This window comes from Nyctereutes procyonoides, unplaced genomic scaffold, assembly GCF_905146905.1.
Source record: "Nyctereutes procyonoides isolate TBG_1078 unplaced genomic scaffold, NYPRO_anot_genome, whole genome shotgun sequence".
NCBI lineage: Eukaryota > Metazoa > Chordata > Mammalia > Carnivora > Canidae > Nyctereutes > Nyctereutes procyonoides.
The window spans coordinates 14028183-14172361 of record NW_026575133.1 but is presented as its reverse complement, the minus strand read 5'-3'; the positions used below and the strand labels follow the sequence as shown (position 1 = coordinate 14172361).

At 40.5% G+C, this 144179-nt stretch overlaps 2 protein-coding genes and 1 pseudogene across 4 annotated transcripts; 1 reads left to right on the top strand and 2 right to left on the bottom strand.

The window, feature by feature from the left end:
• Positions 1–36734: 36734 nt before the first annotated feature.
• LOC129493580 (protein FAM136A-like) lies at positions 36735–37164 on the bottom strand (annotated as a pseudogene).
• Positions 37165–45951: 8787 nt separating this feature from the next.
• On the top strand, positions 45952–57673 carry SMNDC1 (survival motor neuron domain containing 1). 2 transcript variants are annotated; one of them, XM_055300494.1, is made up of 6 exons: positions 45952–46149; positions 47379–47498; positions 52306–52448; positions 53034–53195; positions 55614–55767; positions 56411–57673. In XM_055300494.1, the coding sequence occupies exons 2-6, from the start codon at positions 47379–47381 to the stop codon at positions 56546–56548; spliced, it is 717 nt and encodes a 238-aa protein (XP_055156469.1). In that variant the 5' UTR covers positions 45952–46149; the 3' UTR covers positions 56549–57673. The 2 variants fall into 2 exon arrangements, with proteins under 2 accessions (XP_055156469.1, XP_055156470.1); XM_055300495.1 differs by lacking the exon at positions 45952–46149 and adding an exon at positions 50155–50342.
• Positions 57674–63950: 6277 nt separating this feature from the next.
• On the bottom strand, positions 63951–143615 carry MXI1 (MAX interactor 1, dimerization protein). Of its 2 annotated transcripts, none has more exons than XM_055300551.1 (6): positions 143116–143615; positions 125034–125166; positions 101395–101424; positions 71041–71155; positions 70246–70417; positions 63951–65738 (listed from the first exon to the last, which is right to left on the bottom strand). In XM_055300551.1, exons 1-6 carry the CDS (start codon positions 143375–143377, stop codon positions 65575–65577), a joined length of 876 nt encoding a protein of 291 aa, XP_055156526.1. In that variant the 5' UTR covers positions 143378–143615; the 3' UTR covers positions 63951–65574. The 2 variants fall into 2 exon arrangements, with proteins under 2 accessions (XP_055156526.1, XP_055156527.1); XM_055300552.1 differs by lacking the exon at positions 143116–143615 and adding an exon at positions 126262–126468.
• Between the last annotated feature and the right edge of the window lie 564 nt (positions 143616–144179).

The window sequence follows — 144179 nt, the reverse complement described above, 5'->3', positions numbered from 1 at the left end:
CGATGGGTGAGCCAGCTGGGTCGGTCAGCCTCATGGCTGAGGACCGGCAGCCCAGGTGTCAGTAGAGGCTGCATTCCAGCGACATTCCTCCTTGGCAGAAACTTCAAGACCAGAGGAAGATATTACTCAGACAGACTCAGAAGGCATTCCAGGATGTCAAATGCAAGGCTTATGATGCAGGCAAGCTGATGATAATACGGAGCACTACACACAAGAAGTCTGGACTGTTGCCTGGCTGCCCCGAGGCAGAGGGGATGGTGGGGGGTGGGTGGCGAGATGGAGGCCGACCATGACCCCACTCCATCCCAGGCCTTGCAGAAAGCTCCTGAAGACAGAATTCTGATCCTGCCAGCAAGAATAGGCTTCCTAAAGCTGTGATTTCTTCCTTCTGTTCCTCCGCCTCCCTCTTGTAAGGAAGTCATCGGGGGTGGGGGTTGGGACTCAGCTGACCTTTCTGATTAGTGTTCTCTCCTGGGGAATGAGAGCTTCGGTGTTGTGATGGGCCGGTGGGCAGAGGCTGGTTCCTTCAGCTGGGGACTTTCAGGGGCCCCTGTTGCAGACCTGACCCCGTGCTAGGTTTACCGTCCCCAGCTGGGAAGGACAGTTAGGTGAGTTCATAGTGCAAGGGGAGGGGGCAGCCATGTGAAAGCAAATGGAGTCCATGGGTTGGCAGAGGAGCAACATGCCCATGAGTGCAGAGCCACCCCAAGCAGGTGCGAAGGGGTGGCTGGAGTGCAGGCCCGAGACTAGGACCTGGCACGGCAGGAGGTCTGGGCAAGCAACAGGGGAGCTAGATGCAAAAGCAAAAGGGGCATGTGGCTGCTGAACGTGGTGGTGAAGGGTAGCCGGCTGGAGCCGCAGGGGGAGACACAGCACAGCCAGGAGGACGAAGGAGGAAGAGGAAGGAGCTCAGAAAGAAGGGAAAGAGGAGGGAGGTGATGAATATGCCCTGAGCACCTCAGCCAGCCACCGTGCTAAGCAGTGTTCCTTTAATCCTGTAATGTTAGAGTCCCCCCCCCCCCCCGCCACCCCAAACCAGAAAGTGAGGCCCAGACAGCATCTGTGACTCGCCCCAGTTCTTAGGCTGTGGGTCTCCAGCTGTTACCCTGGGCCCTGCTGTCTGCCTATCTTCAGGCCAACAGTCTTGCTGGAGGAGAGCCCCGTGCCTTTGCAGAGGGAGTGCAGCCTTGCAGAAACTCCCCTGTCGGGTGAGATGATGCAGGCCAACGCTGTCTCACATGACTTGTAGATATTTTCATGTATTTGTTTATTCTAACTCAGCCAAGAACTTCAAGGGAGCATCATTCCTGGAGGAGTTGTTCATCGATGTGTCACAGTTTAGCTACTGAGCCCATGGGCAGGAAGGAAACGGGCAGGTTCAGAGACCCAAACATCTGTGCCCTATGTGTCTTGTAAAGTCGGGGAGCTGAGACTCCTGCAGCCCTGGGCTGGCACCCTTGGTTGCCCTTCATTTAAGGAGAGGGAAGGGCCAGCAGGAGGTCCATCCGAGGCGGCAAAGTGGTCCAGTAGCTCAGCCCTATAGCAGGACCAGTGGCTGTACCATACTCCCCGGCTCTTCTTGCGGCCCTGGGAGGAGGTGGCTGCCCGGTGCTGGCACTGCACCTGTGCCACCCCGGGTATACCCCACAGAACCTATAGGTCGCTGTCCCCATGAGGCTGAAGAACCAGGGGCGCAGAGCAAGTGTCACTTGCTGGGTGAGTTGAGAGCGGTGTCACTCAGTGACTTCCTGGCCTGGCCCACACCGCCAGCCGGGGAGGCGCTGACCTGAGATGCAGACAGGTCTCAGGAGCGCAGCGTGGTCGCCCTCCGGTCCTGAGAGCAGCACCTGTGCCTCTGATCCAAGTCTTTCCTTGCTTGAAGCCCAGTCCCTTTCTGGGGTTGCCTTGTTCCTCCTTCTCCCCCCCCCCTTTTCTTTAGACCTTGGGGGTTGGGGGAGGAGAGCAAAGGTGGAGATGTGCTGTTTTGCACAACGGGCTCCTCTGCACGTCATCCAAACACCGAGTTCCGTTCACAGAGGAAGTGAGAGGTGTCCGATTCGGTCATGCAGAACGCAGCTGGGCTGCATGAAACGAAACACAGTGGCTACTCTGAGGGAGGTGTTGTCCCTGGGCCGCTACGGGGTTGACTCACAGCAGACGCCACTCCCACGTCAAACATACTGGGCCATGGTCCCAGGAGGTCAGCCCCTCACTCAGGTCACTTCCGACCCACTCCCTGGAATCACATGAAAGGGAGTAAAAAAGCAGCAGCAACCAGGAGGGCTGAGCAGGCCGAGTGAGAGGACAGCTGGCCATCGAGCAGCACCTGAGGCGGGGAGGGCCCCCCTCGCTGGGTCATCTTCGCCCTGGTCACATCCGGGACCCAGGAGCCCACCTCAGTGGTGTGGCCTCCAAAGACTTAGAACTTGGGGCCATTCTTAATAAAAAGAACACAAAATTCCGAGGACAAAGTTAAGTACGAAGGTGAATATTTATTTAGATGCGGGGGCGGGGATCACAGTAGATTGCTGACACCCCACAGATTCAGATCCGTTTCCTCAGACACCTCCTTAGCCAGGTTACTAGAAATGCAGACTTAGAAACACTTCCTGTTTGTAACGGGCGCCCCTTCCCTGCTTGGAAGCTTCCAGCCTCTCCCTGCTCGAGGGCCCCGGAAGCCAGTGTCTTGTCAACTTTACAGTAAGTGACCACCGGTGAGACCCCAGAGTCAACAGGCTGACAAGCGTGCGAGCCGCGGGCACACGGACGCCACCCAGTACTGGTGTTCCTGACCGCCTTTGGGGTCCTGGTCTCCTGGGAAAACTGATCCATAGCTATGGATCCTCCCCAGAAAAATGCATAATACTCATATCCACTGAAGTTTACGTACCACTCCAGGGATTCTTGGGCCCCCTGAAAGCTTACCTGTGGGTCCCAGGTGGGGATGCCCTGACCTGGGGCAATGCATCCGTTTCACAGATGAGGCAACAAACACCCAGAGCGGGGAGGGACTTGCTCAAGGTCGCACACGGTCAGCGGGGAGCAGAGCCGGGACTAGGATCCAGCCCCTGGCTCCCCCCACCCCAACCTCCTGCACTGTAACAGCTGCCCTCCAGCCTGGACAGAATGGGGTCTCCGGGGGCATGGGGACCCCAGGCTAAGGCCCTTCGGCGTGTCCTTCTCCTGTCTTCTGTATCTATCCTGGATGTCTATTTTTGCTCAGCGTAGTTCAGAGAGGGCAGAAATGATGGCACGTAAACAAACATGGACCAGGGGGCGGGGAGGGCTGCGGGGTCTGGTTTAAATGCGACGAGAAATTTAAAGTTGAGCCAGAGAGAAAACCAGTAAGTAAACAACGTTTGAATCTCGGGAGAGAGAACTGGTGCTGCTCTGTGCGGCGCCGGGAGACCGAGCCCTGGGGAAGTCCCAGCAGAAGTCCCATCACACTGGGCCCCTGCCTGAGCCCCCTCCTGTTCCAGAGCCACTCTCTCCGCCTTGTACCCAACCTGGGTCCTTGGTGGCCTTCCGGGGGCCTAAGGCCTGTGCTATGCAGGTGCGGTTTCTGCAGCCTGTGCAGCTTCCCTCTCCCTGGGCCTCAGCCACACCGCGAGGCAGCCTGACACTTCCTCTGAGCCCCCAGCTAACCCGGGGCTCCTGGCACCTCCCCTCTAGGCACCTGTTTGCCTCTTCCAGAGCTTAGAGTGTCTTTATCTGCTTAGGGGCGGTGCCCCCCAAGTAGCCCTGAGGCTCCCAGGGCCCTGGCGCTGGGCAGGGTGAATGGAGGCTCTCAGTAACCACGTGCTGGTTTCGATGAATGGTGGCATCTGCCAGTTTGCACCGGGCACCTGGGCACGGGGCACCTGGCGCAAAGGCCCATGGGCCAGCTCATTCCTGAGATCCCAGCCAGGACTGCGGGCAGCTGGGAGCCGGAGTGAACAGGAGCGGGCGCCAGTACGTGAACAGTGCCCAGCCCCTCTGAGCGCAGGCCCTGGCCACGCAGAGGCGCACAGGGCTCAGATGCCAGCCAGGCACGTGCTTACGTGGGTGCTGGCGCTCTGCCTTCCTCAAGAGCCCACCTCTCTGAACTCTGAGGGTCCCCCGACCCCCAACCAGCCAGCTCACCAGCAGATGTGCCAGGGACGGCCAGGGGACAGAGGTGGATGTGTCCCCTACGGGCTGCCCCCCTCCAGGAATGATTAAGAAACTCAGAAACGGTTTTCTCTCCTGCCTTCTGGGCTCACCTCCAGATGATGGAGCTATCCTGAGAGGGCAGCCTGTTATTCATAAAGTGTTTTCCATCTCTTTCCATTTTGTTTGGGGTGGAGTGTATGCTTTTTTTTTCTTTCTTTTTCAACTTGACACCCACGACTCTATGACTGATGCTGTGTGTGATACTTCCAAGGGCGGGGAGCCTGGATCAATTCTTCTTTCTTCTTCTCAGTATCGGGCTGTAAGGGTGAGGAGGGGAGGGATTCGTGCGACAGAGAAGCACTGGGGTACGAGCTGGCCTTCTCCCAGGCTTGTTGCCCAGGGAGTAATGGTTGTGGGTGAAGGTGGCTGGTACTAACTCTACACAGCTTCTCTTTCCACTTCCATCTCCCCATCGACTGGGATGGAGGGCAGGTGGCCAGAGACCGGGGCATTCACCTCTGCAGATGGGTACCTGCCCTACTGTCCATCTTTCTTGCTCTTAAACATATCCCAACAGAGCAGCCCTCTCCTTCCCCCAATCTTGGATGATATCATCAGTATGAAGTTTTGTATCTCACTTTCTTGTACCAATTACCTTTGCAAGTGGATGAGAAAACAGCCACAAGGGATGTTTAGGCCACGGAGCAAAGCTGATTGGTGAAGATGGGCCAGAGCACAATCCTGGAGCTAGCTGACTTGTCTTCATTCTCCAGTTAATCACGATGCAGCTTTGAGTAGAGTCCCGCAGCCTCAGTGGACATAAGACACCCTCATGGCCAAGATGACTAGTCTCTGGGCATCATGACAGGGCCCCAGGCCCCCTCCCTTCCTTACTCAGCTGGTGACTCTGTCTTTGATCACTGCATCATGGCTTTAGCACTTTGTCTCTGTTCCGGAAAAGCCTTTACATTTGCTATGTCATAGCTTCCCTGACCTCCCAAGGCCAGTGCATCAAAAGAGAGTCACCATGCTCCAAACAGTGGTTCTGCTCCCAGGTGAGTAGCAGGGTGTGTGGGGCTGTCAGGAAAATGGTAGGAAATGCCTGAGCAGAAAGAAACAGTGGGCTCTTATTACAGCATCTAGCACCAGGCCTACATCACAGTAGGGCTCTGTACACTATTGTTAGATGAATTAAGGAGTGCTCAGGATCCCAAAGGGTATGAGAAGCACTAGGAGGTGGTTCTACACACAGTCTCTGGCAGGTACAACCTGGCATTGAACCGTGGCTCTGCTGCTTGCTAGCTGTGCATGCTCGGGCATGCTATTTGATCCCTCTGGCCCTACTTCCTCATCTATAAAAGGGGGATGTGATGATGATGATGATGATGATGACGACGACGACAACGACGACGACAATAATAACTGTTGGTATGTGTAAATCAGTTAAAATACTACCTTGCACATAATAGGTACCACATAAGTGTCTGCTATTGTTATTAAGACCAGAAATACAGCCATTCCAAGGAAATGAATATTACTTTTAACCAGAAGCTGTGGATTTCCTTATCTTACAGGCTCCTCCCATACACATGAAACCATATATTGCAGGGGTCAGCAAGCTTTTTCTGTAAAGGCTCAAACATTATTTCAGACTTTGCAGGTCATACAATTTATGCCACAACTATTCAATTTCACTATTGTAGCATGGAAACAGCCAGAGACAGTATGTAAATGAATGAGCAAGGCTGTGTTCTAATAAAACTTTATTTACAAAAATAGGACATGGGCCAGATTTAACCCACAGATCACAATTTGACAACTCCCAATCTATTGGGGTTCTATAATTTTACAAGATTCTGCTTGAATGCTACCTCTTCTAAGAAAACTGCCCTAGATCTCTGCTATGAGATTTCACTTTCCTTTCCCTGAATTTCCAAAATATTGGTTCTGGAGGGAACTTAGTATCATCAGAAGGAATATATGTAAGGTGGCCAGCAGCTGAGGGTTTGGCACATATAAGTGCCTAGCCATTTAGAAAATTGCAGCCATTCTTGTTTTATTAATATTGATGACATGTCAGTTAATTTACTTAGGCCATATTTATAGAAGAACTATTCTCAAGTCAAGGGATGTAGACAGTTTTAAGGCTCTTGGTTTGAGGTATCAAATTACATTCCAGAAAAAGCATCTGCAAAGACACTCAGCCTTGCCCAATCCTATGTAGTAACTACCCTCTCTGGGCTCTGATGGCCACCTACATCAATAGACAAGAGTTTTACAAGTACCTGTTATGGGACCAGGTTTAAGCTTTGAAAAGCTTGTAGTCTACTTGGGCCAACCAAATTGCATACATGAAACAAGACAAATAATAAAATATGGAATTCATTAAATCAGTAATTATCTATTGAGCATCTATTATGTGCCAGCTACTGCCCTAGATGATGAATGTTATTCAGTGGTGAACAATACAGAACCAGTCCTTGCCCTCATACAACTTATAATCTAGAAGGTCAGAACTGAGTTGTAGTTCATTTCTATAATGGAATTTAGAGAGATAAGGGACCCATAGGGACCAAGTGGATGGGGGGTGCTTCAAGAAGAAAGGTGACCCAGAAATAGACCCCGAAAAAGGAACAGGGACTAGAGGACAAGGAGTGGGTGGGCATGGAGGCTTGTGCCTCACTGTCCTCATGGCTTATGGATGGCAGAAGCGGAAAATGTCTCAGGAGGCTCCATTGTGGAAAAATGGAACAGCCATGAGCACTGGCCTGGCAAGGGAGGTCAGTTTTTTTTTCTTTAGAAAACTAGAGATTCATAAAATTTTCCAAACAGGGAAAGGTGTTTAGGAAGAGTGGAAGGGTCTGGGTGGGTTAAGCCTGCAGCCAGAAGGCCAGCCATGCTTGGTGCTATAAATCTCATCCTGTTTCATTTTTTTGGAAAATATTGTTTATTTATTATTACTCCCCCAAGCAGGGGGAGTAGTAGGCAGAAGGAGAGGGAGAAGCAGGCTCCCAGCCAAGCAAGGAGCCCGATGTGGGGCTCAACCCCAGGACCCCAGACAGACACTTAACCAATTGAGCCACCCGAGGGCCCCAAATCTCATCCTGTTTCAGAAGCCAGATATGGTAGCATAACTTGGTGGCAGTGCTCACACTACTTGACACATGGATTCCACCCATCATCTCCTTTAAATGCCCAACACCAAATCCTTAACCAGCTCCAGGCTTCCTTACATGGTTGCCATTGCTTCCTAGGGCTCTGGGATGAATGGGATCCTAGTTTCTCCAGTCCTGGGAGGCATTAACTTGGTGTTTTATTATTAACTGCCATAAGTGTCCTTGAACCAGTGACTCTTTCAAGGATTTCTTCTGTTCCACTATGATGTGTTCCCTAGGGGAGGGAAAATACTTGATGACTGACTAACTCTATGTCCCCTTTGGTGATGAATATGCCTCCCTGATCAGGATGGGGGTGCAGAGGAGTAGGAGACCTCCTCACATTTCCTGCCTGACCATACTGGTGTATTCTAATCAGTAGTGGCAAGGACTAGAGGAGGGAAAAGAGCACAAGGCACTATGGAGAGACCCCTGTGTATGCAGAGAACACCTCTTCCGACCCAACTGTCTTAGTTCAGGTAATAACAAATTACCTTAGACTGGGTGGCTTAAAAAACACACATTTATTTCTCACAGTTCAGAGGCTCAAAACTCAGAACCAGATGCCAGCATGGTCAGGTTCTGGTGAAAACTGTCTTCCAGGCTACAGACAGCCAACTTCTCCCTGTATCCTCCCATGGTGGAAAGAGAGTAAGCCAGCTCTTTGGGTGTTCTCTTGTATAAGGACACCAATCCTATTCGTGAGGGCTCCACTCTCATGAACTAATTACTTCACGAAAGCCCCACCTCCTAAAACCATCACCCTGGGGATTAGGATTTCAACATCTGAATTTCAGTGGTGGGGGAAACCCAAACACACAATCCTTTAACACCAACCATGAGGCCAGCTCCTGTGTCACAGGCCCAGTGGGTGGAAGTAAGAGGTTGGCTCATTTAGGGTATTCACAGCACAAAGAAAGAGCCATTTCTCTCATCTCCTTCCATTCCTGTAAGTTGGACCTCACAATGCACCACTCCCTGCCTAGACAGGCATGAGGACTGTCCAAGGAGATAGGCAAGCCCACCGAGGAAGCTGCCACCTGGTGACCCGTGCCCTCGGGGGCTTTTGTGGGCTTCAGTGCAGGGGGAAAGAATGACATCCACTGATGCTGAGCTCAGGGACCTAGGTGAGTCATCAGGGTTAGAGGGGCTTAAGATCCATCCTGGCACAGACACCCTCATGGTGCAGACAGGGCTAGTGCAGGGCCACCAGTGAGGGGTTGCGGCAAGAGCAGGCTCAGCACCTCGATCTCTGCACCCAGAATAGGGTCCTTCCCCCACTATATCAGGCCTCCAAAAGGTGGTCTGTCCTTCTTGAAGGTGACTTGCATCCATGGAAATTGGTTTCAATTTCCTATTACTTGGTACTTGTACTTGGTACATCCCTCTTTTATTTAAAAATAGCGAAGTTCCTGAATGGGTCAGAAAATCAATAGATCCATTTAAACCTCAAACAAAAACAATTCAGGTTAAACCACAGACATGTAGAAAAACTTTTCCTGGGAAGATTGCTCACCCTATATCACTAAAGATAAGTGCTGCCGAAGGCCAGATTTGAGATAGAAAAAAGAGAAACCAAGGAAGATATCACTAAATGGCTTTTATTTCAAGAGGGAGTGGAAGGAGGAGTCTAAACAGAGTGGGGAAGGTGAGGAAAGCTTACCAGAAGGAGCACAAGAGGGGACTTTTGGGGCTCAAGTGAAAGAGCCCACGGGAGGGGAGAAACCCTCCTCTGCCTACACCTGGTGGGCTGCTGGGAAATGCTCTGGCTGCTGGGTCCCCGCTCTGAGGGGACGCAGGAAGCCTGGTGCATTCACAGAGGCCGGAATTTATGAATGAACCAGACTCCACATGGTACCATCATATGCCCGTGCTGTGCTCCCTTGAACCCGGCGTCCCTGCAGTCCTCCCCCTGAAACTCACCTCCCTGCAGGTTCAGTCTAAGTCTGATGCCTTAACCATCTTCTCATTTACTCACTCACTCACTCACTGATCAACATGTAAGAGCACTCTGATTGTGCTCCGCTGGAGCTGGAGATAAACTAGGAAAACGACAAACTGAGTAACCACCCTCCCTGAGCTTGCATTTGGGAGGTGGTCAAGGTTGGGAGGTGTTTGTGGGGAGGGAGGAGAGAGGACAGGTAACTATTGCAAGAGCATTCGGGTAAATGCTGTGAAGCAAGAGTACAGGGTATTTTGAGCATGTGACAGGATCCATCCTAACTGGGGGGAGTCAGGGAGGGCTTTCCTGAGCAAGTGCCCTTTCAGCGGAGCTCTGGAGGAGTATGAATTAATTAGGAGGAGGCTGGAGGGCTTGGCAGGAAGATGGGTCAAAATGTGGACTCAGAGAGGGGTGACTTCTCTGGGGACAGGAAAGTCAGACTTGGAGAGTGGGACCCAGTGTGGCTCAGTGAAGCAGTAGAGGTACACACTCAAGACTGAGGCATTCCTGGATGTTTATTGTTTGCTTCAGAGAGAGAGGAAGGAGAGAGAGAATTAAGGTGATAAAAATGAAAGGGTTAATGTGTTACCTACTAGCTGAAGGTCAGTCAGATAAGGTGTAATGAAGCAGGTCTGTGAAAGGCAATAGGGAGGAGTAGGGACTGTGGAAAACAAAAGGCTTTTATACATGCATCCATATATACACATATACTGTACCCAAAGGCATTTAAATTTAAAATATGTTAAAACCTGTTACTGACCACACAAAGCAAAGTCTGAGGGCTACCACGGTTGTGGGTACTGGATTACAGGGGAATGCATTGCCTGGGAATAAGGACTGCGGAGGAGGGAGCTGGGCGCTGCTTGGCCAAGAGACAGAAAAGAGTCAAACAAGTCCCTCTGGTCCTGCTTCTGCCATGTGGCCATCAGAGGGGCTCCTCTGCACCCATTCTCTTGGTGGCCCCCTCCGGCTTGCCTCCTGGGGCTCACCTATCCCAGGGGCCCCCCACTCTCTCCAAAAGCAGAGCTGAGGGCAGGATAGTACCATGGATTTACATTAATGGTGAGTGACTGGGCAGCAATCTGTAGCTCAGCAGCACCTGCCCATGGGTCGTGAGCGTGGTGCTCCCCTGTGCGCAGTGAGGCCAGCCAGCTCCCAGAACATGAAGACTGGAGGGTGAGGTAGAGTAGGAAAAAGAAACAGAAGACACAGAAAGGAGTCAAAACATGCATAGCCTAAGAAAAGAAGATTAGAGAACTGACATGCTTATCGGTTATTTCAGGGTTAAACTCCTAGCCCAGATCTGGGTCATTTGCATCTCATAATTGGCTCTTTCAAAACTTGAAGGTAGGGGAGCTTATTTGGCAACCTCCTCAACTTTCCCTTTGTGACAGCAAAAGCGTGGATGAGCTTATCTAAAATGTAATCACGTTCGATCAAAAAACAATTATTGGTTTTTTCCTCCTCTCTGCTCTGATTTAAATGACCTTGCACGTATTGGGAGGGGGGGTTCTGCACTTAATCTCTTCTTAGCTGTGCAGAGGGAGGATGCTCAGCCTTTGTGTGTTTGCTTTCCCTGCAACTCCGATTAAGAACTACATTCATTTTGCCAGGCCTTTGTGAGGTAAACCTCTTTGCCTGATAGGAGGAAGAGCTATCTCAGAAAAAGAGAAACACTTTCAATATGCAAACATTTCTCTTGCCACATACATGCATCTAATAGTTGGTTCTACCACCACCTAAAACAAAATGTGGAGATATTCCCTGAAGGAAACTCAGCTGAGCCAGAATTTTGAAACGACAGGCTCACACGAACAGGAAGTCCCTAAATGCAGTGAGAATTTGTGGCTTCTTGATGGCCCACTGTCCATTTCACTTAATGTCAGAATAGCACTGGGTTTATGTTCAGACGTCTACTCTTCTTCTCTCAGTCCAGAGGATTCTAGCAGAGTGGACTTTGCCTTGAGTTCCAAAAAAGGTATTACATCTGGGCTGAGACAGCCAGAGAATTATATTCTCTGGGTAGTTCAGAAATGCCTACCTGACTGACAACTCCAATTAGGGTCAAGAAGACTCAACTTGGGACAGGTTTCAGCTACTAGAGAAGAAGATTCTTTCCCTTTCCTGCTGTACCAAAGCCTGAGGAGACATGCTGTGGCCATCTTGTCCCCACAACAAGAAGACTTATGAAAGCCAATACATCAGAAGACAGAGCTACGTAAAGAAATCCAAGCCTTGTGACATCACTTGAGCATTTGAATCTCACAGTGCCTGAAGCCAGCCTACCCCATGGACTTCTACACAAGACAGTACATTTCTAGTCCTTCCCCCCTTCCCCGCCAGGGTCTGAATTAGGTGTTCTCAGTCTTCCAGGTATCATCTATTCAAACATAAAGGTATATGGCTGGTTGTAGTAGATGATTCCAGTCAAATCTGCCCCGTTACTTTAGTCACACTTTATTGTTGCCGTATAATGTTTTCAACTTCTTAAAGCATCTTTAAAAAAAAAAAAAGAGGGGATCCCTGGGTGGCGCAGCGGTTTGGCGCCTGCCTTTGGCCCAGGGCGCGATCCTGGAGACCCGGGATCGAGTCCCATGTCGGGCTCCCGGTGCATGGAGCCTGCTTCTCTCTCTGCCTCTCTCTCTCTCTCTGTGTGTGACTATCATAAATAAATAAAAATTAAAAAAAAAAGATTTTATTATTTATTTATTTATTTATGAGAGACACAGAGAAAGAGACAGAGACATAGGAAGAGGGAGAAGCAGGTTCCCTGTGGGGAGGTTGATCCAGGACTCCATCCCAGGACCCCGGGATCACGACCTGAGCCAAAGGCAGACACTCAACCACTGAGCCACCCAGGGTCCCCTTCTTAAAGCATCTCAACCAACATGTTATTGCATTTCACCATTCTTATGGGAATCTTCCCATGTCACCTCCATGTGATAAGTGGCTCTCCCAAGATGACCCTGCTACTACACAGAAGAGCCCCAATTTCCCAGCAGGCCCACAGAAGGCTCCTCTCAGCTCACTTCCTCTTTTCTTGAAAGAAAAAGTTAAACATTCTTCTAACTACCCAAGGAAACTCAGTCTTGGGAAAGATGATTAAGCAGGGAGATTCTTTTTCACTGCAGCCTATTAGACAAAAACCAGGAAAAAAAGATCCCAAGTGTCCAGCCATCAGCACCTCTTTATACTGGAGTACTAAGAATCCTTTAACCAGGCAGATCTAAATGTCCAGCTGCCAAGAAATACAGGTGAAAAGCAAACTGTGTGTGTAGTACACTATTATGAGGTTTTAAAAAACGTGCGGATGGGGAGGCAGATGAGGAGCCTATTTTGGAGGCGCTGAAAAACATAAAGAGTGGGGCTATAGGAACCTGACCCTGGAAAGGAAAAGAGGTGGCTGGCGATTTTCTGGAGAGAAAGGTAGGTTCCTGGTACTTTGCATTCACTCAAATGTCTTAACATTTTCACTGTGTGGCTTACATCTGGGCTACATATACGGAGGCCAGGGCCAGGATGGCCTCATTCTCTAATGCTCCTAGGATTAACCTGAATTTGGACAATACATATATATGGCTTGAAATTATAGTGGGAAGAGCTGGGGAAACACTTTGGAGGCACAGGTACCCAGCCAATGAGAAGCAGGAAAGACCTCTGACTCAACTGAACAAGCACCTATGATTCAAGAACCAGCAAGCTGAATGTTCTCAACAGCAGTGACAGGAACCGTGGCAATTCCCCGGGGGGAGCCCAGGACTCCTCTTACTGGATACCCTATCAGGGACCCTCTCTCACCCTCCAAAAGATCTGGGCACCAAGCAGGCACAGCTCTGCAGACTAACTCCAGCATTAGGAAGTCACCAAATTTATAGGAGTGTCTGACCCTAGAGTGTCTGGCCCTGGAAGGAGGATGGAAGATTACAGTCTGTGAGCTTCACCGACGTCATTGTTTGAAGCTGTGGTGTGATGGTCTTTGCTGCTGCTAACTATTCCACAGGGTAAACAGCACGTCATCCATTTATCCAGTTGGCTACTGGTGGTCGTTTGTCCTGTTTTCACTTCCAGACCATCACAAATCTTGCTGCTTTCGTCACTGGGCTTGTGCACGTGTTGTCAGCAGCTAGAACTAGGACTTGGAGTGGAATTGCTGTTCACAAGTCCGGCGTTTTGTGTTTGGATGCTGCCAAACTGTGTTCCAAAGGCTTTGGATAGTGTACTCTCCCACGAGAGAGCTCCTGCTGCTCAGCATCCTCAACAACAGTTGGAATTAGGAGTCTTCTTAGTTTTTGTCCATCTAAAATTTTACCCCTATTAATAATCTGAAGCTTCTATTGATAGTGAGGTTGTGGGCACTCCTCACATGTTCCCCAGGCATTAGGATTTCTCTTGTGAAGTGTTCACTTTTTCACCCATTTTTACTTGAATTGATTCTTTAAGCCCCCTTAATCATTAATGTGCTGCAAACATTTCCCCCCATTATGTGGCTTGATTTTTCATTCTTTGTGTGTCTTGGTTTTGATATTGTGTATTTCATTGTTTCTTTTTTAAAAATTTTTATTTATTTATGATAGTCACACAGAGAGAGAGAGGCAGAGACACAGGCAGAGGGAGAAGCAGGCTCCATGCACCGGGAGCCCGACGTGGGATTCGATCCCGGGTCTCCAGGATCGCGCCCTGGGCCAAAGGCAGGCGCCAAACCGCTGCGCCACCCAAGGATCCCTATTTCATTGTTTCTTAATTGATCTGTAGGTGATGGACCAGCTTTTTTCCCCATTTCTATCAGTGGCCAATTGATAGGTTCTAAGATAAGATTATTAACATAGAGTAAAATTAAAGAAAAAAAGAAAAATACTAATTGTCAAAGAAATCTTGCTGAGATCTTCCGTGGCTTTGATTTTTAATACTTTTTTAGGTTTTCTTCAAGTGAAGCACCTGTATTGAGCCAGACACATTCAGACACTCGACAGATGCTTTCGAATCTAAAACGGAGAGGATAAAGACATCATGTTGGCCTGGAATGCTGGAAATGGTGCATGACAGAAAAGAATATGAGCTTCCAGACATGAAAAGGAGGAACACCAGAAAACCAGTACAATGACAAAATGTCCTCAAGCACAAAAGTCTGAAAACAATCAGATTAAGAATAGAATACATTCTACCCTAGCATATTTCTTGCCATATGAATGGCCTAGCAGAATCGAAAACAGGGAACACAGTGATCTTACTCATTTATATGCCATTACCCAGAATGCTCTATGGGCTTATCATTTTGAGGAAGAACTGCTAATGTCAGAGTTTGGAAACGAAAGCAAGCAAATTAATTTCAGATATGACAAAGGTGTGTGTGTGTGTGTGTGTGTGTGTGTGTGTGTGTTAGATATCTGGGGATGCACTGAGTCAGTGTGTTTATATGTCGAATGTGTGTTGAGTGCGTGCGTGTGTGTGTGTGTGTGTGCACCTGCAGGTATGCCCACAGTATGAATGTGTGTGGCAAAGACACCAGAAGGATAAAAACACACCTGTTTTAGGTCACCCGTGTTGCATCAGGAAACCAAAAGGCTGCTTCCAGAATCTCATTTCCTTTGTGTAACACGCAGCTTGGACAAATGAAACAACGGACCAGCTACTATTTATTTGGAAGGGATTACTTTGAGCAGACGGGAGAAGCAGAGAGGACACGGGGCCACTGTCTGTCCTCAGCCTACATGGTAATCACATGGTTTGTAGCTTCTTAGTCATCTCTTTCTTCACAGGGACTTACAGCCCACTTTTGCTCCCTTTCAAGTGAAACACTAAACCTTAATTATCCAGAGAGAATCACAGGATGGGACACAATTCACCAGAAAGTGTGTGGGTAGGGGGAGGGGCAATGACAACAAATTAACCATTAAGAAATCGGCTTGTGGACTCTCATTCAGGTGCCTACATGACGGATATAATCTAGACCCTCAGCAAGCTGAAAGCTCTTCGAGGCCTGAGTCCCTACCCAGCTCCCTGATCCTCTTTGTCACCCTTGGCACTAATGGGATTTTAACAATAACAGGGATAATAGCTAACATTGAGCACCTTCTCCATGCCAGTCGCTGGGCAGAAGCTTCACTTGAGTTGATGACGCACCACATGCCTTGGCCCCTGCAGACCTTTGCCCTCTCAGCTCATACTCCTCCCTCTATGCTCCAGCCATACCAGGCCTTGTGTTCTGCTATAGAACCCACTGAGCCTGTACCCACCTCAGAGCTTTTGGATTTTCAGTTCCCTCAGCTCAGAGGCTTCTCTCTCCAGCTCTCGGCAGGGTCAACTTTGTCAAATGCGGCCAAAAGACCAGCTAAGTTCAGAATATAACGGTAATAGCTGGACCGGAGCAATGCAGACATTCTTGGTCATCTTGCCAGGTGTGGTCACGGTGGCTTTGGGACAGCAGAAACCTACCTGCAGAGCACAGAGGAGACCACATAGAGTGAATGAGCAGAGACGGTGATGACAAAAATGCTGCCGGGAATGGAGGCAGAAAAATAAAGTAATGGCAGGAGAGAGAGATGTGGGGTCAAGGACGGTTTTTTAAAATATTTTATTTATTTATGATAGACATAGAGAGAGAGAGAGAGGCAGAGGGAGAGACAGGCTCCATGCCGGGAGCCCGATGCGGGACTCGATCCCAGGGCTCCAGGATCCCGCCCTGGGCCAAAGACAGGCGCTAAACCGCTGAGCCACCCAGGGATCCCCAAGGAGGGTTTTTTTGTTTGTTTGTTTGTTTGCTTGTTTCCTTTTTAAGGCAAGAGATAAGAGAGCATGTCCCTATGCAGGTGGAAATGGCATGAGCCTTTGGCACGGGACTAATTTCTGGGAAGAGACGTTTCGGAGAAGAGCAAAGTGAAAACAGGGTCTCACAGGAAAGTCATAGATTGCCAGGCAATATTGAGTTTGCTCAATAAATTTAATGCTCGCAAAATCCTACAGGGTAGATATTGCTATTTTTCTTATTTTGTAGATGAGAAATCTAAAGGCCAGAGATGTAAAGGAACTTATCTGAGATCGCAGGCAAGTGGAGGAACTAGCTAGGGTTTGAAATGAGATGCTGATTCCTGGTTAATCACAGGATCCAAGTGCAAGATTACAAAGGGTGAAATGTCAGAGAAAAGCTCAAGGGTTTCCAGAGATATATCTAAAACCCAAGGCTTGCAATTCAAGTGCTGGAGAAATGGAACAGCTCTAGTAGCTTACAAATTTGGAAATTTTGAAGATTTTTATTCAGTTTCCAATAAACATTCTGTTGGCAATGTTCTATTTTGACACTTGGGTGTTTGCTTGGCACCACATTTCTGTTTTGTGTGCTTTTCTGTTTGTGTGTTACATTGCATAACAAAAAGTATAGATGTAAGCCTGAGCTGCCTTGTTGATGGTAGATAACATGTGACCATCTCCCCTTGAAATGTGGCACAACTTAGCAATTAAACAACTGGTCATCAGAAACACCTGAGAAAACTTCTCAACTGAAGATACCCATTCAAGATCAGGGACTCAGAATTCCCCGGCACACGGCCCGGAACATGTATCATCGGAAAGCTCCCTGTGACTGTAATGCTCCGCTATGTTTGGGAACTGCTGGCCTCAAGCACACGAGTTCAGTTAAAATCAATGTTTTTTGCCATGTTGTTTCCTATGGTCTTTGGAGATGCTTAAAATATGCTGCTGCCAATTGGCTGCTCAATTCAACAGTGTCCTGTGTTCTCTCCTGCCCTGTACCCTAAACTTGCCCCTACCCTTTACTTTCTTTCTGATTGTTCCTCTGCTTCATACCATGGAAATAAGAAAATATACGCAAATACACTGGGTTATAAGAAATATCCTTTAACTGAAACACTAAGTGATCCTAAAACTGATCTTGTCTCCTCTCTCATTAGCACTCCTTTCCCCTGACATCTCCCTTGACACCTCCAACCTCCTGGGGAAAGACTCCACACCACTCTGAGAAAAGAGCTTTATAGGGAAGTTGGAGCTACAGGTGGTGGTACATACACCCATGTGGGAATCAACCAGTTTCCTGACTGAACTAAACCTAGCAGCAGATAGATGGCACACTGCTAAGAAGTCCACAAAGGCATACTGGTCAGGGAAGGAGTAGTTCTCCACACTCATTTTCAATCCAGAGCCAGTTGACTGTGGCTGCTTCTGGAAGGGAAGGGCAGAAATGCTCAGAAGGGGTTCGATGTCTTAGGAGAAGGTTTAGAGCTGAAGAGGCACAAGCCAGGCGGGTTCATAATCAAGACTCACAGAGGCCTAAAGGAGCCAGTTCTGGGAGTATCACTTTCCTCATTCTCCAACCTAGAAGGAACACAGTCAAAATATAGTTAAAACAAAAACAAAAACAAAAACAAACAAAAAAAACCCCCACAGTTGCCACCCTTCCCCAAAAAGAAAGAAGTAAAATAGCTCGAGACTTGCTTTGCAATTTGAATCTCAGGAATGCATAAGAAGTAGCAGTCACTGCCTTCAGAGCAAAGATGCTCTATTAAAACTTGACTCATCCTTGGCAGTTTATTGTGTCCCTCCCCACCCCCACTCTCCTTCCTTGTGACACAGAGGAGTGAGGTGAGTAATCCTCTACGCAGTGAGAGAAAAATAGAACCCCAAATGCCTTCCATTATGCTAAAGGCCTGTGTCACCAGCTGTGGCGGCAGGGGGTGTGGTCATCATCCATTACAGGGGAACAGTCAGATCTTCTGACTCCTTCTCTCCAGGGCTATTTGTGGTTCTCAAAGTGCAACGAGCAGGGACTAAAAACTGATAAGCACAGAGAAGTCTAAAAGCCCTGCTGGGGGTCTTATGAGAGCCACAGTGGTCAAGAGCCTTTACATGCAGGAGTCCATATGGCCACTTAATAGGAAAACAGTTGGATCCACTTTCTGCTACCTAACACTTCCCTGCCCCTTCCCCACAGGCATAAGAACTACCTTTTCCCCCAGAGTAAAAATAGCTATATTTACCGAGTGCCTGTTACATGCCAGGCATTGAGCGAAGCATTTTCCATGGTGTATGCAAGCTAATTTTTGTGTGCATGTGTGTGCACACACGTGTCCCTGCATCGACATACACACACACCCATGTATGTGTACTAACAGAATCTTCTTTCACAGATAAGGAAACTAAGTCACAGGAAATTTTCATAACTGGCCCCAGAGTCACCTGGTTAATGCAGGACACAGGCCCAGGTGAGCGCTCTACACAAACACAACCCCATTATATGATCTGCTTGGCTAAGTGCTGTTATTTGAACAATGAACAAGAGACATAGAGGAAAAATTTTGTGTTTCTCCATTTATTTGCTTCCCAATAAATAGACTGAAAATAGACTCCCCAGGTCTTATCCCAGCGATTGGAATACTGATCAATAACCCGAGATGTCCTGAAAGCATTTTTTGTTACGAAAGGCCTTCTTAAAGGAGGAAATGGGGATGTGGTCATTGCCAGAGCTAGAGGCTCGCTAATAAAGCAGTAGCGGGTACAAATTGCAGGTGGTTATGTGAAGTTTCTTCCTCCCTTATAAAAGCTTAAAAAAATTTAAAAACCTCTGTCCTCCCCTATGCACTTTTAAAAAGATATAAAAAGATATATTAATTTCCAATATATCAGCGCCATATTTCCCCCTTCTGGAATTGACCACATTATCCTCCTACCCAGCTGGAACTGTGCTAGGGAGAAAAATAAATGTTTGTCTCAATGGCATTTTCTTATTCAGCTAATTGATTTTTTAAAATAACAATAATGCTTGAACATCCAGCCGCCTAATTACTAGCAGCTTTTTATTTGCACTATCATTAACTTCACAGCTGCCTTGCCGCTGACAAGTGGTACCACAGAGACATCAGCTGCAACTGTTAGATTCTGAAAGGAAGAACATGAATAAGGCCTGACTCTCCCTCTGCCAAGGTCAGGGAGGGCTTCAGGCTGATTTAGCAGCACAAACGCCCCACTTCGAAAGGGGGAAACGGCATATGGAACCATGTTGGGTGGAAGGAACCTTGAAGGGCATCCTTGAAGGATTCAATCCTCTCCATTTACAGATGAGGGAGTTTGAGGTCCAGAGAAGTTGAGTGGCTTGCACAGGGTCACACAGCTCCCCACCTCCTGCGCTGGAACTGCAGCCTCGGCCTTCTGATTCCTTAGCTGTTTTGTTTTGTTTTTAAATTTAAGTTGACACATACAGACAGAGAGGTGTATGTAGCATGAGTGAGCAACTTGTCCATTATCTTTACGTGAAAACATCCATGCAACCCCCACCCAGGTGAAGAAACAGACCACCTCTGAAGCCCCCTGGTGTTCTCCTTCCCTTCACTACACACTCTGTCCTCTCCAAAAATACCATGATCCTGACTTCTGACATCACAGATTACTTTGGCTTGGCTTCTTTCAATGAAGAGCTGTTTTTTTTTTTTTTTTTTTAAAGTCCCAGCTCCTCCGCGAGGGCTCTGGGGCTCAGAACCGAGGATGGACTCAGCTCCTTCTTTTTTTAAAAAAAAATTATTTATTTATTTATTTATTTATTTTTAGTCACAGAGAGAGAGAGAGGCAGAGACACAGGCAGAGGGAGAAGCAGGCTCCATGCACCGGGAGCCCGACGTGGGATTCGATCCTGGGTCTCCAGGATCGCGCCCTGGGCCAAAGGCAGGCGCCAAACCGCTGCGTCACCCAGGGATCCCTCAATGAAGAGCTGTTTTACACGGAGTTTAGTTGCTCAGACCTAAAAAATAAATGTGAATTGGAGTGAAATGGGGAATTAAGACAGCATATCCCCAAAGGAAATCCCATACCATACCATTAAGGTCTATGGGGTCTTCTCTTGGGAGTGATGAAAATTGGGACTAGGTGAAGGTGGGGATTATACAACATTGTGATGTACTAAATGCTACTGAAATGTTTGCTTTAAAATGTTTTGCTTTAAAAATAATTTTGTTATGTGACTTTTACCTCGAAAAAGAAAAAAACCTTCATCCCTTAAGATAGGTGTGTTTCATTGTATATAAGTTTAAACTAAAAATGAACTGTAAAAATATTCAACTCTTAAAGACAGCATATACCTCACAAAGACTGGTCAATACATTCCACTCATCTAGCCCTACAGCACCTGGCCAGCCAGCCTCACCTACCACCTGGGTGTTTTCCTTTGGCTTTCTTCTCTTCATTGTACTGCCATGTGCCTCTCATCCTTATCTCTCAATTAGACAGTCGCTTATCAGGGTCATCTTGCCAAAGCCACTGGCCAGTTGTCTATCCTCAACTTACTCAGCCTCAGGGCAGCATTCAACCTAGATGACAACTTGCTTGTTCTTGAAACACTTGTTTAGGCTTCTGTGACATCATGTTTGCTTTTCTTCTTACCTCAGTGGCCATTCCTCATTTCCCTTTGCTCCCCCTCCCCTTGGTATAGGCCCAGGGCCATGTTTGACCACCCGTCTTCTTTAGTTGGGTGTCCTCATCCAGTCCATCCACATCTATGGCTTGCAAATAACTATTTCCAGCCTAAATATCTCTGCTGAATTCCAGGTGTGGCTAACCAACTGCCCACTTGACATCTCTACTTGGACGTCTCCCATAGCTAAGACAGTAATATGAATTCTTTCCTACCCAAGTCTGTCCCCCAATTTGGACTTCTCACTTTTGTTAAGTGACACCATCATCCACCGAAGTGCTTGGGCTAAAAACTTGATCATTGTGCTTGAATCATCCCTTTTCCTCACACCTCACTTCTAACCCATCAATGGATCCTATTGGTTCTGTCACCAAAACATATCCCAAATCCACCGCCTGTCCATTTCCATCTCTGCTGCTCTAGCTCTGGTCCAGGGTCCCTCTATAATTTCTTGCCTGGACTCTTGCATTATCTCCCAATAGGTCTTACTTCCCTCTTGTCTTCCTTTACTCCAACCTTTACCTGACAATGAGAATAATGTTTTTAAAAGGTAACTCAGGTCCTCTTAACATTCCAGTGAGGGCTCACAGCATTCAGAATAAAGCCCAAATTCTCAGAAGGTCAAGGGGCTGCTCCAGCTTACCTATCCAGTCTCATCTGTCTCTACTTGTCCCTCACTCAGGACACTGCAGCCACACTGTCTTTCTGTCCCCTGAACAGGCAAGCCAGTCTTGTCCCAGTCTGAGAGCCTTTACATTTGCTCTTCTTTTTATGGGAGCATGCTTCCCCAGTCTTGAACAGCTGCCTCTTTTTCTTATGACCTCATCTCAAAAGTCACTACCTCCTTCAAGAGACCTTCTCTGGCTACCCCCACTAAACATCCTCTCCTGCTCATGATCCAATATAATCTTCTTGGTTCTTTTTATCTATGCATGAACTTTTCTTATGTATTTAACTTGTTTAATAGCTGTCTCCTCCTGCTAGGAGTTAAGTTCCTTGAGGGCAAGGACTCCATTGTATTCGTGGTTTTATCCCCTGTGCTTAGAATGTGGCAAGCACTATAAAAGTTGATTGGCTGGATCTCATCAACTCATCTGAGAAGATGGGAAAGCAAGTTATCATATGATCTCCATTATTTATTATTTCAGGACACTCAGTTGCAAGTATCAGAAACCCAGTTTAGACTGTCTTAAGCAATAGTAACAGAGAAGACCAGTAGTAGGCCTGTCTTTAGGGACAGCTGGTACCAGAGACTCAAAATTAAATTGCAATCTCTCCTTCTCTCTCTGTTAGCCTTGTCTCCCCTGGATTGGTTCCACTTGCTGGCAAGCCCTCTCCATGCAGTCGCTCCTGCCAGCTCTGTGCTTATGTTGTACATTGTACAACTCAGCAGCGCAGAAAGAGAGCTGCCTCTTCCCAGGCTTTCCAGCAAAAATCTCAGAATTGACTTTCATTGGACCAATTTGGATCACATGACCATTCCTAAACCAATCATTGTGTCTAGGAGGCAGGAATATGCTAATTAGTCAAGCCAACTTACCCACTCCTAGATGGGAGAGCATGATTGGGAATTGGCTTCACCTGGGTCACATGGTTGGGGGCAGAGGAGAGGCTTCCCCCGCTAAAAAACTTCAATCTATCAGGAGGACAGAGATACAAGTTGTGGGAGACAAAAAATGTCTATCACAATTGTCTTTTTGTTTCAGGGAGCTGAAGTTTGTGCCAATTGCAGAATAACTTATGATTTTAATGCTTAAGGATAAAGAATGGTCCTGCTGCTGCCATCTTCCAGGGCAGCCTGATGAACTCAGCTACCACTGAATATTTACACAACACTGACTGTGTCATATACCTTATCTCATAAGGCTTTTGTGACACCTCCCAAAAGGGTTCATGCTTTGTCAGTCTCCTGTTTGTCAGCTGGTACTAAATTTATGATTAAGGACTGACCTCAGGACAGGAGGGTCAATGTCATTGACTCTCATTTCTCAGGTGTCAGGCCTCAAACTTCCTGAGCCCTAGTCCATGAAGCCCTCATCTCTCTATGCCTTGTATCATTGCTAGTCCTCCTGATTTTGCCTTTCAACTCATTTTGCTGCACTGCTCCTTCCTACCCCAACCCTCTGAATCTGCTTTCTGACAAGGCCTGCTGCTACCCAAAGTCTGCCTTCACATCAGGCATTTCACTCACGCGGTCATTGCTTCCTTAATCTTTGGTGATGAGCATCACACAGAGGAAAGAGCTAGAAATGAGCTGATCCCTACCTCGTGATTACCTTTCATATACTCACAGATTGGCACTAAGTAGGTCATCCGTTTTCCCCTCTCCAATTCCATTTATTCCATTAAAATAAAGTTTTCCTAACCCTTTCAGATTGTTACTCCCCATTTGGTCCTCTGCCATTATGTGTCTTCTGCTCTGTGACTGAGATACAGCAATAAGAGCACTGTAGTTTTTCCTTTGAGTCATGAACTTGGTGACAAAGTATTCTTCATGATCCCACTTGTTATTTCCTTTTTCTTTAACTGCAGAAACTCACTCTGGTGGTCAGGTAAATTCCTAAGGCGTGATCCTTTGGCACAAGTGTTCTCATTCTAACCACATATGTTGGTTGAACCTATTTACTTGCACAAACAGAAACAAAAAGCTTATTTCTCTACAGAGGCTGCTAACCTGACCCACAAAGGCAATTTGATTCTCACCAGAGTATAAAATCCATGATGACAGGGACTTTGTTTAGTTACTACTTTATCTCTGGTTCTCAGCATATATAGGTGCTCAATGAATGACTGTGAATTCATTCATCCAACCAATCCTTATTAAGCCTTTACTAAAGAGGGTATTGTCCCAAGTGATACCTGGGATTGAAGGAATAAAGACAAATGTATCTAGGAGGATATTTCAGCAACATGTAACAGAACTGTCTTAAACAATTAGGCATTTACAAGTGCACATAAGTAGCAGTCCAAATTTAGATCAACTTAGGTTTGCTTGATCGACTAAGGATCCAGGTTTTTTCAGGTTCATCCCAACACTCCCCCTGGGGGAGAGGAGAGCGAGAAAGATCATAGGGTGGCTGCCAGTAACCACTAGTGTAACAGCTGGAAAGAGTAAAGCTTCCTACAAGAGAAAGACCCTTCCCAGAAGTCTCCAGCACTCCTCTTCCTTCTCTCGAAGGCCAGAATTGGGTCACTCACTGACTCCTGAATCATGTCTTAGAAGCTGCATTGGTCTGGGTGTTATTCTGTATGTTGACAAATTGAACACCAATAAAAAATAAATTTATAAAAAAAAAAAGCTGCATTGGTGATTCTGACGCCCAGCTGCATTGCACACCAGTGCTGTAAGCTAAGAGCCACCATCCCATAAGTGTGTACAAATAAGAATTCAGCACAGTCCTTACCCTGGAAAGCCTACACTAAATGTCCTTTAAGAAATTTTGTCATATGTGACAGAGGAGTTCAGAGGAAGTAAAGCTCCCTCTGAGGTAGAAAGTTGGGAAAGAGAGAGAGTGGGACCTCCAAAGATGAGTAAGACTTGAATAGAGCACCCAGGGAAGCAATGTAGCCAGACGGGCACAGTATGAGCTGGGGTGGGAAAAACTGGAACACTTGTCAATTCATGTGTTGTGTTTGTCGGAGGACAGGCTGATCTCTGTTTTGTTACCTCACTGGTACATGAGAAAGGGAAGTTTTGTCATCTTGAACCAATAATTGGAGAAACTGAGGTTTGTTTCCAGAACTTTGTGAATCAGTGCTATCTGATATTCCTGATACTTTGCTGGAACTATTCACCAAGCTTCCTCTTTGAGCACAAAGGGGATTTTAAGAGGTAATGATTGGGGCTTTCACATAGTTGTCTTAAAAATCAGAACGAGTGGGTGGAAAAACCCTATGAGATCACCATTCTGATGTACCTGATCTGTGGGGGAGACACAATGATCTCCTTAGAGATGGAGGTTTTTCAATTTCTCCTCAAAGCAAACTAAGATAAACCCAATCAAATCCAGTCGGGCTGCAAAAGTGATGAGGAGGAAAGTTAGAAACAAGCTAGAGAATACAGAAGAAATCTGTAAATTGGCTGGCAATTGGATTACATTTAAAGATTCAATTAATGAGAGATTCAGAATAGAGTTTCCTTTAGTGAGTTTGTTAACTCCCAGGCAAGAGGCTTGGTGGTTTGCTGATAGCACAGAAGGTGAGTCATGCAGCACTGGCTGGCTCAGCCAGGCTAGGACAAATGTCACCCACTCACTTTGATGGATGCACCCCATGCATAGAAATATGTGAACAGATATTGATTTTTAAAAACTCTACCATTACTCACTGTTCTTGACAACTTATTTTCCTTCTTTGGTATACCTTTGTTGTTGATACTTCTGCTGAATCTAAATTGCCTTTTAGTGAACCTTAAAGGGGTCTCTATCCTACTAAAGGAGTTTCTGAAAGGTAGAGAGCTGGCAACAGACTTGCTAGGTGTGGCTTGGGCTGGACCTTCTGGAGGAATATTGCCTTTCTCAGGTTCAAGAGCCCTCCCTATGCGAGTTATTAAGTGGGTTCAGGGCAAGAATACTGGGTAAGTCAAGAGGTATCTACAGAAAGCAGTAATGTGGTAATTAGCTTCAGCAATGAGAAAAAACAAAATGTGTGCATATTTTTCAAGGAGAGGTGATACTATAAACTTTGTAAGAGAATGATTTTGTCTGGAAGCTCCCAGAAGGAGAACACTAGGCTACAGAGAAGAGTACTGGTATAAACCAGTGAGAGCAGAGGTAAGTGCTGGCTCACCTGGTTTCTAGCCCTGTACCCAACCAGCTCTGGCAAAAGGAAGATGGAGCAGTAACAAGAGCAGCTGATGTGGGAGTGATGTAGTAGCAGAGGCCTCCCTACAAAGTTAAAGATGACTCATACCTGTTCAGCTGTGAAAGTCAAACCTTTCTGTGGGTTCCACTGTTCCTGGTTTGGGCTGGTCTCTAAGTTCAGTGAGAATCATTTCCCATCATGGTGGACCTGAAATCAATAATGCTGATGAACTGAAAATGACTGCAAGCAAAAGATATTTTGAAGAAATTTAGGCCTTGTTTTGGTAAATGAGTTGTTTAAACCCATTTGAGTCTAGGAGATCACCTCATAAAAGTCCCCAATAAATCTGTCTTAGAAACAAAGACCCCAGGAATATGAATGGTAGGCATGAGTACTATTCCACAAAAAAGTGGTATAAAAAGCAAATAAGGGTAGTGTACAATTGAAAAGAATACAAAAATAATTTCACTGAAAAAGACTGCTTTCCCAGTTTAAGCCAGCTGGTTTACGCATGTGCTAATTATCATCCAAGAAGGTGGTCAGCTAAGGAGGAGAACCATTTAGCTCAAATCATCCTTGTAGTGGGAAAATAAGCCCAGTATGCTTCACTATCCTCAAGTCTCCTTACCTAAGCATGTGGACAAAATCCTTCTCCTTGGGCTTTTGCCCCAAGTTCTTTTCCACTTTTTTTCACATGAATATTTTTATTTTGGGAAATTTTATCATGGCAAAGAAGATCTTAGTGGCTAAAAAATGGATAGGATCCATATAGGTAATCATTTCAAACTCTGTTTTACTTAGGCATTCACTGAATTTATTCATTCAATAAATAAATTTACTTAGGCATTCATTGAATTTATTCATTCAATAAATATCAAGCACCCACTATATGTCATGTTCTGGAATCCTACAGATGAATTAGGCCTGCTCCTACAGGAAAATCAATGGTGAGGGTATAGTGGAACACTAGCTATAACAGAGGTAAATAAGCACAGGATGTCATGACATCAAAAAGGAGCATGGATGGGGTGACTAGGTGGCTCAGTCCATTGGTTAAGCATCTGATTCTTGGTTTTGGCTCAGGTCATGTTCTCAGGGTCATGACATTGAGCCCCATATTGGGCTCCATGCTCAGCATGGAGTCTGCTTGAGATTCTCTCCCTTTCCCCCTCCCCCTGCTTGTGCATGTCCCTCTCTCTAAAATGAATGAATGAATGAATGAATGAATGAATGAATTCTTTTGAAAATGGAGGAGCATGGGAACATCCAATTCTTCTAGGGAAAGGAGTAAGGGAAGATTTACAAGAGGAGGTGACCCTTAGCTGGGGATTGAAGGATGAGTACAGCTTAGCCAGAGAAATGAGAGAAGAAAAACCTTCCCCACAACACACACAAAAGATCAACATGCACAAGGCCACAGTGGTATAATACCATGGATTATTCAGAGAACTGCAAATGATTTGATATGACTAGGTCTGGAGATTTCAGCAGGACCCAGATCTTAAAGGACCTTGTAGGTCTTGCCAAGGAGAAGAAAGTTTACTTCCAAAAGGATGGAAAACCACTAGAAGATTGTATACTGGAAAGAGACATGATAAGAATTGAGACTTAAAATAATGATTCTGGCAGCTAAAAGAAGAAAGAGCAGGATGACACCTTAGGAGGCTTCTAGGCCATAAATGATAAAAGATTGAACTAAGCAGTTGTGATGGGAGAGAGGTTTGAGCTATGTAATGGTGTAATAGCTGGAATTGATGTCTCACTGAGGTAGAGAAGAAAAGAAAGGATGGGTCTAGCAGGACTCCAGTCTTCCCTCTTACAGGAGAATGTGGCAGGTGGCATTACTTCTTGAAAAAGGAAATATGAGGAAAGGAGTAACTCTGGAGAAAAGATAAATTCCATTTTAAATACATGTATGATCTACGGGTAATCCAGGTAATGATCAGTTGATATTTATTTATTTATTTTTAAAGATTTATTCATTTATCTTAGAGAAAGAGAGAGAAAGAGACTGAGAACATGAGTGAGGTGAAGAGCAGAGAGACTCCCTACTGAACATAGAGCCTGACATGGGGCTTGATCCTACCACCCATGAGATCATGACCTGAGCTGAAACCAAAGGTTGGACACTCAACTGACTGAGCCATCCAGGTCCCCCATGATCAGCTGATACTTAAAAAGATGATTTCTCAGTAAAAAATGTATTGTAGAGAATGACATTTGTATTGGCTGTGAGTAGAGGAACTACAACTGTTTTGTGCGTTTATTCCACTGCTCAAAACTGCCTGGCACACAGTAGGTGCTCCCTAAATATTTTTAAGGACCTTTCATCCTTAGCAGTTTGAATATAATATGTCTAGGTTTATTTTGTTTTATTTTTAATTTACTTATCCTGTCTGGGGTTTACTAAGCATCTTAAATCTGTAATTTCAAGTCTTTTGCCAAACTTAGAAAAATCTTAGCTACTATTTTCTAAAAAAAATTTTTTTCTGAACTATTTTCTCTCTCATCTTCTTTGGAGATTACAGTTACAACTATGTTAGAACTTTTGATGTTGGGATCCCTGGGTGGCGCAGCGGTTTAGCGCCTGCCTTTGGCTCAGGGCACGATCCTGGAGACGCGGGATCGAGTCCCACGTCGGGCTGCCGGTGCATGGAGCCTGCTTCTCCCTCTGCCTATGTCTCTGCCTCTCTCACTGTGTGTGTGTGTGACTATCATAAATTAAATAAAATAAAAATTATTAAAAAAAGAGTATATTTTTTAAAAAAAAAGAACTTTTGATGTTGACTCAAGTCATTGAGGTGCTCTCAATTTTTCTTCAATTTTTTTCTCATCTTCAGTTTTGATCATTTCTATTGATCTATCTTCAGGCTCACTCTTTCATCCAATATATCCAATTATCTATTAAGCTTATTAAGTGGGATCCCTGGGTGGCGCAGCGGTTTAGCGCCTGCCTTTGGCCCAGGGCGCGATCCTGGGGACCCGGGATCGAATCCCACGTCGGGCTCTCCCGGTGCATGGAGCCTGCTTCTCCCTCTGCCTATGTCTCTGCCTCTCTCTCTCATTCTGTGTGACTATCATAAATAAATAAAAATTAAAAAAAAAGCTTATTAAGTGATTTTTTTATTCCAGATATTGAATTTTTCACTTCTGGAATTTCTGTTTATTTCCTTTTTATAGTTTCTTTCCCTCTGCTGGCAGTTTCCTGTTTATTCATTACCAACATATTTTTGTTTGTGTCATTGAACAGTTATAAAAACTAGCATAAAATAATTATGTCCTAATTCTGATTTCTGCATCATCTTAGGATCAGTCTCTATTTATTGTCTTTTCTCTTGATTATGGGTCACATTTTCCTGCTTTTTTGATTGTCTAGTAGTTTTGGACTGTGCTTGCACATTGTAAACGGTACATTGTAGAGACTATGGCTTTTGCTATGCTAAGCTTCGAATTTTTTTTTTTTTACTAAAGAGTTAAGTTGGTTACTAAATTTTTCTCCTCTGTTGTGGGGAAGGCTTGAAATTTCCATTGTTCTTTTATCACTGGCTGGGCTGATTGAAGTCTGCCTCACATGTGTGTAGTTCAGAGATCAGCCAGAGACTGGGAAAACTTAGTGTACAGATTCTGGACGCTCTTCTCTGCAATTCTCTCCTTACTAAGATACCCCACCACCACTACCATTTTCCAGTTACTGTGACAGCCTCAAACTCTGCTAATTCCTCAAATAAATTAATCAAAACTGTGGATTTCCAACCACATTCTAACTTCCCCAGTATGACACTGGCTGGGGCTTGCCCTTAGGCAGAAAGCCATTTAAAAACAAAACAAAACAAAGGCAGGAAATTCATCTAGTGCCATTTTCTTCTTCTAAATATTAACTCTTCTCTAGTTTCTAGTTTGGTTTCTCCTTACTGCCTTTAGGTAATTTTCCCCCCAGAATTTATAATTATTATTTGCAAAAGGGTTAATCCCATATAAACTACTCTGCTATTAACAGACATGGAGGGTTGCCTGGGTGGCTCAGTTGGTTGGGCATCTGCCTTCGACTCAGGTCATGGTCTCAGGGTCCTGGATTAAGCCCCAAGTCAGGCTCCCTCCCCATCAGGGAGCCTACTTCTCCTCTCGCAACCCTGGTCATGCTCTCTCTAATAGATAAAATCTTAAAAAAAAAAAAAAAGACATGGAATTCTAGGTACCCAATAAGTATTTCTTGAATAAATTCAAGTGCCTACTATACATCTCCATGTTGATCTCTAATAGACACTATCATTTGACTTAGTCTAAATGAAACTACTCTTGATTCTCTCTTCCACTTCTAGCAAACTGTTCCTTCCCAAATCTAATTTTATATATATGATACGTATAAATATCATATGTATATACTAAAAGACTATCATCCATAAAGTCACTAAGGGTCTCTAAGTCTTAAAGACAGAGAGCCACGCTGCAGTCCTTACTCCAATCTTTGCAATAGTTGACACTTCCTTATGAGAACTCCTCTTGTGGCTTCCACGACATTATTCTCTCTTGGATTTCTTCTTCCTTGGTCTATTTTATAGGCTCTTGTTCTACTGGAGTTTATATTCTAGAGGAGATATATATATATATATATATATGTATATGTATATATAATTATATAGATTATATATATTTATATATATATAATCTATCTAGAGGATAATTTTAATTATTATAATAATAATTTTCTTGGCATTTCCACTTAAACGTATAATAGGCCTTTCAAACTCAACATGTCCCAAACTGGAACACTCTCACTCCAGAGTTTTTGCATTTGCTGTTCTCTCTGCATGGAATGGTCTTCCACCAAATATCCACATGGTTCACAATTCTTAGTCTCTTCAGGTGTCAACCAAAGTCAACTTTTAAATTTTTATTTATTTATGATAGTCACACACACACAGAGAGAGAGAGAGGCAGAGACACAGGCAGAGGGAGAAGCAGGCTCCATGCACCGGGAGCCCAACGTGGGATTCGATCCCAGGTCTCCAGGATCGCGCCCTGGGCCAAAGGCAGGCGCCAAATCGCTGCACCACCCAGGGATCCCCCAAAGTCAACTTTTAAATGAGGCTTTCCTAACCTTTTGCTATACAATGAATATGGCCTGTCCCTTCCTTTTGCACTATGTATAGTGCATACTTTCCTTTATCTTTCTCCATGGAACTTATCACCATGTAAATATTATAGATCTATTTTCAAACTGTTGCTATCAATTTCCCTTTGGAATGTAAGCTCCATGACGGTAAGGCCTTATCACTGCTGAATCCCTAGCACTGAGAAAAGAGCCTAGCATGGAGTAGGTAGGTGTTCAATAAATATCTGTTAAATAAATGTTGAAGCTACTTGACTAGAGAATGAGAAGAAACATGAGGAAGGAACACTAGCATTCACAAGCAGGGTGGTAGAACAAGAACCTATAAAAGAGATCAGCAGGCAAGGGAAGGAAATTCAAGAGAAAATAACATCCCAGACACCAAAAGAGGAGTTTCCAAGGAACATGCCAAATATTGTAGAGCTCAAACGAGGCAAGAACTGCAGAGTGGCTTCTGTCTTTGAGAGCTAGAGGGCCTTGATGACTTTATGGATGACAGCTATTTCAGTGATGTGGGAGAAGAGAAAATCAGATCACAGTGAGATGGAGTAGCAGCAAATAGAAACGTAAGGTCAAAGGCTGGGAGAACTGCCAAGTAGGGAAGAAAGCTAAACCTGTAGGAATGTGGGGTCAATGACAGCTGGAAGGGTTAGCCTTAGGCAGAAGGAAGATCTCACCCTTTGACTCTGAGATGCAAGGAAGGAGGAGAAGATGGGTTTGTGTGATGTACAGAGTCAGGCTGGTACATATGATTGTATAGGTTATGTCCAATCTGAAGATACCTGACTGAGGGGGACATTCTGCTCTCCCAGTTATAAACCCTGACATGGGGCTGTGTTGGCACATTTTCTTTTTCCTTTTTTTTAAAAGATTTAATTTATTTATTCATGAGACACACACACAAACACACAGAGGCAGAAACACAGGCAGAGTGAGAAGCAGGCTCCATGCAGGGAACCCCAATGTGGGACTCGATTCCTTTGGCCCGGGTCTCCAGGATCACACCCTGGGCCAAAGGCAGGCGCTAAACTGCTGCGCCACCCAGGGATCCCTTGCATGACTTTAAAATTTGTATCAGTGGTCTCCTACTATACATTAATACTATACATAATTTATTTTTGCTGAATATTTACCCATATTGAGTTATCCACATTGATACATGTATCTCTAGTTTGCTTTCATTAATTTCATGAATATTTATTCATCCACTGACTAAAATGTCCCACATTTTTTCCCTCCATTTCTTGGTTGGTGAACATACAGGTTTATTGTTTTTAAGGTTTTTGTTTTTAAAACCAAAGCTACAAAAAAAATATTAAAAATTAAAAAGAAAAAACAAAGCTGCAACAAATTTTATGTGTCTCCTTATTACATATCTAGAGTTTCTCTTGGAGTGGAATTGCTGGTTTGTGAGGGGTGCCCACCTTCTACTTACTAGATGTTGCCAACTTGCTCTCCACATGGATATAGTAACGTGTACTGCCATCATCCATGCATGAGTATTACCATTTCCTGGAGGTTTTTTTTCAGACTTTTAAATTTTTCCCCATTTACTGGGTTATAGTTTTTGTTGCCATATCCCTGATTGTGCATAAGTCTGAGTATTTTTCATGTTTATTGGCCATTTGGGGTTCTTCCTTTTGTAAATTATTTGTTCATATCCTTTCCTTTTCCTTCTCCTCATTATTTTCACTTTTCCATTAGGCTGTTTTCTTAATGATATATATAGGGTGTTTTTTGTTTTTTGAATTCTGGTTACTGATTCTTTAGTGCAAGTATCTTCTTGTGCTTCTTGTGTCTTTAATTTTTTAAATGATGCTTTTGGTTGAATACATGACTTATATTTTAACAGTTATATTTTTTCAATCTTTTCAAAATGAATCAATTTAGTTTTTAGGTGTGTGTGCTGCAGGGGGAAGTTATCAAAGAAATTCTTGCCAAGTGACCTTTCTTTTCTCTGTAAAGTAAAAGGAGAAGTCAACTTTGAAGAGATAAACTGTGGAATCCCTGAGGTTCCTCCTACAGCTGACATATACTGAGTCCACAACAAATGCCTAGATCTAGGAGTTGGCTGGGGTGGGGCAGGGGGAGAGGATGAGGTAGGATTTCATACACAGAACCTTGCTTTACTAAAGCTTACCATGAGAGGGCTAATACAGGTTAGACTGTGTAACCCTATTGTACTTCCTTAGAACTCAGAGGAAGGAGAGATGGAGATAGGATCGAGTTAATTGTCTATGGACTGGATTAATCAGGGAAGACCATATGTCAACTTTCTTGACTTCTGTAAAACTAAGAATCACAAAGTCTCAGGGCTGCAAGGAAACAGATAAGGCAAGAGAGGCTGTCCCAAGTTAAGGTCTCTCTGCTGCAGGTCTCCCAGCTAGTGAGAGGCAGAATGCATGCTAGAACTATAGTTCCCAGATCCAGAGTACTCTTCCACCTGCCAAAGCATGTTGACATGTCTTCTCTTGATCATAAAATAGAGGTCTGAGAATAATGCAAAGGAAAAGCCAAATCAGACCAAACAGAAATTCAGTTAAAACCAAAAAAGACCCAAGACCATTTAATCTGGGTTCACAAACTGTTAGATACAGTTATTATATTCACATTTACTTGTTTGTCTTATAAGGCTATGGGCTATGGGGAAATATGTTATCCTCATTTTTTTTTTTTTTTCAGTTGGGACAGAAAAAGATCAAGTGACTTAACCCAGGGCACTTTACAAGTCATAGCAAAAGAGAATCAATAAATATGGGCTCCATGTTCAATAATTTTCTCTTCATAAATCACAAGACAAATGGCACATATGCCTACAAATAATAGTTTCTTTTTTGTTTGTTGCATTAGTTTTGTTCTTCCATTAACTGTCAGGTTAACTGGTTCTAATTCCCTCTGCTTGTGGAGAAACATCAAATTAGGCAGCTACTGAGTAACACTGAAGAAAAATAAACCAGAGGTACATTGACTAAATTGCTCATGATGAAGCTATTACAGTCCTGTTTTTCCTATCTATATCCTTATCAGCAAACACAAAGGTAGAGGGACACCTGGGTGGCTCAGTGGTTAAGTCTGCCTTTGGCTCAGGTCTCGGATTCCCAGGATCGAGTCCTGCATCGGGCTCCCCTTGGGGAGTCTGCTTCTCCCTCTGCCCATGTCTCTGCCTTCTCTCTGTGTCTCTCATGAATAAATAAATAAAATCTTAAAATAACACAGACACAAAGGTAGAAATCACCTTCAACTGCCTGGAGAGACACACCGTTAATTAGGATCAATAAACAGTTCTCTCCACCCAGAAAATGCTTCAAAAATGTTAACTCCTTATATCACATAGTAATCGCCTTATGAAGAAACCAGTATGTTGGGCCCGTGTCAGAGAAATATCCTAACACTAATTACAAGAAATCCTTAGAATATTCTCCAAAATCAAATAGAATATTCATTGCTATTGAAAGTTTGCCTCCTCCATGTTCTCAAGGAGATGGAATTCTACTAGTGCCAGGCACATCTGGCCCCTCGGATATGATGCCTTGAGGAGTTCTGTTCTAAACACTAATAGTCTACGGTGCTCTTACTAGATGTAAAAGTATGAAGGAAGCAGAAGAGGGAGGTAGGAAGCTCTGAAGTTAAATCTGGTGAGCAGTCACCAATGCCCTTAAAGAACTGGGTCTTTTAAGATATACTCCCAGGCAGGGAACTGAGGAAAAGCATGTGACATAGAACAGACCCTAGCAGCAAAGCAGTATGGCACTAAAGGGCATGGCAGGTTTGTACATGGAGTGTGTGGTCAGGATGAGAAGCAAGCTGTGACCATATCACCAATGGCCTTATATGGTGGGCTAACAAGTTGGGATTTTAGAGGTAGGTATGGGCAAGCACAGATTGGTGTTTCCATAAGATCAATGTGGAAGGCAAGTGTGGAAGATGAATCTTAAGGAAGGAGCCCCCTTTCTGATGCTGCTACTGCATCAGGTTAGAAAAGACAATGATGGCAGCTTGGGCTGCAGCAGTAGAACGGAGAGGAGGGCATACATCCAAAACACATCTAGGGGGTAGAATTAGTCAAGTAATTCTTGGAGAATTCTTGAAGAAGGAGAAAGTAATTTTTTTGGCTGAAATTGGAAATGAATTATTAAGAGCATCAGTGTCCCAGAATTCAAAAGAAGATGAAATCAGGCAAAAATTTAAAATTTAAAAAAATTTAAAACTTCTTTATAATAGTCCATCATTTTCTACCTACGAAGTCTATTTTCAGAGAAAAAATAAATTATTCCATTTTTTAAAAAAATTTACCCTAGTGGCTTTTCTGTTTATAAAAGTCATGTTTAATGGCTTTTTTAAAAATTTTTTTATTTTTATTTTTTTTTATGTTTAATGGCTTTTGATAATCACCAATTGTGTCAACAATTTTTGGGAAATTCAACAGAAGAAATGTTTATAATTTGTGTATCTGAGATGCTTATGCATAAGCAAGCTCTCCTACAGCATAAAATATGTAATAGCATCTACATATTAATATCTCTCTCTCCCCACACATGCACAATCAGGTATCAATTTAAAACAAACATGATATCATCTGCAGGAAGTGCCAAGGCATTTTTTTCCATTAGCTTTTAATATGAGAGAAACAAAATGAGGTGACATTGTTTCATGGTGGTTTTTTTTTTTTTTTTTTTTTGAGGAAAAACTAAGCCTTATTTATTTTTTAAAACTGAACCACTAGGAGGATCCCTGGGTGGCACAGCGGTTTGGTGCCTGCCTTTGGCCCAGGGCACGATCCTAAAGACCCGGGATCGAATCCCATGTCGGGCTCCCTGTGCATGGAGCCTGCTTCTCCCTCTGCCTGTGTCTCTGCCTCTCTCTCTCTCTCTCTCTCTGTGACTATCATAAATAAATAAAAATTTATTAAAAAAAAAACTGAACCACTAGGAAAATATATCACAGCCGTGAAACACCAACCATAGGCTATATTATCACTTCAAGTAACAAGCTGGTAAAAAGACAATAAGGTCCTTATCAAAATTATAAGGTGCTAGAGCTGGGGCAGGAACATTGCTTGCTGCCAAGGCCCCAGGCAACAGTGGTATTTGGTAATGGGTGTGTGTTTGGTGTGTGTGTGTGGGGTGTCCCTCTTTTGCTTTAAAGGAATCACAGCTCACCTGAGTTGCTTATTTTTTCTCCTTTGATCTTCCTATTGCAAAGGGATTAGTCTCTTTCAGGGGGCTAAATAAGCAATCCTGATTTTAGGCTTTCATTCCAATCTGTTCTATAAAAACCATGTTTTTTCTAAATCTAGTACTTAGTAACTCCCTTAATTAAGAAGAAGTTCCTCCTTCCATGTTTATCCCTGGACACTGGTATAGAGTGCAATCAAAACCCTCTTTCCCTTCAAGGAGAGTGCTACTACTGCAAGACTGCTCTGTGGCTCTGCCGCAGATACCCTCAGGGCCCATCGGGGCAGCCAGTGAGAGGGAAGGTCTGAGAGGGAAGGTCTGCTTCCCATACCCAGTGTAACATCACCTCTGTTTTTTTTTTTTTTTTTCTTTCCTCCAGAGTCTCCTAGCTGAAAGATGTAATGTGTATTTAAAGAAATGCATATCCACATCTTGATGGCCAGAAACACATACAAGGAAGTGTTCAAAGTTCTTATCCAAACTACCTCTCTCAGGTCCACATCTTAAATCAACTTCATGGCCTTGTATATAAATCAAAACCAAGCAAAACAAAGAGCCAGAAACCCTTTTTCCCTCTTGTAAATTAGTGTTTTTAGCTTATAGAAAATGATTTGGTGATCTTCTGGTAAACAGGAGGTTGGCAACAAACAGAATCATCTCTGCTCACACTCCACCCGATCACAGGCAGGTTAGAGGAACCTGCCAGCCTATCGGCACCTGCGTACTAGGAAGAATGTGGTGCCCTGGAGGGCTCTGGCTTAGTATACGGGAGATCCCTAGTGCTAGGACAAGCATGTGAAACCTAGGATATCAAAAAATCTCCTGTGCTGTCTCTCACCCAAATTTTAGCACCAGTTTTCTCTATTTCACTTTTTAGGGTCGAAACAAAGGAACCAGTGTCCAGAGGGAAGTGACACATGCCTCAAACTTGATACTACCCTTAATTTCTTCATAAATTTCACTTTAAAGAACAAAACTTCCAATTCTCTTTTTAAATAGATTCCTGCTGTCAGCCCCGATGGCCCATTGCAAAGACTTCTATTTCCCAATGGACTAGAGAGACTCTCGTCTTCTTGGTCACAGTCGGGATGAGGTACGTGTGGTCATCCACATATTTGGTCACAGAAGTCTCCAGCTGCCACTTCACCTGAAGCTCTTTACTTCCTGCATCTATTGAATCTTTGGCTTTGTCATTACAATGCATGGTGCACCAGGCCAGGCAGACCTGGAACTTCTCCAACTGGGCTTGAGCCAGAGGCGCATGGCAGTGCTCGATGCACTGGTGCACCTGCTGCATGGACGTCTGGTTGTCCTCACAACAGCTGGCACTGCACCAAAACATGAGGCCCAGCATCTTCCGGATGTTCTCTCTCTCCAGACTCTTCACCATGGAATCTATCTACTGTCTCCTGCACCTGGAGCTGCTGCAGCTCCTCCATGCGATCCTGTACTATACCCCTCCGCACCAGTGCTCACATGGACTCTGGTGCTTGGCCTCCGTTTCACAGTTTCTAATACAGGTAGCTTCTGGAACAGAGGCAGTTGAAGGGGTGACACATAAAAAGTATGCCTTCTTCAATACTGTGGATGATGTGGTACACTGCCCAGATTCCCCTTTCAGAACTCAGATGCTCATTCACCCAGAACTAAGGAGTGTTGGTGGCTGACAGTTTTCAGCTGAATTGTTTTCAGCTCCCTTCACAGGGGCAGCCCACATCTATTGGCTGATCATCTGGGGTTGGGTGGATATAAAGTCGTGGCCCCCTTCACTTAAGGAGTAGAGGATCTTTGAAGGGCCATCTACCTCCAAAGCTCTTCTAGGAATGGCTGAAGCTATGCGGCAACTGCTTCTCCCTCTCTCTGCCCAGCGCTGCTCCTGTCACTCTCACAGGTGATGTTCCCAAGGCCACTACCCAATAAACTTCTTTGTAGAGACATGAATCCTTTTTCCAGGAACCCCAACCTATGGCACCAATCAGGACCACAAAAAGCCTTTCATGAGGGGCACCTGGGTGGCTCGGTTGGTTGGGTGTCTGCCTTTGGTCAGGTCATGATCCCGAGATCCTGGGATCAAGCCCTACATCAGTCTCCCTGCTCAGTGGAAAGTATGCTTCTCCCTCTCCCTTTGCTCCTTCCCCGTTTGTGCTCTCTTTCTCAAATAAATAAAATCTTAAAAAAAAAAAAAAAAAAGCCTTTCATGAGCATGAATTACCGGGAATGAAGAGTGTCACTATAAAAGTCCATATTGGGGATCCTTGGGTGGCTCATCAGTTCAGCACCTGCCTTTGGCCCAGGGTGTGATCCTGGGGTCTTGGGATCAAGTCCCATGTTGGGCTGTCGGCATGGAGCCTGCTTCTCCCTCTGCCTGTGTCTCTGCCTCTCTCTCTATGTCTACCATGAATAAATAAATAAAATTTTTAAAAAATTTAAAAAGTCTCTATTAATATACTGGGTCTTGACCAAAATGTGCCATACTACACACCTACATTCTAACTTCTGTTCTAAAGCTGACAACACAGAGATGTTGTAAACAGCACATAAGTGATCTAAAGGACTTTGGATATAAAGATGTTTTACAGAAAGAGACATAGCAAGAGCAAATAAAAACATATATATTAAAACCAAGAACAGGAGTTGAGTCCACAGGACTAGCAGTTCTTCATCTGATACTGTAAGCCATTTTTTTTTCCTGGTTGTTTTTCCCCATCTCCTGCCCTGAAAAGCTGCTTGACAATGTTACTTTCCTAAGTCTCCATTATTGGAAGAGGCGGGGCTGTGGTGGTGGTGGTAGGGGATAATCAGACATCAAAAGATGCCTGTGTTCTCACTGCCACCTAATGGGTTCTTGGAGCATTGAGGCCTCTATTGTATAGTTTTTTTTCAGCTGCTGACACTGTATCAATAAAATGGCTAAATGTGACCATATCAAACCAGTTTTTATGAGGCAAAACTCTGGGGCTTATTTTGACTTCTGGAAAGAAGTTGTATTAACTGTCTCCTTTTTCTTACTTACATTTGAGTATATCTATCCCAGGCCACCCAGGTTGTTTAGTGTAAGTATCCTTAAAAAATTTTTTTTTGTTTTATTATCCACTGTGCAATAAAAGAGATATGGAATGTTCCGGGCTGTTTCTGCAATAACTAAGTTCTTTCTAAGATAAATAGTCAACATGAACACTCAGATAAAGAGGATATTATCAGGGGCTGTGATGCAGATGAATCCAATTAACTCTGAGTTTAAGACCATTTTAAGACTACCACTGGAGACTTTTATATGAGAAAGCCAAGTAGGGCCAAAAAATGAAAAAAGCTCTTGTCACCACATCAGAAGGTAAGGCCCATTGGACCCTCTCCTGCATGTGGGGAAGTTAAAGTAATTTATTCTCATGCTTTGCTTCCTGGCCTTCAAAGAGCTCCTGTGACTGCTTCAGCCTCCACTGCCCACATCTTCCTGCTAGACCTTGACCCATCCAGCTTTCTACAGCCTTTTGTTTCTGACAATCACATATGCTTTTGTAACCTTTCATATTACTTCTAAGCTTGTTAAACTACTGCTAGCTCCTAGAGATCTTCTCAATTATCTACCTGCTGCTTTCCCCCACAATGGTCCCCAAACACATACATACAAAATACCACCTAAAACTATTCTAGCTAGTTTATGAACACATTTCTCCGTCTTTTTATTTTGAAAAATTTGAAACATAAGTTGAAAGATTACTACAATGAACACATATAACCCCAACAGTGACCCTTAGCATCTTAACATCTGCACATTTTAATTCCTTCTCTTCATCTATACACACACATACATTTATACATGTATACACGTGTAGGTCTGTATATACATCCATACACTATAAATACATGTACAGATACACATTTATACATGTATACATATATGTACACACATTTATATATGTATACATTTATGTACACACATTTAAACATATATACATGTTTATATATACACACATATACACACATATACATAGCTATACATACACATGTATATATACACACATACATAATCTCCCCTTATCTGCAGTTTACTGTCTTTGGTTTCATTTACCCGCAGTCAACTTTAGTCAACAGGCACATGATCCTCTTCTGAGGTATAGTCAGAAGGTCAATAGAAGCCTACCACTATGTTACAATGCCACATCATTCATCTCACTTCATCACATAGGTATTTTATCATCTCATGTCCTCACAAGAAGGGTAAGTACAGTACAAGAAGATACTTTGAAGGAGACCAGAGTCAGATAACTTTTATTATGGTATGATGTTTGGGTTTTTTTAATAAAATTTTATTTATTTATTTGAGAGAGAGAATGTGTGAGTACAACGGGGTACAGCAGAGGGAGAGGGAGAAGAGTATCAAGCAGATTCCACACTGAGCTGAGCACAGAGCCTGACATGGGGCTCAATCTCGTGACATTGATATCATGACCTGAGCCAAAACCATGAGTCAGATGCTTACCCAACTGAGCCACTCAAGTGCCCCTATTACAGTGTATTGTTATAATTGTTTGATTTTATTTTTATTTTTAAAAAATATTTTATTTATTTATTCATGAAAGAGAGAGAGAGAGAGAGAGAGAGAGAGGCAGAGACACAGGCAGAGGGAGAAGCAGGCTCTACTACACAGGGAGCCCAAGGTGGGACTCAATCCTGGGTCTCCAGGATCACACCCTGGGCTGAAGGCAGTGCTAAATCACTGAGCCACCCGGGCTGCCCTGATTTTATTATATATTATTGTTAATCTCTTATTGTGCCTAATTTATAAATTAAATTATCATACATATGCTATGTATAGGAAAAAACAGTATACATAGGGTATGGTACTATTTGCCGTTTCAAGCCTCCACTGGGGGTCTTGGAACATACCCTCCCCCCAACGTGGATAAGGGGTGACTACTGTGTGTGTATATACATAAAAGCACATATATATACATATGTATACATCTATATTCATCCACTCATCCACATTAATTTTATGAAATTCCATACAATGTTTTTGGCTGAACCATTTAAAGATAAATTACAGGTATATGGCACTTCATCCCTAAATACCTGAGTGAGTCCTTCTTCTAAGTAACCTAAATAAATTTCACACTTAATAAAGTTAACAATAATACAATAACATCTAATATCCAGTTCATATTCAAAATTTCCAAAGTATCCTCAAAATTTCTTTTATGGCTTTTTCAAGGGGCACAGGGACCTGACCCTTGATTCTGAGTCACTCTAGACTTAGGAACTTTAAAAATGCAATAATTTTTTTTAATTTTTATTTATTTATGATAGTCACACACACACACACAGAGAGAGAGGGGCAGAGACATAGGCAGAGGGAGAAGCAGGCTCCATGCACCGGGAGCCCGACGTGGGATTCGATCCCGGGTCTCCAGGATTGCGCCCTGGGCCAAAGGCAGGCGCTAAACCGCTGCGCCACCCAGGGATCCCAATTTTTTTGATAATCTATCAGTCATTATTCAGTTCAGCCCAACTTAACTCACATTTGGCCAGAGGAGTCAAAATTGATTCTGTGAGGTTTTGACCTAATCCTATTAGTTTTGGGGTACTTCCTTGCTTTCTTGCAAGGTGTTCTAGGCTCACTTTTGTACTTCTGTATTTTCTGGGCCTGAGACCCCAAAATAACCATTTCTCCAAGAAATGAAATGCTTTCTTTCATGGAAAAAGGGATCTAGATATCAAGATACGGGCACCCTGCATTGGGAGAAATTATATGTACACTTCTAAGAAATACATATATAAACAACTCTGATTCAAATTTAACATCAGAGAGCTTCCCTCCACAAAACCTTTTATTTTACATTTTTATTTCTTTTCTCCTAGAGTTCTAATATAAATATATTATTCAGTTTATAGTCAGTATAAAAGACTTTTAAAATTGTATTGCCAATAGTACTACTAGAATAAATCCAAGACATTTTATTTATTTGTTTACTTGTTCGTTTTTGCCCTCAGAGTATGTCCCATTAAGAACACATGTAAGGGGGGATCCCTGGGTGGCTCAGTGGTTTGGCACGTGCCTTTGGCCCGGGGCGTGATCCTGGAGTCCCGGGATCGAGTCCCACGTTGGGCTCCTGGCATGGAGCCTGCTTCTCCCTCTGCCTGTATCTGTGTCTCTGCCTCTCTCTCTCTATGTCTATCATGAATAAATCAATAAAATCTTTAAAAAATAAAAAAAAATTAAAAAAAAAAAGAACACATGTAAGACTATTATCAAATACTATTTTCAGAGACGCCTCAGTGGTTGAGCATCTACCTTAAGCTCAGGTTGTGATCCTAGGAATCTTGGGATCAAGTCCCGCATTGGGCTCCCTGTGGAGAGCCTGCTTCTCCCTCTGCCTATGTCTCTGCGTCTCTCTCTGTGTCTCTCATGAATAAAATCTATTAAAAAAATAAATACCACTTTCAAATATGTCTAAAAAACTGAATGACTGCCATTTTTGATCCTTGTATAAAGCCTTAGGTTTTTTGTGGGTTTTTAATAAAAGATTTTATTTATTCATGAGAGACACAGAGAGAGACGCAGAGACATAGGCAGAGGGAGAACCAGGATCCCCACAGGGAGCCTGATATGGGACTCCATTCCAGGACTCCAGGATCACGCCCTGAGCCTAAGGTAGACGCTCAACTGCTGAGCCACCCAGGCGTCCCAAGCCCTAGGTTATAATCTTTTTCAAACTGAAGGAATTCTGTTTTCTCTTTTTAGTAGCATGTTTTCTGTTCTTTAGTGGTACACATAAACACAGGAATAGCTGAAAATGCATATCCTAAGATAAGCAAGGCAGTGCAGATTTAAGTGAACAAACCAGAATTGCTATGATTGATGAGAACCTGGTTTGGTCAGCATCTATTTAAGGTGTTTTTCTGTCATCTTTAAATGAATGATGCCACCTAAGAATCACCTCAGGGTATATATTCAATGCACTGTACACAAAAACAATAGGCACAAAAAGCCAGTAGCTTGCCCTGCAGCAAATCTACATGCAAACATTCAAAACAGCTATTATGACCAGAGGGCAAAGGCACAAGCAGTTGTTATGACTATGTACACATCTCTAATTCATCATCTTAGGCATTTGTCAAGATTGCAAAAAAAAAAATGTAGGGAAATCTGGGGCTACTTTTAGTCAGGAATGGATGCAATAAAAGCTAAGCTAAAGAATTCACTCTCGGGATCCCTGGGTGGCGCAGCGGTTTGGCGCCTGCCTTTGGCCCAGGGCGCGATCCTGGAGACCCAGGATCGAATCCCACGTCGGGCTCCCGGTGCATGGAGCCTGCTTCTCCCTCTGCCTGTGTCTCCGCCTCTCTCTCTGTGTGTGTGCCTATCATAAATAAATAAAATTAAAAAAAAAAAAAAGAATTCACTCTCCTGGAGCACCCGAGCGGCTCAGTCAGTTGAGTGTAGGACTCTTGATTTCAGCTCAGGTCATGATCTTCTCAGGGTCTTGGGATGAAGCCCTGCATAGGGCTCCACGCTCAGTGGAGTCTGCTTGTCCCTCTCCCTCTGCTCTTCCTTCCACCTAACTCGCACACTCTTTCTCTTATATAAATAAAATTATAAAGAATGCAGTCTCATTTAACCAATAATTTGTTGCATACTCCTGTGCTTTGCAGTGGGTTGATAAGGCAGCTGCTATATTTTATTTTCTTTAGTAAAATAGCCATACATTGTATGACAGCTTGGAGTCTTCAAATGTTATTTACCTACCAGGTTTCGATAAAATACTAGGTTTAAAGAACTGGAGGTTTTAGATACCTGCTCTTTTTGAAGAATAAGCATGATCAAATTTGAATGAGAATGTTTTCAGAAAAATTAGACACAAAGTAGATTTTCACACTTCAATAGAGGTAGTAAGTCTGAACACTTACTTGAAGTATCTCTCTTAGTCACTTCACACTTGCTCCAATTTTGTCTCTAATAGCATACTGAGCTGCTGTAAATCAAATGAGTACAAGTGCTTAAAATGGCGCCTGGTACATACAACTGTTATCTGTTTATGAAAACTAAAATTAAAACTATATTGTTTTTCTCCCACCAAATATAAGCTATGTTGTACAGAGTGAGAGACTAAGAGCAATCCTGAAAACAAAAGCTATCAAGATGATATATAAATCCATACAGGAGTTTATAATAAATATTTTCCTATTTTCTGATCTGGAGAGAGTTCACTAGAGTTCTCTTATTTGGGGGGTGCCTGGCTGGCTCAGTCAGAAGAGCATGCAATTCTCGATCTCAGGATCATGAGTTCAGCCTCACAGTGTGTAGAGATCACTTAAGTAAAGCTTAGAAAAAAAAAAAAAGGTTCTCTTAAAGATTTTTACACAACTGCAAAGTTTACTTTATATTCAAGGAAGATCCTCCCGGCATTAGTTCTTCAAATACACAATTAGAATAAGAGCAATTGTTACAAACTATATTTGAAACCAATTTCCACTATGTTAAGGAAGTATATCCTTTCTCAGCGGTCTTCCCTCTTAATTCTAGCTACACACTACTGCCCCCTGCAGCATCTTCAATTCTTCCAAATTGCCACCCCGATGATCACAAACCTAATCTAGTTTCCATCTCTATTAAATATCTCAGTAAAAGGGATATGCGTCTGTAGAGAAGAAAAGGGAAGGCCCCTTCAAAGAAGCAAGAAGGCGCTAGAGCAAGATGTCCCAGTCCAAAAGAGCCCATCTGAGGAGGGCTTTCTTAAGGGTCCAGCAACAGCCCCCAGCCCCCAGAGGTTCTTTCTAGCATTCATAAAGCCTGTCTCCCAAGATTCTTAGAATTTTAATTGGAAAAAATAGTATACGTAAGGGTAAAAATTTAGAAAGGGTAAAGTGAAAAAGATAATCAGTGAAAACATTTGGCTTAGGGGATCCCTGGGTGGCTCAGCAGTTTAGCGCCTGCCTTCGGGGCAGGACGTGATCCTGGAGTCCTGGCAGCAAGTCCCACATCAGGCTCCCTGCATGGAGCCTGCTTCTCCCTCTGCCTGTGTCTCTGCCTCTCTCTCTCATGAATAAATAAATAAAATCTTAAAAAAAAGATAACATTTGGCTTCTATTCCGAACCCCTAGATAGGTTTATGTGTATAGAAAAAATATGTATTATTACAAACATGTTTCTTTTTAAACAAAAATGAAAATACATCACTCTGCTTACCATTCAAGACAAGAACTTGAACTAGGGGTGGTGGAAGGGGAGGAGGGCGGGGGGGCGCGGTGACTGGGTGGCGGGCACTGAGGGGGGGCACTTGACGGGATGAGCACTGGGTGTTATTTTGTATGTTGGCAAACTGAACACCAACAAAAAATAAATTTAGTATTAAAAAAAAAAGACAAGAACTTGGAGATTGCCCCCTATCCCGCGAGATTAACCTACATTATTTATTTATTTACTCATTCGAGAGAGAGAGAGAAAGGCAGAGACACAGGCAGAGGGAGAAGCAGGCTCCATGCCGGGAGCCCGACGCGGGACTCGATCCCGGGACTCCAGGATCAGGCCCTGGGCTGCAGGCAGACGCCCAGCCGCTGAGCCACCCATGCGTCCCCCTACGTAATCTATTAAAAGCAAGTCGGTTCAAACAAAATAGGTTTTAAATCAATCAACCTGCTCTCCAATACGTCCCGCCACAACTTGATTAGCTTTTTGCTGTTACTAAGCCTTATTATCATATAATGCGATGGCTCTGAGGCGTGAGCGGACGCTGGTATCACCTGGAGCGCTTGTTAAAACAGGTTGCTGAGACCCCTCGGATTTCTGATTCAGGAAGTCTGGGGTGGGCGCTGAGACTGCGCGCTCGTAATAAATTACCAGACACGATGCGGAGGTTGCGGGGACCACATTTTGCGAACCAACCACCACCATGCTTGCGGCGCTAAACTCCGTCCCTCCCGCCTCCCAGCCCCACTCGTCTAAGAAGGCACACGCGATTATCCTCTCGGGAACTCCAGGAAGGGCGCCCCGGTACCTACTCCTAAATAAGCCAAGGACTCTGCACGCGCAGCAGAAATTAGGAGGAGACAAACCCACAACCGGCGCCTGGCGCAGCCAAGCTACGCCATTTCCTTTCTGCGAAGCTCCGCCCACTCCGCGTCTCTAACGCGAGTAAAGGTGGGCGGCCCAGAGAAAGCTGGGAATCACGTGAGGAGGTGACGTCTCGCGAGGCTTTTAACCTCTCGCGAGGCTTGACCCGCTTCTGTCTTTTCCTCCTTCTAGCGCCCGGCTTTTTCCCCTCCCCCTCATCGCTGACCAAGTTCTTCCTTTTCAGACGAGTCGCCTTGTTGTTGCCGCGGAGATTTTTTTTTTTTTTCTGCTGCTGCTGCCGCCGTCGCCGCCGCCACCACCACTGGGCTCCTTTGCCCCGACCCTCTCCTGAGCCCTGCCCCCAGCCCCACCCAAGGTAACGAAGCCGATGAGGGACGAGAGCAGGGCCTCGCCGGGCCTGGGCCTCGGGTTGGAGCGGAGGCCTGAGGCCGGGCAGCGGGCGGGCCGCGCCGGAGAGGCTTGGGCAGCCGGCTGGAATCCCAGGGGCCCGGCCCCCGCTCCCAGCCGGGGTCGGGCCGGCCTGGGCGGCTGGGCCGGGCTGGGCCGGGCTGGGAGCTGCGTGCGGTGGCGGCGACGGGGGCCAAGCGGGGAGCCGGTCGGGTGGGGTGGGGACGCGGGAGGCCTCTGGAGGACGCCCTCAGCCTTCCTGCGGGGCGCCTTGCGGGTCGGAGGCTCCGGCGCCGCCGGGGTCCGCTCCGGTTGTGTTTTCGGTCTCCCTGGAGCTTGTGTTTGGATTTGGAGGTCTGAAGTGCTCGAGCAGTTGTGGCGGGCTTGCTCTCGCCCCTTTGGAGCCCTTCCAGATTCCAGGCTGTGGCTGGACGGGAACTCGAAGACAAGGGTCCGCGGAAACCCCGCGTGTTTGCTTTATGCACCGAGAAGGGATTCTCGTGTCGTATTTTCCGGAGGAGAATGAGCCCGATGGGGTGAAAAAGGCACGCTCCTTAAAAGGCCTAAGCGGGACCGTGTTCGTGCCGTTTCTTTAGTGAAGGAGCTGCATCCGCGCTATATATGAGTGACCCGGTGAAATACTTTTTTGCTCTGGAGAGAGGTTCTAAACACACTCCTATCTCACGGAGGGGGTATTATTTATGTAGTTAATCCAAAAGCCATTTCTGTTTTGTGTTGGACGTAGTATTGAGTGCTTAAAAATACTTTATCAAGTCTCCACTCTTCAACGGATTAGTGCTTTTTTTTATTATTGTTTTTTTTTTTTTTTTTTGGTGAAGCTGTAACACCAAAAAAAAAAAAAAAAAAAGAGCCAAATAGAGTGTCCTCCCTGTTACAGAAGTTTAAAGAAAATTGGAAATTATCCTTCTCCCTTTTGTCTTAGCTCTTGTTTTCTGTTCTGTGTGGAATTTATTGGACGTGTTTATAAACTGTGGGATCCATTGCCCTGAAGCTTGGGTTTGACTCACAGCTCTTCTCATAATTAAGAGTAAAGGTAATGGTAATAAGTTAAGCTGCAACAATGAATTACATTGAGGAGCAAAACTGGTAAGGATGAAGGCAGGCAGGCAGGGAAATTATTTTTTTTATGGTGCTTTTGGTTCAGTGTTCATGATCTTACTCTTTTATTTTCCCCAGATGTCAGAAGATCTAGCAAAGCAGCTGGCAAGCTACAAAGCTCAACTCCAGCAAGTTGAAGCTGCATTGTCTGGAAATGGAGAAAATGAAGATTTGCTAAAATTAAAGAAAGACTTACAGGTAAGTATAAGAGGACACTAATAGTTACATTGCTTGGAAGAAGTATTCTTTTTCAAATGATCTTATTACTTAGAATCCAAAGCACCATTTGGAGGGGGATATTTCCTCTCCTACTCTCCCCTGTGTGTGCATGTACACAGGCATCTATGGCTCATAGAAGTAGGGTTGCTTCCTCTGTTACAGACCTCAAAATGAGTAAAGCATTGTTCTGTTATGTAAATCTTGTGTGTTGATAAAACTTAAAAGTAAGAGTTGGTTTTAGAATTTTGTCAGGCCTTCTAGAGAAGAGGTACATTTAACTTTACAGTAGAAAATGCTTTTATTTTTAAAGATCTGGCAAAGGAAATTTAGTTCAAAAGGTAACTAAAAGAAAAATATGAGGAATTTAAAAAATGTTAACTATACTGGAATTAAAAAAATGTGGAAGCATTTTATAAATGATAAAAACAATGAGAAAAATGTAACCCGATTAAGATTCTTTTTAATGTTACAAGATTCTTTGAAACAGAAATGAGAACGTGTGTGTATGTTTCAAAGCTAGCAGGTAAACAACTTGTATTGAAAACATAAGAATATCTAAAGAGATACTTGGTTTCTGCATAAATGTTACATAATGTTTGAATTTAAGGCTAGATTTTACAGTGTAGTTGTTGATACTTGTTGAAATTGAGTGGATGTGGAAAGATCTGTTTTGTCTGTCATGGGAAAGTTCAGTAGGAATAAAACTTGGCTTTTGAAAACCTGCACTGGGGTTTCAAGACAAAATGAAAATCATTATAGTAAATATCCATTGTTTCTCAGAACATTAGGTTGATTAGTGAAAATCCTGTGTGTGTATATATACACATGCATATGTATAGAACTTTATTTTTAAAAATTTGAGAACTTAAAATTTTGAACCTGATTTTTTTTGAAAGTTTTAAAAGATGTTTTTTTACTAGATGATTTTCCTTTACTGATTCAGTACAAAACTAGAATCATCTTTATCCTATCTAAATCCTTTTCCTCCTTTTATCATTCTCTTGCCCATTAAAATGAATATTTTAGGGATATCAGAACTGAAAATAAATGAAACTTCTTTGAAATGGGGTCCAAATACAGGACTTTGAAAAAGTTTATCTGGGCATAATTAAAATGAGTTGAAAATTTTTAGGTTCAAATTACAGATTTAGGATAAACATGCCTAAGGTTGCAGTAATATATAGTTTTTAAAAACACAGAAAACAGGATCCCTCTTCAGTATGTAGAAGTCAGGCCAGTGAATTTGAGAGTGCTAGTCGATACAAAAGATGTTTTGGGAGCAGTTTCTCCCACTTCCAGGGCAACGTTCTGCCTACCTCAAAGAGCGATCCTGGAATGCATCATTTACCAGCTTAAAAGTGGTCCTTTTTTTTCTTTGAAGAAAATAAAACATTGTTGATACTGTGTATATTGCTTCCTGGGCAGTTGTTGGAAGAGGGATATGTGTGGAACTGGTGGAGGGGAATTTAGGAATAAAGATTAAAACATTATTGTGAAGTGGGTTTTTTTTTTAATATTTCTAATATTTAATAAACTCAGGAGTCTAGGCAAATTGCCTTACTGTGACATGATCTCTGGTGGAAGTATTGTAGGGAGAGAGACTGTCGTGGTAGGCATTATAGTAAGCACATAAGTGGCTTACTTAGGGTTCACTTAATAATGACCTGGGGGTCATTTATCTTTAAAGTATCCTTTTTCTATAACCATTTAGAACAGCACTGATGTTCATATCTAGTTTGTAGTACTGTAGCCACTAGAGACCACTGAATATTTGAAATATGGCTAGGGTAGCTGAAGAACTGGATATTTTATATTATTCAAGTAGCCACTTGTGACTACCACCTTGGATAGCCCAGGATATAGAAGCTTAAGTTCTAAAACTTCAGATAATAATACTACAGAATGTTTTTCCTGACCAATTTTGATCATGGTTTTTTTTTTCTCTTGTGATGAAAATTTTTTCATTACAGTTTGCTAGATACAGGTCTGTTTTGAACTGAAAATTACTCAAAGGTAGAAGGGATCATCGATGATTAGATTAAGTCTGAAAAGTGTTTGGATATCTGCTTCCACGTAGTAATTGTCCTCTCCATTGATTACAGTTACAGGTCCTGTTTTGTCGTGGATTTCTAAAAAATAGTTTTCCTTTTTTTTTTCTCTCCTCTGTTTTCTGGGATATACCTCATGCCTGTGATATTTAATTCTGCCTTTTATATTTGCTGAAAAGTTGTTCAGACTGATAACTGAGTTTGTGGCCTCCTTTATTTTGTGTTCCTCTAGTGGAGTGTCTTTACCTTGGTTATGACTGTTTGCCCTTTCATTTATGACAAAATGCTTTTCTGCATTTTTTTCAGTGACTTCATTTTGCCAGTAAGGCTTCCATGTTTATCTTTTTATGTACTGTCTTTCATATAGAATAAAGTTACTCAGCAGGCAGCACATTAACCTACTGAGGTCCTAATTGCCTTTTTTTCACTTAAAAAAGTGGGTGTAGTAAAAATCTAGGCTAGCTACCTGACTAGCTCCCCAGGCAGTCTGTGATAATCACAAAAATAGTCAATTTATTAGGCTGTTTTGCTGAATAAACTGGTTCTAAAGGAGGCAGGGGTCAAGTCACTTGTCTCATATATTACAGTGGCTCTCTGCATCCCCGAAACGCCTTCCTTCAGTAAGCAGAGTGCTTGAGTGCACCCTTTGACCTGCTGATATGTAGATCACAACATCTGATGCTTCCTGGAATTGCCGATTACTGTAACTGCTGCCCATCTGTCGATGAAGGAGCAGTTTCAGAACTCAGACTTGGGGGAGGAAAAGTAATTAATGGTATGTACCTTTAAGAACCCCCTCATACATAAAATAGTTTCTCTAATACTTTGGTCCATATGCACATGTAAAGAAAACATTGAGAAGTGTCGTCATAGTTTGTTGGGAGGGATATGTGAAACATGGCAAAATGAAAGGACAACTAGGGATAAGTGCTTTGGATTTTTTTTTTTTAAAGTGTCAGTGCAGGGCTCTGAAAATTGTAACATGCACAGCTTTTCAGAAGCCTTTGGTGAAAATACATTTCCTTATGGAAATAAAATGGCAAGTAGTTCTATGCTAAGAGAGGTAGAGTTCTAAATGTGAAACCTACAAATGGCAGGAATCATGTTTTGCTTTAGTTAAATGGAGTTATTTAAACGATAGGGATTGTATGGGCTCTTGAGTCAGGCTTACTGGATTAGATTCTTGGATAGTAGTTGGTTAAAAACAAGACTGGATAATTTACTTTGCATAGTACATGATCTATTTATTTGGAGGTTCTTTGCTTTATTTGCAAAGGATTGTCTAGTTAAAAGATACTTAAATGGCTCTTTGTCACCTAATAAAATCTCATTGAAGATACTACTCTACTAAATTTTTAACTCAAATCTGAGTTAGTCTAGGTTTTTTTTTTTTTTTTTTTTTTTTTTAATTCACAAAACTGGCCTTTCTCCCAGGGCTTGCCTTTTTTTTTTTTTTTTTTTGATCAACTATTAGTTTTTCAGAAATAGCCATGAAGATATAGAATCTTTAAGAGAGGGGCGAAATGTATATCTTTTTGGTTACTGAACCAGAACTATTAGAAAACTTCAATGGAGCCATAAGAAACTCAGTATAGAGCTTAACTTTGCTATATTTTCTTCCAAACAGTGTGATATTTTAAGGTATTTGATATGCAACAATGAGGGAAGAGGTATGCAGGTTCTTAAATCAGATAAGGTGATGCATAACATAGGTCTTCATTAGAATAAAAATACAGCAGATAGGTGGCACAGTTTATCAATTTGAACTGTTATCTTAAATTTTAACCAACCCTACCAAACACTCTTGAATGAAGTCAATAAATGTAAGCTTGAAATAGAAAAAATACTTGCCACACAGTAAGGTATTGCCTGTCTGTGTGTTACATTTCTTTTATTTTTTTCATTTTAAATGGAGCCGTGCTAATGTGCCTTTTAGAATATTTTAAATCTAACCTGGTAATTTGCTTACCTGGATGGGGTAAGTTTTATAATAAATGAATAAAGACTACTGGCTTTTTATATGTGCCTATAGTATTTTAGTAGAAATATGTATGAGGAACATTTTGATTACTAATAAGGCTGCTTCAAGTGATTTGGGTTTTATTTTGTTTTGTTTTTGACAGGGGTGGGGAGAACATATTGGCTAGAGAGTTAATACTGCCAAGTAATGCCCCATAAAACAGTCCAGATGCATGAAATATTTTTGACAAAGATATGAGATAAAAGTGAACTTGAACCCAGTTCAGTCCCTCACAATTGACTATTTCTAATATTAGATCTGTGTAGCTAAAACAGGTACTTAGAAATAATGCATGGTAGAGGCGCCTTGCTGGCTCAGTCAGTAGAGCATGTGACTTTTGGTTTCAGGATTGGGAGTGCAAGCCCCACATTGGGTGTAGAGCTTAACATGAAAAGGGAAACAATGCATGGTATAAGCTCAAGTCTACCTTTTTATTTTTAAATTAGTATTTGAGGTTAATTAAGTTTAAGTTGAAAGGCAACTGTTTGAATCCTAGTTCCACCACTATAAAATAAATTGTATCTTAATTTCTCTGTGAGGATAATCATAGTAACCTACATCACAGTATTGATATGAATTACAAATAAGTATGTGTAGTGTACTTAATCTGCTAAATGGTGTGAGAGCTATCATCCTCAAAAACTGAAAACCTGTTGAAAGTTAGGTGATAAGCGAATTATAAAAATAATGTTATGGCTTTTGTTTTTTTTCTTTTTAGGAAGTTATAGAACTAACCAAAGACCTTCTGTCAACTCAACCTTCTGAAACTCTTGCAAGTTCAGACAGTTTTGCTTCTACTCAGCCCACTCATTCATGGAAAGTAGGAGACAAGTGTATGGCAATCTGGAGTGAAGACGGACAGTAAGTGTAGAAAAAACTCTAACTATAACATGAAATAATAAAATGCAATGGTAAGAAGTTTTTATTCAGTTTAAACTACCCTATTAATCTTTCTATGTAGACAATATGTAGAGCCAATTTGACTCTTGGGTGGTTACCACTAATACAGTTTAGTTTTTAGCTTTAGATTACATTTTGGGGCAGTTGAAGGACTTGGATCCTAGAGGAAAATGAATGGATGGCTTTACTAATCTAAAATTTTTTTCTCAAATTGAAAACTGAGTGAATGGTTGGCTATCTTAGGATTTAGGTGAAGCACGTACACTGAAATTATTCCTATAAAAAATATCTTTTCTCACAGAGATCAACCAGAGCACATTTAATAGACATGTAAGAGACTTTCCTGACAATATTTTGATTACAACTGCCTTTTTTGATAGTAGATGGCTAACTCCAACCACTCTTGTATTATCTTTACCAAAAAGCCAACTGATAGCAGAAGTCCCATTTGAGACAAGTATAATAGTTGAAGCACTGCAGTGTAAGTCTTAATAGGCTGAGTACTAAACCTTTACTCACCTGCTTACAGTCATGATATCTTTACAGGTGTTATGAAGCGGAGATTGAGGAGATAGATGAAGAAAACGGCACTGCTGCAATCACCTTTGCTGGCTACGGCAATGCTGAAGTGACCCCACTGTTGAACCTCAAGCCTGTAGAAGAAGGAAGGAAGGCAAAGGAGGACAGTGGCAACAAACCCATGTCAAAGTAAGTGATTTTGATGTTAGCAGTTTTTAAGTGTAATCTTCCCCATTTTGGTAGTTGAGGTAGTCCATAGTATCCATGCAGGCTAAATTAGGGTAAAAAGGTTATTATACTCTTTACCATTATTTTGAAGATTAGTAGTACAGGATCAACCCTGTATGTGAATACCTAGGTCCAAAACTTAGGCATTCAGTATATTTACTAAAAAGATACTATGTACCTCTCACCAAATCAGGTGTTGGGGTTCCATCACAGTGACTACCAAAGCTTGTGCCTTGTCCTGATTGAGTTTATAGTCTAGAGAACAAAATACAAAATTAAAGGAGAACTTTAATAGGAAAGTCTACAAGTTATGAAGGGAACATAACAGATACTTTAAGGGAACAAAGAAGAGTTACCTAAATTGCGTTTTAGTCATCAGGGCAAATTTCTTTGAGAAAATGATATCGAAACAGATTTGAGAAGAAAATGAGGTAGTGAATGAACTTAAAAGTATGACCTTGGGCAAACTGCTAACTTTTTTCCTTATTTGTAAAACAAAGTTGACAGTATCTACTTTGTAGGTTGTAAGGATTAAATGTTAGCATTTATAAATCATGTAGCACAATTCTTGGCATGAAGTAAGATTCAGCAAATGTTTACTTTTAAAAAACAAAACGGTGAGAACATAGAAGCAACAGAAACAAATTCCTGTGGTAAAAACTTAGGGCTTGAAGGTGGGTAGTTTGACAAGAGAAAAGAGGTAAGAGGTTGAGAAGTCAAGGCCAGATCACAAAGAGCCTGACAGCCACTGATGCATTTCAAATAGGGATGATATGATGTGATCATAGTTGAGCTTTCAGATAATCACTGACAGCAGAGGGAAGGCAGCTACTGGTGGGATCCAGTGAGATGATGGTGGCTTGAACCAGGAAGAGAAGTGGATGGTTTGAACGGTACTTAAGAGGTGGAATCAACAATATTTTAGTTAACTTACACATATTTGCCACAGTTTTCTCTTTTTTGGATTTGTCAAGGGTTTGTAAAACCTAAGTTGTTACGTAAATATATTTGAACTTCGGAAAATTATATCGCTTAAGTATCCCAATGATAAAATCAGATTGTAGAACAATAACGTAACATGTCAATTTGTTTGTAGTCTTTGACATCATTGTTTAAAAAAAAAAGCCTCTCTTAGCTTCCTAGTGGTGGTTATATGATACAGAGGCATCTAGATCATCTTGCCTCTTTTTTAAAGACCCGTTTCTTCATGCTTCTTTTGGTGAGAAAGTCAGTATGTAAACTGAACAGAAATTACTGAGAAAGCTTTAGGCTCTAATCCTATATAGAGGAGTTTTTTTTTTGTTTTTGTTTTTTAAACCCAGTTTTTGTTTTTAGGAATTTTAAGTTGTGATTCCCTTTATACTGGTGCGTTCTTCGTATCTAGAGAAATAGTTTTATCAGCATTGCATCTCTTCACGACACTTTTTCTAAATGGAGCATATTAAACTTGCTAACTTGGGGATCCCTGGGTGGCTTAGCGGTTTGGCACCTGCCTTTGGCCAAGGGTGTGATCCTGGAGTCCTGGGATCAAGTCCTGCGTCGGGCTCCCTGCATGGAGCCTGCTTCTCCCTCTGTGTCTCTGCTTCTCTCTATATATAACGCTCATGAATACATAAGTAAAATCTTTTAAAAATAAATAAATAAACTTGCTAACTGTCCATTTAGAAATGGATAAAGGTTTAGACAGCTATTGATGTTAAAACTCATTTCTAAAATGCACCTGGCAAAAGCAATGTAAATGTCAAAAAGTCATAGTTTAAATATTTGATTTGAGGGGCATCTGGGGTGGCTCAGTCAGTGAGCAACCAACTCTTTATTTCGGCTCAGGTCATGAGCTTGGGGTGCTGGGATTAAGCCCCATGTCCTCAGTGTCTGCTTATCCCTCTCTGCTACTTCCCCCACTTGCACACACTCACTTTTTCTGTAAAATAAATAAAACTTTTAAATTTGATTTGAGGGGCTCCCTGGGTGGCGCAGCGGTTTGGCGCCTGCTTTTGGCCCAGGGCGCGATCCTGGAGACCCGGGATCGAATCCCACGTCAGGCTCCCGGTGCATGGAGCCTGCTTCTCCCTCTGCCTGTGTCTCTGCCCCCCCCCGCCCCGTGTGACTATCATAAATAAATAAAAATTAAAAAAAAAATAAAATAAATTTGAATGGGTAATAGATTAGATATGGTTTGAAAGCTTCCAAGGATGCTATGTATTTCAAGTAACATTTCTTAGTAGTACTGGGTGATTGACGTTGTTGGTGTTGGTGCTTCTATTCATGTAATGTGTAAGCTTATTACAGGATTTGTTTGTTTTTTATTCTGCTAAACATTTCTAAGGAAATCATCTGTTAAATCTTAAGAGTTGACATTTAGCTGTTATATCCACACAGAAAAGAAATGATTGCCCAGCAGCGTGAATATAAAAAGAAGAAAGCTTTGAAAAAAGCACAGAGAATAAAAGAACTTGAGCAGGAAAGAGAGGACCAAAAAGTTAAATGGCAACAGTTCAACAACAGAGCCTATTCTAAAAACAAAAAAGGCCAGGTTAGTAATCCTTTCATCATACTTCATGAATTTCAAAAGTATAATTGTCATTAAAGTAACTTTAAAAAGAAAAAGGAAGTGCATAGGCTTAAAAAAATACATAACTGGATCTTGAGAGGCACCTGGGTAGCTCAGTGGTTGAGTGTCTTCCTTTGGCTCAGGTTGTGATCCCGGAGTCCAGGGATCAAGGCCTGCAATCAGGCTTCTCGCAGGGAGCCTGCTTCTCCTGCCTATGTCTCTATCTCATGAATAAATAAATCTTTAAATAACCGGATCTTCAATTCAGAATCCTCTTCAATCTTCCATTTGGTTTATTGCGCGAATATCTCCCATTAGCCATTGTCTATCTGCAATAGAAACACTATGAATGAGAGAATTTATATCAGGAATTACAAAAGATCTAGGTTTTTTACCCTTCAATAAACTGCAATTTGAAAAACTATATGCTACCCTACATATCACTTAGAGGGAGTGTGATGAACCGTACCTGCTTTGTAAACATGCTTTATGTGCTAGGCCTCACTGGCAGATTTTATTTAAGAGAGCACTCCAGTTCCCTTGATGTACTGTACTTCTTAAGTGTATTTTGGAAATTTTTTCCCCAAAAAGCTAATCAGAATGGTTTCTGTTTCATTTCCAATAGGTAAAGAGGAGTATTTTTGCTTCACCTGAGAGTGTAACCGGCAAAGTTGGAGTAGGAACTTGTGGAATTGCTGATAAACCTATGACACAATATCAAGATACCTCTAAATACAATGTCAGGCATTTGATGCCTCAATAATCAGAAAAACTGTTGGATTTCATCTCTGCAGGGCTTTACATTTACCTTTTTATCCTTATATTTTTCTAAAGGTAAATTATTTGTTAGATGAGTAAGGAAGATACCATTGTCGTCCTTGTTTGACTTCAATAGAATGAAACTTGAAGAAATTGCATTTGATAACTGCTATTCATTTAACTTTTCGTTACTACTACCACAGTTTCCTCAAAGTTTGTTGAATAAAGCAACTTTTCTAGATAGATGCTGCATAAATACAGCACTTAGATGAATTGTTGATCTTCCTAATATCAGGCCCTTACTTAATGGATGGTGTGTACTTTTTGTAAAGTCCTAACTTGGAATTTTCAGATGCTTTTAACTTGCCACATATTGTAGCAATTCACCGGAACATCAAGGCAAAAACCAACCTGCTAAAGAGATCCTTTTTTTTTCTTGTTTTCAACTTAAACCTAGCTGTTGCAAATTAAGCCTAAAAATAGGTTAATTTGTAAATGGCAACTTTGTTTTGAGGTTTTTCCTTAAATAATTTGTTTTCTAAGCCCATTAGGCTATCTCTAAAATTGATCCAGTTCTTAAAATTTTTTCATTGAGTTTTAATTTTATGTAAGAAACCATGTTTAGGACCAGCTACCATTTCTAAGGGTTTTTTGTTTTGTTTCTAACGTTTGCTCTTTTCCTGTGTTTTTTCCCTTATGGTAGTGGTATCATTTTTTTGGATGTGTAATGTTTATAAAAGAAAACAAAAAGCTGATGTATAGCCCTGTATACAGTGTAGATACTATTTTTGTAAAAAAAAAAAAAAAAAAAACCAAGGCTAAATTAATGAACAAGAGTACTGAATGTTTCATCATTAAAAATTTCTTGTATTTCTTGTGCATTAATCTGACCATAATTTCCCTGTATATTATGTTCATGTAGCTGGGTTTGTAATTTTTGTTTACTAGATCAAGTTGTCAGCATTTGTTGGTATAAGTGAACATCACAGTTATCCTGAGTTGAGTTTAAGCCAAATATATGCATAGTAAAGTATCTTCCTATTACTGGAAGATGGTGATTTTTAGGATATGTGTTAATTTCAGTTTTTGTATGTTTAACTTTTATTAAATAAAGTGTTCTTAAAATCTCCAGGGTGTGTTACCAGAAGGGTGGTGAAGTCCTAGCTGGCAGCACTGATACGGTGATTAAGTTTCAGTGTACTTGCATTCATGATTTCCACAGAAGAGAATATTGAGTATGTGATAAAGGTTTCAATAAATCCTTATGTACTTCTTACCTTAGACTTAAGAAATTGGATCCTAAAGGACAACTATTTTTATTTTCAGGGCTTGTGCTATGTATAGAGATGTTTGTACATTTTTGGGAAAAGGAAAATAAAAGTGTTAATGACATTTAAATATTTGGCAAATTAAACCTTAAGAGGACAGAGATGAGGAGTAGGATTCTTTATCTTGCCCCTTCACCTCCCTCCCAACCCAAGAGGACCACTGTTTTCCTTCCTATAATTTATGGCCACAAGGTAGAGCGTGTGACAAAGTGAAAGATGAAGTCTTTTTAGATACAAGGCACAAATTATAGCAGAAAAGGGCTACTGAGACTGAAGAACTCTTAAAAATACACTGTTCTCATTACCAGTATAACATATTTCTTAACTAATAATGTATCTTTGAAGAATTACAAAGAAACCCTTTAAATTCAGAAGCACTTGGAAAGAAATTTGGTACAATTGTATGACCACATAGAATGTGTTTTGGTGAGATCACCCTGGTATGTTTGTTGGAATAGTAATTGACCTGTTATTTGTATAGGCAAGAGTGTTGTGTTGAGACTTGTATCTCCTTTGACCCAAGGGCCATCCTTTCTGCACATTAATTTTCCTGGAGGGGCTTTGCAGGAGAGAGAAAAGGAGTAACGGTGACCATACTACATAAAACATTTTTTAAAAAGTATGTAGCAGGAGATCAGGAGTTTTGGTGTCAAAGACACAGATGTGGCCCTTTGAAGAGTCCTAGTGTCAAGAATAATGATTGTTTCTGGACTAAACTGAAAGGATTCCTGGGGGATGGAGCACCTATCTCTTAGAGTGATACTTTAATGAGAAGCATGATACCTGTGATATTTTACAAATGAAGGTTGCTAAGTTCAGTACTCTGAAACCAAATACGACACTTTGTCTTATGAAGCTCTGTTACAAAAATATAGTTTCCCTGTCTAAAAGGGAAGGGAGTCTTGAAGCCCTGAAACTCACTGAATGAACCATTAGTCATGGACAGCCCTTCAGTAGCTTTGGTTGCATGGATCTCAAAACTTGATACTTTTGTTATTGACCATTTCAAGACAACAGTCCCTGTGCCTCCAAAATAATTACATTTTAAATTTTAGTATCACAGATAAATTTTTTTAAAATTAACATGTAGAAAGGCCATATTGAAGAGCAAGGACTCAGGAGCCAGACTGAATCCTGGCCCCTCCTTTTTTCCTGTGTGCATAACTCCTCTTTGTCTTAGCTTTCTCAGCTATAGAATGAAAATACCTGTCATTAGGTTATAAGCATGAGTGAGTTCGTATGTGTAAAGTGCTTAGAATACCTGACACAGTAAACATTGCAGAAGTGTTTGCTGTTTACTGTGCAGGTGGTAATGATGAATAACTGTTCCCTTAAAACTTAATGACAATTCACATAATAATGGATAATGCCCATTGTTTATAATTTGAAGCCGCTATAAATGCATTCTTGAACTGTCAAGTTACCAAAGTTACATATTAAGTACATGCTAGTAGAAATTTAAATTTTTATATTAGAATATGTTAGGGTATGTCTCGGATGGGAAGGGTGTACAGGTTATAATAAAAGTTACCCTTAATGCTTGCTTAAAGAGGAATTCCTAGATCTGGGTCTTATTCCAGACCTATTTAAACCAAAGTATGTCTGTTTTGGACAAATACCACAGATTCTGATGTGCATCCCCAGTCTAGAACCATGTTTTAGGTTAGATGTAAAAAGGTGATTTTTCAAACGAAGGAATAATTTCTAACGAGCAGTTTTTTAAGCCAATTATCAAGATGAGGCATCAAACCAAAATGAACCATAACTACTTAAAATGCTTTGTCACAGTGAAGGGTGTGCATGTACATAGGTGCATGTGGGTATGTTTCCATTACAATGCAGTTTTGTTTTGTTTTTTTTTAAGATTTTAGTTATTTATTCATGAGGGAAACAGAAAGAGAGAGACACAGAGGGAGAAGCAGGCTCCACTCAGGGAGCCCCTTGTGGGACTTGATTTCAGGACTCCAGGATCACGCCCTGGGCTGAAGGTGGCGCTAAACTGCTGAGCCACCCAGGGATCCCTACAATGCAGTTTTAATGCTGAGTGTATCTGCCTTTAAAATAGGGGAAGGGATGCCTGAGTGGCTCAGGCCATGATCTCAGGGTTTTGAGATTGAGCCCTGCATGGGGCTCCACACAGCAAGTAGTCTGCTTGAGATTCTTTTCCCTCTCTGTCCCCTCCCTGCCTCCCCACATCCCATTGTGTGCTTTCTCAAATGTTTTTTTTTAAAAGAAATAGCAAGGGAAAACCATCTGATAAACGAAAATCATAATTTTTAAAATGTTTGTAGGTTGTAATTATAAAAGGTGAAAAATCTATTGCTTGTGCAAATTTAGCCAAAATATTTTTAAAGCTTTGGTTTGGCTTTTTGCTTCAACTTGGACATTAAATGAAAGACTGAAGAAGGGAAAAAACCCTTAAAACCAAAAGGGTCTTTTATTTGTTAAAATCTTGAAAGAGTTCCATACTATCTGCTGAATTGTATTATGTGTATTATACTATGAAGCAACCAGTTAGTATAAATGGTAATTTACCTGTTCAACAGTAAATGTAAACATTCTTTATATCTAGGATTTTTGAGTTGCGAGTTAAACTGAATTTTTACTACAGTGGAGAGGAAGAACATAGCAGGCAATAGAACAGGTAATACCATAGTTTAAACAAAAATAAGTAATTGAATCCCCTTATACTATGATTTTTATGTATAGATACATTTTTAAATACCTTAAGAGATGCAGAGACCAACATTGGCATTCTAAGAATTTGTCTTGGCCCAACCAACAGAAAGTAAAAGAAAACATAAGATGAAGGTATTAATAGTTCTGTGAGGTTATTTCAATTGCCTTTTTTACCTTTCAGCTTATGTATACATAAAGGTGGTTCTTTCATGGCCTTGAGTGGGGTAAAGCAGATCTGAGAATACTATTGGGCTTTTGGTAGTTGACAGCTGAGCTAACTAAAAATACCAAATTTTGGATAGTCCTTTTTCAGTTCCCAGAAAATAAAAACTGATAATTTACTTACATCAGGTACTTCACCAATTCACTTTTATGAAACCAACACAGACTTACTGAAATTATTAAAGTTGTAATTGGCTTTTCCCAGTTACTTTAAGATCGCAGCTAAAGAAGCCATAGTTATATGCGTTAAGAAAAATGATTGCTTTTGGTTTGAAGAGTTACTTTCTCAATTTGAGGCCCAAAGTTATGTTTATTATTTTGCTGGCTCATGATTTACCTTTCTTGGTGAAACTGATGTGCTTTTGCTTTTTCCCCCTTTCAAGCCCTGTACTCACTTTAGCAAGATGCAGTGCATTTCTGACCAGAGAAAGAATTCAGGCTTGGAGGACACTTGACTCTATATCCTGAGAAAACTAGAGTTGAAGCCTGAGACCTGCAGCTAGGCTAGTCTTTAATAGATGGTAATTGTCCAATTGTTCATTGCTCAGTAGTATACAGGAAGGAGTAAGTATCCCTTCGGTTCTTTCGCTAGGATTTTCCCCCCAAAAGCATGGTCAGGTTTAGTTGACATAGCTTTCAGAATGTGATAAAGATAATTTAGAAGCAACTGGCTTCTTAAATTTGTATTTTTAATACACATTTTAGAGCTATGTTATGGATTTTATGTTTCTACAATACTGTTTGGTACTCTGGTGCAAAAATATGAGAGAAATATCCTAGTTATTGCCCTAGCAAATAAAGACTTTAAGCATTTCTCCGTAACAAAAAGCTAAGAGCTTGAGGAAATAGAAAAAAATTCAAAATGACAGGAAGTTAGTTGGCAGTACTTTAAAAGAGTTTCATCTAAGCCATTTCCCCTAATAATTTATGATGGTACAGAAAGGTAAAACAGAACCAAGAAGTGAAGCTGCCAGCCAGTATGTGTATTCTGAACTACACTTATTTTTTAGAAGAATCTAGATGTATTCCACAAGAAAACCAGTTTCCTATTAGATCTAGTATATGGGCCAAGAGTTTTTCTTGGCAAGGCGAACACTAAATATTAACTAGGGCGTTATGAAGTTATTACTACTAGTGTTTAATAGACTCAAGCTCAAATTAGTCGTCTTTTTTAGAAAGACCAGGTAATCACTAAAACCGCTGATACATCAGTCTTAGAAAGTCTTTATTTAAAAAATTCTATAGGACATCAAAATTGACTTCTTACAAAGTATAACCTGTCATGGAATTCTGTGAAAGTGAACCATTTTATTTATTAGAAATAGTCTTTTTTTCTGCAAGACCCAGAGTCAGAATAACTAAAATTCAAGATTAGGATGAAATTAGAAGGTTGCATTCATCAGAGAAAGTAAAGAAGTACATACCTCTTATTTTTCTTCTGGTGCTACAAACTCCTAGATTGAGTATGTGTGGGGATTTACAAGTATCGGTTTTAATCCTTAACAACCTTTCAAGATAGAGGTAGGATTTGTAACAACTTTTCAGGAGGAAATAATTTCCATGAAGAAATTAAAATAACTTGCCCAGAGTCCTTAGCAAATATTAGAACTAGGATTTAAATGTGACCCAAAGAAACCCGGTTCTTCCCACATGATGCTGTTAGGGAACATGGAATTTTTGAGGTGGGACGATAATGAAAGGGGGGAAAAGGTAGCTAGTTGCTTCTTCAAGTGGAAGAAAACAAACTTACCAACGAACCTTCCTCAGGAGGTTAAACAATGTTCTCATGAGAAATGACCCAGGAAGCAGTGTGGCCTGAGGTTAGGAAATTTGCCTCTAATCCTCACCCTTTTAAAATCCCTCCATAATGCTAAAAGCTGTCATTGTCATGGGGACCAGAAGAAAACATTCCTACCAGAGTTCTACCTATTCTAATCAGAAACTACAGTCTGACTTTATCAGAATCTTCTTTGGTAATAAATATGCACTGAAATGGGATTTACCTGTATTAATACATTACTCGGGCATTTTACAGAAAGGGTACTTTAACTCAGGTTAGTGGATGGGGACTAAACAGGAACTTCCAGACTTACTTTCAATTTAAATGTACAGTGTAGCCAAAAGGATTCCCTAAGAAGTTATTAAGAACGGATAACAACAAATGGCTTGTGTCCTACCTGAAAGCAGTAAGATTATCAGGTACATTAAACCATCTGCAGTTAGGTTACATGGAGTTATCAGTCAAGAAGGCACCTGTTTATATTACAGAACAGGAAATGACAATGATTCAAATTGTCATTAATTCTGGACTACTGACGTATCAAACACTGAGGAGATAGCTGCTGCTTAAGGTGTGGATGCCCATTCATACTTTTTCCTTCATGGAGAAGGGTGGTACAAAAAGCACTCGGGTCTTCTTCATTCACAATTTTTATTTCTTGCAATTAACTTTTATATCTTCAAATTCGATTTGTCTTTTAAAAAATTAATACTTCTTACTCATCATACAATCCACTCCCCTCCCACAAGGAAAACAAACCCAGGGAAGGAGTAATTTAGAGGGCAGTTGAAATAGGTACTATAGATTTGTGACAAAGGCTTCCCAGCCCACCAACCTGTACATATACAACAAAATGGCAGCACCTCAAGTTCTCCTGAATGAAGTCTGAAATTCCAGCCCTAGGCAAGTGATGCAAGTGAATGTCATGGGAATAACAAAATGGAAGCTCAGTCATTGGCTTTCATTTACTTTCCATGATAGTTAGCAGTCTTTAAACTGTCTCCCTTGGGAAAGTCAAAAGTAAGCAAATATATAGAGCAACATTTTGACCCAGCCAGGAGTAATTATAAGTGAAACCAGACATAATTTACCTGGGCCAGAGAAATGAATTTATCATGTTTTTCATTAAGTTCCCAGCACCTGAAGTAGCAAGTTCTAATAATGGGCTTCTAAAGGCATGCAGTTTTTCACACATCTACTTCAAAGAATTTCTTCCACTCATACATAGCACAATCAAGGATAAAATATTCTCGGAGGCACAGGAAGAGCACAAAAACAAGTAAGTATATGCTGAGGCCTTGTGTATGCCAAGATGGTGCACTTCATACATAGAAGCAGTGAAAGCTGTTAAAGTGCTACTTACAAAGGATAGTCTAACATTACACACACAACTCAACTGCACTGCTAAATATGGTTGTCTTTATTTTCTTTTTCCTTGCCCAGCCCTATCTAAACAAAATAAAACTACAGGACTGAAATTAACAACCCATTAAATCAGCAATAAGTTATGAAAATCATAAAGCTTTTTTTTTTAAGTAATTAAGGGTAGTTAAATTATTTAAAGTATACAAAGTCCAAAGAGCCAAGGGGTAAGGGGACCCAGAAAGCTTCCTGGGGTCAAGGAAAGGGGGAGGGGGAACCTTGGATTTTGAAAGACAAAGGGGAACACATGACAAAGTGCAGGCTAGAAAAGAAATTTCACTTAAAACATTTCAGAAAATATTGATAAGAGCAACAATAGCACCTGCACAGTGGGACTGTGAGGAAGGAGAGAGACTGCCTGTAGGAAAATGGAAGCAGATCTTTACAATAAAATGAGACAAGTGCCGAACTTAACTATGTTAAGTATTATAGTGTGTCTACTATAGATATCAGATGGTTAAAAGCTGGTAAAAGGTAATGATTCTAAAAGAAAATAAAAACAGCATTGACCTTTTTTCTACCTAGCCCAGACCTCATTCATTTTGTGCACTATAAAGAGGTGTGAGGTGTTTTATCATTATCAAATGCTGCATCAAAATAGATGATTTTTTTCCCATGTGTTTTTCCACTATAAAAGACATCTATGTTTTTTATGGACAAGCTTTAAAAAGATGTCATTTTGGTTTTCAACACATACAAACAGTTATCAAAATCTGAAATAAAAATGCTGCCGTGGCTCAGACCTTGGCCTGCTAATCTGCGTGCAAAATTCTTCTGGCCCACGCAGACACAGAGGCATGGAGAGCTTTTTCCTTCTGGCCCCTCAATCCAAATTCACAGGCCCTGTGTGGTAGAGGCTGTCATACACAGACTGCCCCCACGCTGCCCAAGGGCCTAGGGCGGCTGACTGTCGAGCTGGCGGTTGGGTACCCTACTGCTAACAATGCAGGATAAGGTTAGCTTGCTTAGCATGGAATCCAACAGAAAGCTGAGCTGCATGATGATCCCTTTCAAAAGGCTTCATGGGAGTCTCTCCTTTTGCAGAGCATGAAATGAGCTTGCTTTTTATTTTATTTTATTTTTTCAAGAATTGATCATCCACAGGCTTCATGATAAGCTGTCCAAGCTGAGTTTTAATAGCTCTTTAGCTATCCAAGTTAATGCCTGATTATCTTGTCTTCTCATTACTATGGGTTTGATTTTGTTTTTAGGACCATAAAACTCAGGAAGGGTTCATAACCCCATCCTTAAATGTGTCTACTCATTGTATTATGAGCAAAACTAAAGAAGAAAAAGAGGACAAAAACTCCACTGTCCTCTTTCAAATCAACTAAATCAAGAAAATTTCACTTAAGTTTTCTGCCATTAGAAACTGTGATTTTCTAATATGAATATTATGAGTATTTGTTCTGCTGGGGAGGCTCTGCCCCACTTTTTGCTATGTATTTGCTTAAATAGAGGTCTTTTGACTCTTTTGTTCAAGTATAGTTTTGTTTAGTTTTAAAGAGGAGACTGCATCATGAACCCAATTTAAGAGATTGTTTGGATTGAATTGGCCCAGTGAATATTTTGCCCTGCACTGTTATGTCATGCTGGGTTCTAGGAAGCGAACGAAAGTTTGACACTGGCACTGGAGTAACCCTCGTCACTCCCAATACTCTGCAGGCTGCTGTGGTCATCAATGTCACTGATGCTGGTGGTACTGATATTGTCCACTTCTCCATGGGAGAACTCTGTGCTTTCAACATCCACTTCAATCTCCTCTGCCAAAAAGAAAAAAGGAAGAACATTAGTAATCTGAACTTTCAAAAACAAATGAAAAAAGGGTATAAGAAAAAGTGATTATTTTTGTGCAATAATTATTATACAAGCTTATTATCAGTGATTTCTAGAGAACAGAAGTAACTGAAGGTGAAGAGACATGAATATATTTTGCAAAGGGGAATGTCTGGTATCCAGTGGTGGTCTCAATTTAGGCAGTAAGTTTACTAAAGCCTTTGACGCCAGTACGTCTGGACCTCCCACCAAAAGCACTCAGCCTATTTGGGAATTAGTGCTTAATATTAAAAGATCCTAAACCCCAAGTGGTTTAACAACATCTGTTTTGCATTAAACTAGAAACTAATTCTCAGTGCTGTTTGTTAATCAGAGTTGCCTTAAGGAGGGAAAAAGCATCAACTTAGTATAGGTGAACCAGAAAATGTATCATTTATTCTTGCCTTAGGTGGTCTCATTCTACAGACAGTTCTACAGACTTCTAGGAGTCATAAAGACTTCTGACTATTCAGGAACCAAATTAGCCAGTCATTATAGAGGGAACTCTAAGAGATTTGTCTTCAACTCGATTTAATTTTCTTGCATCAAATATAGCTTGAAATGAGGGTGTGAGCCTGCAAAGTCTCTGGCTTATAATGAGATCTAGAATAAAGATTATAGTAAAGGCATTTCAGTGGTTGTATTTTACTTCAAAAATCAAACATGTTTATTAAAAGAAATCCCTAAATACATATATGACCAGCTATTACCAGATAGTTTGTTAAATACTACATATACCATTACCAGTACACCACATAAAATACAATATACATTTTTAAAAATGAAAGGCAGTTGAAAAACTGTTCTCATAACAGTTAGAAATGAACTCAAGATTCTTCAATTCTTTTAAGCTCAAAGTCTGATGTTTCATATTTGGCAATGACTCTAAGGGTTCACACTGATCACAATTGCTTTAGGAAAAGTGAATTCTTGCTGAGCCCAAGAAGAGAGAGTAAGTTATTTCAAAGAGTATAATTTTCAAAAGGGCTTGTTGCTTCAAAAAAGTTATAGAAATCTGTTTCTAAAATGCAGGCATCTGTCCAAACAAGCTGTACAAACAATCCTCTGAATTCATAACTATTTGTTTTACATCCATAATGCTTTACAGGCTATTTGGTGTTTCCCAGTATCAAAGAATACTCATCCAACCTACCAACTGGAAAAGAATCTTGCTGCACTCAATTATATCATAGTAAAATGAGAGACTACTCTAGCCAAATGGACTAGAGATATTACTAAAAGCCCCCTATAATACTGGGAAAGAGGTACTAGCACATGGGGACTACCAAAAAAATGAGAATCCTAATGATGAAGACACACATTTTCCCAAATTTGGAGGGAGGGTGGGTACAAGGAAGAGTTAAGAGAAGGAAGGGCAGCTAAAGCTTGCAGACCTGACAAAGTCACATAGCTTGTAGCCAGTAGAAAAAGGACTAGGATCAAGGTCTGCCTCTTAATTTGGGGTCATTTCTGCTATACCTCACTGTCATTCATAAATGTAGCATATCTTTGAGGTTCTTGCTGCTGCCTCTGGTATACTTTTGTTCTTTGAAACTGAGTGCCACATAACAAAAACTTTACACAGCAAAACAATAACAAAAACAAAAAACCCAAGGACTCCTAGGGTTGTGTTAAAAGGGATAAAAATTGATCGGAAATGTTTCTATGGAATATGGGAAATTTGAGTATTAAAAAATAATATAAAGAAGACTACATTGGATTAAAACACATTCAAAACATGAAAACCGACATGTTCCTAAGATAATCAGAACCAAACAGCAAAACAAAAACCCCTGTTACCTCTGGAGGTTGCTAAGATACCAATTCATTATTCAGAAAACTGACAAAAAAAATCACAAAAATTTTTAAAAAGCATTTATCCCATCTTCCCTAGATGGACTTTATTTTGGAGTAATCAAGAAAGCTGATGAAGAAATGCTCTTCTTTATAAAAAGGTTAATAAATGCAAAAAGAATGACAGAATGAGAAACTACTATTTGTAATACCTAAGTGAAAGACAAGTGAAAGGTTGGGCATTTGCATAAATGTATCAGCACCACCTATAAAGTATTCTTGCCTCAAAAAAAGAATCTGAATTTATAAATCAAGCCATGAGATTCACCAACCAGTTTATAGGAAATAGGGACAGAAGAACTTACTTACTTACTTACTTATTTATTTATTTATTTATTTAAAGAACATCTTAGATGATGCCATGAGGATTCAGTCAGCCAAATCTAGAATGTGGGATGTTCTATAAGAAAAATGACTCTGGGGCACCTGGGTGGCTCAGTGGTTGAGTGTCTGCCTTTGGTTGGGGTTGTGATCCTGGTGTTCTGGAGTGGAGTCCCACATCAAGCTCCCCACAGAGTCTGCTTCTCCCTCTGTTTATATCTCTGTCTCTCTCTGTCTTGCATGAGTAAATAAATAAAATCTTAAAAAAAAGAAAGAAAAGAATTTTTTTTTTTTAAGATTTATTTATTCGAGAGAGAGAGAGTGGGGGGTGGGTAGGCAGAAGGAGAAAGAAACCCAAGCTGACTCTGCACAGAGCCTGCCTTAGGGCTTGATCTCACCAGTGTGAGATCACAATCTGAGCTGAAACCAAGAGTCAGACATTCAACCTACTATGCCATCCAGGTGCCCCAAAATGACTCTGCTTCTACAACAAATAAATGGCACTGGGGAGGATAAAATGGGGAACAGAAATTATAGATGAAAAGTATCTTAAAAAGCACAAACAAATACAATATGGACTTTGGATTCTAATTCAAATATGCCAATGGTAAAATGCCACCTTTAAGAAAATCTATCAGAAATTGGGTATTAGGGCAGCCCCGGTGGCGCAGTGGTTTAGTGTTGCCTGCAGCCCAGGGTGTGATCTTGGGGACCCGGGATCAGGTCCCACATCAGGCTCCTTGCATGGAGCCTGCTTCTCCCTCTGCCTGTGTCTCTGCCTCTCTCTGTGTGTGTGTCTCTCATGAATGAATAAATAAAATCTTTAAAAAAAGAAAAAAAAAAGGGATCCCTGGGTGGCTCAGCGGTTCGGCCTGCCTTTGGCCCAGGGTGCGATCCTGGAGTCCTGGGATCGAGTCCCGCATCAGGCTCCTGGCATGGAGCCTGCTTCTCCCTCTGTCTGTGTCTCTGCCTCTCTCTCTCTGTGTCTATCATAAATAAATAAATCATAAAAAAAAACCTTAAAGAAATTGAGTATTAGACATTAAATAATATCTGATTTTACTAATTCTGTGAGATATAATAACATTATGACTAATTTTAAGTCTCATTTATTAAAGATATATACTCAAGTATTTAGGGACAAAATGATAATGTTATCTGGGATTTGACTGAAAACATTCCAGAAAAAATGGTGAGGATGAGCAGTGGAGAACTGATGAAACGAGAATGACAGAATGTCGTCAGCTGTTCAAACTTGATGATGGGTACATGAGAATTCAATATTCTGCTTTTGTGTATGTTTGAAAATTTCCATAATAAGTCAAAAGAAATTTTATAAACAATTCCTTTTTTGTTTTAGAATCCTCAAGATCTCATGAGCTCCGTTTTTTCTAATACAAAGCTTAAAAATACTGAGAGTTCTCCTCTGGGGTCTTTTATTGTACTGTGAGGTCTGATGTGGTGGGAGCTTTAGATGAACAGATCAGTAAAATTCAGATTTTTTGGTTGATTTTTGTTCTTTCATTCTGCCAAAGGCCAATATTCTGGGACAGATGGAAAGAGAAATGAAGGGTGCGGTACTTTAAAATACAGACATAAAAATTAACATCACCAGTTACAAAACATATCAACATCATGTATCTTCCTGATACAATGAATTGAGAAGGGCACAACATCACTTCTGTGATATTTCTTTCCCCTAAACATATAACCTCAACTCAATAATGAGAAAACATCACACACTTGAGAGACACTGTATAAAATAAGTGGCCAATACTCTTCAAAAGTGTCCTGGGTCATGGAAACTGAGGAACGATCTAATACAATGTTGGATCCTGCACTGGATCCTGGCTAAGCAAAGGACATTAGTGGGAAAACTGGTGAAATCTGAGTAAGGTCTATAGATAAAGTAATAGTATTACATGAATGTTAATTTTCTTGTTGTAGTAATGTATTACATCTACATAAGATGTTAACAGTAGGGAAATGTGGGTGGAGAGTATATGAGACGCTATGATTTTCTACAGAAAACAACTTTTCTCTAAGTCTAAAATTGTTTCAAGTAGAAAGTTAAAAATAAATTTCTACATAATCAAGGGGGAAGAGTTCTCTTGTTCATACATACAGGCATTGCTAGACAACATTGTGGTTGCACAAAACCCAAGAGTGCTGCAGTACTGGCGAAAGAGAAGAGAGCAAACAGAACGATTTCCAACGCATCCTGCCTAAATTTAGATAGGGGATGTGTAGTATTTCATTAGGGAGGAAGCCCAGGCCTACCTCGCTCTGAGTCAGAACGATCTGAAGAAATAGTTGACCCGATGCTGTCCATTCGTATTCGTTCCATCTCCTGAGAACCCTGCAGCTGCTCCAGTCGCCGCTTTAAAAATCTCTGTTCTCGTTCCAAGTTCTCTAGCTGGTGCTGGCTCTTCCTTTCAGCTTCTTCAAGTTTCTAAAATGATAAAAGACACTTGTACAGTCCAGTACAGACAATAAAATTCATTCCTACCTAACATCTTAAGAGATTTCTTCTTTGGCAGAGAAAATACGAATGAATAATCAAGTGTGTGTGTGTGTGTGTGTGTGTGTGTGTATACAAACATACACAAATACATATTTTTAATCACCAAATATAATTCTTTTTCCATTTCTTTTTTGTGCATAATGAATGCTATATTACTAGAGCACTATGGAATTCTCAAAGTCTGTAAAGTTATCTCCATGTAAGAGAAACTTGCTCTGCACTGTAGTTTGATGGAAAAATACCGAGGGACAAAGCCAAATAAAGTTATCTCCACCAGAGGGCACAACTGCCTGCCTTCTGCCCATCAGCAGCGTAATTGTTATTTTCCTAGTATTCCCAGCTCCTCCAATGGCCATGCTGTCAAAACAATTTAGTTTAATCAGGTTATGTTGCTCCCATCAGATCAGCTGATAAGTTTTCAGAAAGATTTCTCTGGAGGTCAGTTATTAAAGAGGGCATGGTGAGCTAGTTGATGTTTATGAATAGGAATCATTCCTTATCATGAAATAAGGGCTGAGACAATCATGTACAAATATGAAAGAAATTCTCACCTTGATGTGTGCTTTGGCTTTGTTGAGCAAACCAAGTGTTGTGTGCCTGGTACAGTCTGGTCCTAGTGGAATCAGAACTTTTAAGCGTTCTAAACACAGGCGCAGATGAGCTCGTCTAAGAAAGACAACAAGTATCAAATCAGCACAGATCGAACATCCTAAAATCTATTTTGAGACAATAATAAATCACAAACTATTAGTCTATATCCATGTTACAACCCTATGTCTTCAGTTTCAAAGTATGCACAAATACAGGCATGGCAAATGGTTTTCAGTCTCTACCATTTCTGTTGTAGTAGGCAGACACGGTCACTTCAGATTATTATCCCCAATGGTAACCTCTGTCAGAGATGCTTTAATTTTTTTTTTAATTTTTATTTATTTATGATAGTCACAGAAAGAGAGAGGCAGAGACACAGGCAGAGGGAGAAGCAGGCTCCATGCACCGGGAGCCTGACGTGGGATTCGATCCCGGGTCTCCAGGATCGCGCCCTGGGCCAAAGGCAGGCGCCAAACCACTGCGCCACCCAGGGATCCCAGATGCTTTAATTTTTAACCCACCCCATAAACTGTCTCCAACTGTATTAATGTGGAAGTAGGAAAGTATACTGGGGCAATTAATTGTATTTGATTTTAAATGCCTAGAACCACAGGCTAGAGTTAGCAGTTTTTAGCTGGAGTACCTACCCCTAGGGCATATAAAATGCTCACGAATTTCCATTTCCTCTCATCTTTTACACATACCCACATGCACACCCCTCTCTTCAACTGAAGCGTTATGTGTTATTACATACTAGATTGAACCATACAAAATTTCTGATATACAACAATTCTCACTTATAAAAATGGTAATTTCATATGATCCAACATATTAGAAACAGCAAAACTGACCAGCTAAGAAAGGGTTAAGGCAAAATATATGGCTGTGGTCAATTTCAGCCACTGAAACAACAACCCATAGAACAGTCCCCTGCTTTCTAATATCTCAGTGTACCAGCTCATTAGTTAAAAATTTTTATTTCTCTCTACCTCTCCTCTCTTTATTACCCCACCTCCAATTTTTCTACACATGGGAAAAAGCTTGATAACAAAATTGTTTTTTTTAAAGAGTTTATTTATTTATTCATGAGAGACACAGAGTGGGAGAGACAGAGAGAGAGAGAGGCAGAGGGAGAAGCAGGCTCCATGCAGGGAGCCCGACGTGGGACTGATTGGAGTCTTCAGGATCAGGCCCTGGGCTGAAGGCGGCGCTAAACCGCTGTGCCACCTAGGCTGCCCCAAAATTGTGAGAGAGAGAGAGAGAGAGTGAGAGAGAGAGAGATATGGGGGAAGGGGTAGAGGGAGACCCAGACTCCCCATTAATGGGGCTTGATCCTAGGACCCTGGGATCATGACCTGAACCAAAGGCAGACACTTAATGGACTGAGCCATCCTGGTGCCCCAACAAAATTCTTTACTCAAAGTTATTGCATTCTTTAATCCACCCATCTTATGGGCACGTTAAGGAACTTTTCTCCTGAAAATGCTAGCACAGAGTCTTGTGGATTTACCTTCCCTATATCCTAAAGGTACTATGATCACCATGATGAGAGTTCTGAGTACATAATTATACCCTAAAATAATACTAGTCCACATCTTTGGTTCTGTGATTCATAGGCATAACATAATTCAACAATTAATAGTATATCTGAAAAGAAAATCCACAAATGTTTTCATGGCTTATCCTTATTAAAGAGCTATAACTGACCATTTAGCAACTGTCTCAACTGCACCAGGAAAAAAAAACCATCATCCTCTCAAAGATGGCCAAAATGGTTTTACTAGCTCAACCACCAAACTATGCTTTCTCTGTCTTAAAACACAAGAAATAATAAGTGAAATTCTCAAATGCTAGCAATATGAAAGAGGGGTAGGAGAAGACAATAAGCAACCAATTATGTCACTGACAAGCAAGGATGATTAAGGGTCGTGAGGTCAGAGGTCCGGTGATGAATTATCAAGATTCTTCCAGTACCCACTACCTCAGCTATAGTTAGGGGTCCATTCCAAATCTCTTTATTGAGTTCAATAACTCAAATCTAATAGTTGGCTCCAGGCTAAAATCTGACATACTTGATGTAGATAAAGGAATTAAGTTTTTTCCCTAAATTAAAGGTAGATCAATGGATTCCCCTTAATGAGATTTAACACTTTTAAACTCACTCTGTTCCCCCGCTGTGCTACACCAAATCATAGAACTTTTAGCAAAATTCTCATTTTTAACTGGAAAACCTCTCAAGTAAGGACTCACATGATGATGAAGTACTTCTGCTGAGCAGACTAAAACAACAAAAACAAAACAAAAAAGGAAAAAAAATCCATTGTAAAAAGTGCCTTTAAACTCTTCATTTGAATTATAGCATATGCCTAATAACTGCACTCAAGATATGACTGGAAGATAGAAATACTACTGATGGTTGTCTTGCTAATAGAAGTTCCCAAGGCTCTGAATTCAGTCATCTAAAAAAAGTTAATAGAGCAACCAACCAATAAAGTTAACATGTATGTTGCCACAAGATTAACTTGTCAATTTTGTTAATTACTTAACCTCAGAAATTCAGTGTATATATAGGAAATATCTTTTACACTGAGTTAAGAAACTTCAGAATGACACCTTACTAGAGTTGTACATCAAGAAAAAAAACGGCTGGGTCAGTTTTCTGTTTTAAGAGATCGAAGTCATATTAAAATGTAGGCAGAAATGAACTAAATATTAAAATGCCAAGGTTTTTTCTCTTATTATTGAGGCATATATTTACTACATGATTTTGTATATTCAGTAATATCCCACACGCTTGAGTGGTATAAGTAAAAAAAGAGATGTGAAGTTTAATAAGAGTTTATAATCTAGACTACAGAATGAAACATACTGTTTTGTTTCATTTGGTTCATAATGAAATGAGTCATACAGAAATCCAGGGCAACAGAATCTGAATAAAAGGGGAGATTGTAACTGGAGAAGGCAAACTTATAAGTTGAAACTTGACTTCGGACTTGAGGGATACTGAATTTGTCTACGAAAAAGCAAGGCTTTTCCAGGTAATTAAGAGTAAAGGACTTAAGTTCATATATTGAAATCAAGTTTAAAATTAAAAATATCTTACTTTTTTCTGTCAAGGGAAAACAACTAAATTTTGTAAGGAAATATGAGCCAACCTCAGCAGTCTGGTGGTCTGCAATAGCACTGTCAGATCAGAATCTGCCCAGGCCACGGGAGTCAACGTGTAGGATGCTAGAACAACAGCGAAGGCAGACTGCCCTCTAAAATATTTTTTATTAGCCCCTGTTGAACAATTCTTCAGTCCAGTAATTATATATGTGCTCCAAGTTACAGCTTAAGGAAACATACTCTGAGTTAATATGTCTCACAAAGACCTGTGATGCCATTTTCCACGTTTTATAAATACAATTCTAAATACAATTGATAAGAGTATGAAGAATGAGTGGTAAATGATGCCCTGTATTCTTTTGTGGGAAAAAGTCTCTCTGTGAGAGCCAAATATCATTTCCTTCAGTTTTCATACCCACAAGAGAATCAGGTATTTGGAGAACAAAGTAACAAGTAACGGCCACACTTTTCAAAGTTGCCACCCAAATACTACACACAGTTTTCCATATGTGCTTATTAGGCCAGCTTTAGGTAAATTCACCCTTCTAAGAGCAATGGGATACCCTGTGATTGTAAACTGGGAAGTTTAATCAGAAAATTCATTCACCTTGATGTGTAACTTTTTTCTCTCCAAATTACTGTAACAAACTGTATGGCAAAATTCTTCTTCCCTTACAATGGTGCTGTGCTGCTTTCCACCCTTTCCCCATAGTCTCCCTGCTGGTAACCAGATTGCAAGCTTAACCACCAACGACCTAGAAAGGCATATCTTTTGATGCCATCTGGTCCTTTTTTTTCTTGCCTTCATTCTCATGTGACTGGTGGCTCAGGAGCCTCCTGTATGGGGTTGCCAAATCATGGACTGTAAGATACTGGAGGAAAAAAAAAAAGAGGACAAAAGGCAGAAAAACAACAACCACCACCTTGGTTTGATTTGAAAATCCTAATAATAATAATAATAAAATAAAATAATTGTTTTAAAAAAGAAAATCCTTATGCACTGAGGAAAAAACTGCAAATAGCATAAGATGGTATTTTTCAAGTCTCCAAGAAATGGAAGAGCTGACATAGAAAACAAGGATTCATAAAAGGCACAGCCCTGTACCTTTAGTCAAAGCAGGTTAAAGAAGGTTAGGGGTGAGAGGGGTGCCTGGGGGGGGGGGCTTGGTTGAGCAGCCAATTCTTGATTTTGACTCAGGTCATGATCTTAGGGTTGTGAGATCCAGCCCCGTGTTAGGCTCTGTACTCAGCAAGGAGTCTGCTAGAGATTCTCCCTCTCTCTCTCTCTCTCTCTCTCTCTCCTACCGCCCCTCTCTTCCTGTTCATGCTAAGGCGCTCTCTCTCTCTAAAATAAATAAATAAATCTTTAAAACAAAATAAAACAAAAGATGATTGGGGAAAGTTAAAGCTGATTTTTTTTTAAGGCTGATGTTTTGAATATTTTGATGAACACCAGACAACCAATAGAAAAAGACGACACTGTAAAATTTATGGAACTAGCCTTGATGGAAAACAAGAAAAAAATTTAGCCTCCTGGTTAGCATTTATTTAACTTTTCACAACGCATGAAGAGCTCAATAAAACCCATAAAATGTAAATCTTTCCTAATTTAGTGTGAGGATTAGACACTGCAGCAGGGGTGTCTGATGAGTCTCCTTGCTGAGAGGGAGGGGGCAAAAGGATGGAGAGATACCAAAGCACTTTTATTTTCAAAGACACTTTGAGGTCTGTTTTAAAATAGATTTAAAAGTGGGTTTTACCCAGGGGAAGAGGCAATTTTCAGTGACTAACCTTATTGGAGAGAAGGTCCTATCAAACTAACCCACACCTTCAAAAAGGGCAAGCCCCTTGTGGGAAAAGGAACAATTAGAGTCTGTTTGGCTTTTATTTTGGTAAATTGGGATCATTTTTCCCTGAAGGAACCAATGCTGCTTTTGATTTCAAACCTTGTAAACTCTACTGCCAAACTGAAATATCACAGAACATGAGGGGAAATGATTTTGCTGTAAAATGGTCCCTTCTAGTAGCTGTGATATTTTAAGGCACAGGTATATCAACTACAAGAACCACACGTTGTTGAAGGAGGAGAAAGGAAGAATTCTCTTTCACACACAAAAAAATTGCAAGTACCATAGGATGATGTTTTTCAAGTCGTCTCTTGAAACTCTAATCCCTCTGCTCAACAATAATATGAAATTTAACACCTGCCAAGCCTCAGAAACCATCCACTGGCTGATGCCCTTGGAGGCACAGTCCTTCTTTGGAACTTGCTTGTCTTTCATTCCTCCACTACAGGATACCAAGACTTTGCCAAATAACTAAATCAAAATGGAAAACAAGTCAAGTGATAGGGACAGTACTTGTACTTTCCTCTCTGCTAAATGTTACGCAATGGGCTGAGTCCTCCCTTGAGCCACATTCTTCAAAGCTGCAGTGGCTTCTGGCCAGGTTTCCCAACTCCCCATACGACACTTCCGAAGCACATTACAGCAATTAGCTGCTTATCCTACACAAAATGTTCCTCTAATATTTAGTGTGTTGAGAATCTTCTGAAAAATCTCCAAAGTTACACAAAAAAATGCCTACCTTTTTTCTTATGAAAAACGACATTAAAAATGAATCCAGATATCAAGTACATCCATGCTACTCATGGATCTTATTTATGAAAACAATTATGATCATCTTCTGCTGCTTAGCCTATTCTGTTTGTGAAATAAGAAAACTCAGACAAGCTATTCTTATATGTTTTACTTAAAACTTACATATTATCTGCATCACAAAAACAAAACAAAGCAAAAAAAAAAACTATTAACTGCCAGATAGTAACTTGGTAAATGGCATTTCCCTAGCACCAGAACTGAGTGTGGTGTCATGGGGTTTGATGACAACAAAACAAAAACAGGAGAATAGCTAGGACTCCTTCCTCATTTCAAAAAAAAAAAAAAAGGAAAGCTCTTTTCATTAATATTCCTTTTAATTCAATTGGTATCTAGTAAAATAACTGGATAGAAATATCAACAAGTGTTATAATGAAACTGCAAATTATATAAATTATATATACTATGTGTTATTATAATAATATAAATTATTCTACAGTCACATTGTCCACCTTAGCACTGAAGGGCTTATCTATATACAATTAAATAAAATCAGTTAAAGCAGAGATACACATTACTCAATCTTGGAAGACTTTTTATTTTTTATTTTTTTTTTGGAAGACTTTTTAAAAATCACTGTCTCCCAATATAATCTAAGCAGTTCTTAGGGTAGGAAGCCAGAGAGTATTTACACTGAAAAGGTTAAATATATAGTACTATGCCTTCCAGAAGTCATACTTTTCCTCAAAGATTTGGAAGAAAACACTCTTTTGTATGAAAATAAGCACAAATAACACAAAGTATACTTTTAAGGCAAAAGAAGACTTCAAATAAATCTTGCTCTATTTTACACTAAATCCCAAGACCTACAGGAATCTATGTTCAAACTACTAGAACAAATTACTAAAGATTACTATCAGAGCTTTAGAATTCAGAATATTGTTTCTGAATCATAATGGGGACTAGGTTTCTCAAAGGTTTACAGAGAGGAGAGTGGAGTGGGGGAGAAGAGATGGGAGAGATATGAGTTCTCAATAAATTGATGACAAAATAATGATATATTCTTTCTCAAAATACATAGATTCCATGTAGACTGAAATTTTATTTAGTCTTTATATCTCAGAAATATAAAGAGGATAAAGTGCCATGCAGTCAACAATGATCACCAGTAAACAATCAGCTGCAGCTTATTATGCCACTGAACTAGATGCTGTAAAAAATTTAAAAGATGCCAGTAATAATATTCTGTTTGAAGATGCTATAATTTGGTCTCTGCCTACCACCTTTCTTGCCTCACTTCCCATTACCCATACCCTTACAGACCTCTTCCACACACCAAGTGTGCTTTTATCTTTACCCATTTCTCCACCTGGAATGTCCCCCTCTCTACTGTGTACCTGGTGAGCATCTAACTCATTTATCAGTCCACAGCCAAACTATTGTTTCTTCTCTGATGCCTTCCTTGCTATATTCCCTTCTTTAGAAAATTAATAACTTGATTTTCACAATAATCACACTATATTTTACATTCAGGATAAGACTGAATCCATACTTTTAGTCATTTCAGTTTTTCCAATAACAAACAGAATAACTGTCACACAGTGGGGATGTAAATTCCTGATGGATATTTCTGAGACTCTCTAACTCACCAAAGTTGAGGCAACAATACTGAGACCTCCAAACGGTATATTCAGATGCCAGGCCAAAATTCATGAGAGAACTGTTATGGATGCCAGAACTGTACCCTGGGAATTTGTGTGTCAGCTGAAATTGTGTGTCAGTCACCACCAACGATGACTGACTCCATGTAGAGTAACTGACAATCTCCAACCTAACTCTTGATTGGGGTCAACATCTCTTTTAATAGTAAAGCACAGGATTAAGAACTGCAGGAATTAGGCTGATTTATCAAAGTATCTACAGTGATGAAGGGTTAAGACAACAATGTCAAATGAAATTCATAGATAGTTTTTTTAAATCCAATTTTTTTGTCACCAATTTCAAACTTTCTAACCTTTTTAATAAGCCTCCTAACAAGCAGAAAATTTGACTGATTTAACTTTGGCCTCTGTTCCAGCTGTTATTCAAGAAATAATAGTAATAACAAGTATAATGGCAGGAAGGCAATTACTAACAAAAAAATAGAAAAGACACTGCTAAGAAAACCCAGGTATGAGTGACGAAAGTCTAAAAAGAAATAACTCTATAATGCAAGAGAGAAAAAATTAAATGAACAGTTGTTACCCTATCTGATAACATGAGAAATTAGCACCTACACAATTTAAAGATCACAGGACTGCTGATCAGTTGAAGCCAATATTGCAGAACACATAAACAAGTTTTTAAACTGTCTTGTATTCATCTATAAGGAAAACCTGATTTTTGACAGCCTCATTTGAAAAAAATAATTAAAATCTCGTTCCAGAGGCATATGTTCTTCACTGAAAACCCCCACAAGGAACCCAATCTCCAAAGTGATTTAACAGAAATTGTTCACTTGATGTCCATTCTGTGCTAAATTTAGATTCCCTGCATATATCTCATCCCCTCTCTCATCTGTTTATTAGTATTTGGTTAAAAAAAAAACTTGATCATTCATTCACCATATTTCTTCTTTGGTCACACAAGAACTTTCTGTATTCCAAGTTTCAAAGTCTGGGAAATAGGGCTACATCACTGAAGAAAACAGTGGCAATTTGTTCTAAATACAAAATAGCTTATTTTCCTTTGGCAACTCTCCAGGGGTTTGGGTAGAGGGAAAGGATACTCCTCTCTGGAGAGATCAGGCTCTGAACCTGGCCTACTGTCAAAACTTAGCTGTGGGTGGGAGAGAAATTTTTAACAATTATTTATCTTTCACATCAATTTGGAAATGGATTAAAGATTTTTGCATTATTAACAGTTTTTCCAGCCTTTTGTTGGTGTCCATCCCTATTCTGGCAGCCCCCATTGGCTGATTTAATGGTACCAAGGGGCTGAGAAGTGTTGCTGTCCAAAGAAAAAGCATTCTCTCACAGGGACTGGGAAGGCAATCTGCAATCACAACAGTAGCTACTTGTTAATTTTCTATTTGAAACACAGTGATGTCAATAGTATTGTACCCTGCCAGCCACCATGGGGTAAAGTACATTTTGAAACCAAAACAAACTTCCTACGTGCTGGCAAGTCAGATTTGAGACACAGTGATAATGTTCTGTAAGACACTGCTCCAGTTTTATACATGAAATGTACACAACAAGCATTAGTCAGTCTATTCTTCTATAAAAGTGTGAGTCTAACACTCATAGCCCCACTCTTACAGACCAGTGCAACTCTTTTATTATACCAAATTACAGTCCAGGATGGTAGAGGGAAATGAAGAAATTCTGTTACTTATCTCTAATAAAACGATGATCCTACACAGCACAAACAACACAAAGAACGCTCTGGAATGTAAATGTTCATTTAGAAGTATAAAATGAAAATGGCACAATGCTTTTAAATATGGGCCCACTAATAAGATGTGATTAGTGTAAATAGTTCATTTTAAGGCAGTGTACTCACTTAGGAGGAAAGATACATGTTATTAAACGGAAAAGGAACACTATGGCCTAAGAATTAACACATCACTGGAAGATGAATATCCACAATTTGTACTGAATATGAAGAACCTGAAATACGGAGCTAAATGATTAAAAGTGGTGACCATGCTTACTATTGGCAGAGGGCAAATGGTCTGGCATTGCTGCACATCTGCCAATTCAGTCAAGTTAGCCAGGGATTATTTCTGTAGTTCCATTTTAGAAAAATTTCCCTGAAGTTGAAATGAGGGGTTTGTGTTTTGTTTTGTTTCATTTTGTTTGGGGGAGTAAAATTTGGGGCAGGAAAAGGGTAAAAAGGAGCAACTGCTGACCACCATAGAATTTTAAAACAGTAATAATTCCTGAGGTATTCATTGGGCATTGAGAATCTCTACAAAAATAAGACTCATAGAATTTTAAACATGCCACAGTCCTGACAATGACAGAGGATTAATGTTTTGGTTTATCTTTATTTCAAAGTTACATAATCCTTCTGATCTTTCTCTTTCATTATATTGTATCAAATTTTTTTTCTGATCACAAAGGGTCCTACTGAAGTCTAGTTTTTGAATGTTACTTTTGGAGGCAGCTTTGTATAACACCTGGCTTCCATCCTGGGCATGCTCTCTTCTTATGATAAAAAGAGAAATGTTTTCAGTGTTGAATTAGGGCATTGAGCATTTGTAGGCAGATAGAATATGAACATGCCTTAAGGACTACTTTACTTTTTAAGACCCTTCTAAAAAGGAAAAGGTATTTAACAGAGTAAAAAACAATTGCAATAGTCACCTAAAAGACAAACTTTAATCAGTAAAAAACTGGGCTCAAATTTATGACTTGTTTCTATTTATATCTGTCTAAATCTTAAGTTTGACTCTCCTCTGGAAAAACCCAGGAAAAAAATCAAATGAGAGAAGAATCAGAAATCTAATATTTATCCTGTATGATTCCAGCCTTAACTCAATACCAATATAGCTTTCTGTGCAAGAAGGACTGCTGTACAAGTGCCATTGCACTTTGATTCCAGAACAAATCTATACTGCTCTATGAATTTGAAAAGAAGAAAAAGCTAGGCTGAGGGAACATGCTCCAGATTATTACCACTGCCAATCAAAACTGAGGCAGAACAGTATATTCCAAAGAGATAGTATATTCCAAAGAAGTATATTCCAAAGAGAACACAAAAACTGTTGGTCCAACCAAAGAATGTGATAGAATTTGGAGGATAAGTTTGCCCTTGGCTATATTTCCTTTCAGATATTAGACATGTAACAGGATGAAAGTCCTGAAATATCTCTAGGATCACCAATATCTCTAATCTCAGGTGACAAAAGATAAATGAAGCATCCTCTGAAGTGATGAAAAATAACACCCAAAACATATTCAGTATTTTCTTCTATACATACCAATATTTCCTGAACATTGCAAGCCAACAAATCCATGTTTCCTCCTTCATATGACCCAATACATACACCAGTAAATTCCAACTGCTTTCAAGGGAGTTCTAGGAGCCCAGTATCACCAAAATGCTCTTTAGGAAAAGCCTCCTGCATTACAAAAATAGCAGTCTTGCAAAGTCATTCAGCTCTATCTAAATTGTGTTATGTTTACAAATGTTTTAACTACAAAGACAGAATTTCCAATTGAAAAAGAACCTTATTTAGAAAAGACTGGATTTTTTTTTTTTTTACAGCTACGCCAAATACAAGCTGTTCTGTAAGGAATAATTGTGAATCAGACTGGAATAAAGTGAAGCAAGATAGAAAAACCATACAGACGTTACAACCCTAGAGAAAAATGCCGTAATTGGTCACACCAATGATCCAAATACCAAAGAGTACATTTTTGTCAGTGATATCAACAGATGGCTCAGGAAAACTACGATGATTGTCCTCCATGAAAATAAATTATATATATATAATATATATATAATATATTATATTAGAAACATATATAGTAGTTTACATAATTATATATATATATATATATATATATATATATATATATATATATATATATTAGAAACATACTCCTGTCATCTTACTAAAACCCAATAGCAACGTTTTATTAAATAACTGATCTAAGGGGGTTTGATTTTATTTACATTTTTTATTAGGGTAATAAATGCCTATAAGAATTTCAGTGTGTAGGGGCAGCCCCGGTGGCACAGCAGTTTAGCGCCGCCTGCAGCTCAGGGCGTGATCCTGGAGAGTTTAGCGCCGCCTGCAGCTCAGGGCGTGATCCTGGAGACCGGGGATCGAGTCCCGCATCAGGCTCTCTGTATGGTGCCTGCTTCTCCCTCTGCCTGTGTCTCTGCCTCTCTCTGTCTCTATGAATAAATAAATAAATAATCTTAAAAAAAAAAAAGAATTTCAGTGTGTAAAGCAGAATTGTCCATTTTCTTTTTAAATCCAGAGATCCCTCTTTTAAGCTTCAAGGGACTTTATTAATTCTAGTTATTATGATTTTGGTGAAAATACTCTTGGTTTACTCCTTCTTAATTCTAGATTTCTCCTTTATTCTAGTGTAGCTATTGCATTTCCAAATTAGAAAACCTAGATTTTTCTCATTTACTTTTAGATTAGTTTAAGGAGTTCACATTGCTTTAATTACTTTGGGATAAAAGTATTAGAAAATAAAGCATACTATAAAAAACAGACTTTTTGTAATGGCATAAAATCCCATGTCAACCTCCTATATCAGTTTTTAGGCAAACTTAAGAGATAGGCTGTATGTTGAAATTTTTAAAAGTCAGTAATTTAAGGTCGATGTTCTAGAGAAAAGCTTACAAAAGCACAGTATCTCCCACAAAAACATCTTATTTGGGGTTCTCCATTAAAGGATAAATTGAGCAGCACTCAGAAGAAATAGAAGTAACAAGGGGAAAAACATGGTCATAAAAGTTACTAAGACCATCATATAGAGCTTACTAGAATAAAATGAACATCTTCAACAGTACTCCAAACATCCAAAACGATGTATAAGAGATTATGGAGAGCCAAAGAAATGGGCTTTCAGGTTTTCCTCATTTACCCAAAGTTATAGGAGATTGACCTGTCCCAGTTAAAGCTTTTTTCACAAGACACTTGGGTATATTCACCAACATCACCACTACAAAAGAGAGAGAACCATAGTAGGCACCCTTTCATAGGAAAAATAGCCATTTGAAAAACAATATTGAATTTTAGCTGCCATTAGAGACATACCAGGAAAGCAACTATAGATTAAGAAGACTTTATCACAATCTTTAAATACAGTCCCATGCCCATATCTATCTTATCCATGCTTAATAGCTGGAAGTTCAATTTCTTTTTTTTTTAAGATTTTATTTATTTATTCATGAGAGACACGGAGAGAGAGAGAGGCAGAGACACAGGCAGAGGGAGAAGCAGGCTCCATGCAGGGAGCCCGTGGGACTCGATCTCAGGTCTCCAGGATCACACCCCAGGTTGCAGGCAGCACTAAACCGCTGAGCCACCAGGGCTGCCCTGGAAGTTCAATTTCATTTCAGAATAAGTGACAAACTATATTTTAATGATTAAAAGAGCAAAAGCTTCAAATGAAGAATTTCTCTTGAAAGTCTTTTCAAACATATTGAAAATGTGATAAATCCAATTTTGGAAAACTCCTAGAGAGAAGCATACAAGTCACAAGAATAATCACCACTCATAACTAAGTTGTTTATGCTAGCTATGGCCTATGATAACCTGCTGCTTTGAGTTTAACTCAACTTCCATGTGGGACATACACAACTTAACAATTACATATTTCTTTTTTTTTAAAAAAAAGATTTTATTTATTTATTCATGAGAGAGACACACAGAGAGAGAGAGAGAGAGAGAGAGAGAGAGCACAGAGACACAGGCAGAGGGAGAAGCAGGTTCCATGCAGGGAGCCCAACATGGGACTCAATCCTGGGACTCCAGGATCACTCCCTGGGCCAAAGGCAGGGGCTAAACCACTGAACCACCCAGGGATTCCCTAATTATATATTTCTTATAGGGGCCTTATAATAATATATGTTGTCCTCTACCTACCCTATAAATCCTCAAAAGCAGAGTCTAGGACTTCTCCTTTTATCCTATCTCTAGTACCTAGCACGCAGTCAATACCTAGTAAGTACTTGTCAATTGTAATTATCTTCAGAAGTCTTTTGTCAGTGCCAGAAATCAAGTGACTTCAAATGAACTCCCATTTCCACCACAGATTTTTTTTAAACGAATTTGCTGCCTTTTATTTATTATTTATTTATTTATTTATTTATTTGTTTGTTTGTTTGTTTATTTATGATTTTATTTATTCCTGAGAGGCAGAGACACAGGCAGAGGGAGAAGCAGGCTCCATGCCGGGAGCCTGATGCGGGACTCGATCCCAGGACTTCAGGATCACGCCCTGGGCTAAATGCAGGCGCTGAACCGCTGAGCCACCAAAGATTTTAAATTATCCCCACACCAAAGATTTTAAATTAGAAAACATAATCTTGGGGTTAATGGTTGTTAGGAGGGATCCCTGGGTGGCTCAGTGGTTGAGCGCCTGCCTTCAGCCCAGGGCGTGATCCCGGAGTCCTGGGATAGAGTCCCACATCGGGCTCCCTGGATGGTGCCTGCTTCTCCCTCAGCCTGTGTCTCTACCTCTCTCTCTCTGTGTCTCTCATGAATAAATAAATAAAATCTTTAAAAAAAAAAGTTGAAAAATCTCTAATTAATGTTCATTTGCCAAGAAAGTAGGGCCATTTTGTAAATTAAAGCTGCCAATTTCAAACATATGTTTGAGCTCCAGCTTTGCTATGCCTAAACTAAGAAATCACAGAAGTAGAATACAGTTCTTTTATATCATTTCCAAAAATGTTTCTCCATAAAGAACTACCATCTGAAAAAAATTATTTTTAAATTACAGGACTAACCAGAAAATGCCCTCAAGCTAATGTTTAAAAATTCATTTTTTCAAAACAGATGTTTCAATATACAGAAGAAACTGGTGGTTGTGGGAGGGAGGAAGGAGCATGAAATAGGTGAAGGGTTAAGAGTACACTTGGCATGATGAGCATGAGTAATGTATAGAATCGTTGAATCATTATATTGCACACCTGAAATGAATATAACGCTGTATGTTAATTATACTTGAATTAAAAAATAAAAATCCATTTTTTCCTATTCCATTCAAATATTACTAAATTAAGCACCGTTGACTACAATTTTAAAATGAATTTTCTTATAGCAAATTCTAATACCAATTAAAAATTTAGAAAATTAAGAAAGGCCTATTAACTTTATCATGAGTAAACAAATATATAAATCTTTATCTGTATGAAAGTTAAAAAATTCTGTGATCTCAAGAACAGTGAAAAACTAAGCACTAAAATCATTCCTTCCAAGCATAGAGGATCAAAATGTGCTAAACATAATTATTTTTAAAATTTCTAATAAAATGCTCAACAAAGCAAGAACAAGTTTCAATATACCATATTTGAAATATACTAGTTACAGATCACTTCCTATTTAATAAATTCTTATCTCTATTTTAATTACTTCATAGCTTTCAAATGAGCCAAACTCATAACTGCTTTTTTATTTTATTATTTTTAAAAAAAGATTTTATTTATTTATTCATGAGAGACACACAGAGAGAAACGCAGAGACACAGGCAGAGTAAGAAGCAGGCTCCATGCAGGGAGCCCAACATGGGACTCGATCCTGGGTCTCCAGGATCACGCCCTGGGCCGAAGGCAGGCGCCAAACCGCTGAGCTACCCGGGCTGCCCATAACTGCTTTTTTAAATAAAGCTACACGCACACACAGATTTTTAAATTCTGCAATTCAATAAAAATGACTCTAGATGAAAACCTATGAGCACCAACTGGCCATTTCAATAACAATCTCTTTGGCTAAGAGTATTTATGGAAATTGCCAGCGTTCCATGATGTTTTCCTAAAGCTATTAATTCTAAACTAAGAGAGATGTCAGCCTTCCAGAAAAGAGTAACTCTCCCTAAGGCTCTGCCCAAGCACAATGCTCTACCTGATAATGGGAATTTGATGAAAGAATCTGTTTTAAAAATTCTGCAGGATTTTAATGATTCAAATTGAATAGCTATCAGAGTAAACCAAGTTACCAAAAAACCAAAAGCAAAACAGAATTAACACAACTGCAGATAAAAATCATGAAGAAGACTCTGTATCTCAAAAAGCAAGCTGAAATTTAGTAAAATGCTAATATCAAGTTATAGAGCTATTTAGACAGAACAGGGTAACGACACATCAAGGGCAAGACACTCGTATAAACTCCAAACATTTTGAGGAAATGTTTTCACAACAAAAAAAGATCTGCCACAGCTTCTATGCTATTTATAGTAAAACTTTAAGTCACAATTGAGTTTCTTGGTCTGCTGTACCAATTCAAATACAGAGAAAAATGTGCTTTCGTCTGTAAAACCATCACACTTAAGAGGCATTTTCCCATGCTACAACAACTTTAGCAGAGGTCCCATTATGAAGCACAATCACCACATATTTCCTAAGTGGGTCATATTACCTAGAATATCCTATGGGGACAAACTGTTCTCTCTGAAGCATTAGTGGAGAACAAACTATTTTCCTTGGAAAGGGAAGATATTTGCAGGGTAGCAAATATCTCACTATGTGCCTTCCTAAAATACCTTCTATCTTGAAGTGGCAGCATTCGCAAAACAAAACAGCAAAAAAAACAAAAACAAAAACCCCACACAGCTATTTGGTTTGGCATTTAACTTTTTTCTCTTAATCTGACACAAGGTGCATGGCCTGCCACAAAGATCAAACAAAAATATTAATTATTAATTCACTGAGCACCTGTTAGTACACAAGATGCTGTGTCAGATACAAAAAAAGAGCAAGTTAAAATTCCTCCCCTCACAGACGGGAAGCCATTATAGTATAAAGTACTGTAGGTTAAAATTCATATAAGTGATGCAAACAGTGAACAGGCAGGAATTTATCAATTCCTGAGAAAATATCACTTTGGATAATCAGGAAAGACATTAATGAAAACTGTTTATTTTAGCTGTACTTAGAGGGCAGCATGGAAAAAGTTCTAATTTGGGAATCAGAAAATCTAGGATCTCATCTTGGACTTTGTCAATTAATCAACTTGGTAGAGATGAACTCAGGTTTCCTTATCCATAAAATAAGGACACAAGACCAGATGATTTTCAAAGGCCCCTTCCTGCTTTATGATCTATGGAAATATATTAATATGCCTATATGTATTAATATATTAATAATCTTTCAATTCACAATATACTTTTACTACAAAAACTCTAACAATCAAATCAACACTACAGTCTCTCCTCAATCCTTTCCCAGAGGTAACAAGTGTATCAGGTTCATATGTATCTTCCCAGAAATTTCCCAATGTATTTACATATAGGACTGTGTTACTTTAACATTAATGAGATCACACTGGAAGTACTATTTTTCAATTTGCTTTTTTTACTTAATATACCTGGAAATCTCTCCATATACACACAGACAGGTCTGTATCATTCTTCTTACCTGCTGCAAGTTAGGAATATATTATCATCTATTTAGCCATTCCCCTATTAATAGAAATTCAAGTTACTTATTTTTGATTATTGTAAAAACTTTTAGTTATTCACGCATCTCTGTGCATTAGATGTCCAAAAGGGAAGTAGGGGTGGGGAGAGTCAAGGAATTTGAGCCAAAAGAATATAGGTAAAACACAGAGGTGAAGTTTGGATCAGGTGTCCAGAGTCTCAGCAAAGGAGCAAATGGGAGTCACAATAATATTCTGGAAATGTCTCTAGGAGTTAGGAGATATGGGTCCTAACTCTTGGTTCAAAAACTAGATCTGAGAGTAAAAACTGGGATTGGGCACTTAATCTCAGAATTTTTTTGGACTGGAAGAGATCTTAAGAATCATTTAGTTCTACACTTAATTCTAGAGAAACTGACACCCTTCCATAAACTAGAATGTGATTTTTTAAAAGATTTTATTTATTTATTCATGAGAGACACAGAGAGAGAGAGAGGCAGAGACACAGGCAGAGGGAGGAGGAGGCTCCATGCAGGGAGCCTGATGTGGGACTCGATCCTGGGACTCCAGGATCATACCCTGGGCCGAAGGCAGGCGCTCAACCCAACCGCTAGCCACTCAAGCATCCGTGGAATATGATTTTGATGACCCCTAATTCAGGCTTTTACCTCACCCTCTGCTGGGGGGATTAAAAAAAAAAGGTTGAATAGTCACTGTGATAAATGCTATAAAGGAGACAACAAAAACTCAGAATGGCTGATCCATAAGAAGGTTACTGTTAAAGACAGCATAAATTTCTAGTGGACTTAGCACAACTCTGATTTCCGGCAACCCTTAGCAGCTCTAAACTTGAGGGGGCGAGGGGGTAGATGGACAGTTAAGGTGTCCCAAAATGCAGGCTTGGCAGACTATCAAAGCAGTGAGGACATTACTGAAAAGCTACTTTGAGATTCTTCAAATGGTAAGTAAGAAAGATCGCAATATATTGACCTACAGCTACTTTCTCTACAAATTGTTTATAGACAAAATGTTGTTGTTTTTTTTTAAAGAGTTTTTTATTTGAGAGAGAGAGAGCATGCATACCAGCAGGGGGAGGGACAGAGGGAGAGAGAGAAGCAGACTCCCCACTGAGCAGGGAGACTGATGTAGGACTCCATCCCAGGACCCTGGGATCAGGACCTGCGCTGAAGGCAGATGCTTAACCAACTGAGTCACTCAGGAATCCCAAAGACAAAATGTTTTAAATAAGTTACCTAAGGGGATACCTGAGTGGCTCAGGGCATGATGCCGGAGTCCCAGGATCAAGTCCCACACTGGGATCCCTGCAGTGAGCCTGCTTCTCCCTCTGCCTAGGTCTCTACCTTCTCTGTGTGTGTGTCTCATGAATAAATAAATAAAATCTTAAAAATATAAAAAAAGTAAGCTAAGCCATCTTTCCTTAAAGTTCTATGTGACAGGATGTGCTTTTTCTTCCTGGTATGGCATACCTCATTTAGTGATCACAGAGGCCTATTAAAATGACTGATTTGATACAGCAATAAGTTACAGCTATAATCGCAAAACAGGATTTCTGGAGCCTGTGCAGACATAAACTAGTCAGAGAATTAAAAAAAAAAAAATGTGACCAAGATTTAGCACAATCATGTTTACAGATTAACTGTTTACATTTCCTTAGATGTCAGTGGTAAGTATTTTTCCAACAGGAACAAGCTCCTAAATATTCAGTAGTATTAAATATCAGAATTCAGGGGTGCCTGGGTAGCTCAGTTGGTTAAGCATCTGCCTTGGCTCAGGTCATAATCCCAGGATCCTGGGATGGAGCCCCATATTGGGCTCTCTGCTTAGTGAGGAGCCTGCTTCTCCCTCTCCCTGACACTGCCCATTTGTGTGCATGCACTCGTACCTGTGTGTTCTCTTTCTATCAAATAAATAAATAAATAAATAAATAAATAAATAAATAAATCGTTAAAAAAATTTTCAGGACTCATATCTGTGTGTGTGCACATGCGTGTGTTTATGTACAGTTTTGAAGAATGTATTTATATTATTTATATACACACAGATACATCTGCTTCCCAGAGTAAATTCTAGTTTTATATAACTGCTGTTTATCATTAAAAATAAGTACTTAAAAATAGGCTTTTATCATTGTAGGTATGGCACCATATATTATAATAATCTTTAGATATTTTACAAAATCTCAAAATTTGAATGAGGTGAGGTTCTAAGCTAATTTTTCCAGCTGTTCTTTCATTGTGTGTGTGTGTTGGGGGGAGGGATTGCATGCATACTTACATATATATATATTTATATCAGGAAAATGCTTTGCAGACAACAGAATAATAAAGTTTCTAATATGCCTATGACTGCTGAACTTAAAACTAAGAGAATTCTATAAGTTTTCATATAAGAAGGGAATTCGGAAATCACCCAAGTCTCTCCCTTTTACTGCCAAGGAAAGCAAGACCCAAAGAAATCAAATAATTTATATAATATCTACAGTCCACCAGTAGTACAGATGAAAGGAAAATTATTATCTTCTGCCTCTAGTACAATTTTCACATCGATTACAAATCCACAAAGAAGTTATCTGTGTTAGATTCCAGGTATCCTCTTCAACAACTTAGCTCTTAAGCCATGTTTGGTATTAAAATCCACCTTTCTCTAATATCTAATAGCCTTCCCTGAATAACAACAAAACAAGGAAGTCATGTACTTATGAGTTCATTAAGTTTCAACTTTTCTTGAGTTAGAAGATATGAGTATAAGCAACATGTCATGTGATTATCCCAGGGCTGTTAATTATTTTCTAAGCAAATCTGTCCTTCAAGAACTGGTTAGCAAGTAACCATATTAGAAAATTCTATTCTCATTACTGAATTCTTCTTTAGACCTGTGGTTTTTCCACTAGTAACATCCATGGGACTTGCAATTGGCATTATTCACTAGAATATACAGAAAAATAGAAGCAAGTACAAAATAATTACTCTCTTCTCTGCAACACCTAAAATATGTCAAATGAACCTGAATTTTTAGAAGATAAAAAATGCAAAATACTAAAGAACTCTCTCATGTAATAAAAAGCTTTCTTATTGATGTACCTCTTGGTATGCTTTAATTACCAAAATTTTCATCAAAATGGAAATTTCTTTAAAAGAAGAAGATGCTGCCTTAAGAAAAAGTACTTGAATTACAGTTATTATTATTAAACCAATATTTATCAGAGTATTTATACTGTACTGATTACATGTAGCAAAGGAATTTAGCAAAAGAGCATACTGCCGTAGACTTCCACTGCTATACAGCAGTATAATATTATAATTATATAATTATAATGAGCATCAGTATAAAGGCATAGCCAGTTTTTGTGGATCAAACATATTCCTCAAGGTGCATATAAAATAAATTTTTGTATACTATATCATCTAAAATGTATCAAGAAAGTCTATTAATTAAACTATCCCTTTTTCAAAATCACAAATTCATAGTTTGAGAGGAAGTGTTTTCTTAAACAAGGTAACATTTAAACAGAGATAATCTGCAATCACTTGAATAAAAATGTACTATACCTTCACTACGGTAAATAATATTCACCATGTCAATTATTTAAAATCTAACAATTATTTATTTCTAGACATTAAATTTCAGAGTTTCAAATTATAGTATTTCTGGGTTATTTTTAAGACCTAATGATCTCATCTCTTCCTATGTTATTAATTTAAGTGATATCAACGTTAGGAACTGCACAGCTTAAGTTCTGAAAACACTTGGTTTCTAGCATGTAATCCTTGTCTGAATCAGCCTCTATCACCTTGTAGCCTAGGTCAGGGAGTAGAAAGCTTAACCTTAATGAGCTATTTCTGACAAAGGTCAATATAGAAAATGTGAATCTATCTAGATACTAATGCAATGACTTCATTGCATAGGCTGCATTTTAGATGTGTAATTTTATCTTTTCTACACTTCCTTTATTAACCATAAATTTTATCTCCAAAACCCACCAATTATTTCATCTCTATCTCATGTAACATTTAATTCTAACAGGTGCCCATCTCTGCACTCTGACAGCTATTTTTAGTTTGTCTGTAGTTTTCAGCATTCCTATCCCTATAAAAATATAATTAAAATATTCATTTTCTTGCATTCAATAATAAATGCATCTATTATATGTCTCCACGACAAATATGGTGGTACTCTGCATACAGTTTGAAAAAGTTAGCATCTACATTTATCTGGTTCTATAGCTTCATAAACAGAAAAACTCTATTAAGTAAGTATATCTTACTTTCCAATGCATAGCTACTTTTCTAGTGTTCTATAGTTAGTCTCAATAGCTCAGAACTATAAAAGAAATTTCTACACTCCAAAACAAAACAAAACTCTGTACTGTAACTGGACTCCTACTATCTAAAAAAGTATAAAGAATAAAATTATCTTCTTTAGGACTTTAGAATTTTTATATAAATTAAAAATAAGGGTGTCTGTTTTCCATCTTTAGACTAAAAAGGAAAGTAGCCATCATTTTATTTGCCTAATCAGAAAACTAGATCAGTAGCTATTTCCTGGTCTCTGGACAGTGCGATTTCTCCTTCCCTACACAACTATACTTTTAAAATTTGTTGTTTAAGGTCCCCCAAATACAGTCAGGTTATATTTTATTACACCTCAAATGAAACTCATATAATTTCAATATATGGTCTTAATTTTGTTGGATTTCATTATTAATTAGAGGTTCTTAAAGACCTTTTAATATACCCTTCTTATATGTGATAGAGCTCAAACCTGACTTATTATCAAGCTCAGACCATAAGTAGTAGCACCATATAATAAATTGGGAACTTATCTATGGTTAATTATATGTCTTAAGTTAATTATAAACTGTTGAGTCATTTGTGTAGTGCCATCAGATGATAATGACATCACTACTTTTAAGTGCCAAACTATGAGGTCAGTCAACTTTTTCAGACCTTTCTACTAATCAATGGTTACTGATATGATGAATGGACAACCACAAAGTTGGTGAGCTTTTTTAAGTTAGCCATTAGTGAATGCGAAGTGCTACCACTTAGTCTGGATTTTCATTTCCCTAATGACCACTAATGTTGAACATCTTTTCATGTCTTTGGAGAAATAGGTACTCAAATATTTTGCCTGTTTTTATATTGAGTTGTCTTTTTATTGTTTAGTTGTAAGAGTACTTTCTATATTCTGGATACAGGTCTCTTACTGGATATATGCGTTACAAATATTTTCTCATTCTGTGATTTGTCTTCACTTTCTTGATGATATCCTTTGAAGCACATATGTTTTTAATTTTGATAAAGTTCAACATATCTATTTTTTTTTTTTTTGTCGCTTGTACCTTTGGTGTCATGTAAGAAACCATTACCTAGCACAGAGTCACAAAGATTTTACTCTCATTTTCTAAGACCTCTATAGTTTTAGCTCTTAAATTCAGGTCTATGGGGCAGGCCATGTGGCTCAGCAGTTTAGCGCCGCCTTCAGCTCAGGGCGTGATCCTGGAGACCCCGGATCGAGTCCCACGCTGGGTTCCCTGCATAGAGCCTGCTTCTTCTCTCTACCTGTGCCTCTGCCTCTCTTTGTGTGTCTCTCATGAATAAATAAATAAAATCTTTATTAAAAAATTTCAGGTCTATGATTCATTAAAGTTAAATTTTACATATGATGTGAGGTATATATACAACTTCATTATTTTGCATGTAGATATCCAGTTATATCAGCTACCATTTGCTGAAAAGACACCAAACTGTCTTGGCATCCTTGTAAAAAAAAAAAAAATTGTCTTTGGTACACCACAAATGTGACTGATTACCTCTGGACTTTCATTCCAGTGATCTATAAGTCTATTCTTTGGCCAATACTTCACTATTTTGATTATGAAGCATGGTGCTAAGTTTTGAAATTAAGAAATATGAGTCCTCCAATTTTGTTCTTTTCAAGATTGTTCTGATTATTCTGCGTACCTTGCACTTCCAGGTGAACTTTAAAATCAGTTGTCAATTCCAGTTAAAAAAGGAAGCTGGGATTTTGACAGGGCTTGCACTGAATCTATAGGTCAATATAGATAGGTCAACTGCCACTTTAACAATATTAAGTAGTAGTTTTCAGTATATAAATTTTTTGCCTCCTTGGTTAAATTTACTCCTAGGTATTTTACTCTTTTGGATGCCATTATAAATGGAATTGTTGGGGAATCCCTGGGTGGCTCAGCATCTTAGCGTCTGCCTTCGGCCCAGGGCGTGATCCTGAAGCCCCAGGATCGAGTCCCACATCCGGCTCCCTGCATGGAGCCTGCTTCTCCCTCTGCCTGTGTCTCTGCCTCTCTCTCCGTGTCTCTCATGAATAAATAAATAAAATCTTTAAAAAAATGGAATTGTTTTCATAAATTCATTTTCAGATTGGTATACAGAAACACAATTGTTTTTTGTGTCAATCCTGAACCCTACAACTTTGCTACATTTAGTTATGAGCTCTAATAGTTTTTATTTGTATATGTGGATTCCTAAAAATTTTCAATACATATGACTATGATGTATAAAATGGTTTTATTACTTACTTTCCAATCTTGATGGCTTTTCTTTCTTTCTCTTGCCTAACTGTCCTGGCTAGAACCTCCAGAACAATGTTGAGTAGAAGCCATAAAGGCAGACATCCTTGTCTTATTCCTGATTTTAGGGGAGGGCATTTAGTCTGTCACCATTATGTACAATGTTAATTGTGGGTTTTTCATAAATGCCCTTTACCAAACTAAGGAAGTTACTATAAGGCATTTTCATATTGACATTTACTATAAGGTCTTTTCATACTGAGATTTATATCTAAGTAATAAATCAAGGCTAAGAAGAGTTTTTGACTAAACATCCCAAAATTACTGAACCCAATCCCAAATGTGGACTCCTGATCCAGATGCAGTCATGTATTTTAAACCTACAATAAAAATTTAGTTTCCCTAACCTTGTAACTTGTCTTTAATGCAAGCAAATATTCTTTAGGTACTATTAGTTGACTTAAAAGTTTCAGTGAAAGTTCTGCCAAACCAATCTTATAATTTTTTCCCTAACAGATATACATTTTTTCTAAAATGTACACACTATATATAAAAGTACATGTTCTTTTTAAACAAATGTCATACAAGCACCCAAAATATGCAGCTAAAACCAGTTATATTATATGCTCTTCCTTCCAAGGAATCCTAAATAATCAGGTAATATACTAAGAAACCACTGCCAAGATTTAGTATTGTTTTGTTCTAGAATAAGGTAGATCAAAACAATCACTCTGTCAAGATGTCCATGTCAAATAGGGATTAGATATGTAGATAGTCTAGAAAAAATATATTGTATTATCATGTGCAAGCTATTGGAATAAACAACTAATACATTAAAAATTCTAACACAAAAATTTGAAATTATTTATATTTCAGTCTCCAAGTATATATAAATCTTTACCTTGTAAAAATGCTTCCCATTTTCAAGTCATAGAATGAGAAAGACATAAAGATCTTAGAAGTGGAACATGAACTCTATCAGGTAAACTATCCCTCTTTAAAAAAACTACCTGTCTTTGTCTTAATGTACTATATAATATCCTAATGAACTGAAAGAATCAATTAGTTATTAATTCTCTTCTTATAATCAAAACAAAGTGCCTCACAATAAAAACCTTTTAAGATGTTTTCAATTATCAAGTTTTTTCATATAATACATTTATGTTTTAAGAATTCATTAAGTTTTCCATATACATCCTATGAAATTATTTTATAACAACATGTCTGTTGAACTCTCAAGTATTTTATGTAATTATCATTTTTCTCTTAAGCTATTATAATTCAAGTACATACATCATTGTTTATGGATATACTCAATAGCACATATAATCATTTTTTTCACTCAATAAATATTTACTGAATGACTGCTATGTGTGACGGGTAAATAAAATCCCTGCCTTCCTGAAACTTATATTCTATGAAAGAAGTCCAATAACTCAAACATAAATAATTCAGACAGAGATAAGTGTTAAGATGACAGAAAAGGCAATGGGATAGAGAGTGAATGGGGAGCAATTAGTGTTCTCTAGGTAGATGACCGGACAACTAATGATGCGAGCTAGCAGAGCAAGAGTTTTCCAAGCAGAAGGAAGAAGTGCAAAAGCCTTAAGATGCACATTAACATGGTGTGTCTGAGGAAAAGCAAGCAAGCAGTGTCAGTCAGCTGGATCATAGGAGACAAGTGGCAGATTTGTAGGCCGTAGATTTTACCTAACTGGGAAGCTGTGGAGGACTATAAATAGAAATGACATGATCTGGTATGTCCTTTAAGAGGATCACTCTTGCTGCTGTGTGAAGAATGAAATGGGAGGAAAACTAAATGGTAGCAGTTAACTGAAAATAATATTATTTTTTATGGTGTTTCTTAGTCTTCTCTCTTCCTTTCTGTTCCCAAGTCCATCATCTGAGTGCTGATTCCTATATTCTACTACTACATGAGCTACTTCAAAAGCATCTACATCAGTCTCACCTAGACCATACTTATTTTTTTTTAATAAATGCTTTGATGATCTCTACTACCAACAAAAGAAAATCCAAATGCCTTAACATTTAATAACATTGCACAATTTAATTCCAAAACATCTTTCTGGCCTCATTTCCTACTGTTATTTGACAGACTCTGCTCTTCCACTCAATATGGTCTACTCACTCTTTCCTGAACACAGCTTATGATGTCACCTTCTATGGCTCTAATTACACTAACCCCTTCCCTTATTTTTTCCGTAGATTCAAATTCTATCTCTTATTCATGTCTCAGCATACATTCATTCTCCTTCACTATTCAGAGCAGTGGCTTTTTGATTATGACCACAGTATTTTATATCATAACCCAGTATATACAAGTTTCATAATTCTGCATTTAACTTTACTTCAAGCAATGTACTTTCATATTTTCTAGTCTTTTCTTTTTTAAAATGACTCACTAAAATGACTGCATACACTATTAGTAGGTTTCAACTTTCAAGAGGAAAAAAACACTTTTAGTACATCTTTCTAGACATTCACTGATAACTAAACTAGATCCTGGTACTAAAAGATGAAACCCATTAATTACCAAACTATAACGACCTTAACTTTAAGGATAGGATAGAGTGAGTATCTGATGCATCATTTTATTTACAATACTAAACACAATATTTATTAATCATTACTGAAGAGAAAGACTGATATTAAATACAGCTATCATATTTATGAACAGATAGAATCATGGTTAGGACTATTTTTGTGTTCTCATTATCTTGTTTCAAGTTGTTATGATGGTCAAAATGGCTAGTTTTCAATAACACACTGGCCTACAGTTTTGCCTTCCTACCTTATAGGATTACATAATAGTCTTGCATAGTCGGGGAATATAGTAAGTACTACATAAAGGTCATTTTTACCTTTCCCTCAGAAATATGAGAAAGTGTCTACATGGAGGACACCTATTACCATTCATTGGAACTGCTTCTCTTTTATCCCAAATACTTAGGCACTTCTTCTCTGCCAGTATCCTCATTTAGCCCTTCTAGCTTTGCCAAAATTGCAATAAGGGTAAGCCTTTTGTTTCAAAGGAATGACAGCTATTAGGGTTGAATGGCCTCTCCTGCCGTCAGCACTAAGGTTCTTGATCATTAAAGTCCTGTTAAAGTTGTTGACTCTTTCAAAAACATCATCAGTAATTTCACTTAAGAAAATGAAAAAGCAATGAAGTGATCCAAAATCTACACTGCATGGTTTTTTTCTCTGGTAAGGATACAACTGATAAACCAGTGGATAACATGAAATTTTTAATTCTTAAATCTCAAAGACTCATTAGTTTTACCATGAGATGATACATATAGATTCCTAAGGAATGCAGAACATCTAAAGGTACTCTGCTCCCCTTTTACTTCCACCTCCAGAGCCAGTTACAAGCTATGATGGGTCTAGGGGGACAAGGTGAATATACAAGTAACAAATGCTCTGAACCATCCAGACTAGGCTCAGTGTAACCATCAACGTTTTAGGCAAAAATAAGCCCCCAGGACTTATCTAAGAAAACTGGAGTTCCTTTATTAGTCCTGAAAATACCCCAAGCTCCCTAATGGTCTATCTGCATAGTGAAGTAACTGTAAGCCAAAACAAACTACATTGGGCCTGCTAGACTCCAAATTTCCACCATTAGGTTTCCTCTGACATCTGGTAATATAAACCTCAACATTTGTTGGCTACTATCTCCTCGAAGCCAGATCAAGAGCTTCAACAATCGTCAGGCTTTAAGATAGCCTTAATCTGGAATTTCTGTTATTCACTAACAATTTAAAATCATCTACATTAATTCTCATTGCTTTGCCCCAGTAAAATACACTAACTCAGAACAGTTTTATATGCAAGATTTTAAACCAAGTTAAAAAAAAAAAAGACAACTCCTGACATAAATGTATCATATGTAAAGTGGCAAGATCTCAAGAATATGAATTACTTCAGGAATATCTTCTAAGAATAAAGACAAAATCAAATTACCCTTTTGACAGTGAATTACTTTCCTCATGTAAATTCACACTCAAAAGCAAATGAAAGGCAAAGCCAAAATTCTATTTATTTTAAAGGATGGCAAAGCTAGGTTAAGTTTTTTTCTTTAATATAGCAAATAAAAATGGTGCCTTGGGCAGGTGGGGAGGGAAGAACCATTAAATAGGACAGGTGTGGCTTAAAAATGTTATAACAATATAGATTTAAATTTTAAAAATAATCCTGTGCTGCCTTCTTGCAATTTGGCTAAAATACCTCCTTCCCTTTAACTCATGTTGTGTTTACCATTATTTTTGGTTTTTTGCTAGATCACAAGCCTCTAACTTTTCAGAAGGGGACTGCAGGTTATTAAATTGGACTCTTTCTTTGGCACTCATCCTCTGACACATTCCTCTAAATCTGAGATTTACTTATATTGATAACTACCCCTTTTAAAAACAAATGCATCTTAGAAAGGTTAATTCTATATTACCTTTCAGTTAAGCCTCAAGGAAGAGGGGAAGGGAGAAGGAAAAGGAGGAAGGAAGAAGACAAAAGATGAGGGAATCATGTCAAGAGGAGTAGGGTAGGAAATCAGCCAGAGCCTTAGACCTAAGTAAATAAAATGAGAACAAAACATCTTCACTGGAGACACTGGAGTTCACATAATGTCCAGGCAATCAAAAGCCACACATGCTATAACAGTCCCACAGACTGTTAAACAACTTCAAGACATATCAAAGTAATAATATGAGTGATAAAGTTATCAATAAGTCAGAATTGATTCGCGGAATGCATTAAACAACATTTACTCAAAGATTTAAAAAGCTCCAACCCCAATAGTTTACTGAAGAATTTCTTCAGGGCAGCCCAAGTGGCTCAGCAGTTTAGTGCCGCCTTCAGCCCAGGGTGTGATCCTGGAGACCTGGGATGGGGTCCCGCGTTGGGTTCCCTGCATGGAGCCTGCTTCTCCCTCTGCCTGTGTTGTGTCTCTGACTCTCTCTCTCTCTCTCTCTTTGTCCCTCATTAATAAATAAATATTTTAAAAAAAAACAGTCTCTTCAGTATTAAAGGCTTCTGATAGGTTTACAATTAGGGTCTCACAAAGACTCCCAAAGACTACATTCAAGTGAGTGAAAGGATTATGAAAGCCACATGTTTATCAGTATTTAAAATGTGGGACCCCAAATACACTCTATGGTCTAATTTAAAGCACAATATAAGGTTTTAATTTTAGAATTCTCAGAGCTGTCATTTCTTGGTGTTTTTGCCATTTTTAAACTAGCCAGATACTTCCTTTAATATACCAGAAGTTCAAGGAGAGTCTTTAAAATGAAAGATTTGCCAAACTGCTTTGCCACAAAGCAGTTTTTCACTAGACCACTGAACTTTGCTACAGTTTTAATATTGGCTTCACTCAATATTAAAGCCATCATCTACTACAAATGCATCAAATGCTAGGTACTAAGGTTACAAAACTGAACAAAACAGAATCCCTGCCTTTGAGGCAGTCATAGTCATTCAGCAGAAAGAGACATATGAACAGATAATTATACTACCTAAGTTTTATAATAAGAGATATGAACAGAAAATTGTGCAAACAAGGTGGTAAAAGCCACCAAGTCAGCCTGGAGGACTATGCTAAGCCTGTTCAAGAGGATTTGACATTTAAATTCACCTACAATGAGGTAGTTTAGGTTTAGTCAATTTGTAAAGACCCTTCTATTTAAAAAAAGGTAGGACACACACACAAAAAAAGGTAAGACAAAAAGTTGAAGGTCATAGAAATCTTGTCAAAAATGATGCAGATTATTCCAGCTTGTTTATTAATCTAATCTCTTTATCAAAAAGAGAATATTTTACTCATACAAATCCTCATCTTGTCTCCCAAACTTGTCCTCTTCCTGCATTCCTTTTCTTGGTAAATGGTAATACTATCTAAAACTTAACCTTCCACAGTCAACTAACTACCAATTCCTACGGATTCTACTCCCTAATAGTTTCTTTATTCTGTATACTTCTATCTGCAATGGCTACCATCATCCCTTATGTTGGAAGCTTCCAATAGCTTCCAAAAGAGTTTCCTTGTCTCTGAGATACCTTCTCCCAATCAACTAATTCTTCACACTATGGCCAGAGTGATTTTCCAAAGCACAAATCTGATCACATGACAACCCATCTTAAAACCATTCCACTGCTTCCTATTGCTCTTAGAAGCCCAAACTCTTAAGCATAGTTGTCAATATCTGGCCTGGCTTGCCTTGTGCTGCAATCTTTTGTACAGCACTCATATTGAAACTTTTGCAGTTTCCTTAATACACAGTACTCACTTATTCACGGTCTTCTGGAGAGCCTTCCAAGACTCCCTCAAAAGAAAATCAGATGACTCTCCAAAGTGATCTTTCAGCACCTTCTGCTTCTCTGTTACCATATTTACCACACTACACAGTATTTTAATTACCTGTCTGTCTCCCCCAGGAAACTAAGTTCCTTAAGGGCAAAAACTATCTCACACATTCTTGCATTTCCTATCTAAAGCATTATGCCTGCCTGGCACACACTTCACGCTTGATAAAGATTTGTTGAGTGCATGAATAAATGAACAAATGAATGAACAAACTGCAAAGAGAGAAATTCAATGACCTACAATTTGTGTTAATATTAGCTACACTATAGAAACGCTTATTCTGTCTACCTATAGCTTGACCATATGTAAGTTATGAGGCTATCACAACCTGTTTTCAGAAACATAAAGGCAGCTATACCACAAACTCAAAAATAAAATGAGCTTAAAAATTTATTGATGTCCTCCAGTTTAAACAGTATAAACTTACTATTGAAAAAGTCATTTTTTGGATTGAATATATATCAGAATCATCCTATACATTTAAAAAATAAAATTATAACTACCTTTGTACTATTACATTATTTTCACAGGAAAAACATTAAGTTTGCAAAGCTGCACTCATCACTTACTCACCGATTCTTTTCCAGCTCATTGTGTGTAGACCTAAAGAAAAACAAAAAAGACCATTAGACATTTGTTGCTAAGGCTATGGAAAGGGAGATTAGTTATATCACACCCAGTGAATTTCATTAACAGTGCAATATATAATCAGACTTCTATAATCTCACTCATCAAGAAGAAATAGTCCACATTCATTAGAACCATTCATTCAGATATGGTGTATCCAGTTAACTAATTATTCTGACACTGGTGTTTCACTGTTTTTTTTAACAAAATTAATACGAGCACATATTCTCTTGCCTACTTCTAGTATCCTACATTTTATTGATCTGTAGATTTTTAATTCAAACATCATCTCATTTTTGTTTAAAAAGAAAAACGTACTTCCTATGTCCTCTTCTCTCTCCACTTAGTAACTCCTAAGCATAAGGAGAAAAAAAAAGTTTTGGCTAGCACACAAACTGAAACAGGCTTGCCTTACTGCTAAGTGATACAAATTCAAGCCTTCTTGCTCTTTGTGTAAAATATAAACAAACAAAAAATTATACAAAGAAGAAAATAATATAAGAAGATATATTAATAAAATCAAGAAAGACTGTTTTATTTTTTTTTTAAAGATTTTATTTATTTATTCATGAGAGATGCAGTGAGAGGGAGGCAGAGACACAGTCAGAGGGAGAAGCAGGCCCCATGCAGGGAGCCTGATGTGGGACTCGATCCCAGGTCGCCAGGATCAGGCCCTGGGCTAAAGGCAGCACTAAACCACTGAGCCACCAGGGCTGCCCGAAAGACTGTTTTAAAAGACTGGGAAGATATACCTAAAAATGCTAACGTATTTTCTTTTTGTGACTTTTTTCTGTTTTGTTCATCAGTATTTGTTATAAGAATACTTATCATCTACTGAACATAAAGTCTGCTAAACAGTATGCTAAGCAGTTAACATATATTATTTCATTTTATCCCCCAAACAACTCTTGGGGTTTTGTTTTTTTTTTTTTTTTTTTTTTTTTTTTTTTTTTTTTTTTTTTTTTTTTTTAGGATTTTATTTATTCATTTGAGAGACAGAGAGAAAGAGAGAGCATGAGCAAGGGTAGAGGGAGAAGCAGACTCCCCGCTGAGCAGGGAGCCTGACGTGGGGCTCAATCCCAGGACCCTGGTGTGGCACTGCATCCCAGGACCCCAGGATCATGACCTTAGCCAAAGGCAGATGCTTAACAGACTGAGTCACCCAGGAGCTCCCAAAACTCCAATTCTTAACTACCTTGGTGGAGAGAAGTTAAGGACACACAGGCTCTTAAGGCTAGACTGCTAGGTTCAAATAGTGTATTGCCTAGTTCAAAAGTGCCTTCATTTCTCTGTGCTGTTTCCTCATCTATGAAAGAGGAAAAGTGACAATACGTGCCTCATGTGATTGTTATGAGGAATAAATAAGTTTACTCTGAACAGCAAGATATAACTAACTCTAAAGTTAGCTATTATTAGAATTATGTTATACTAGTCCTCTTAAATGAACATGTATTACTTTTATAATAATTTAGCATTAACAGTAACAGGAATTTTATAAAAGAGAATTTAAATTCCTGTCTCCAGAACTAAAACTTCAATTATTTAATATATTCTGGTTAATGTCAAATGTTTTCAGAATATCACATTACTGGTTACTTTAATCTGATTTACTATTCCAATGGATATTTAACAATTACATTTCTAAACTTCAATAATAGAAGTATTTTTGTCAGTCTCATAATTTGTAGAAATTTTACCGTCTTAGTTCAAAACCCAAAAGGTTTGCATTACTGTATCCTGTCCACTTTTTCCTTTCTTAACGGTTTCATAAGGTCCAAGTGACACAGGATGAAAAAGACTGATATTCATTTTCAAGAGATTATCTTATTAATAAAAAGGATTTCTCCTTCAAAAGAGGCAAAAAAAAAATCTTAAGATGCTTCAAGAGCTCAGCCAAATTAAGAGCAAGGATATGTACAATTCAGATGGAAGAACTCATAAAAACAGAACTTTTAGTTTAACAGAGACTCAAGAGTTCAAAACCCTATAAGTAAATTATAACTAAATTTCTATCACTATATAAGTATTTATAAAAAGTTTTAAGTTCTTTTTTATTTGTCAAAGTAAATCAGTAAGTCAAAAGAGGAAAAATACAAATCTTAAAGAGATTTAAAACAAAAAATGCTCAAAATTTGAAGGGGTTATCAATAATGGAATTTCCCACTCCCTCATAGTAAGTTTTGGTTTAATTGCTTTTATCCGAGAAAAAAACTTAAAACAAATAAAGCAAAAACAATGGAATACTAAAGTAAGTAATAAATGGAAACAATCTATTCAGAGAGAAGTAGGACTATTTACCATAAACTTAACCTGTTTTATTTTTTTTAACCTGTTTTAAACAGTTTGGAAATCCCACATATGGCTATAAATGCAAAGGAATATATATATCTAAAGATAAGCAATTGTTGAATTCCAATATTGTATTAAGCCTATTATCAAAGCTAGCACCAAAAGAACATAACCTGACCCACTGCTGTGAACAAAATTAAAACAGCAAGTTCTTCCCACCTCTCTCAGACTTTTACTTATCTTTTTTCTAAAAAAAATATATAAAATAACCAAGAATATGAACTTTTTCACCAAAGAAATGCGTGTCCTATCTAGTTATACCACCAATAACACTTAACATTTCCAAATACTAAGAAGCAAAAATGATCATGTATGTACTCATGTTTACCATATTGTCATGTTCTTCCAATTTTTAAAAAATGCATCAGTAGTACTTACATTTAGATGGCTTTTTTGCCTATAATATCAAGTCAACAAATACTTTGATTCTTGTGGTGGTTTTAAGTAGGCAGAATTTACTTCCCAATGTGGCTAGCAGGGTAAACTTTAGAAAAAGGTAGCATTTGGTATGGATCTTAAATGATGACTATTTCTACTAGTAGAAGCTGGACCTGGTAGGGAGAGGGCATAACCAAGTGGAAAGGAGCACAAGTAAAGAAGCAGAAGCAGAGCTGTCCCACAACTATATGGTCAACTACTTTTTGACAAAGCAGGAAAGAATATTCAATGGAAAAAAGACCTTACAACAAATAGTGTTGGGAAAACTCGACAGGAACAGGCAAAAGAACTTTCTTAGACCATGCACAAAAATAAATTCAAAATGGATGAAAGACCTAAGTGTGAGATGGGAAACCATCAAAATCCTAGAACACAAACAGAACCTCTTTGGCATCAGCCTTAACAACTTCTTACAAGGGAATGGAAAGGAAAAAGAGAAGGGAAGCAAGGGAAACAAAAACAAAAATAAACTATTGGGACTTCATCAAAATAAAAAGCTTCTGCACAGCAAAGGAAATAATCTGCAAAACTAAAGGTGAACTTTGGAATAGGAGAAGATATTTGCAAATGACATATCTGATAGTGGGTTAGTATCCAAAATATATAAAGAACATATAAAACTCAATACCAAAAATACAAATAATCCAGTTAAAAAACAGGCAGAAGACGTGAACAAACATTTTTCCAAAGAAGACATACAGATGGCTAACAGACACATGAAAAGATGCTCAACATCACTCATCATTAGGGAAATACAAATCAAAACTATAATGGGATATATCACCTCACACCACTCAGAACAGCTAAAATTAACAGCGCATGAAACAACAGACCTTGGCAAGGATACAGGGAAAAGGGAATTCTCTTGCACTGTTGGTGGGAATGCAAACTGGTACAGCCACTCTGGAAAGCAATATGGATGTTCCTCAAAAAGTTAAAAATAGAACTATCCTATGATCCAGCAATTGGGACTGTTATTTACCCAAAGAATACAAAAATACTGATCCAAAGGGGTACATGCACCCTGATGTTTATAGTAGCATTACCAACAATAGCGGAATTGTGGAAAGATCCCAAATGTCCATCAACTGATGAATGGATAAAGAAGTTATGTATGTACATATATACGTGTGTGTGGAATATGGAATATTACTCAGAAAAAAAAAGACTGAAATCTTGCCATTTGCAAAGATCTGAATGGACCTAGAGAATGTTATGCTAAGAGAAATAAGTCAGAGAAAAACAAATACCACATAATTACACTCTAATGTGGAATTTAAGAAAACAGATGAATATGGAGCAGGGGGAGAGAGGGGGGCAAATCATAAAACAGAATTTTAACTACAGAGAAGAAACTAAGAATTGCTGGAAGGGAGGTGGGAAGTATGATGGGTTAAAGGGGTGACAGCTATTTAGAAGTGCACTTGTGATGAGTATTGGGTGTTACACGTAAGTGATGAATTGCTCAATTCTATACCTGAAACTCGTACTACACTGTATGTTAACTAACTGAAAAATAAATAAAAACTTGGAAGAAAAAGAAAATAAGCAAGCAGAGCTGTGAAATCCAAAGCAAAACCAGAGAACAACAATGTATAGGTCAAAAAGATCTGTGGTGTTAGAATAAAAATGTCCTGAGTAAAAAAAAAAAAAAAAAAAAAAAAAAAAAAAATGTCCTGAGTATATTAATTCTATCACTCACATTAGCTGTGTGACTTTAAACAAATTATTTAACCTCTCTGATGGACAGTTTCCCCATTTGTAAAACTAGAATAACACGTGGCTTGGCTAGGTTAGTGTGAGACTTAGAAAAATATGTAAAAGCATCTAACACATAATAAACATTTAGTATATGTTAGCCATTGCAACTACTCTTACTATTTTTAATGAAACTAAAAATATATTACCTAAACCTAGTATACTATGTGGGGCAATAAACTAATAGATTCTCAGTAACATCTGAAATTAGTCTGGAAATAAACCAACAATCATAATCATGAAAAAAGAAACTGAAAGAAAAGATAAGTATTTTGGTCATTTAGTCAGCTGTGAAGACAGTACAAGGTTTAGGTAGGGTATGATAGAAAGATGACTAATTGTATGTACACAAAGAAAATAATGATCCAAATAGTGCCGGCAATAAATGAATATTACATAGTAGCACACCTGGAAACCACCTCTTTGCTTTTCTAAGCCTATGTGTCCAACCAAACCTTTCCAATAATATGCCATTGAAATATTCAATTATGATAAGTTCTCTGTAAGGTCGAGGTGTTCTTTTTAAGAGTTTATTTATTTGACAGAAAAAGAGCACAGCAGCACACTGGCAGGCAGGACAAGAGGGAGAGAGAGAAACAGGCTCCCCACCAAGCAGGGAACCCAACATGGAGCTCAATCCCAGGACTCCAGGATCATGACCTAAGTGGAAGGTAGATGCCCAACCAGTTGAGCCACCCAAGTGCCCCAGGTTGAGATGTTCTAATAATCCAGTGGGTTAGCCCACTTTTCTTCAAATAAAATGCATCTCTGAAAGCAAACAATCAACTGTATGCCTTTCAGACACCCTTACTCTGAATGCTTAATAACTCCCAAGGACAGAGAAAAGACATTTCTATCATTTTATCACTGAATCACAGGTACTCTTTTTCACAAATAATATCCCTTTAAGAGAGACATACTAATGAATTCACTATTAGAATGGGCATCATCTCAACCAGATCTGTGACTTTTCACTGACCAGTGCACAGCTCTAATACATAAACTTTTAATTCTTTAGGGTGTAGTCTGGTGGCAGTCAATGGAGTGAAGCGTAGAATTAAAACTGAACAAAATAGTACAGTCTGGCTCAAGAGTAGTGCCATCGTGGAAGAAAAATAAAAGTCCCCATTCCTAGAATTAATATTATCTTCCAGCAAAAAAAAAGACCTTTGTTGAATTAATGAGCAAACCTCAAATTTGTTAACATTTTTGTTTCACTTGCTTTGTAAAATGGATGTCGCCCTCCACACAATGAAAAAAATACATTCTCTGAATCTAAACAAGTATGTTCTAATTGTATCCTAAAGCTTATATTTCCTTTATAAATACTCAAAGGGCAGGAAAAACAGAAAGTCTTAGCTACATTAGAGCAGGGATCCCTGAAGTGTATGCCTGAAGGGGGTTGACAAGAGTACAGAATTTTTGCTGTTAATGGTATACTATAGTGTTCAATAAAATTTGAAAAACACTATACTAGAAGAAAACTATGCTAATAAAGTAATTCTTTTTAATTTTTAAATTAAATTTTATTGAAGTAAAATTAACATACAGTATTATATTAGTTTCAGATATACAACATGATTCAGCAACTCTATACATTACTCAGTACTCACCCAATAAATGTAGTCACCAAACAATATTATTACAATTTTATTGACTTTCATCTTCATGACTTATTTTTTTTAAGACTGACTGATTGATTGATTGACTGATTGACTGATTTGGGAGAGACAGAGTATGCATGCACGCACACAAGTCAGGGAAGGGGCAGAGGGAGAGAGAGAGAGAGAGAGAAGCAGACTCCCCACTGGGCAGGGAGCCTGAAGCTTGGCTCAATCCTAGGACCCCAAGACCATGACCTGAGCCGAAGGCAAAAGCTTAATCAACTGAGCCAGTCAGATACTCCTCATCTTCATGACCTATTAAATTAATTCTTTCAAAAAGGAAATTTTGAATATTTGTTTTTATCAAAGATACACATTTTAAAAAACCATTAAAAACACAGTAAACCGGGATCCCTGGGTGGCGCAGCGGTTTGGCGCCTGCCTTTGGCCCAGGGCGTGATCCTGGAGACCCGGGATCGAATCCCATGTCAGGCTCCCGGTGCATGGAGCCTGCTTCTCCCTCTGCCTGTGTCTCTGCCTCTCTCTCTCTGTGTGACTATCATAAATAAATAAAAATTAAAAAAAAAACAAAAAACAAAAAAAAAAAACACACAGTAAACCTTGATTATTGCAGGCTTTCAGAAAAACTGCCTTATAAGAAATGTATTGTTTCTTCCTTAACAATGACAAAAACATAACCACCATAATAACTAAGGCCACAAAAAAGCAAGTGTCTAAAAAGGATGCATAACAATAACTACAATCAATAAAATTTCCCTTAAAACTTACATAGCAAAGCTGAATATATGCAATCCTCATGACTCAGCATCTCTACTCACAGGCATATACCTAACTAATATCTGTTCATCAAAGGACATACAAAAAAATGCTCATTCTTTTCATACTAGCCAAAAACTGGAAACAAATATCCATCAATAATAGAATGAGAACAAATTGTGAAATATTCATACAATGTAATACAATGGAAAATACAACTGAAAATGAACTATTATGCAATAATATGTATGAATCTTCATAATTTTGACATAATGTTGAATGAAAAAAAGGCAGATATACAAAAATACATATTGCTTAACTCCACACAAAATTCAAAATAGGCAAAACTAATTTAACAGCATCAAAAGCTGGAATAGTGGTTACCTCGGGGGGCAGGGGGTGTGACTGGAAAGAGTCAAAGGAAGGTTTCCTAAGAAGAGTCTATAATATAGTATTTCTTCACCTTTGTGAAAATTCATTTTATATTTTCGTATTTTTGTGTACATTTTTCAATAAACGGAAAAAATTTTAAATTACATATGAACCAAATTAAGTAAAAAACAATTATTTCAAATACAGCAAACACGCTAATTTAAGCCTCTGATAAATCTTTTGGCTCACTACATAAACATACCTAAGTTATACATTTTGTAAAGCATAATTTTCAAAAGTTTATAATTACTAAAATTATACAAAGTAAGTTGTCTAAGCACAATGGAATTAAATTAGAAATCAAGAACAATAAGATAACTAGAAAAATAATAATTTGGAAGATAAGCCACAAATTAAAAAAAATGCAGAGAAATTAGAAAATATGCTGAATGATAATAAAAACACAACATATCAAAATTTGCTGGATATAGCTAAAACAATATTCATACAATAATGTTTAACTTTAAATTCTTCTATAAGAAAAATAAGAAAGATTCAAAATCAATGGTCTAACTTTCACCTTAAGAAGCTCCAAAAAAGGGGATCCCTGGGTGGCGCAGCGGTTTAGCGCCTGCCTTTGGCCCAGGGCGCGATCCTGGAGACCCGGGATCGAATCCCACGTCAGGCTCCCGGTGCATGGAGCCTGCTTCTCCCTCTGCCTGTGTCTCTGCCTCTCTCTCTCTCTCTCTCTCTCTCTCTGTGACTATCATAAATAAATAAAAATTAAAAAAAAAAAAAAGAAGAAGCTCCAAAAAAAAAAAAAAAAAAAGCAAATTAAACCCAAAGAAATAGAGGAAGTAAATAAGAAGTCACAGGTTAAAAAACAAATCACAAAGAAATCAGAAAATATCTTCAGAGGGATTATAAAGAAAATGCAACATATCAAAATTTGTTCAATACAGCTAACGCAGTGCCTCAAGAGAAATGTTTAGCTTTAAATCCTTACATTGGGGATGGAGTCCAAAATTAATGACTTGAGATTCCACATTTAGAAGCTAGAAAAAGAAGCAAACTAAACTGAAAGAAGCTGAGCAATGGTTCTCAACTGTGGGCTATTTTGTTCACCAGCACATATTTGGCAATGTCTGGAGTCATTTTCTGTTATTACAACTGGGGGATCTATTGGCATTTTGTGAGGAGTGGTCAAGGATGCTGCTAAACATCCTATGATGCTCAAAACAGAATTATCTGGCCCAAATTGTCAATACCGCTGAAACTGAGAAACTCTGAGGTAGAAGAAAGAAATAATAAAGCCAAGAACAGGAAAGAACAAAATAAGAAACAGGAAACAGGGATCCCTGGGTGGCGCAGCGGTTTGGCGCCTGCCTTTGGCCCAGGGCGCGATCCTGAAGACCCGGGATCGAATCCCACGTCGGGCTCCCGGTGCATGGAGCCTGCTTCTCCCTCTGCCTGTGTCTCTGCCTCTCTCTCTCTCTCTCTCTCTCTCTCTCTCTGTGACTATCATAAATAAATAAAAATTTAAAAAAAAAAAAAGAAACAGGAAACAATAGAAGTATCAATAAAAACAAAAGCTGACTTTAAAAAGTCAGTAAAATTTATAAGCTTCTAAGACTGATTAAAAAAAAAAAGAAAAAAATTACTAATACAAAAAAATAGTATCAGGATGAAAGAGTGCCCATCACTACAGATCCTAACATATTACAGGGGATAAGAGAATATTATAAACAACTTTATGCCAATAAATTCAAAGAACTTAGAAGAAATGGACAAATTTCCTGAAAGATACAAATTATCAAAACTGACTCAAGAAGAATTAGAAAACCCTGAATACTCTTCCATCTATTAAAGAAATTGAATTCATAATCACAAACCTTCCCACAAAAACTCCAGACCCAGAACTTTTCATTGTCAAATGTTACTAAGCATTTAAGGCATAAATAATATCAATCTCACATAAAAGCTTTAAAAAAATGAAGAGGGAACATTTCCCAACTCTTACTGAGGCCAGTATTATCCTGCTAGTGAAACCGGACAAAGAAATTACATTGGAAAAACAAAACAAAACAAAAACCAGATTACTATCCTTCATGAACCCAGACGCAAAAATTATTTTTTTAAAGATTTTATTTATTTGAAAAAAAGAGTACACATGCGCATGAACAAGGGGAGGGGCAGAGGGAGAAACAGACTCCCCACAGAGCAGGGTGCCTGATGCAGGGCAGGATTCCAAGACACTGAGATCATGACCTGAGCTGAAAGCAGATACTTAACCGACTGAGCCACCCAAGCACCCACAGATACAAAAATTCTTAACAAAATATAAGCAAATTGAACCCAACAGCAAATAGATAGTATCACTTTTACAATAAGAAATTTGTCTGGTCATTGTCCCAACTTTCTGGAACCTTGGAATTTCAAAAGATAGAGGAGTGTCTACATTATTCACAGTGGGTCCTGGACTACACTTGAGTTTATGCTAAAGAGATGACTCAGATTGGAGGCTGGTCATGACAGAAAGATGAAATGTGTCATTAGAGGGTTGGGGCTTTGAGCCACTGATACCACCTGACTTCCTAACCTCCCAGGAGAGAACAGTCACTAGAGATGGAGTTCAATCATGTGACCTATGATTCAATCAATTAGGACTACACAATAATTCTGAAATAAAAACTATGGAATCTGAGGCCCAGGTGAACTTCCTGGTTGGTAAGTATATCAACGTGCCAGGAAGATAATGCATCAATTCCACATGGAAAGGATACAGCAACTCTATGTTCCCAACTCTCCTGGACCTTGGCCTATATATCTCTTCATTTGGTTGGTCCTGATTTGTACTATTTTTTTTTTAAAGACTTTGTTTATTTATTCATGAGAGACACAGAGAGAGGCAGAGACACAGGCAGAGGGAGAAGCAGGCTCCATGCAGGGAGCCCAATGCAGGACTCGATCCTGGGTCTCCAGGATCACGCCCTGGGCTGAAGGTGGCACTAAGGTTTACACTGAGCCACCTGGGCTGCCTGATTTGTACTATTTTTAATAAAATTTATAATCCTAAGTATAGTGTTTTCCTGAGTTCTGTGAGTAGTTCTAGTGAATTCTCAAACCTGAGGGGACTGAAAACCCCTGATTTTGTAGCCAGTTAGTACAGCTGGCATCTGTAGTGAAGGCAGTCATATTGAAGGAAGTCATATTTAAGTCCACCCTTAAATTTGTGGACACTGTGCTAACTACAGGTAGTTGGTGCCAATATCACAAAATATACCATGACCAAATAGTGTATTCCAGGAATGCAAGACTGATTTAAGATTCAACAGAAGTATCAATCAACGTAACTGACCACATTAAAAGAACTTAAAAATAGCATAAAATCAATAAATGCAGAAAAGGCACTTAACAAAACTCAGCATCTATTCACAATAAAAAATAGAAACACCTCAGTATATTAGGAAAAAAAGGAATTTCTTTTTTTTTTGAAAGGAATTTCTTGAACCTGTGAAAAGTATCAACAAAAAGTACAATTATTATACTCAATGGTTAAAGAATGCAAGTTTTCTTAAGATTAGAAACAAGGAATGATGTTCACGCTCACCACTTCTATTCAGCACCATATTAGAGGTCCTCGCCAATGAAATAAGGGAGAAAAAAGAAACATACGGAATGGAAAGGAAGAAGTAAAAACATTTGTATTGGAAACAACATCATTTGTTATTTAGAAAATCCTAAGGAATATGCAAATTATCAGAATATGCCAAATTAAACTGCCATTTACAATAGCATCAAAGATTAATAAATGTTTAAGGATAAATTTAACAAAGTATATACATTACTTACATTCTGAAAAACTATAAAATATTGCTGAACTTTGAAAATATTTAAATAATTGAGTAAATGAAGTGATATACCATGTTCATGAATCAGAAGATTCAGTATTGTTCACATGTGTAAGGTTTCTCTAAATTAATCTATAAATTCAATGCAATCCCAATCAAAATTCTAATAGGCTTTATTGTAGAAATTGATGAGCAGATTCTATAATGTATGTTAAACTGCAAAAGACCTATAACAGTCAAACGAACTTTTTAAAAGGAAGAACCACTTTGGAAGATTTGCACTGCCTGATTTCATGACGAATTAAATCATGTTTAGGTGTCTGCCTTCAGCTTGGGTCATAATCTCCAGTTCCTGGGATCGAGCTGGCATCAGGCTCCATGCTCAGTGAGGAGTCTGCTTTTCCCTCTCCCTCTGTCCCTCTCCATCATTCATTCTCTCTCTCTCTCTCTCTCTCTCTCTCTCTCTCTCCCCCCCCTCTCAAATAAATACATAAAATCTTAAAAAAAAAACCTATAGTAATGAAAACATTGTAGTCTTCAAATAAAAATAAATATTCTGATCAACGGACCAATCATAAATTCACACATGTGTGGTCAACTGATTTTTTACAAAGATGCTAAGCTAATTCAATAGAGAAAAAGAAAGTATATTTGCCAAAAAATGAACTTCTGCCCTTGCCTCACACCTTCTACAAAAAATAATTCTAAATGAAACTTAGATCTAAATATAGAACTTAAAACTGTAAGACTACTAGAAGAAAACAAGAGAAAATTTTTCATGATTTTGGATGATGCAAAGATTTCCTAGGACATTAGGAGGCATGAATAATAAAAGACAAACATTATAAACTGAACTTCATCATGACATGCAACTCTCATTCTTCAAAAGACAGTTTAAAAATAATAAAGGCAAACGACTGAGTAGGAGAAAACATTTGCAAAACACATATGTAATAAAGAACTTGTCTCCAGAATTTACAAAAAACTTTTTTTTAAAGTTGTTGTATATTTTGGATAATAGTATCTATCTATCTATCTATCTATCTATCTATCTATCTATCTATCTATCTATCTATGGAGGGACGGAGGGGAGGGAGAGGGAGAGAGAATCTTGAGCAGACTCCAAAGCAAACTCTGTGCTGATCAAGCCCGGACACAGGGCTCAATCTCCCAATGTTGACATGACCTAAGCTGAAATCAAGAGTCTGATGCTTAGCCAACTGAGCCACCCAGGGATCCCTAAAAATTTACAAAGAATTCTTTATAGTTCAACAAGAAAACAAAAGAAAAAAGGCAAAAAATATAATTAGGCACTTCACCAAAGAAGACATATCAATAGCAAACAAGCACATATAAAGACGCTCGAGATCCTTAGTTATAAGGAAAATGCAATCTAAACCACAAGTTATCATGACATACCCATTAGAATAGCTAAAATTTAGACAATACCAAGTGCTATCCAGGTTGTGAAGCTACTAGAAATCTTCTACACTGCTAGTCAGAATATAAAATGTACAGACACTTTGGAGAATGGTGTGACAATTTCTTTACAAAGTTAAATATATACTTAATATATGGCCTAGCAATTCCACTCCTAGGTATTTATCTAAGAAAAATAAAAACAAATATCTACAAAAGACCTGTTCATGAAAGTACATAGCAACTTTACTTACAATAACTAAAAATGTCTATCAACTGGTGAATGAATAAACAAATTGTGGTAGAACCATACAATGGACTATTACTCCACTATATAAAGGACTGAACTACTGAAACAGAAAAACATGAAACTCAAAAAACACTATGCTAATGAAAGAAGTTTGACACAAAAAGAGCATGTACATGATTCCACTTACATAAAACTCTAGAAATGGCAAAACTGCAGTGACAAAAAACAGATTAGAAGTTGCCAGGACCAAGAGGCAGAGATAGGAAACTGACTATAAAGAGGCATGAAGCAATTTTTTGAGATGATAAAAATGTTCTGTATCATAATTTTGCTGGAGGTTGCAGGACTGTATATATATATGTCAAATCATCAAATCACACACTAAAAATTGAAGAATTTTATTGTATGGAAATTATATCCAAATAAAACTTATTTTTTAAAAAAACTAAGCCTCATTCAGAAATTAAGGCAATAATCCAATGTACCATGAACTACTCAAAAATGAGAGCAAAATATTAATTTCTTATTGTGGGAGATTGGTAATATAAATTACTAGAAAGTACATAATTTAAAAACATCATTCCTTTGGGAAATATCTGTATTTATGTATATTTTTTAAAAATTTTGGGGATGCATGGGTGGCTCAGCAGTAGAGCGCATCTGCCTTCAGCTCAGGGCGTGATCCTGGAGTACCTGGATCGAGTCCCACATCAGACTCCCTGCATAGAGCCTGCTTCTCCTTCTCCCTGTGTCTCTGCCTCTCTCTCTCTCTCTCTCTCTCTCTCTCTCTGTCATGAATAAATAAATAAAATCTTAAAAATTTTTCATTTCTGGCATGCAATTAATCTGCTATTAGTCAAGTGTACAGACAGTCAAGTCCTCATCTTCTGTAACAATAAATTGATAGAGAATAAAAAGAATAAGCTTATTTTTTTAAATTTTAAAAAGATTTTATTAATTTGGAGAGGGAGGGTTGGGGGAGGGGCAGAGGAAGAATCTCAAGCAGATTTCACACAGAGCCTGACAAAGGGCTTGATCTCATGACACTATGATCCTGACCTGAGCAGAAATTAAGAGTCAGACGTTTAACCGACTGAGCCACCCTGGTGCTCTTAGAATAAGCTTCTTATTTAGAAATAATAAAGCAGGGGCAGGGGATCCCTGGGTGGCTCAGAGGTTTGGCGCCTGCCTTTGGCCCAGGGTGTGATCCTGGAGTCCCAGGATCGAGTCCCACGTCGGGCTCCTGGCATGGAGCCTGCTTCTCCTTCCTCCTGTGTCTCTACCTCTCTCTCTCTATGTCTATCATAAATAAATAAATCTTTAAAAAAAAAAAAAGAAAGAAAGAAAGAAAGCAGGGGCACCTGGCTGGCTCAGTCGGAAGAGCATGCAACTCTTGATCTCAGGGTCATGAGTTCAAGACCTGTGTTGGGTGTAGAGATTACTTAAATAAGTAAAAACTTTTAAAAAAGAGAAATAAGAAAGCAAACAACCAATGAACTGCTAAATTACTGGAAGTGGTAGCCTCTAGGAAATAGAAATTGAAGGGGAGAGATGAGGCAGGGGAATGTTATTCTTCTTTGTAAGGATCTGCTAGTTTCTATAGTTTTGCTTCTTATAAATTTCACAAAATGAAATCATACAATATGTACTCTTATGTATCTGATTTTAATGTTTCTGTGGTTCACCCACTTTGTTTAAGTAGTTTATTTACTTCTATTGCTGGAGAGTATTCCACTGTATGAATATACTACATTTTGCTTGTCCATCCATTCACCTGCTTATGGATATCTTATTTCCAGCTTTCGGTGGTTATGAATAATGCTATGACCATTCACATTCAAGTGCTCCTGTGAACATGTGCAGGACAGTACCTCACACTTGTTACACTCTACCACTAACATCCAAGTTATTTACCACATTTATGAAAATGGCTAACAGTATGAAATACATACTGGTACTTATTAAGTTAATATTAAATTCCTACTGATATTTAAATGCTTGTTTAAAGAATAAAAAAACCACATTATTCAGCTATTCTAATAATATGGGCTTCAATTTCAATGTTAAAAACACAAACATAACTTTGTCTCCAGTAAGTATACCTGCCACAAATAAATTGATAATGAGAATGATTTTAAACACCTGTAGATCAACGTCATACAAAGCAATCAATTGTGCCCAAGTTTCTCCACAAATGTCAACATTTCATCAAACAAAACCCTCAAATCTACATGATCAAGCTCAAAATATTTAGCCATTCATTCATTTAGTATTTAATGAGTGCCCACACTAAGAATATAAATACTCTAAAATTGCAGAGTGCTTGCCCTCATATAGCTCACGTTCCATCATCCACTTTTGCTAAATAAATAAATGAATAAATAAAGCATGGCTTATTGAGAAAATTACAGCTATATAACACACTATGACATTTTATCTTTACACTGTTAAACACCATGTAATTCTATTTATTTATATATAAAGATGTTTACTTTTTTTAAGATTTATTTATTTTATAGAGAAAGAAAGAAAGGGAAGCAGCAGAGACAGAGGGAGAAGCAGGTTCCCTGCCCAATGCAGGAGTTGATCCTAGGACCCCAAGATCATGACCTGAGCTAAAGGCAGATGCTTAACCAACTGAGCTACTCAGGTGTCCCCAAAATGGTTAAATTTTATATAAACTGTTTTGTTTCTTTAAATGAATTATAGTATTTATGATAAATTCCATAAAAACATTAGACTTTGAGCTTTTAGTAACCTCCATAATAAAACAATGACTCTATAGAAAAATGAAAATCAACTACTTTCTTTGCCTTACAGAACTATTTCCAGGAAGGTAACAAGCCTTCCAAAGGACAACTGACTGGAAAACATGTTAAAATGATAATATTAAGAACACCAAATGGTTTTAGAGCCACGCTAGAAGTTGAAATTTTAAACTGTAACTTCTGTGCATTGACTGTCACCAGCAAAGACTACAGAAAACAATCCTAATACTACAGAAAACAATCCTAATAGATTCAGTATTAACAACAATATATTGTCCAGAGTTTTTGTGGAATCTGAAGACTGTTTTTTTTTTCTGTTATCATATTGTTATTCACATTCATACTTCCACACAAGATTATGGTAATCAAAATTTAAAACCTCAAGACAAACTTACATTTTACCCTCTGGTGTTTTATTACATAAAAAGAAAAATTCTTTACACTTCCTCAAAGAGAATCCTAATTGTCCCTTTCTAATTAATCAAAATAAGAATAAAGGAAAATCAGTTGCTTTATCAAAATATGTTGACTGAGCCTAAAATTATGTTCTTTTATAATTTAAAAACACCCATTTCAAATGGCTTCAAAGCTCTCCTTATGCGGCCTCCACAGTGTTTACATAGTGATCTCAAAAGCCTATCCAACATACTTCCCATGATAAACAAATGTAAGGAAATAAATACCACACAGAAGTCTTTTTATCCAATGTCATAAAACTAAATAAAAAGAAACTCCACAACACTTTTCCCTTGAAATGTCTGTAGTAACATTAATAAAATTATCTACCAAACCAGATTATTTTCTAAGAAACTACTTAGGTAAAATGTAAGGAATTTCACTTATACTAAGTTACAGAATCCCTATATCTCCTTGTCAATAAACAAGTATATACTGTCAATCTATAGCATTTCTACAATAGCCTATTGTAATCTCTTCTATAAATTTAAATAATTGAATCTAGAATAGCCATGTTTATAATATCCTACTGATTTCCATAATTTACCATTTTATTATACATATATTTTTCCAAATACACTGTAAGATCCTCTATGGTAGGGAAGCATGTTCTACGTACATTGTGTTAAGTTCAAAAAATTTGGTTACTAATTACCTTTAACAAAGCAGTTTCAATAGCTAGTAAAAAAGGAAGCAAATTGCAAAAGTTAAAAAAGCACTAGTGGGAAAGCATTAAAGCAACAGATGCAGACCACATATTTCAGGGATTTGGCAAAGCAGAAAAGGAGAGCACTAACACATAAATTCAGGTTACAGTCACTCAGTTTTTAACTAAATTATTACTAATGACTGTTTGCTAATCCCAGGGAAAAAAATCCTAGGGATTTGTCTCATGTCCTAGTTCTACCTGCGCAACTTGTGTGCCAGTCCAGATTCCTCCACAAAAAAATACAGAAAATATTTTCATCTTACCTTACAGAACTATTCTGAAATTCAAATGAGGTAATAATGTACATTAAAGGGCTTTATAGACAAGTAGTTTATTAAATGCAAGGTGTTACTATTATTATTTTGAAGATGGATTCTACCCTTTGACCCAACAATTCTGATTCTTAATGTTTATCCTAAGGATCTAGGTGGACAAACGTACAAAGATATCTGCAAAAAGATGTTCACGGTAGCTCTGTTTCAAATTTAAAAAAAACTAAAAATAACTGAAATGTCATCATTGGAAGACGGGTTTAACAAATTATGGTATACACATGAAACAGAATATCATGCTGTAATTAAAGATGATTTAACAGATGTGTATCAACATGAAAAAAATGTTCAAGATAAGATAAAGCAAGACTGCAAAAGTTTCAACTTTTGGGATCTCTTCCTTCATCTCTCAAACTTAATCAGGTCCTCTCTGTTACACCCCTCGTAGGATTCTCTATTTTTCTTATATTAAAATAATCACAGTTTGAAATAATATATTTGAATAGTAATAATAGTAATAAATAACAATAATGTGTTTCCTTTATTTATAAAGGATGGTATACACACATATATATGCGGGGGCGAATGGGGAATATGACAGTATTTTAAAATGTAGGAAACCAAAATGAAAAATAAAAACAATCAAACAAAAAAATATGCATGTTTATATTATATCAACACTACTGACCAAAAATGGGATCTGGAAATACATTTTGTCAAACTATACCAGCAAAGCTCTTTGATAAGCTTAGTATCTGAAAAACTGTCTTCACTTAAGAAGTAACAAAGAATCATGCTATAACCAAAAGGAGGCAATGCTGCTTCCTTTTTAAGGAGAAATCTAGAAGAAAAAGCTTTCTTCAGGTCAACGGTCTTATCTGAGAATGATGCATATTCTGCTGAAAATCCCGCTTGATGTTAAATCAACCACCACCTACAGCTAAATAGATATCTCTTACCATTTCTCTAGGCCACCTGAGTTTTAGTCATAAAATGTGTGATAATATCTTACCTTCATAAAGCAGAGAATTATACCAAATAAAGTCTTGAATTCCCTTTTTACAATTTGTGATCTTCCACATTATGTATTCGATATTCTGGAAAAAGGCCACTAATCAAATAGGAACAGAAGCAGCTGTTCTACAGACTTACAAGACATGATCATCAAGTCTCCTTGAAACAATACTTCCATAGGGAATATGTCCTTTAGAAACTCTGCAATAGCAAACTCATGCTTCAGTGAAGCATTTAATGAAAAGTCTAAATAATTCTTGGGAATTTTTCATTTAAACTCAGTGGAAGACAGAATATCACAGAAAACATCACACGGAGGTATTAATCACTCAACATTTGGAAAATAGTGAAGAACAATTCTAACATCACAAGTTTAACTGCTACTAATGTCTACCTTTGTCCTGATACTCTAGGAGTTACCTATTCCACCAAGACTCAGAAACTATTTCTTAATACAGAAAATTTGAAAAGCATAGAAGAGTAAAAAGAAATTTCACAATAAAAATAAAGTTTCATTCAACTGCTCAGTGAACAAATAGGTACATGTTTCAAAATAAAAACAGAAAATATAACAAATTTCAAATTACTTATACTGGGAAAAAATGTTCTACAACTATTCTTAAAAAAAAAAATTCACCACTACTTCCCCAAAAAACTACTGATTCTTTATAGAAGACAACCAAAAAAGCTTTAAAGCTGAAAATATAGCAATATAATCATTTCATCTAAGACTAAAATATGGCATGATTCTGCAGTTTAAAAACAGTTAAACTAAAGCCTTAACAAGCAAAAGGAAAGGTGTTTTGTTTTTTAATGTCCTCAATCCTAACAGGTGGAATTGAAATATGGCTGCTATTGTGAGATTTGTTAATATCCAAAGGATACTAAATAGAATAAATTTTTCATTGACTTAAAATTCAAGCATGAATTGGTACTATTATTTTCTACATCACCTTAAAACAATGGAATTACCATGTGTCATAGGCTCATACCAACATTTATTGCCAATATTTGGCAGACTTATGGTTTTTGCAGATACACGTTTTAATATTTTATTTTCATAACAGGATGACAATAAGTGTTCTTTAAAATTAACTGCAACATTCTGTAGTCGACTACACTTATATACTATATAGTATACTAGAATATACACTTAAAAGAATTGGCAGTTGTAGAGTTTATACTTCAAATACTACATATTAATTTTTTCTCCAAATATATTATTGATAACATCCTTTAGAATACAGTGTAATCAGGGACACCTGCGTGGCTCAGCAGTTAAGCATCTGCCTTCAGCCCAGGGTATGATCCTGGAGTCCTGGGATCCGGTCCCACATCAGGCTCCCTGCATGGAGCCTGCTTCTCTCTCTGCCTATGTCTCTGACCCTCTGTCTCTGTCTCTCATGAATAAATAAAATCTTAAAAAAAAAAAAAGAAGAAAGAAAGAAGGAAAGAAAGAAAGAAAGAATGAATGAATGAATACAGTGTAATCAGAGTTTGCCAAAGCAGGAGTTGCATCATTTCTCCTTCCAGACTTTAATATGGTACTCAGCACAAAAGAAAAACTAAGTTCCAACAGAGGGCAGTCTACATGGAGTTTAGAAACCTTCCATTTTTTAAGAAACACCTACTCTGTACAAGACATCGTGATAGTTACTGGGGATAAATCCTTAAGCAGAAGAAATTCAATTTCTACCTTCTTGGAGTTTGCAGTTCAATGAATGAGATGTGAATTTATCGATCAGAGAACTGTATTTCTACAACTATGATAAATATCATGAAGGGAAAAGTAGGGCTGCCATCCTGTGAACATCTTTTCTACTTTGGCTGATGAGGAAAAGCTTCCGTGTAAACATTATGATTGCACTGAAATAAGAAAGTTATTAGATAGAGACAACTTGGCAAAAGGGGAAAGAACAGAGTACGTGCAAAGACCCTGAGATAGGATACATGGTGTATTGAAGGAATTGAAAGAAAGCCTGCCAATATAATTCATTAGAATTGTATATAGGGTAGGAGTAGTTGCATGGATACCAGGTAGAAGGTTACAACATTCTCCAGGTGAGAGATAGTATCTCACTAGGGGGTAAGTAATAAAGATAAAGGAAAGAAGGCAGATTCAAAAGATATTTTAGAAAAAATTGAGTTACAATGAAGCCAAGTAGAGTAGTATTAGTAGAGTTTTAAGGATGACAGATCTTGAAATTTCTCAGTTGTGAGATCAAATAGTAGAAAGCCGGTAATCTGAGCTTATGTGATGCTCCTCAATGAGCCAGATAGCAATTGCAGCCAGGTTTTCTAATAGCAGCAACATTTTAGGAAGGGTGATTTTAGGAAATGTGCCAGAAGGCCATGACCAAGACCACAGTAAAGTCAACCATGTATTTAAAAAATAATTACATACTATCTATAGGTCCCACTTCTGAATTGTCAGTCAGAAGGATACCAAATGATAAAATTACTGGGATTTTCAAGGTCCATGCTTGTAATATCACATTACATCACTTATTTTCTCTCCTTTGTACTTCTGTGAAAATAAGACTTAAAAAAAAAAAAGACTTCAATATTAGGAGTTAACATTCAGCATAAGCTTATAAAACAGCATTTTTTATCAGGAAGATCATATTATACCTGAGAATATTAGGAGGAAAAAGTCACTAACACTATATTTGAAAGATGCTACAATGTCCGGGAAACAAATGTCATGTTATGACAAACAAGATATCAAAGTCCAAGATGCATAATAGTAACAGCAACTTCCACACACGGAGCTTTATATAAGATCAGGAAAATAAGACAGATATGCTCATAATTCTATTCCTTTCCTTGTTTCAGATGACTAATAAATGGAAAATTTTTACAACTCTTTCTTTCTGCTTCATGTAATCAATATAGTAAAATTTCTACTAAATCCAGTAATAGGCTTAAAGTTAAGAAAAGTCCATAAGGTCTCCTTCAAATGGACTAACAACTCCGTTTCCCAAATACCCCAGCGTTGGAAATTGATCCTTGGCTCCTTTATTCCATGATGCAGAAGTTTTTTTTTTTGTTTTGTTTTTTTGTTTTTTTAAGATTTATTTATTTATTTATGAGAGAGAGAGAGAGAGAGAGAGAGAGAGAGAGAGAGAGAGAGAGGCAAAGACACAGGCAGAGGGAGAAGCAGGCTCCATGCTGGAAGCCTGACGTGGGACTCGATCCCGGTTCTCCGGGATCACGCCCTGGGCCAAAGGCAGGCACTAAACCGCTGAGCCACCCAGGGATCCCCTGATGCAGAAGTTTTAGACAAATGGTAAGGAAAAATAATTTCTAGTGTTTAACATAGGCCCCAGTCTAAATCCCACACATGAGTGGACCTTAAGATTTTCTAAAATCTATTTCTTTGTCTTTTTATTTCCCTCTTATTATTTCTATTCCTGTGAAACATGATCTTCCTCAGTCTTAGGTGGTCCAATATATACATAATTATTTTCCCATGGGTACTGTAAGAACAACATGGCATGCCTATAGTTTTATAAATTTTCAGATATGCTGTGCTAAAACATACAGTAATTAGCACTGTGGTTCCACACACCATACTAGAATCCTAAAAGGAATACTACCATGAAACAGAAATGCCACACAGTCAGATCCCCAAGCTGAGTTGAGTATAAGTCAAAAGATGACAAAGACTTATTAATGACCTGTAACATGACTGGTTAAATCTAGAAATATACGTCTTATTTATGCCTCTATAATCTTTGAATTGTTAGTAACAATGTCACATCTGCAATGATGGAATGGTATAGTACATAACTATACAGTAACTGATCTCTTAAACTGTCAATAAATCAGTTTCATAGAACTTCAGGGGAAGAAGGGACCTTGGTAAATATGTAGTCCATTCCTTCATTTTATAGATGAGATGAAGGACAAAGAAAGTGTAGTAAGATTATTTATCTGATTTCTACAAAATAGGAAAGACTCAGTAAATACTTGTAGCGTGACAAAACCCAGGTGTGGTTTTCCATCTTTGCGTGCCTCTAAATTAAAAAAAAAAAAAAAAAAAAAAGTCTTTTTAAATCTACATGTGGACTGAAAAAGCCATGAATTCTTGAGATATAGACTCTAATTGCTGACACCTTAACCAGAGAAACTGTGAAGAACGAGAAAATTTATACTTACTTCTTTAAATACTGCAGATTGTATTACATATTTTCATCCTAGGATGATAGGTTTCATCCTAAACCTATCATACCATAAAAAATCCTCTAGACCCACACATAAACATAAATGCAGCATATTAAGCTTATAACTATTTTTATAATTTTAAAAACTAAATTTAAAAAACACGAACAGTCCTAACAAAGAAACCAAAAGAAAAAAAGAAACACATGGCTTTAAAGATTAGTCAAAAAGGGACGAGTGAATCCTAGTTTTGCCTCAGCAATGTCAAAAATGCAGAGTGGGAAGATCCAACCTTTGGATCTCTAATTATTATCTGTAGAAGCCTCAAATTTCCTGCAAATATTAGTAAGAGCCCCTAGTCCTACTCTCTCCCCAACCTGTTTCCCCAAGTGACTCCCCAGTGACCTGTCAGGAGTTTCCCAAACACTTCAGGTGACCTTAGTTACCCAGAGATTGCTCTGTGCCTCTCCAAAATAAATGCTCACATTCTCTAAATAAAGCTTTGGGAATCAGGAAAAAGGCCTCATTGAATTCCTCCTTATCAATGGAAAAAGCAAAAATCAGCAGCATCTGTTGATTTTTAAGATGGCCTTCTGAGAACTTCCTACAAGTTGGAGCCTTAGAATTCTCTGGCCCCCTGGGATAAAATACTGAAAAAACAGCCAGACACTACCAAAAGTTCTCAAAAAATAGAAGTTTTCAACAATGCCTGAGTATATCCATTTTCTAGGGATCTCTTTGGCCTAAAAAATAAGTATCTTCTTTCTTTTTCTGTGTGTGTGTGTGTGTGTGTTTTTTTTTTAAAGCTCCTTTACCAACTCAATCTTATCAAATAAGAGACAACTTTTCCTAGCATGGTCTTCCTTTTCACCCTTAAACAAACAGATTATGCCCACTAACTTCCTACTCTAACTAAATATTTTTATTCCTTTACACAAAATCCTTGATTCTGCTTTACATCCTGCCTGAGCTATTTCTGGTTTTCAAAAATTCTTCTTGGACTGTCCAAATTTAAAGCTGGCTCAATTACTTTTGGCATGTGGTTGCATGCATGGACACATGCTATCAAGTCTCTCAACGTACTGACCCTCTCCAGTCACAGACTTCCCCACTTAATAACCCCCAGCAAGAACTCTTTGGTTGCTTTCTGGATTCTACGCCTTCCCTTCCACACAAAGTCAGGTTATGATATCTAGACTTGATGAATTTAATAGGGCCAAATGTCCAGGGATGGTGGTAAAGGAACTCGGCTGGCTATTCATTGTTGCTCCAGACTCCATATTAGAGGACTGAGGTCAGTAACGCCTGCACTTTTGCGTGTGTGTGTGTGTGTGTGTGTGGTCCCTCCCTCAGCAGCCTTTTCTAAACCTCCCCAGCTTGCTACCTGTTGGCAGTGCTGGTGTTGCTGCTCCCGGTGCTGTGTTTCTGTGCTCGGCTCAATCTCCTTGGGGGCTTTGAATGCTGCAGCCGGGGGCTCGGCATGGAGGGGAACGTTGAGGCATAGCCATGTTCACACTCTAAAGAGATAGCAAGAAAAAAAGACATGATAACAGGAATATACCCAAATCCGTGGATCTACTGATCTAAAGTCATTGCAGTAATACGTTGCAGAAAATAGCAGATAGAATGGAGGTCGTATTTTTCCACTTTTTGGCTGGAAGATAAAATTCTCAGTCCTCCTGTGACATTATAGACACACCCAACCCCATTACCTGAAAGGTGTACAGATACTTCCTCTAAACCTCTAAGAAATATCTCCATCCTCTCCAAAACCCTTTTCTCCATGAATTCTTGACTGAAATACACTGATTTCTGAGGCGAGCTACCATCCACCTCAATTACTTCACCGGCCTCAAAATCCCCCTTTTACTTACTCTCCCCATCCTAGGTCTCCCGCTAAGGTCCCCATTTTCACCTACTTCAAACCATCCAACTGCCTCCTCTCGGACGACATTTCCTCCCCTGACACCGTAATTTCCAGAGTTCCTACTCTCCGCTCCCCAGCCTCCGTTTCTCAGAGGTCCCTTCCCCAGAGGTGTGCATCCTCCTCCCCGCGGGCTCCTCAGCAGGCACTGCCCCCTCCGCTCCCGGCCTCGGCTGCTCACCCCTACCTGCGCCGCCGCCACCCCGAGCCTTCAGTTCTCTCTTCCCTCTTTCCTCCCAAGTCCTCCGGCTGGGGCGCCCACTCTTAACACCCCCTTCCCTGGGCTCGGCCCCCCTCCCCCCTCCCCCCTCCCAGTCCTCCCGGCTCACGCGCGCCAACCCGCCCGCACAGGCCCGCGCGGCCTCACGCGCGCTCCCCCCCCACACCCCCTCCTCACATCCGCACCCCACACACACACACCCGCCTCCTCACGCACGCACCTGTCGCACGCGCACCGCTCCTCACACACGCACCCTCCCTCCCCTCACACACGCCTCCTTGCACGCGCGCCTCCCCTCACACGCGCCCTCCACACACACTCCTCAGGCACGCACCCTGCCCCTCACACCCACACCCCTCCGCTCACACACGCACCCTCCCTCCCCTCACGCGGCGCACCGCACTCCTCGCGCCGACGAGGACTGCGCGGGCTCAGGTGGTGGCGGAGGCAGCGGCGCCCGGCCGTTACCTCGGTCCCGGCGCTCCAAAAACTCGGCCGCCTCAAGCAGGCGCTGCACGTTGATCATCCGCACCCGCTCCATGGACACCGCTGGTGGCGACCGGGGCCTCTCCGCGCTCCCTCTCCTGACCGACAGGAGGCGCCGCAGGCGGCTACAGGCCGGCGCCGCCCCGGGACATGTGCGGCGGGCGGGCGGGCCAGCCCCGCCGCGGCTCGGCGCGCTCTCCGCCGCCCCCGCCGCGCCCCCGCCGCGCCCGCCGCCCCCGCCGCCCGCCGCCGCCGCCGCCGGCAGCCCGCGCGCGGTTTGTTTACCTCTCCGCGCGAGCACGGGGGAGGGGCGGGCGCAGCACCGAGGCCCGCCCCGTCCCGCCCCTTCCTGTGCCTCCTGGGAAATGTAGTCCCGCCCCTCCCACAGCACACCGGGAGTGGTAGTACGCACGCCACCTCAGTGCGCCTGCGCTCTGCCGAATTCCGCAATGGCGGCTGGGAAATGTAGTCCCCGTCGGCTTCTGTCGCCAGGGTGTAAAAACTAAGAAGTTATCTGAGCTTCACCTCGGGGAGGGAAGAATTTGAGCGAGTGCCGAGGAAACTTTTTTCAGCGACTCCTGGCTGGTGCCCAGGACCTGGAGCATTCTTTATCTGAAGTGCCATGTTCCAGTCCTCTGTCGACTACTACTTTTTCGTGTAACTTCCATGCCTTAGTTTCCCCATCACAAAACGTGCTGTTCGGCTGGTGCACACAACAAAACGTTTGAAAAGCCAAGATCACGGTTCAGAAACAAGAGATGATCTCATCAGTGCCAGGGAAAGCTTCCATGAGGTCCTTCTTCCACCTTAGTTTCCATATAACGTAGTTCTGGTTTTCGTGGGGTTTTTCAAGTCGTATTTTTTAAAACTTCTTTTTGCTTCAGGCCCTCACTAGGGACTTTGGAAGCTAGAAATCCTCTCTCGTGTTGCAAGCGCAGGAATTCGGTGGGTAAGTGATTTGGTGCTGAAGTCACAGAGGGTTCAGTTCAAATCCTGACTCTGCTACTTACACTACCTGTCTGGACTCTTCAGGCTTCGTTTTCCTCATGTATAAAATGGATACGATTACTCCATTTATCCAAACATTGAGGGCCTGCCATGTACCAGGCACAGTACTAGATATAACGTGTACCGTAATGAGAAAAACAGACACGGACCCTACTCTCTCAAGGAGTCTATAATAGTCAGTAGGGCTTATTGTGAAGATCAAATGAAAAAAAATCCAGCACTTAATATATGACACTCAATTAATGGAAGTGATGGTGGCGATCTCCTCTCTTGCTCTCCTGCATAGAGAGGCAACTGAAAGCAGTGGCTAAAGAGAGCAGGGACCACATTAAAGGATTGCCAGTGGCTACCCTCTCTGCCATTCTCTTTCCAAGTCCTCAGTCTAACAAGCCCTCAAAGTCTAGACCAGAGTTTCTCAACCTCTGCGTTATTGACATTTCGGGCAAATAATTCAGGAGTGGGGGTGGGGGGGTGGGGGCCAACTTGTGCTTTGTAAGATGTTCAGCAGCATTCCTGGCCTCTACCCACTAGATGCCAGTAGCACACTACCAACCAGAAAGGTCTCCAAACATTGCCAAATGTCTGCCGGGGGAACACAAATCACTCCCAGTTGAGCACCATTGGTCTAGGGAGAGGAAGGGCAAGAGGGTCATAACTGTTGAATGCTCTAGGAGCAAGCTGGGAATTGTATAAACATCCATAACTTTTTCCCACCCTGATTATTTTAACCTGCTGGTGGACATCCAAAACAACAGGAAGCTCTTGGTGAGGGGAGAATTTCCCCTTCCCTGTGGTCATTCCAGTGGCTACTGTAGAAAATATCATTCAGAATGAAAATCTTACTCTTAGAAATGTCATGAGATTCATGCTGCATTTTAATGCCCTCTCTCTTGCACTCTTCTTTTTTCTTTTTTTCAAAGTGAACAAGATTTCCAATGAGGTCAAAAGCTGCAAAATTATGCCAGTCCTTTTAAATATTACACTTGGCACCACATTTAAGAACCAAATAGATGTTCCATCGAATGCAGGGAAATCCAAAATGGCAAATGTTCACAATATCACAATGATAGATATTCACAGGAGAGGGGTTTTTTTTGTTTTTGTTTTTGTTTTTGTTTTTTTGTAAAAACCTGGAAATAGGGATTTTACCTTTTCTGCTGTTGGCCAGGTCACTTCAGATCTGGGCTTTTCCGTTGGGTATTGATAACAACCACTCTTGACAAGGGACATGTTGGGTAAAGGGAAGAATGGAATTATTTAAAAGAAAATAGCTCTTCACCAAGATCTATTAGTGGAAGGCAGAAATTATTAAGGTTGAAAGTTTCTACAACTTAAGCTTTAGAACCCAAATTGCTAAGGGCTACTCCAGGAATTTTAAAAAGGTAGATTTATGACAAAAGTCTCCCCAATAGGAGATAAACCATGCAACATGCAATCAAAAAAAAAAAAAAAAAACTACCAACTAAAATACACATGGGTTTAAATTCATAGATCATAAGACCTAGCAGGTTATTAAGAGAAAGCTGGATGCTCAGGACCTTTCACAGTTGACCTCCAGATGAATTAACCAGCCCTTATTTTAGAGCCATAGCCAAGAGGGAAAGGAGGAAATGGAAAGTAGGGCAGGAGTCACTAAAAAGGCCACCTGCATCTGTTGAAGAAGAGCAGAGATGATGGTGATGGAGGGCAGTGGGGCAGTGTCAACCAAAGGCGCCATTTCCTTCTCCCTGCTTTGGTTGACCCCTCGAGTTCTTGCTCTCCCACTGGCCACAACGGCTTTCCACAGTACAAAGCTTGGGGCTCTAGCCTCGGCAAAGTAATGTGCTTCACCTTCCCTCAGCATCAGTCCCAGCCTGGAGGAACCCAGAGGCAGCTATGGACCTTTCTTTTGTTCAAATGAATCCAGTTTGCCCTACAAATGCAGATGGGGAAACTGAGGAAAAGTAAGGCTTCCAAAGTCTTCTGACCAAAGAACCTGGAATCTTACCTGCAATCCTGCAATCTCTGGACTGCAATCTCTGCAGTCCTTTCCCTAAAGGATCTCTCTCAGGGTAGCCTCATTGGAAGATGGGAAAAGTCCCCCTAAATCCCCCAGGCCTATAACAAACAGCCCAGATGGGGGCCGTATCCCCCCCCCCGGGGGGGGGCAGAAGGCAAAGCTCTCCACTCTTAGAAGTCCTTTCTGTCACAGTTTACCCAGTGCAAATTTCCAAACGACTTTTTTTTTTTTTATCCAAACGACTTATTGCATATTCACGAACAATGGAGGAGGCTGCAGACAGGAGAGATGGAAACAGGGGAAGGGACCCTGAGGTTAAGTTACAAGCCCCAAGTCACTGTATTGGTAACACCTGGAGCTTGAGAGAACTTCCCTGAAAGTGCAAAATGCTTGTGGCGCAGGGCACTGTTTTCTGCAATTATCTTTAAGGATGGGGGTTTTCAAATACTGAAGGCTGAAGACGGAGGAAGAAGGGTGAGTCCTGAGCTCCTACTAAAGGAGAACCGTCACAGTGCTACATCTTTCCATCCTCCACCCCAAAACGACACCCGCAGCCTCCTTCTCCTTCCCACCTCCCCCTCAGGGCCCCAAAACGTGAAGAGCAGCAGAAAACCTTTGCCTCTGCCCAGTGAGTCAGCCTTGCCTAACTTCATGCGTAAGCTCTCCTGGAGTCAGCGGCAGCTCAGAGCTGCGGGTCTGCGCGCAGCCGAGATAAATTTGGGTCTAGAAGGGATGACGTAATGCTAAACCCGAGAGGTAGCTGCCGCCTCCCGAGGCTCCAGTCGCCAGGGCCGCCGGCTGACATCCCAAGCACACGGAAAAGCACCGAGCGACCCAGGTGCCCGAGCTGGGGGGACAGGGAGAGAAAGGACAAAGGGGCGGGAGGAAACGGCAGGGGGAGGCAGTGTTCATCCGAGATCGCTGAATCTGGAAGTTTGTTGTTTTTAACTTCAGTTTTCTGGTGAGATCAGGCCACTGGCAGAGGCTCAAACAGCTGCACTTGACTTCCATCCTGGTCTATCTTTTCCCCTTAGGAAAGGGCTTCTTACAATTTTATTAAATGGCCCTTCTTACAGCAGCCTGCTTTGGCGATTATAATGGATGTGGTAATTCCTCAAATGCCCTTTCCCTTCTTTTTTGCATTAACTTGGATCCAAGAAGAAATCTGCATTGCAGGACTCAGTTCATAGGCACCTCTAAGACACTTGCTGCCCCTGGAGCATCCATCCCACTTGGGGGTGCAACTGATAAAGTGCTCTGGATTTTGGAAAGGGAATTTGCTAGGGACATGTCAAGTTAGTGTCCCCTCAAATAATATTTCATGGTTTATTTCATAGAAGTTTATCTTGTTAAGCTTGTTTCTCAGTTCAGTCCCCATTTTTCATTTTTCAGATGAGAAAACTGTGGGCCAGAGAGGTATGGTAACTTACTTGAGGCCACACAGCAGCTATCTATCAAACCCACCAAGCAAGGATTAGGTTTCAGGCCCACAGACTCTGCCTGTGCTCTCTACCCATCTCCATAGTTCTTTTTCTGGGTGACTCGTGTTCTTAAAAATAAATAAATAAATAAATAAATAAATAAATAAATAAATAAGAATACATTTTCTGATCTTTTTAATGTGTGGAGCACCAAACCTTTAAATATCAAGTTACATTCCAAAGGGATCCAAAGCCTGCTTTTGTTTTCTGTTTAAGGTTCATTCTTCTCTAAGAAAAGGTGGCCTCAGAATCAACTCCCTTCCTGGTGATGAGCACAAGCCATATGCCTAACCTCATGACACCCCTTTAATTAAAAGACCACCACAGGTAAATAATCTTTACTATGGAAATAGTTTCCTTCATCGGGAATATGCCTCCTGTATCCTTTTTGCCAAATGACATTTCATCATTTGTTGCTCTAGCCACTTACTATTCTCCTTTAATTTGTGGTTATACTCATTTGTACTGGTAGATTTCATGACTTTCAGCCATTCCTGGCATATAGCCTGCTCAGCCATGGTATGTTATTCTTTTGAAACATCGCTCATTCCATGAATTAACATTTTCCTAAAAATGTTTGCATCTATATTCAAAAGCAAGAATATACTGTATATATTTTTGGTTGCATGTATCAGGTTTTGGATGCGATGATCTGTTCTTTCAAAGGTAGATGCAACTTGCTTTTAAAACCTTAAAAAAAATAAAATAAAAGGAGGATCGCCAGAGGCCTTCCCTGCTGCTAAAGAGGATGCCCCACATTCTTGACACAGTCCTGGGTAACTCTCCCTCCCTTGTCAGGAGCCTGGCTAGAGCTCCCCTGCCCCCACCCCCACCCACTGGCATCGCCACTCCCTTCCAGGCAGCAGACACTTGTGGAGGTCACTCTTAGGCCCAGCCAGACCCTGGAAACTACAAAGTCACATACTCGGCCTGCTGCCGGGGGGCTGAGTTCTCAGCTTCAGGTGCACCATTTAGAATAAAAACACCAAAAAAAAAAAAAAAAAAAGAATAAAAACACCAGGCCCTTGGGACTCAAGATCACTCAAGGACATAAGTGATCTCGCCATCTCTTCCAGCCCCAGCATTCTGATTCTAGGATAGTGGGATTCCCCAAGAGCTTAGAACACTATGCCTCATCTGTGTACTAGCTTGCACGTGATGAGAGCCAACTATGTACCCAGTGTTGCTCACGAACTCCTCAGCACACCTCAGAGATTCTCTGTTTCACAGATGAAGCCCGGAAAAGTTAAGAGATCTGCCCAATGTCATATAGGTAATGACCAGATTCAAGCTTAGATTTTCTAATTCTGGTACCCCACAGCATACATTAAGGTATGTTTAATCAGATGAGTCAAACAAAACTGGGTTAGGGCAATGGTCTCAACCAGGGGTAATACCATCCCCCAGGAGGCTTTGGAAATAAGTGTCACAATGATTGGGGGGAGGGGGTTCTGCTGGCATTTAGTGAGTAGGGAACCAAGGGTATTACAGCCTGCAGTATCCTGGACTAATCTGCACACAAATGGTCTCACCAGTAGCTCCCTTGCTGAGAAACACTAGGTCAAAAGGCTAAAGAGAGAGAACTCATCATTCATTCAACAGATACTCCTTAAGCATCTCTTACGGATTGTGCACTAAGCTAAATGCTGAAGACAGAATAATGAATGAAACTACTTCATGACCCCGGGGCTCACGGTGCTTGTATTCTAGTCCAACACACTGATGACAAGCAAGCAAAATCATAATAAATTGTGATAGGTAGCACAAAGGATAAATAATAAATGTGGGATAGCTTCAGGTGGGTAGAAGTTTCAGGGCAATCACAAGGACTGTCTAGGTCAGCTTCTCAAACTTTAATGAGCACACACATCACCTGGAAATTGTGATAAACTACAGGTTCAGATTCAGCAGGTCTAGGGTGGGGCCTGGGAGTCCCATTGCAGATGCCAAGGCTGCCCATCCTAGGACTACACTCACTCTCAACAGTAAGGGTGAGATAGGAAAGAAACCACTGAAAGGCTTTAAACAAGTAAGGGACGTGAACCCAGTTATATTTAAGATCACTCTTGTTTCCTCGATCTCCACTGAGGAGATCACTTGACCTGAACCAGCTGGCCCACACTGTCACAGTGGCAGCCAGGGTCTATAGCTCATCTCTGCAGCTCACACATGCTTCTCCCCTCTGGCTTCTCTGGCAGAAGCCCTTGGCTCCAAGCGCGGCCAGACCAGTTGCCCTAGAACTTGAACGCCTTCAGGAAACCTAGTATAGCCTGATAGGGTGTGGATTCACACCCCTGACACCCTAGTGTGCAGAGCCACAGGAGCCCTACTGGTTGGGTGAGTTCCCCAGGGGCCAGGTAGTACTGCACATACAAATAGCAACACCCTAGACCATTGCCCTTCGGAAGAAGGGCCCTTATCTGACATTAGTGTCAATACCCAAAGAGTCCTGGAAGGTTTTGGCTGCCTTCTCTCTGCCCTAGGATGAGTGGGAAGGAAAGGAAGTCACCCCAGGGAGGCATCCCCAAGAGGACCCTCAGCTTGGACTTCAAACATTCCAGATTCCATCTCTAGCCTCTTGCCCCTTGAGGCCTAAGTTTTCCTAAGAAGAAAGAAAAACCTAGATTGGAGTCTCAGCTCCACTCTATGTTAGCAGTGGCTTTAGGAAAGTTAGTCAGCCTTGCTAAGGCTGAGGCTTTCCTCGTTTACAAATGAAGATAATTCTAGCACTCTCCTATTGGACGTTTGTGAGGATTTAATATAGAGCACTTAGCATGGTGCTGGTACATAGTAACTGCTCAGTAAAGGGGACATTATCATTATTCCTCTGGAAAACAGAGACAACATTGCACTTGTCAGCAGTCCCCTTGCAGTCAGGTATTAGACTCCTAGGAGACAGGCAAGAATTATTTATTGGTCTCTATTTGTCTATCATTTGTACTGGAATATGAGCTGGAACTGGAGACCATACCTCCTGCACTTTGAAAGCATGAAGCACAGGGCTTGGCTCCTGGAAGGTTTTAGAAATTATCTGTTGAATTGAGCTATATCTTACAGCTGGTGAAATGAAAGAAATTTGTATGCAAAGAACTCAGAGTTTTATGAGTCAAGAAATATAGTATGGGAGGTCAGGTGTGGTGGAGGTAAGAGGCAGATAACACAGGGATACCATAAAGCAGTTCTGGGCCCCTGTAGAGAGAAAAACAGAAGCCACCCCAGCTCCCCCCACCCCCACCTGCAAACAGCAGTCCCAAACATGCCTTCTATTTTAATACAACAGTATTAAAATTGTCTCAAATCATCTTTACTCGAGTATTCCTGCTAATGGCCATAAAGATACAAGAGTAAAACATCTCAAATAGTAGGTAATCCAAATCCCTTTTTATTGGCTTTAGTTTGAATTTCCCAATCTCCCCTAGGACACTATGTTTATCTTTCTAATTTTGCTGTGTTTAAATTTCCTTAGCAGATGCTGCAGTTGGATATAAGAGGTATGTGGCCAAGGGCATGTTATATGGGAGAGTGGGCTTGGTAGGAACACTCATATGGACCATCCTCCAAGTACAGAATGCCCCAATCTGTAAAGAGCTGGGAGTGGAATGTGTTTATTTACAAGGCTGCTTACAGGGTACTTAGTTTCCTAAGCACAGGCAGAAAAAAAAAAAAAGAAAGATCTGTAAAAAATTACAAGGACAAATACAAAACACAAAAGATTTTAAACATAGGGGTAGGGGTAGGGATGCAGGGAGGGGAGGGACTATTCCTTTTAGGAAGCCTAAGATAAATTTTTGTTTCATCTGTAATGATGGCTAGAACCATAGACACAAAGGTCCAAGCCAGAGGCACTTCTATATTCTTGGGGTTCACTTTAAGACAATGGAATTTCTACAACCTGGCCCTGGAATAGAGTACAGACTCCATGCATGAGGGCAGGGACTGTAGCCCCAGGACCTAGCATAGTGCCTGACATAAAGCAGCAGTATGTGCTCCTTAAATATCGAATGAATGAATGAATGAATGAATGAATGAATGAATGAAGAATTCACAAAACAAATTTAGGGAGAATTCCTGACAAGCAACATAATTCCACAGATTATAAAAGGATTTGCCACAAAGGCATTTTAAAGAGAGGTTCTCCAATCTAAATTTTTTAAAAGGGGGATTGTATTTACATATATTTCCTGGAGATTGATTGCTCAAAGCCAGGGTCACCTGCACTTTCAAAATGTTTCACAAGCAAGGGGCCTAGCACAACTCTGTCAAGATGAGGAAGCAAAGAAGAAGCCTCAAGCTCTGGAGGATGGTAGCAAACTCCCATTATTTTTGGCCAGAGAGATCAAGTCAGCTGTTGACAGCTTTAACACCTCCAGCCAGGCCACTCAGGGACAATGATACCAGAGACAATTACTTCCCCTTAGTAGCAGAAGAGCCAGAGAGCAGGTGTCTATCTCTGTGGAATTGAAGCTTCTCTCCAGTGTGAGCTGGGAGCTCCACTCACCACTCCCAGAGGAGGCCCTTCTGGGAAGACTTGTATTTCTCCTCTTCAGATATGGCTTGGGTAGCCATCCTGTCACTGTCACTGCCTTTGGGCTCCTTCTACTTCCCCCAGGCCCAGTGTACAAGAAAAAAATTTTTTTTCTAAATAGCAAATTCAAATTAGCTTCATTTTGAAAGACTATTGAGAATGTTGCAATGACCTTTGCAATAACCAGACACACCCTAGGTTTGAGAATTGCTGACTTTTATAAGCACCTGACCTGTAAAACAAAAGCCCAATTTGGGGCTCTGCTTGTTATCCATTCTCACACCAGGTGAGAGCCCCAGAAGAATCTGGTTCTGCCTCTGCTGTGTCATCTTGGGCAAGCCACTGTCCCTCTCTGGGCCTCAGCCTCCTCATCTATACAGTGAGGATGATGGATGTTCTATGACCTCTAGGGCTCCTTCTGGTCCTGACCCTCTGTCTTACTACCTGCCTCATTTAAAAAAAAAACCCCAAATGGAGTGGAAGGAAGAATGAGAAAGGCAAGAGAATGGCTCAGAAGGCCTGCCTGCCATACATCCCCACAACTACCACAGCACCCCCCCATATCTGCCTGCAAACTGCTTTCTTCATACTGTAGGAAGATTCCTATTTCTTGGCTGGATTGTTGCTTTACTTCTTTTTCTTCTCTCTCTCTCTCTCTTAACTCAAAAGCCACAAAACCACAACTCACCTTCCCAAAACGGGTCATTTGGAAGCCAGAGCTGTCAGGGGGTTCAGTGTGTCAGGCCTGGCATACTGGTGGTATCTAAGTGAGGACCAGGCCAGGGCAGCCATGTGCTTCTCCTCCAGAAACCCAGTTTAAATCAATATTTATTCAACTGTATTTATAGAAAGTAGTGGTGGTAGGGAGGAGGGGATGGGGTAAGGAGGCAGGGGGGATCTAAAACAGAACAAGCCACAATGACTGATGCAAATCTTTGTGGCCAATTCGTTTCTGCAGGGCCGGGCTTTTTTTTAAAGGCAAAAGACCCGGCTTTTGATGAACCTGCTGTTGGCCCCAGTACCATAGCAACAGCCCAAGTCCTCTGATATGCCCAGAGGACAGACTTGGGAAAGGCAGCAGGAGGGGGTGGTGTTTCCTAGGAGCCTAAACTTGAGTTAGGGCCAGAAGAGTTGAACAAGTCTGAAAAACAAAAAAAAACCTCTCTGGTTGGCTCTTCTGTCCTCGGCCTCACTTCTAAGCCTTTTCTAAGCAGGGTGTGTACAGGAAGACCTTGAACAATCAACAGAGTGTTTCAAATACCAGCTCTGCTTTGGGTTGCTGGGTGACCTTGAGCAAGTCACTTTACCTCTCTGGACTTCATTCCTTGGCTGGAAATTGTGTACATGCATGTATCATTAAGACTGGAATCAGAGGCCTAGGTTCAGAACTCAGCTCTGCCACTTACTAAACCATATGACCTTTGGGCAAGTTACTCAACATCCCTGCACCTTGGTTACCCCCTCCATAAAATGGGATAATAAAATTGCACACATCATGGGGTTGTTGTGAAGACTGGAAGAGATAATTCATATTTAACCCCATACTTGGTATATAGTCAGTGCTCAAAAAATGGTAGCCAGTACTGATACTATGTAAAGCAATTAGTTGCTGCTGCAACATGCTGGCACTCTCTTTATTTTCTTCAGTTTTCCCTCCAAACTCTTGCCCAGTCATCCTCAGATAAAAATCCCCATTTCTAGGTGTGTCAATGGAACAGTATTTCCATCAGCAAAGGAAGGTTGATGAGCAGCTGTTGTTTTGCCTTGGAGCTGATGGAACCTCCTTTTCCCATCCAAACCAGGAATGGCTTAATTCAACTTCTCCAATTTTCTAAGGGTCCCCTGGGTCCCCTCCGCAGGGTGCCCAGTCCCTGGGAGCTCTGGGACTCTGAAAGCCACAACAATATCTTCAAAGTCTACTTCTGGCATTTAGCAGTGGGCAGAAATCATAATTAAAACTGGAGTGGAAAAAAAGTTGAATCTGAGAACATAATTTAGGATGCAGTGAAAATAAAAACCTGATTTGGACAGCCCGGGTGGCTCAGCGGTTTAGCTCCGCCTTCACGCCCAGGGCATGAACCTGGAGACCGGTGATTGGTGATCGAGTCCCACGTCGGGCTCCCTGCATGGAGCCTGCTTCTCCCTCTGCTCCTCTGCCTGTGTCTCTGCCTCTCTCTCTCTCTCTCTCTCTCTCTCTCTGTCTCTAATAAATAAATAAATCTTAAAAAAACAAAACAAAACCTGATTTAAGAATGTTCTTTACACAATGCCCCAAAACCCAAATATCCCACTTTACCCCCACCGTAAATCAACCCACAGAGTTTTCAGGGAAAAAGCAAGTGCACATAGTAGATGCTCAATACATATTTGTGGAATGAATGAATGAATTGAAAGATGCCTGCTGTGTAGAAATGTGACCTGCTTGAACATTAGTTGCCATCAAAGCCCTCAATTTTAGCAAAGTCACCCTAGTACCCTGCTCTCTAAGCTAGTAACTGATCCATTTCCAGGGTCACAGCTGATGACAGTGGGCACTTTTAACAACCCAGGCCTGACCTACTATCTCCTTGAAGCCCCTGGTCTTTACAACCCAGGGGCAGTCTGTGTGGATTACGGGAGACCCTCTTTCCTTGGAAGAGATCAGTATCTCCAACTCTTCTCCAAGTCCCCAGAAAGTCTATACTGTGTCCCCCCGGCCTTCAAACCTGATCGCTGTGTCATAGCCAGTAAAAGCCAATTCAACCAATCAATGTATATTAAGTATCTCCTGTATGCCCAGTGATGCACTCTATGCAATGGTGACATATACTGAAATACTATAGGTGATCTTTTCCCCTAGGATGCTATTATCTCCCTGTGAGGATAAAGCTAATACACAGGAATCAAGTAGAAGTCTGCATGGTACTGATGATTGAAGCTCAGAGAAGAGGCTATTTATTGAGCACCTACTATATTCCAGGTACTTTTTTTTTAAGATTTTATTTTATTTATTTATTCATGAGAGACACAGAGAGAGAGAGAGAGAGAAAGAGGCAGAGACACAGGCAGAGGGAGAAGCAGGCTCCATGCAGGGAGCCAGATGTGGGACTCGATCCCAGGACTCCAGGATCACAGCCTGGGCCGAAGGCAGGCACTAACCCGCTGAGGCACCCAGGGATCCCCTATTCCAGGTACTTTATAGATGTTTAAATGGAGCATCTCAATTAGTTGTTCAGCAATGATGTGAGGCTGGTTCTATTGTTATCCTCAATTTACAAAAAAGAAATGGAACCTCAGAGGTGAGGTAACTTGTACCCAAAGTCATGAAGCCAGTAAGCAGCAAAGGAGGAATCTGGGCTCTGCTCTGAGTAACCGTAAAGCTTTCATTCTCTCAAGTACACTGAATTAAGAAATAGCCAGAGGAGGCTTCCTAGGGGAGGTAGGAACTGACCTAGGTCTTGAAGGGTGAGTAAGATACAGATAACCCCAGAGGAGTAAGAGAATGAAGCCATTCTAGACACAGGGAAGAGTCTGAGTCAAGTACAGAGGCATGACTGCCTAGCATGCTTGCTGGGGGACCTGCTGGACGGGAGCAGAGGAGATTAAGTGAGGAAGGCAGGGTGGGGCCATATGACACCACAAAGCAGCAGCTTCCTCCATCAAGAGGAAGAGGCTGCTCCTTGGCCTGTCCATGCCCCTAGGAAAGCACCTCACCCTCAAAGGCAGATAATCCACTCCAGGGAGCAGTGCCTGCCTTCTATTCCCCTGTAACCCTTCATCTCTATCTTAACCATCGCCCCCAAAAGCTATCCTCCCCAGACACTGAGAAGCCCATTTCTATCCTCTGGATGTTACCTGTTACAGAAGCTTCTACTTGCCCACTGAGCAGCTCTTCTGTGAATCTGGTTCTTTTTCCCTTACAGTCTTAACCTTTTTTCCAAAACAGGAAGTAAAGATTTTTCCCATTATTAGTCAGTTCTAAATTGCCACCTCTTCACTGGACCCCAAATGGATATAGGAGATGATGCCAGAAGTGATTTACATATAACTTCTGATTTTGTGATAACCGGTCCTCGCTTCCATGATGAATATTTCTGGAGACCTGTGAGATCCTTAAGGATTCCCATCAGTTGGCACGTCAGGAAAACGTACCTGCATATCCCTGGGAATCCTGGCCTTGCACAGAGCAGACAGTCAATAGTGGGGGACTTCATTTGAACACCTTCCCCCTGAGGAGATTCACCAAATCTACTGGGAATAATTCAGCCCTGTGGCCACAGCTTGGGGAGCACTCCTCCTACGGAAACCTCAAAGAGGCAATGAAAAGCAGTTCTGGCAACAATGGAAAATATGGCAAGCTCCTGCCAAGTAAGTACTTTGCAAACAACAGTGAAAACGAAACGTGTGAACTCGTGACCAGGGTCTAGTGGTGCATTTTGGGAAGGTCTCACAAGAGCCCGAAATGGAGAATCAAGGCTGACACACGTCTCAGGGGGGAAGAGCGTCCCTTTAAGAAGGGACCCTACCAGCTGGCCACACTACGGCTCCCAGAGATTTCCTGGCTGGCCTCCTGGCCCCACCCACCAGTCTCTGGCCTCAGCAACGCGTGACGTCAGAGAGAGCCGCAGCCGGCGATAGGCCGAACCACGCAGCTAGGTCAAGTCCAGTCAGAGGAAAGAAGTTTGTCTCCATGTGGAAACCATGTGTCTCTAGCTGGGAGGGGGAGGAGGAGGAGGCGGAGAAACTGAGATCAAGTGATTACAGGGGAACTGGCTGAAATGAAGGCGGGGAGGTTGTGCACCTGAGCCGGCCAGCACTGCCCTTTGCAGGAGTGACCTAAAAAAGAAAAGGAAAAAAAAAAAAAAAAGCTTGCCCAAAAAACCAAAGCTTGAGCCCCCTCTCATTGTAATAACAATTGAACAACTAGGATCCCTGCTTCCTTCCAAAAACCAGGGACCTGAGAAATGCCGGAGTCCTATCGGAACGCCCAGGTCCCCCCCCCTCCCCCAACGACCGAATGATGTAAGCGTTTCGGAAAGCGGGGCTCTGAAGCAAAACAAGCCCCGCGCGCGCGGAGCGACCCGCAGTGCCCGAGCCCGGCGCACGCACGACCCGCCCCCCAACTCGCGTTATTGCTGTGCACACGCGGACCGCCGTGACGCGCGGGCATTGTGTGCAGCAAGCAGAAAACAACGGCGAGCGCCGCCAGCGCGAAGAAGCGCCCCCAATAAAATGAGGCAGATGTAGGGCCCGCCGTTTTCCGTACCAGGAAACCGAGACCCGGCGGGGCGGGGGGGGACCGAAAGCGGGGAGGGTAAAGCAGCCCCCGTGGGCCGCTACTGGTTGCAAGGGGCATAATAGGGGCCCCGGAGCTGGTCGCCCGTACTTTGCTGGAGGTCACCCTCGCCTGCGAGAGCTGCTGGGGAGGGGGCGAGGGCCTGGAGCCGGCGAGGTCCCCGCAGCCAAGCCGGGCAAGGCGCAGCGCCCCACGCTCTCGGGGAAATCTGGGGGCCGCTGGCATCACGTCATGCAGAGCCAAACAGCGGCGGCAAATAGAGGCAAGGGAGCTAAAAATACTCCCGCGGGGAGCCGGCCGGAGGGGGGAGCAGCGGGGCCGAGGGGCTGATTACGCACACGAAGTTGACTTTGGCTGGGGCGCGGGGGTTCCCGACCCCCTCGCGGGGGCTGCGGGGCTGGCAGCGCGGCCGCTCGGGAAGGGCACCGGGAGGAAGCCCCCCGGCTTCCCGGCCACAGGCGCCCGGCTCCCCGCCGCCGGCCCGCCCCGCGCGGGGTAGCCCGGCCCGGCGCGCCCGGCCCTCTGCTTACGTGACTGGTGGCCACGCCGGTGCCCCGGCACGGGGTAAACTAGGAGGTGGCGACGGCCCGGGCGGCGGGGGACGGCTCGGGGGAGGCGGCAAGGGGGGCGGAGGTCTGCGATTGTCTGCGGGTGCGCGGGGGGGGGGGCGGCGGGACGCGGTGGAAGCTCCAGCAGCCTCCTTAGCACACCATGCTGGGGTAGGGAGAGGGGGCCGGGCTTGCCACACACTGCCAAGGTGCCCTCTTTTGGTGCACCCCCCCCCCCGAGTCGGCACCACGGGACGGGCTCCGGAGAACCCCGGACGGGGGTGAGGGGTAGCCAAAGAAATCACGCCCCTCCCCCCTCCAACAAAAGCAAACACACCAAACAAAACCACGTCTTCACCCAGCTCCCCAGCAGCTCTGGCTTTTCAGAAACTACCCTCCTGACGAATGCACCTCCCCCCCCCCATGAATAATCGCAAACTGATTCGGCTACACAGCCAGCGATGCGCCTTTCTCGCAACCCAGGCACTCCGAGAAAACAGGAGAAGAGAAAGAAAAGAACACACACAACCGTCCTCCCAACACAAATCCTTGGTTTTGCCTTCAGCCGCTGCACAATTGCGCCGGCAACACACGGTTCCTTTCACCCTGGAGGCCTGGGGTGTTGGTCAACTAAGGTGTTTTTGTGTTTGAGGATTGTTGTTGTGTTTTGGGGGGAGGAGGTTGCAAGATCTGACACGTTGCAATCGGACCTCTTTTTTTTTTTTTTTTTTTTTTACCCCCTCTCTCTTCTCATTGATCTTCCTACTTGTTCGGACAGATTAAACAGCCTGGATCTCTCCAGTCTATCGGTTTATCTGCCTCGACCCTTTCCCCGTTCACGCAGCTCCTATTTGTGAGGACCGTGCTGGAGACATCGCACACGCGTGCCCCCGTTAGGACGCTGAGTCGACTGCCTGGGAGGACCGGGGGACCCAGCAGGCAGGGGCAAAAATGAAACAAACAAACACAAAAAGGAGGCCAGGCCGGGTGGGGCTCCCAGCACCCCCGCCCCCAGCCCTGCTCGCCACCTGAATCGGCGGAGGGGGGGTGGGGGCGGGGGAGGGGAGGAGGACAGCAGAAATCCACCAGGCAGGCGTTCGCCTTCCTCGCCAGGCGCGCTCACTCGTAAGTCGTCTCCCGGAAAATAAAGAAACCGCACACAACAGCCCACACCTTCTTCCCCAACTATTGTTTCCTGCGAGATCCCAAAGTTTCCTTTTAGCTGCGTCCCCCTCGCCAAGTTTCCCGGGCGCAGGATGGCGAGTCCGGGGCGAGCTGCTGGCGCTGCCTGGCCCAGCCGGCCTGTTTGGGGGAGGGGGGGCGGGGGCACCCCAGGGCGACGGAGGTGCTGGGGTACAGTATCCGTGGACGCGACGGCCGGAGCCCTGCTGCGGGCGGGGAGGGAGAAGCACAGCCGAGCCGGCCAGACCAAGCCCACGCCGTGGAGGGCTGTTTGGTTGTTGTGGTTGTTGTTATTGTTGTCGTGTGTGTCTCTGTGTGTGCTTTTTTTTTTTTTTTTTTTTTTCTCGAACCGCTGAGCTCTGCCTACGATTTCCAACTTTCGGCTTCTAATCCCCACCCCACCCAGGAACGAGCAACAGAAAAACAACACTTGTCTGCCCGAGAAGGCTCCGGCGCGGGGAGGGGGGGTGGAGGGGGGAGAGGAAGAAAGGCGACCTCGAAGAGATGAGCTCTGGGCTCAGTTGTCAGCAAACAACACTCCCCCGCTCGTCCACCCGGCGGTCGCCCCAGCCTCGGGGAGACGGACAGACGGACGCACCGACAGGCCCCCCTCGCCCCCCCTCCCGCTCGTCTTTGTTACATCTTTAGCAGCTTTGTGCGTGCGTGTCCTTTCTCCGGTGTCATCGGCTTTACTGCCGAGGGCTGGATGTGTGTGTTGGGGGGAGGGGGACGCGGGCCGAGCAGGCGACAGGGGTCGCCCAAGTGGTTGAGGAAGAAAGAGCCGGGCGCCGAGGAGGAGCCGGGGCCCCTAAACTTACTTTTGTTTTCTTTCTCGATCTGCTCCAGGTAGCTGGCGGCCTCGAGCAGAATCTGCACGTTCTGCAGAAAAGTGTTGATGTGCTTCTCCATCGAGTTCTCGCTGGTGTTGAAAATGTCCGAGAAGGGGCACCTGAGCTTGGCCCCCGCGGGCTCCTCGGGCTGGGCCGGGGGCTGGGGCGCGGCCACGGCCGGGGGCGCGGCGGGGGCCAGCCCCGCGCCCTCGCAGCGCGCCTCCTTGCGCGGCCGCCCGCGTTTGCCCATGGAGGAGCCGGGGTCCGCCGAGCTCGTCCTCCTTCGGGGCTGCGCTGCCCGGCCGAGCTCCGGTCCCCGAGGAGCCCCGGCTGGCTGGAGCGGAGGAGGCGCCGGGCGAGCAGGCGACCTGACTTCCCGAGCCTCGCTGCGTGCAGTTGTGTGTGCGAGTGTGTGTGAGTGTGTGTCGGTCTCGCAGTGGGTCTGTGTGTATGGGAGATTGAATGAACCTACAGGACGGACGGAGGCGCTCTGGCGCCTGGGTCCTAGCGCGAGCCTGTCGCCGCGGACCGGTCAAAATAAAAGGTGGAGACTAGCGAGGCAGGGACCGCCTTCTGCCCGTCCCCGCACCCTCCCCGCCTCTACCCAAATCTTACCTCAGAGCAGAGCACTGTATTTCAACACGAAAGGAAAAAATAGTCGATGCCCCGAGCGGACCTGCAGAAAAAACAAACTAGTAAGCTGGGTTTTGTCTTCACATAAAAATAAGACCTCGTAAATGGTCCAGCACAATGCCTCGCACACTAAATGGTAGCTATGACTTCTTCTTCCTTTTTTTTTTTTTTTTAATGAAAGCCCAATCCGGGAAAAAAAAAAAAAAAAAAAAAAACCATCACATGTAACCTGAAGTTTCCCACCCCCAATTCACACGCCCCAACGCACAGACAGCCACAGAGGCGTGCGCCTTCACGGGGTCAAATGAAATCCCCAGGCCGCCAAATCCCAGTTACAGATTTACTCACTCTTTCTCCCTTCAAATGCAAAGTTATTTTCCAGGAAGGGGGAGGAGATGTAAGCATCTCGCTCCACAAGT

What these genes read in the sequence shown, in the direction of transcription:
- MXI1 (XM_055300551.1), bottom strand. Translation starts at nt 143,377, where the DNA reads ATGGGCAAACGCGGGCGGCCGCGCAAGGAGGCGCGCTGCGAGGGCGCG. An exon ending in GATCGAGAAAGAAAACAAAA is followed by an intron (nt 125,167 to 143,115) that starts GTAAGTTTAGGG and finishes CTATCTCTTTAG; the next exon opens with AGTGTGAACATGGCTATGCC. An exon ending in AAGCCAAAGCACACATCAAG is followed by an intron (nt 70,418 to 71,040) that starts GTGAGAATTTCT and finishes TTATCATTTTAG; the next exon opens with AAACTTGAAGAAGCTGAAAG.
- SMNDC1 (XM_055300494.1), top strand. Translation starts at nt 47,379, where the DNA reads ATGTCAGAAGATCTAGCAAAGCAGCTGGCAAGCTACAAAGCTCAACTC. An exon ending in ATCTGGAGTGAAGACGGACA is followed by an intron (nt 52,449 to 53,033) that starts GTAAGTGTAGAA and finishes ATATCTTTACAG; the next exon opens with GTGTTATGAAGCGGAGATTG. An exon ending in CTAAAAACAAAAAAGGCCAG is followed by an intron (nt 55,768 to 56,410) that starts GTTAGTAATCCT and finishes CATTTCCAATAG; the next exon opens with GTAAAGAGGAGTATTTTTGC.